This window comes from Indicator indicator, chromosome 30 (genome assembly GCF_027791375.1).
Source record: "Indicator indicator isolate 239-I01 chromosome 30, UM_Iind_1.1, whole genome shotgun sequence".
Lineage (NCBI taxonomy): Eukaryota > Metazoa > Chordata > Aves > Piciformes > Indicatoridae > Indicator > Indicator indicator.
The window spans coordinates 13231612-13353507 of NC_072039.1; the positions used below are offsets into that span (position 1 = coordinate 13231612).

The 121896-nt window shown below is 54.3% G+C and overlaps 2 protein-coding genes across 2 annotated transcripts; both read right to left on the bottom strand.

Annotated features, from left to right (window-relative positions):
• Positions 1 to 24955: 24955 nt before the first annotated feature.
• P2RX1 (purinergic receptor P2X 1) lies at positions 24956 to 41491 on the bottom strand. Its single transcript, XM_054394290.1, has 12 exons — positions 41355 to 41491; positions 36231 to 36378; positions 35283 to 35354; positions 34347 to 34416; positions 32636 to 32732; positions 31871 to 31951; positions 30024 to 30165; positions 28321 to 28451; positions 27603 to 27693; positions 26944 to 27009; positions 25741 to 25833; positions 24956 to 25000 (listed from the first exon to the last, which is right to left on the bottom strand). Exons 1-12 carry the CDS (start codon positions 41489 to 41491, stop codon positions 24956 to 24958), a joined length of 1173 nt encoding a protein of 390 aa, XP_054250265.1.
• Positions 41492 to 54803: 13312 nt separating this feature from the next.
• On the bottom strand, positions 54804 to 112074 carry ATP2A3 (ATPase sarcoplasmic/endoplasmic reticulum Ca2+ transporting 3). Its single transcript, XM_054394505.1, has 21 exons — positions 111957 to 112074; positions 85249 to 85266; positions 84761 to 84843; positions 83706 to 83810; positions 82374 to 82512; positions 76257 to 76337; positions 75596 to 75681; positions 74623 to 75087; positions 70307 to 70395; positions 66963 to 67065; positions 66661 to 66792; positions 64182 to 64307; positions 62937 to 63155; positions 61600 to 61935; positions 61308 to 61528; positions 59617 to 59819; positions 59421 to 59506; positions 58631 to 58764; positions 58134 to 58251; positions 57002 to 57119; positions 54804 to 54848 (listed from the first exon to the last, which is right to left on the bottom strand). The coding sequence occupies exons 1-21, from the start codon at positions 112072 to 112074 to the stop codon at positions 54829 to 54831; spliced, it is 3000 nt and encodes a 999-aa protein (XP_054250480.1). The 3' UTR covers positions 54804 to 54828.
• Between the last annotated feature and the right edge of the window lie 9822 nt (positions 112075 to 121896).

The window sequence follows — 121896 nt, forward strand, 5'->3', positions numbered from 1 at the left end:
ACAACCATAGCACAATGGGGTTGGAAGGGACATCTGGAGATCACCCAGTCCAACCCTCTCCTAGAGCAGGGCACCCACAGCAGCTTGCCCAGGAGCACAATGCCCAGGGGGAATTGGAAGCTCTCCACACAAGGAGACTCCACAACCTCTCTGGACAGCCTGCTCCAGGCCTCCAGCACCCTCACACCAAACAAATTTCTCCTCCTGGTCAGATGGAGCCTCCTGGGTTCAAGTCTGTGCCCACTGCCCCTTGTCCTGTTCCTGGGCACCACTGACAAGAGATTGCCAGCCAAAAAGATGAGACCTAGCCCTCCTCTCTTGTGAATAGTGCTGGAAACAGGGAAACAGGTAGGGGAAAAAAAAAAAAAGGTACTGAATTTGGCTCCACCAACCCCTGGGGAGCAGCTGCCATTCAGTGGCAGTGTCAGCAGAAAGCAAATTGGACTTCCACAGCTTTCCTGCTTGTCTAAGGCACAGCCATGGATGCTCTGCAGAAAGCAGAGCGTGGGAAGAGGGACAAGGGGAAGGAGATCTGCATCTTGGCATGTCAGAGCCTCACTGCTTACACTCACACCAGAATAATTAGAGCTGTGACTGTTAACGAGCTAACAACTTCCCCAGAAACTCTGAACAGGACTGAACAGGACATCACAACATTTCACAGCCTGCCCCGAGTGCAGCCACCAGCTGCAGAAGAACTAAAGCCACCCCAGCGACCAAAAGGCAAAAGGAATCCCACAGGGCTCCTGGCAGAAGGAACTGCAACTGTTTCAGAGGTCCTCGCTTTAAAATAAGGCCTGCCAGGGCAGCAACCCAAGAGAAACAAGTCCTCACCAAACCACACCTTCATCCCCCACGCATGACTCAGCTCTTGTGCTGGGTGCCACCAAGAAATGAAATGCAAGGGTTCACGTTCAGCCAGGTTCACTCCCTGAACCAGCAGGAGTCTGGGCTGAGAAGCTCCCAGCTGCCATAGGACAACCTTCCCTTTCAGCTGCCAGCCTTGGACCCCTGAGAAGCTGAGCTCACAGAAGGTTTGGATATTTCAGGAGAACCTGCCCACTGAGAAGCTGCATCCTCCAATCTTTCAGGAGAACCTCTCTGTGATGGTTTGAAACTGTCTTTTTAATTTTTCCTTGCAAAGTTCAGAACAGAGAAAGTGAAAGAATGTAAATAAGTCACTATTGGGTGTAAGAAAGCAAAATAACGATTGTTCTAAACACTTCCATTGGATAGATAGAGATGTTTAAGAACTATTACCCAAAACAAAGTAGGCATTCGGCACATTCTGCGTTCGGCAGTGGGGGCAGTTGCTGGGCTGTCTGGCTGCTGTTTCTTCTTCTCTTCTGGCTGAAGATAACACACTGACCTTGGCAGCTAAGTTAACAACTTTCTGCTCTAACTAAACTCTGCTTCTCTGTCCAAGGGGGTCTGGGGGGGAAGCTCCTGAGAGAGGGAGGCCCCTTTGGGAGGGTCCCCTTGGGGGGAAGCAAAGGGAGATCGATTGTGCTTTTTCTGTTGATTGTATATATTTATGAATGTTGTGAATTTTGTATATTTGTACATATTCATTGCATTTCATTGTAGATTTTAGACTCTGCTTGTAAATACAGCTTTTCATTTGCTTCCAGACTGGGCTAGCCTGGTTATTGTTGGTGGGGGGGGAATTTCAGCTCACACCGACACACTTTTTATTTTTGGCGCTCCAACTCGGGGCTCGATTGCTTGTGATTTATTTCTGCTCAGATTAGGAAGCAAAATGAAGCTGTTTTGGATTTTGAGTAATTTTATTTCATCTATTATCGGTGTGATTGTTTACAGATGGGCCATTTCTTGCATGATAGACAAGATTGTGAGATATGTGGCATATAAGTCGTTTCTTTGGGTTAAGAACAAGTTACTGAATGTTGGTGAATTCTGTTATGGTCTTATTGGGCTAAGAAGCTATGGTAACTCAACTATGGATCTGCTAGCAGACACATATGAGTTTGTTACTCCTCTTACAACTACAGAGGGTCCTTGGAACCAGTGGTACCCTAGATATCTTGTACTAGCCTTAATCTTAATTTTGTTGCTTCTTGGAATAATCATATGGCTACTGATAGCACTGTATCAAGAAAGACATAAGGCTACTTGCTCTTCCAACTCTGCTGTGAATGTGAAAACCAAGCCAGTAAATTTGGTGGCCACTGTAACCAGAAAGCGTAAAGGAGATGCAGATGCTGCAGGAGATGGTGCAGATGGAGATGAGGGTCCTTCTACTCAGGGTCCCTCTGTTAAGAAAGATCCTTCTGATGAGGAAGAGAGGGTTAGCCTTAAAACTCTGGTAGACCTCTTGAGACCCCACATGGATGATGGAGATGTAGGTCAGGATGTAGACCCTGGTAGATTAGCAACTGCTGGTAGTGCCTCTGAACTCAAAGAAATTCAACGGAGGATTAAAATAGGATTATGGGGACAGCGACCTCAGGATGATGATGATGATGATGATGAGGATGACATACAGTCAGCTAATGCACCCAGACAGGAAATTAGACATGTGAGGAAGGATTACATCAGAGGAGATAATGAGCCAGTCCTGTCTTGGCTAGCCAGGTGTTTTGATATGGGAGCCCCAGCATTGGTGGTAGGCGACAAGTCGGCCTCTCAGTTGGGGATGCTCTCAAAGGATACTGGCATAGACAGGCATCTAGGCAAGTGCATTGGTAAAGTTTCTCTGTGGGCACGCCTCTTACTGGCAGTCTCGCTGCGGTACCCCAGCAGAGATGATTTACCATGGAACCCTAAGCCTTGGACCACAATAGCTGAGGGAATCAAGCGTCTGAGAGAGTTTGCTGTGAGAGAAGTAATGTATGGAGATCATAAGACTCTGAATCCTGATGAAATTCCTGTTGGAACAGGCCTTGCCAAAAAGCTCATTAAGCTTGCTCCTCCTAATTATGCTACTATTCTGGCAAGCAGGATTGTGGCAAGAAATTATGGTGGAGCACCTCCTACTGTTGGCCATTTCACTGACCAAATGAGGCAGTTGGAGGATAGTCTTGCACGTACTTCTTTGGTTTCAGCCATTGAAACTTTGTCTGGAGAAATGAAGAACTGCATGAAAGAGCTGAAGGAGGAACTTAAAACCTCCATATCCAACTTGATGAAGGGGGATGATTCTGATTCCTCTTCCTCCAGATGGATACAAGTTTCAGCTGTTAGGAACAGACGTGCTCCAAGAAGGCCATTCCAGAATAGGTCAAACCAAAACAGACAGCAGAGGCAATCACGTGGCAGTATCTGGATAACTCTGCGTGATCAGTTTGGTGAGAACATGAACAGATGGGATGGTCAACCAACTTCTGATCTTTTCAGGAGGTTACGGGAGCTGCAGAGAGGCAGATCCCGAGGCAGCAATACCAGGAGGGTAGCTGTCGCTTCCTCAGTTTCCCAGAACAACTCTGATAGCTCCAACAGTGATCCTAATTCTGGTGCTGGACGTTGTGCCAGCTGTACATGTGGAGGTAATCCCCACCATTAGGGGTGCCCTGCCTTCCGCCAGGGGGAGGTAAGGGATAATGGAGATAACAGAATCTATTGGGATGTGTACATCCAGTGGCCTGGCACTTCAAAATTTCAGAAGTACAGGGCCTTGGTTGACACAGGAGCTCAGTGCACCATAATACCACCAAATTATCAAGAGGGAGAATCTATAACTATTCAGGGAGTCACTGGTGGATCTCAAGAGTTGTTTAAGATAAATGTTGACATAAGTTTAACTGGGAAGCAGTGGAAGAAACATACTATTGTAACAGGTCCTAATGCACCTTGTATTTTGGGAATTGATTTTCTGAGAGAAGGGCGTTTTAAAGACCCTAAGGGTTACAAATGGGCTTTTGGAATAGCAACTGTAGAAATTGATGGAGGAAAATTGAAGTTGTCCATTAGACCTGAGCTTTCAGATGAATCTGCAGTTGTTGGACAACATGAGATAGAGGATGTAAAGCTGCCGGTTGCTTCTCAAACTGTACATCACAGACAATACAGAACCAACCGTGACTCTTTGGTGCCCATTCAAAACTTGATTCGTCAGTTGGAGAGTCAGAAGGTCATCAGCAAAACTCATTCACCTTTCAACAGTCCACTCTGGCCTGTGCGAAAGCAGAATGGAGAGTGGCATCTGACAGTTGATTTCCGTGCCTTGAATGAAGTAACTCCACCCATGAGTGCAGCTGTACCAGACATGATGGAACTCCAATATGAGCTGGAATCCAAGCAGGCCAAATGGTATGCTACCATAGACATTGCTAATGCTTTCTTCTCTATTCCCATAGCAGAGGAATGCAGGCCTCAGTTTGCTTTCACCTGGAGAGGCATTCAGTACACATTCAATCGTTTGCCCCAGGGGTGGATTCACAGTTCAACCATCTGCCATGCAGTGATCCATGATGCTTTGGAGAAAGGTGGAGCTCCAGAACACATTCAGTTCATCGATGACATCATCGTCTGGGGTGAGACTGCTGAAGAAGTCTTCGAGAAAGGTAATAAAATCCTTGACATTCTCTTGCAAGCTGGTTTGGCTATCAAGCGAGACAAGGTGAAAGGACCTGCCAGAGAAATCCAGTTCCTGGGAGTGCGGTGGCAAGATGGTCGCCGTCACATCCCAATGGATGTGATAAACAGAGTCTCCACCATGGCAAATCCCATCAACAAGAAAGAAACTCTGCGTTTCTTAGGCATAGTGGGATTTTGGAGACTGCACATTCCTGGATACAGTCAGATTGTGAAACCTCTCTATGATGTGACTCGAAAGAGAAACAGTTTCCAATGGGGTCCTGAGCAACAAGCAGCCTTTGACCAGATCAAGCGAGAGGTAGTCCAAGCGATGGGTCTGGGACCTGTCCGAACTGGTCCAGACATTAAGAACATTCTGTACACGGCCGCGAGTGACAATGGTCCAACCTGGTGCTTATGGCAAAGAGCTCCAGGGGAGACACGAGGACGTCCTCTTGGTTTCTGGGGTCGTGGCTACAGAGGCTCAGAGGCAAACTACACTCCAACAGAGAAAGAGATTTTAGCTGCTTATGAAGGAGTGAAAGCTGCTTCTGAAGTGATTGGAACTGAGTCACAACTTCTTCTAGCTCCTAGATTGCCAGTTCTGAATTGGATGTTCAAAGGCAAAGGTTCTTCACCACATCATGCAACAGATGCTACCTGGTCTAAGTGGATGGCTCTGATAACACAGAGAGCTCGAATGGGAAATCTCGAAAGGCCTGGTTTGGTGGAGGTGATCACAAACTGGCCAGAAGGCACAAGCTGTGCTAAACCTCCAGAGGAGAGAGTAGCTCGTGCTGAGGAAGCTCCTCCTTACAGTGATCTGTCTGATGATGAAAAGAGATATGCTTTGTTCACAGACGGTTCCTGTCGTCTTGTTGGGAACAAGCGGAGATGGAAATCTGCAGTGTGGAGCCCAACGCGCAGAGTTGCAGAAGCGAGAGATGGAGAAGGAGAATCCAGTCAATTTGCAGAGGTAAAAGCTGTCCAGCTAGCTCTTAACGTAGCTGAACGTGAGAGATGGCCAAAGCTTTATCTCTACACTGACTCGTGGATGGTAGCCAATGCCTTGTGGGGTTGGCTGAAAGACTGGAAGAAGAATGGCTGGCAGAGGAAAGGAAAGCCAATCTGGGCTGCAGATCTGTGGCAAGACATTGCTGCTCGCATTGAGAGAATCCCAGTGAAAGTGAGACACATCGATGCTCACATTCCTAAGAGCAAAGCTACTGAGGAACAACAACACAACCATCAGGCAGATCTAGCTGCAAGAGTTTCCCAGGTGGACACAAACTCTGATCCTGATCCTGATCTTGACTGGAAACACCGAGGTGAGCTGTTCTTAGCTCGGTGGGCCCATGACTCGTCAGGACATCAAGGCAGAGATGCAACCTACCGATGGGCTCGTGACAGATCCATTGACATTTCCATGGATGCTATCACACAAGTCATCCATGACTGTGACATTTGTGCTGCTATTAAGCAGGCAAAGCGGATCAAGCCCTTGTGGTACGGTGACCGATGGTCCAAGTACAAGTATGGTGAAGCCTGGCAGATTGACTACATCACTCTACCTCGTTCTCCATCTGGTAAGCAGTATGTGCTGACTATGGTAGAGGCAAGCACTGGATGGCTGGAAACTTATCCAGTTCCTCATGCAACTGCACGTAACACCATTCTTGGTCTGGAAAGACAAATCCTGTGGAGACACGGAACTCCAGAGAGGATTGAGTCGGACAACGGAACTCATTTCAAGAACAATCTTGTAAAAAACTGGGCCAAAGAGCACGGCATCGAGTGGATATTCCACATTCCCTACTATGCACCAGCTGCAGGGAAGATCGAACGCTACAACGGTTTGCTGAAAACCACTCTCAAAGCCATGGGGGGTGGATCATTGAAAAACTGGGAGAAACATTTAGCACAAGCAACCTGGTTGGTGAATAGTAGAGGTTCAGTGAATCGAGCTGGACCTGCCCAATCAGATTTGTTACGAAAGGAGGAAGGTGATAGAGTTCCTGTTATCAGAGAAAAGAATCTGTTAGGCAAAACGGTTTGGGTATTTTCTCCTTCAGGAGAGGCCAAACCTGTCCGAGGGGTGGTTTCTGCTGAAGGTCCTGGTCACACCTATTGGGTGATGCAAGAAAATGGTGAAATTCAGTGTATTCCACAAAGAAATCTAACTTTGGCTGAGAGAGGTTAAATTCAGAGTGTTGCGCAGACACAGCATCGCGCCCAAGAGGAGAGTCCATGAGATCTACGGTGCACGAACCCTGAGAGCCCTGAGTCACCTGAGAGTCCCTGTTCCTTCCTTCGCTCCATCTGCGAGGAAACAAGCTGTTTGCTGTTTTTCCTGTGATTTGACTCTTTTGAATCATCTACATCTGAAATAGCCGGAATGGACTATGGTCTTTATTCACCTATTGTTGTAGATATTATTTTGGATTAGATAAATGATAGTAGCAGCCAATGGAATTGTTTAGAAGGGGTGGACTGTGATGGTTTGAAACTGTCTTTTTAATTTTTCCTTGCAAAGTTCAGAACAGAGAAAGTGAAAGAATGTAAATAAGTCACTATTGGGTGTAAGAAAGCAAAATAACGATTGTTCTAAACACTTCCATTGGATAGATAGAAATGTTTAAGAACTATTACCCAAAACAAAGTAGGCATTCGGCACATTCTGCGTTCGGCAGTGGGGGCAGTTGCTGGGCTGTCTGGCTGCTGTTTCTTCTTCTCTTCTGGCTGAAGATAACACACTGACCTTGGCAGCTAAGTTAACAACTTTCTGCTCTAACTAAACTCTGCTTCTCTGTCCAAGGGGGTCTGGGGGGGAAGCTCCTGAGAGAGGGAGGCCCCTTTGGGAGGGTCCCCTTGGGGGGAAGCAAAGGGAGATCGATTGTGCTTTTTCTGTTGATTGTATATATTTATGAATGTTGTGAATTTTGTATATTTGTACATATTCATTGCATTTCATTGTAGATTTTAGACTCTGCTTGTAAATACAGCTTTTCATTTGCTTCCAGACTGGGCTAGCCTGGTTATTGTTGGTGGGGGGGGAATTTCAGCTCACACCGACACACTCTCCATCCAGGGAAGCTCTCCACACAAGGACACTCCACAACCTCTCTGGGCAGCCTGCTCCAGGCCTCCAGCACCCTCACACCAAACAACTTTCTCTTCCTGTTCAGATGGAACCTCCTGGATTCCAGTTTGTGACCACTGCCCCTTGTCCTGTCCTGTACACCACTGAGCAGAGTCTGTCAAAGTGGAAAACCTCCCCATCCAGGGACATCAGCACAGGAAAGCAACAGAAGAACAGTGTCATGGACTTGACACTCAGGACAAGTATTTATGCTTCTTCCTCTATTTCTGTCCATATCACTTATGCCAAAAATGAATCTGAAGGCTGCAATGGAACAGGAAAGTGTTTCTGAAGTCCTCACCCAGGACAGACCAACAAATCCAGGTTGCAAATTCCTGAGCAAGCCAGAACAGCAAGTGGGGCAGTGCCAGCCTGTACCCCATGGCTGGTGATGAAGTAGCCGCACCTACACAGGGTACAGAGGAAACACAGACTGGAAAGAAACACAGTAGCTGGAAACCAGGAAAGGTTGAGTCAGGCTTCCAGATGGAATTTTTTTGACAGTCCTGATGTTTGATTCTAGGAAAAACAAATAAATAGAAAGCTGCAACTTGCTACTTCACAGCAACCTCTGAAGGCAGACACAAGCCTTCCCCAAGAACCCAGAGGAGACCTCCTTGCTTCACCATGACTCTAGTTTCACTCCTTCTCCCCTGTGCCACTGCTTCCCCAGACCAAGGCCAAGGGCCCCATGTGCAGGAAAGGAGCTGTGGGCCTGAGGTCCACCAGACACACAGCTGGAGGACTGCCATCCAGAGCCTGAGCACTGCCACTCCTTGACAGCTCTGCAACAAACCCCAGAGAAAGGTGCAACCTCCTGTTCTGCAGCAGAAGCCCTAACTGAGCATGTGTGGCTGTGATTAGGCACAGCACATGTGGGCAAATACAGCCAGGAAAAATCTCCACTGCTGAAGGGCTGCAGCCCTGCCTCTACACTTACACTTCACACAGCCACCCTCCCACACAGCCAGGCAGGCACTACTGCAGCTTCACCCCACCATTACCTGTCAGATCAGTATCCTTTAGACCTGAGGAGAAGGACTTGGGGGTGCTGGGGGTGCAAAGCTGGACAAGAGCCATCACCAAGTGCTGCCAGCCTAGCCCCAGCCTGTCCCTGGCTGATCCCCATCAGTGTGGGCAGCAGGGGCAGGGAGGGGATTCTGTCCCTCTGCTGTGCTGGGGCAGCTCTGGAGCCCTCAGCACAGCACAGACAGGGACCTGGTGGAGCAGGGCCAGAGGAGGCCACAGCAATGCTGGCAGGGCTGGAAGCCCTCTGCTGGAGCCAGGCTGAGAGAGTTGGGCTTGGGCAGCCTGGAGAGGAGAAGGCTCCAGGGAGATCTTCTGGTGGCCTTTCAGGGCTTCAAGGGGAGATCAGAAAGCTGGGGACAGAGTTTTAATTAGGGCCTGTTGTGGCAGGACAAGGAGGGATGGTTTGAACTCAAAGAAGGAGATTGAGAGTGGAGAAGAGAAATGTTTGATACTGAGGGTGGGGAGAGCCTGGCCCAGGCTGCCCAGAGAGGTGGGAGCTGCCCCATGGCTGGCACCATTGCAGGTCAGGTTGCCTGGGGCTGTGAACAACCTGCTCTGGCTGGGGATGTCCCTGCTGCCTGCAGGGGGTTGGACTGGGTGGCCTTTAAAGCTCCCTTCTCATCCAAATCATTCTATAATTCTATGACTTTAACCCTACTCACCAGTTACCAGGATTTCTTCTTTTTAGAAAATTTCAAACATTTTTCTCCAACCAGGCTATGCTCAGCCCCTGTTAGAATTCAAACAAGGTGTCTGACTACAGAACACAATTTGATATCATTCATTCACATGCTGCTCCCAATGCCTTGATGCTTTATCCTGTCACAAACATCACTGACCTTCAGATGGGGACAGCCTGGGAGAGCTGGGGCTGTTCAGCCTGGAGAAGAAAAGGCTCCAGGGAGATCTTAAAGCAGCCTTCCAGTACCTGAAGGGGGTCCAGGACAGCTGGGGAGGGACTTTTGACAAGGGCTGTGAGTGCCAGGCCAAGGGACAATGGCTTAGAGCTGGGAGAAGGGAGATTGAGACTGGAGATGAGGAAGAAATTTTTGAGAATGAGGGTGGGGAGAGACTGGCACAGGTTGCCCAGAGAGGCTGTGGATGTCAAGGCCAGGCTGGATGAGGCCTTGAGCAACCTGGGCTGGTGGGAAGTGTCCTTGCCCATGGCAGGGGGCTGGAACTGGATGAGCTTTAAGGTCCCTTCCAACCCAAACCCTTCTATGATTCCATGATCCTGTCAGCTGCCACACTGTGCCATGCCAGCAGTTGCCTCTGTACACCTCAGCCATCCCTACCACTCTCAGAGCCAGGTACCCACACTCCTTCAGCCACAGGTTTTCTAATGACTGGCCCCCCTCCCTGCATGCTGGATGCTTGCTTCTCAAGACAAGTGATACCTGTGCCAAAAAATAAAGGAGTGAAGATCAGAGAGAACAAACCATGAAGATAAAGCCCTAGGAGGGTTACTGCACACCCAGCTCTCCCCCCAGTGCCTGCTTCCCTTCCTTTTGAGGCACAAGCCAGTAACAATTTATCTCATTCCAACCTTTGGTCTTGGCTTTTACACTGACAGCTCAGGCTCTGCTTTCATCTAAAGATTAAGAGATAATTTAGGGACACTTCAGAACATGGTCTGGAGGTGTTGGATAGAAGGTTGGACTCAATCATCTTAGAGGTCTTCTCCAGCCCCAGGATTCCATGATTCTAACTTGCCTCTGCACTGGCTCTCAGCAGAGGGACAGGCTCTCATCCTGCTTTCTCCAGCTGCCAAACCTCAGCCGCAGTGGCAAGGCTGAGCAGCAGAAAGCAAACGTCAGAGGCTGTGAAGGAAAAAGTCTCCTCCCATCCTAAGCTACAACTGGGTAAAATCCCACCCAGAAGCTTTGTTTGCCCACACCCCTTCACAGCTCAGTGTCAGCAGAGCTCCAACTCATGGTGCCCAGAACGGGGCTCTGTTGCCGACCTCACACAAAACACTTTCTTCCACCAGTTTATGTTGCCCAACAGCAAGTGCTCAGCACCCACGGAGCCCTGGAGCCAGCAGTGATCTCCCTGAAACAAAAGCAGAGGCTGCCTCCTGCTACAGCCAATGCTGCACAGACCCATCCACACCCACCTGCAGTGCTGGGCAGTAACAGCGATGTTCTCTCCAGGCAGCTTCCCAAGGCACAGTGAAGCACACAAAGGGATTTCAGAGGCTGCCAAACTCTCCCCACAGCCATCCTTACACTGAGCTCCCACCAGCACCCAGCCCTTGCCCTCCACTAGCCTGGCATGCTTTGATACAACAGCTGTATCCTCTCTGCCCCTCAGCCAGGCATCTCCTCTGGAGACCCAAACCACCCTATAAATGCTCCACAACAGCCATCCAGCACCGTCAGTCTTTCCCTGAAGCCTCTTACAGAAGGAGTTTATCTTTCCCCTGTTTCCAGGACCCCAAGGGACTTCACGGGGTCATGACAGCCACATAAAGGCTCTGAGCAGAAGAGCTGGCATACAGCCAGCACTGTTCTCTTCCCCAGTTCAAGGGAAGCCCTCCTAAGGAACTGCAGGGAACAAACATCAGGGAACAAATATGTTCCCATGAAGGGACACTAGACTTGGGCAAGCAGAGCCCTGGCTGAAGCACAGGGGGATGTGCCCAGCATAGTGCCACCTCTTCAAACCCAGCCAAGGTCCACAGCACACCAGCGCTCGTGGTGACCACAGCCTGAGCAGTGCTGCTTCCTCCAGCAGGCACAGCATAGCTGAACTGTCCAGCCAGAGAGCTCCTCTGCTGCAGCCTGAGGACATTCCCACTGCAGCCACCCCACAAGAGCCCAGAAGGGAAGAAAGATTCCACAGTGGCTCCCCAGCCAAAGAAAGCTGGGCCTTGAAAGTCTGATTAGTGTAAGGACAATTAATTATATCAAGCAAAGACATTTAGGGCTTAATGAACACCTTAATTAGGAGGCATAAATGCCCAGCAGCACAGGCTTTGAAAGCATGCCAGAAGTAAAGCATAGACAGCAACAAGGGCACCTTGCTGCTTTCTGGGGCAGTGCTGGAGAGATGAGGTCCTCTTGCAGCTCAGCTCCAGAAGCAGTTGGATGACAGCAGCTCTGCCCACCCTCTCTGGGCCTGGAGCTGTCCTGGGAGCACAAGTACCTAACACATGTCCCACCCCAAGCACGTCCACTCCAACCCACAAGGCATATCCCAATCAGCAAGAATAAACAACTGTAAAGTTCATGAAGGCAAGCTGCATTCACTGGCATGAAGTGGCTTCAGTCTGGAACTACCAGGAACCAGTGGTGCAGCACCTGCAGTGACTTAAAGCCCAGCCTTCATAATGTATCGGGCAATAACATGCCCGAACTCCTCACTGGAATGGTAAGAGGCTGCTGCTTACGCTCCTGGTTGCTAAGATCTGGCCTTCTCCAGGCAAAAGCCAAGGGAGCAAGCTCAGGAAATGCAAAGTATTGCTCTGCCTAGAGATGAGTCCTGCTCACGCCACGCACCCCAGCCCGAGCCACAGGCAGCACAGCAACTGTGCCATGTGCAGGGACATGCTGGAGCATGGCTCCAGCACGCTGCCCTTGGTTTTTCTTGTCAAGCAGCTGAGATAAGGACTCTCCTTTTGCCTTATCCAGTTTCAAAAGCAACGCTTCAAAGCCATCCCATGTCAAACACCAGAACAAACTGAAGCTGCCAGAGATGCCTCACAGGGAAGAAATTAACACCTGATGGGAAGTGGCCTTGTGAGCTTCACTCGGAACCACGGGCTGCTGTAAACAGAAAAGCAACAGTTCCCTATCGAACTACACCTTTGTCCATTAAGCTACACCTACAACAGAAAGGTAACGTTAGCTTCCCCAAAGCAGCGGCAGCGATATCCCTGCAGGATCAGCAATTCTTGCTCACGGCGTGCAGGCCTCGTAGAGCTGCGGCTGACCTTCCCCCAGCGCCAGGGCAAGCACCCAGGGGGACGAAGCCCTCCCACAGCAGCCTGCCTGCAAGGTGCGTGCCGAGACATGGCCATGGCAGGGCAGCTCAGCACAAAGCACTGACCCCTGGGGAAATCCAAGCTGAGGAGCTCAGACTGATCCCCAAGGGCAGCAGGAGGATAAGGAAGCAGGGACAAGCCTGCACGGAGCTCATCACACTTTCTGCCTTCTCCTCTGTCCCTTCTCTTCCCCGAGAAAAGGGTGAGAGATGCCTGGTGTGAAGGATAAACTGCCCAAGACCCGAGTTTTCAGAAGGATTGTTACTTTGGCATTAAAATTTAACTCGCTAAAGCTCGGTAGCAGGGGCTACCCGCCCGTACGGCGCATCCCCAGCCTCGCTGCGACGGCGGCGCTCAGCTCCCGCAGCCCGGGGCGGGGGGGGGCGGGAAGGAAGCAGCTTCCTGAACACAGCAGCCAGGGAGAGCCCACTCGCTCCTGCGGCCACACCTCTCTGACCCCCGGAGCTCGGATCCCACCAGCGTCCTGCCCACCGGTCGCTCCACAGCCGCCGGCAGTAAAGCCGAGTGTGTGTGCCCGCTCCGCGGTACACCTGCCTCAAGCCGGGGAAGAGCGGGCTGCAGACAGGCGACCCGCGGAGCGGGTAGCGCGGCCTAGGCGGCCCCTCGGGCAAGGCGGGCAGGACGCGACCCCGCGGGCAGGACGCGGCCAGGCCCCCGCTGAGGCGACTGCGCGCGCAGGAGCCCCGCGGCTGCGGCAGGCAGCCCGCCTCGGGCGCGCGCCCCGTCGCGGCGCCGCCGCCCCGCGCTCACCTGCTCTCGGCTGCTGTCGGCTGCCCTCGGCACCGCTCGGCTCCAACGTGCCTCTGTTTGCAGCGCCCGGCCAAACTCCCCGGCCCGCACCCTATCAGCGCGCTCCGCCCCCGCGCCGCCGCCGACCCAACGCCCCCCCATTGGCTGGTTGCGGCCGCACCTCCCAGGCCCGCGCGGCGCCCACTGGTCCCTGCCCGGCCCTTGACCGTGAGGGGAGGAGCGACCCTGGCCCGGTGCTGCTTGCGCTGCCCCGGGGTGTGCGGCAGTGGCGGTTTGAGGCGTGAAGAAGAGTGTCCAGCTAGGTGAGGGAGGGTCTCCTTCACCACTACTCTGCCCTAGTCAGACCATAGCTGAAGTGCTGCGTCCAGGTCTGGGCTCCCCAGTTCAAAAGAGACAGAGAAGTGCTGGAGAGAGTCCAGGGGAGGCTGCAAAGCTGCTGAGGGGCCTGGAGCAGCTCTGTGAGGAGCAAAGGCTGAGAGCCCTGGGGCTGAGAGCCTGCAGAAGAGCAGCCCCAGAGGGGAGCTGAGCAATGCTCAGCAAGAGCTAAAGGAGCTGTGGGGGGCAAGAGGCTGGGGCCAGACTCTGCTCAGTGGTGCCCAGGGACAGGCCAAGGGGCAGCAAGGGGCACAAAGTGGAACTCAGGAGGTTGCATGTGAAGAGGAGGAGAAAGTTGTTTGTTGTGAGGGTGCTGGAGGCCTGGAGGCTGCCCAGAGAAGTTGTGGAGTGTCCTTGTGTAGAGAGCTTCCAACCCCCCCCGGGCATTGTGATCCTGGGCAAGCTGCTGTGGGTGCCCTGCTGGAGCAGGGGTTGGACTGGATGATCCCCAGAGATCCCTTCCAACCCCAGCATGCTGGGTTTCTCTGTAACCAGAAGTACACAAAGGCTGGGGGCAGTATCTTGGGTTAAAACATGGGAATTTTTGTCAATATAATCAAGCAAAATGGTGTTGACAGGGCAGGCAGCAGAAGGTCTGCTGGGCCCAGGATGCTGTTCCAGGCAGAGGAATGGGGAGTGAGGGACATGATGTGATACAGGTGGTGGAGGATCCCAGTGGAGGGGGCACAGGCTCAGGTTGATCCTTGGGGCAGGGGTGGTTGGGCTGTCAGTGGTGGTTTTCCCTGAGCTGCAGCATGGTGCCCACGTGTTCCGCAGCACCATGGGGGCACTGGTGTGAGCAGCACCTCCAGAGCAGCTTCTCCAGCTTGCTCGCAATGCATGAGGCCAGTGTCCTCTCATCCAGGCTCCATCTCTAGATTATTGACAGTCAACTGTAGTCATGTGCACAAGGATTTTGTGAAGCCTTACAGCATTGGTGAGAAATGCTGTACATCAACTAATTCCACTGCTGTCAGCCAAGGGATTCCTGCAAGCCAATGCCCTCTGTGTTTCATGACTCGTGTTTTGCCTTTTAGTTTTACCCTGCTCTCTTTTACCTACTTGGCTCAGGGTTGCCCATGCCCCAGTTCCCACTGCAGCCCCACACCAGTGTGTTTGCTGTGGGATTGGTGAGGATGTTGGGTTAGTGACTAGTGAATGCCAGCCAGGCGAGCTGTGACCCCACTTGCTGTCAGGATCCCCACCAGGGGATCTCAGCTGTGGCTGGAGAGCAAGAGTTGGATTAAATCCACATTCCTGACTCACCCCAGTGCTGGCTGCTGCTCCTTCCCGCTGTGACAGCAGGCAGACAGAAATGCTTGTTGCCTACTTCCAGTGGATCTCAAAAAATCCTCTGCTTTGGAAACAAATTAATTCCTTACCACAGTTTTCACGGCACAGAACAACTCAATGTTAATTAAAACCACTTGAGGTTTGCTACCAACTTTGGTTGCCATCCCAAAAGCCTTTGCTTGGGCTGTCACTGTGTATAGAGGAGTATTGAAAGGTAATGAAGGGACACCACTGATGCAAACAGTGAAGCTGTGTTGTGAGCCTTGTGGAGAACCCCAACTCTGTCACTTACTCATTCTGTGGGTACTTCTCTAGAGGCAAACCTTGCTGTGATTCACTGTGTGCAGCCAGTTCTGGTTGCCTGCAGAAATGTGCTTTGTCACCCTGGTTGGTCACAGGCAGCTGAGCAGCGATCTGCAGAGGAACAGGTTTATCCAGAGCTAATGCCTTGTCACTTCCACTTAAAATGTTGGTCCATCCAGACAAACTTCAGTCAAAAATAACCTTCAGCTGAGATGTTTTGACTTGTGCTTGAAACCTTTGAGACCTCATTTGCCTACTGTTAATTATATTGGCTAATGAAGTAATGGATTCAATTACATGACCACAGTGTTCTCTGTCCCCTGATTTTGCAAGGAAGAAAATCTTCCTATGAGCCAGCAATGGTCAATGGCAGCCCAGAAGGCAGCTGAGTGCTGGGCTGCATCCAAAGAAGGGAGAGCAGCAGGACAGAGCAGACCCCACCTGCAGCACTGTGTCCAATTCTGTCGCCACCAGCACAAGAAGGACATGGAACTGATGGAGAAGGTCCAGAGGAGGCCACAGAGATGATCACAGGGCTGGAGAACCTCCTCAATGGGGACAGGTTGGGAGACTTGGGGCTGTTCAGCCTGCAGAAGAGAAGGCTCCGGGGAGACCATAGAGCAGCATTCCAGTACCTGAAGGGGCTCCAGGAGAGCTGGGGAGGGATTTTTTTACAAAGTCTGGGAGTGACAGGATGAGGGACAATGGCTTAGAGCTGGGAGAGGGGAGACTGAGACTTTTGAGAGAGAAGGTGGGGAGAGACTGGAACAGGTTGCCCAGGGAGGCTGTGGCTGCCCCCTCCCTGGAGGTGTTCAAGGCCAGGCTGGATGAGGCCTTGAGCAAGCTGGGCTGGTGGGAGGTGTCCCTGCCCATGGCAGGGGGTTGGAACTGGATGAGCTTTAAGGTCCCTTCCAACCCAAACCATTCTGTGCTTCTGTGGCTCTAAACTTGGCTGTTAATTGTTGCTGTATTCAGTGAAATGGTCCCTGTTAGAAAGCTGGAAGGAATTGTTCTGTCAGCTCTTCCCAGAGAAAATCCAGCTGAGGAGATCCTCCATAAGCAGGAAGCACTGGAGCAGAGAAGAGCTCGTGGAGCTGGTCAACAGTAGTGTGATAAGAAGCAGGGGGCAGAGCCTCCCAGAGTTGAGGGTGACCAGCAAACAGTGTTGTAGTCTTCACTCCTGGCAGTTTGTCATCTCCTTGGATGTGTTTTGTCAATAGTCCTGGCAGTGTTTCCATGATTTCCTGTCTTTAACTGGTATTTGGTCCAGTTTTACACCTCAGGTACACAGTTCCTATCTGCAGCAGCCAGAGCAAAGAAACCAGAACAGAAACAAATGATGCACCCAGGGCCTCTGGTATCTGAAGGACAGCTGGGACAGCATTTCTCCACCAGCAGCTGGAAATACCTTCTCATTTCTCCTTCCATGCAGAAAAATCTTTCTGACAGAAAGCAGACAGCAAGGAAATGCTGGGCTATCATTTCAACACAGGAAAGCTTTCCAGCATCTCGTGTTGCCCAGGTTTTCTGGGACCTCTGCCTTCCAGCCCATTCTGGGTCTCTGCTCAAGGCAGTGAAGCTTCATTTGTCTAAACCCCAGGGCATTTAGGAGCAGGGATTTGGCTGCTCTTTCTCTAGAAGTTCCCTGGTTCCTTTGCTTGTCCAGAGAAGGTCAACAAGGGTCTGGAGAACAGGGCTGGGGAGCAGCAGCTGAGAGAGTGCAGCCTGGAGAAGAGGAGGCTGAGAGGAGACCTCATTGCTCTACAGCTCCCTGAAAGGAGGCTGGAGCCAGGTGGGGGCTGGCCTCTTCTCTCTAGGAACAAGTAGTAGGACAAAAGGAAATGTCCTCAAGCCACACCAGGAGGTTGGACATGAGGAACAATTTCTTCCCTAAAAAACTGTCAAGTCCTGGAATAGGCTGCCCAGGGCAGTGGTGGAGTCCCCATGCCTGGAGGGGTTTCAAAGCCATGGAGATGTGGTGCTGAGGTTTAGTGGTGACTTGGCAGTGTGAAGTGAACAGAGAGATTTGATTATCTCCCTTCAAGGTCTCTTCCAACCAAAGTGATTCTATAACAGGACAGCAGAGAGCCTCATCACCTTGTTTCCTGCTTCCAGAGCTGTTGCCTTCTTCCAGAATCTCTGGATCAATGTTGATGATCACCAATTAGATATCAGCTGAAGATAGGCAACAGCCTGAGCTCCTGGGCTGTCTTTAGCCATGGTGCGCTCTCAGGAAGAGGAAGACATGCCCATGAACAGAAGCAAAGTGTCCTCTCAGCCCTGAGCAGGGAAAGCCCCAACAACCTCCTTCCTGGGTGCTGAGCTTTAAGTGCCCAGGACCCAGGGCTGTGGCTCTGCTGAGGGAGAGGTCAGGGCCCTGTGGCTCCTGGGCACGAGAGGTGCTCTGAGCTCACCACCTGTTTGAGACAAACCACTCACCTGTTTCACAAGGGCTCTCAGGTCCATCACAGGGCCTTCCTCAACCAGGGACAACTTGCCTTCCCTTGAGCAATGAGCCAGACTTCGAGCCTTCTGCTCCTCTTGCTGTGACAACTGCTGAGAAGTCCTTTCAGGGGTTTCAGAAGTCATTTAGATTGATTCATGTTTGGCTCTGATGCCAATGGTTTGGAAATTGCTGAGGATTGTCTCCTAAAGACCTGTCTCCCTCAGCACCAGACAGCTTAAATCATCAGTGAGGCCTGAAGGACAGCTTTAGCAGCAGCATCAGGGGCTGAAACTATCCTCTCTGGTAAAGTCTGTGCACATCTGGCCTGATGAGATAATCTGGTTAGCTAAACTCAGCCTGAAGCTGCTGGTCCTTCCAGAACACAAGCAAAGTCCATTTCCCTTGGCACCAGACACAGCTGAGTGCACTGCAGGGCAGCTTCTTCCCACGAGGCTGCCCAGAGAGGTTATGGAGTCTCCTTCTCTGGAAAGGTTCCAAACCCTCCTGGCCATTGTGATCCTGGGCAGGCTGCTGTGCTCTGATTTAGCAGGGGCCTGGGTGAGCTTCAGAGGTCCCTTCCAGCTTCCCCATGCTAGGATAATGACCAGTGCAAAGACAGTCCCAAGCACCATCTCTGATGTTCTCCTGATAGTTCTAACCTCCTTCCAATAGGACTTTGCTGCCTGTGCTCAGTAACATTTGGGTGTAGCTGGTTGGTAGCTGTTCCCTCTCACATGATGTTTCCTGGGTGCAAGGACAGGGCAGGTGTTTATTTAACCTGTCCCTGAGCTGCAGTCATGAGAGGGAGGCTTCCCAGATCCCTCCACATTTCAAAAGTATGTTTAGATTAAAAAATGAGTTGAAGCCATCATTCCTCTTAAGTACAGCTTGGGCCACATCTCTTTATGGTGCCAGCAAGCTGAGCAGGATCCATGCTTGGTAGTGGTAGGCAGAGCTATGTTAATAGGAATGATCCTGATTCCTCCTGCAGCACAGCCCAGGCGCTGAATGCACTGCTCCTCCTTCAGCATCCATTGGGACCCTTTTGACTTTAAAGTTCTAAAATAAGGCTATAAAGGGATTAGAAAGAACTAAGGGAAGGAGAGGGAGCTTCACCAAAGGATGGGAAAGGATCACAGAATGGTTTGGGTTGGAAAGGATCTTAAAGATCATCTGGTTCCAACCCTGCTGCCATGGCAGGAATGCCTTCCACTCGACCAGGCTGCTCAGCCACAGCCTCCCTGGGCAGCCTCACCCAGTGTCTCCCCACCCTCACTGCCAAGAATTCTTCCTCATCTCCAGTCTCAATCTCCCCTCTCCCAGCTCAAAGCCATTGTCCCTCATCCTGGCACTTCCAGACTTTGTTAAAAATCCCTCCCCAGCTCTCCTGGAGCCCCTTCAGGTACTGGAAGGGTGCTCTACGGTCTCCCTGGAGCCTTCTCTTCTCCAGGCACAAACTTTCTCAGCCTGTCTCCATAGGGGAGGTTCTCCATCCCTCTGATCATCTCTGTGGCCTCCTCTGGACCCTCTCCAGTGGTTCCATGTCCTTGTGATGGGGGCACCAGAGCTGGACACAGCACTCTCAGGAGAACAGAGCAGAGGGGCAGAATCCCCTGCCTGTGCTGCTGCTCTCCCTGCTTTGGGTGCAGCTTAGCAGACAGCTGCCTGCTGGGCTGCCAGGGACCATTGCTAACGCCTGGGGAGACTGTGACCAGCTGACACCCCCAAGGCCTTCTCCAGGCTGCTCACCCAGCCTGGATTTGTGCTTGGGATTGCCCTGACCAAGCTGTAGGACTTTGCACTTGGCCTTGTTGAACTTCATCAGGTGGGGTTGGGCCATCTCTGCAGCCTGTCCAGCTTCCTCTGGATGGCATGGAGCAATGAATTACAAGCTGGCAGTAGTGCAGAGGAGCTGTACCAACCTGGGCAGTGGTGCAGAGGAGCTGTACCAACCTGGGCAGTAGTGCTGAGGAGCTGTACCAACCTGGGCAGTGGTACAGAGGAGCTGTACCAACCTGAGCAGTGGTCAGAGGAGCTGTACCAACCTGGGCAGTGGTCAGAGGAGCTGTACCAACCTGAGCAGTGGTCAGAGGAGCTGTACCAACCTGGGCAGTGGTACAGAGGAGCTGTACCAACCTGAGCAGTGGTCAGAGGAGCTGTACCAACCTGGGCAGTGGTCAGAGGAGCTGTACCAAGGTGTCACTAGAGCACCACTGCAGACTGCACTGCTGATGCCCTGTGCTTGGGTGGCAGAGGGTCCTTTGGCCAGCCAGGTCAGAAGGAATCACTGCCTTTAGAGCTGGAAGGACACAAAAATTCCTGCAAGTCCTTCACTTTGTGGCAGCCAGAGGATTCACCCAGCTGCAGATGTGCTCCACAGCACAGAGGAATCACTGCAGCCAGCCAGCTGCCTTCTTAGAGAAAAATCCAACGATTTGGGGAGTGGACAACTGGGTTAGAAATAAAAGGGAGTCTGCTGTGCCAGAGAGGGAATGAGAGGGCTCCCAGGTAGAGAGATGGCAGAGGGAAGGAGCTGGCTCTTCCTTCAGTGTTACTCATTGTCAGTTTGCATGCTGGGAGTGTCTGGAAGCACTGGGTGCAAACTGAGACCTCCCTGTGCTGGGGAGTGTGCACAGGCAGGATGATGAAGTGTTGCCAGCCTTGCAGAAGCTGGACCAGAGTCCCTCATCCCTGCAGCACCACTTACCAGCAGCACTGCTGCCAAATACATTTCTCTGCAATTGCTCTTCTAGAATATCTGTGCCAAATGATTTCTGAGTACCCTCAGCTGAGGGGTTGGGAAGATACATTTGTACCAGGCCCAGTCTGGTAACCTTCAGAGACAACAAGGACAGGTCAGGGGCAGAATCTGCTCCCTACATCTGCCTCCATGTTCAGAAATTGAACCAAGTCCTGGGCTGCATCAAAAGAAGCACAAAGCAGCACAGCAAGGCAGGGGATTCTGCCTCACTATTCCACTTTTGGGAGACCCCACTTGGAGTACTGTGTTCAGCTTTGCATGCTCAGCACAAGGGTGTGGAGCTGCTGGATTGGGTCCAGAGGAGGCCACAAAGATGATCAGAGGGCTGGAGAACCTCTGCTATGGGGACAGGCTGAGAGACTTGGGTCTGTTCAGCCTGGAGAAGAGAAGGCTCCAGGGGGACCTCAGAGCAGCCTTCCAGGACCTGAAGGGCTCCAGGAGAGCTGGGGAGGGACTTTGGACAAGGGCTGGGAGTGGGACAATGGCTTTGAGCCGGGAGAGGGGAGACTGAGACTGGGAAAAGAAATTGTTGAGAGTGAGGGTGGGGAGAGACTGGAACAGGTTGCCCAGAGAGGTTGTGGATGTCAAGGCCAGGCTGGATGAGGCCTTGAGCAACCTGGGCTGGTGGGAGGTGTCCTTGCCCATGGCAGGGGGTTGGAACTGGATGAGCTTTGTGGTTCCCTTCCTACCCAAACCATTCTGTGAATCTATGGTCTCTGAGCACCAGCTCCAGCCTCTCTGGCAAAAGGAGGGAGCAGAACACTTCCCATGAGCTTTCTCACGCTTTTTATGCCACATAGGGGCTCTGACCCTTGCTCCATTTTCCCTCACACATCTGTACTCTGCATGGCACCCCCATGAAAGCCATGGACCCTGGCTGGGAGCTTAAGCTTCTTTTGTGAAAGAATGGCAGTGTCTCATTCTGCTGCTGCAGAAACAGCTGCTGAATGAAAAGCAGAGCAAAGGATCACCACAACAAAACACCACCAAACCCTAACAAGCAAGGGAGTTACAACAAATCCATGATTTTGACAGCAGTCTTGGGACTTTTGGGGATCCCAGCTCCGAGGTTTTGTGCAGCAGCTCCCAGGGGCTCATTTGCAAACAGCTTATTTTCTAATGTCCTATTCTGCCATCTAATACTTCCTAGAACAGAGCAGGGGCTTTGCATGCCAAGCAGCTTGAAAGCTTAAGCAGGCAGCACCAAGCTCCTACTCCCCCTGCAGCCTTCCCCTGGTTATTTTAAGTTGTGACTGCAGCTTGACCTGCTTTAAGTGGGTGCAAAAGGTTACCTGGGCACTGGGCTTCACCACCTCTAATCTTTGGCAACTGCCTCTCCCAGGCATGGCTGTGTGAAATGGTCTTGCAGTCCCCTCTGCTGGTTGCAGCATGCTGCAGAGCTGCAGTGTTGCACTAGATGATGAGGGCTCGAGGGGGGACACATGCTGCATAGGGAGGCCACCAAGCTTGTGCCCTCAGCTCCTGTAGCAAAGGGACAACCTCCTCCAGACACCAGGGAGCTTTCTCCTACTCTCCTCCATGGACCTTTAATATAAGCACCTGGCACCATTCCTAGGCAGGACAGCAAGTGTATGCCAGGTCCTGTACCTGGGCTAGGACAAGCCCTGGTATCCTTCCAGGCAGAGGATGAAGGGCTGGAGAGCAGCCCTGAGGAGAAGGACTTGGGGGTGCTGGGGGTGCAAAGCTGGACAGGAGCCAGCACCAAGTGCTGCGAGCCCAGCCCCAGCCTGCCCTGGGCTGATCCCCAGCAGTGTGGGCAGCAGGGGCAGGGAGGGGATTCTGCCCCTCTGCTGTGCTCTGCTGAGACCTGCCCTGCAGTGCTGGGGCAGCTCTGGAGCCCTCAGCACAGCACAGACAGGGACCTGGTGGAGCAGGGCCAGAGGAGGCCACAGCAGTGCTGGCAGGGCTGGAAGCCCTCTGCTGGAGCCAGGCTGAGAGAGTTGGGCTTGGGCAGCCTGGAGAAAAGGCTCCAGGGAGACCTTCTGGTGGCCTTTCAGGGCTTCAAGGGGAGATCAGAAAGCTGGAGACAGACTTTGGAGCAGGGCCTGTTGTGACAGGACAAGGGGAGATGGTGGCAGATGTCCATCCCTGGCATCGTTGCAGGTCAGGTTGTTTGGGGCTGTGAGCAACCTGCTCTTGTTGGGGCTGTCCCCACTGAGTGCAGGGGGGTGGACTGGATGAGCTTGAAAGGTCCCTTCCCACCCAAATCATTCTCCATTTCCATGAGAAGGGCTAAAAAAGTTGAGCCAAATGGATAATCTTAAAAGTCACAGATTCACGGAATGGGTTGGGTTGGAAGGGACCTTAAAGCTCATCCAGTTCCAACCCCCTGCCATGGGCAGGGACACCTCCCACCAGCCCAGGTGGCTCAAGGCCTCATCCAGCCTGGCTTTGAACACCTCCAGGGTGGGGTCAGCCACAGCCTCCCTGGGCAACCTGTTCCAGTCTCTCCCCACCCTCACTCTCAACAATTTCTTCCGCATCTCCAGTCTCAATCTCCCCTCTCCCAGCTCAAAGCCATTGTCCCTCATCCTGGCACTCCCAGCCCTTGTCCAAAGTCCCTCTCCAGCTCTCCTGGAGCCCCTTCAGGTACTGGAAGGTTGCTCTGAGGTCTCCCTGGAGCCTTCTTTTCTCAGGCTGAACAGTCCCAGCTCTCCCAGCCTGTCCCCAAAGGGGAGGTTCTCCAGCTCCCCAAAAGCCCCTAAAAATCCTGTGAAAGCTGAGGCATCCTTCTGAGAGCACATCATGGCCCCCCAGGACTGTATGACTTGAGATCTTAGCTGAGCCTGTGACCCAGTGTCCCCTGCAGCTCTTTGTGGCCTGTGCCTTTTTGTCCCATCAAGCCCAGCATGGTGCCCATGCTGCAGGCTCTGGCTCCTGCTCCTCACCACCACCAGCAGCTTCTTCACTGATACTCCTATGACAGCTGGGATCCAGCTTTGATGTCACCAAGGAAAATTTCCTCTGGGAGGTGCAAAATGATGTTCAGAGAGAGAAGCTTTGCAGGAAGCCTGTGCTGCTGTGTCCTGGAGTACTGAACTGGGCAGGGGCTGCCTGCAGTGTCCTGGGGCTTGGGTGTCACTCGTGATGTCCAGCAGCACAGGCAGGGAGGTAAAGCTTGGGTCCTGGGTGCCCACATCTGGTGTGTGAGGCTGTGGCCCAGAGGGTCAGTCCTGACCAGCAAACACTGGCCAGAGAGGACAGCTGGAGGCAGAGCTGGCCCATGGCAGCCGTTCCTGCTGGGCAGCAGCACGCCAGAGCCCTGCGTCTGCCAGCCCACCTGGGGAGGAAGCCCAAGTGACAACCCTGATAAGAAACCCTGCTTGTGGCCAGAGGCCCAGGGGCCCTGCATGGGAAGATAGAGCCCAGTGGAGCCTGCTTTGACCTGCAGCCTGATTTGCAGGAATCCTTTGCATGCACAAACCCCTGGGTGCCAAAAATCCTGCCCTGCAGCCCGGGGCAAGCACAGGCACCGCCAGGGCTGTAGTAAAAAAACTAAAGGTTTATTTTTGTAATAAAATACATCCTTACAAAATAACCATTCCTCCCCTGTTGAGGGACTGGGCATGGCTCTTGCCAGCCCTCCTTCCCTCCTCCTCTCCTCAATTTGGAGCTGTCCAAGGGTGCCTGTGAGGAAGGACAAGCAACAATACCCTCCCCAGGGCCTTCAGGGTGCAGGATGCCCTGGCATGGTCCTAGCACATCAGGCAGGGTGCAGTGGGAGCCCACTGGAAGTACCTGCAAAGGTAGGGCTGTTGGAGGGCCCCCAGGGTGCCTTAGTGGCTCTCTGATGCCAAACATGAGTTTAACCCAGCCACACCACTGTGTCCCACCAGAGGCAGAGCACCCAACCAGATGCAGCCAGGACAGGCTGCAGGGCACCATGATCCCATGAGCTGGACGCTGCTTCTGCTGGCCCTGGGGCTGCATAGGGTGGTGACAGGGAATGCATCCTTGTTTTAGGAGAGGAGGAGAGGAAAGAGGGTGCAGGTTTGTTGGTCAGCATGGATTCTGCAAAGAGAGAGAGGTGCACAGTGATCTCTGCTCTCTTGCCACCACTGCTCCCCTTCAGGTGATGCTGCCATCACAGCTGTGTCATCACAGGCAGCTCCCACACCCAGTGCTGCCCTCTGCCCTTGCCTGCCCCAGCAAATGCTGACCCTGAGTTAAGCTCACAGCTCAGATGTCCTCCATGCATTCCCTGGAGCCCTGCTGCCTTAGGGTAGCCCCCAGCCACCCCAGCCCTCCCTGCTGGCAGCCGTGTGCTGGCAGGGCTGGACAGCCAGCACTCACCTCTCACTGTGTGTTCTCCAGCTCCTTTTCCTTCTTGTGTGACTTGGACTGGGGGTAAAACAGAGACAACAGAGATGATTGTTTTACAGGCCTGTCCCTTTCTAGTGCCAGGGCAAGATGTGGTTGAACAGCAAGTGCTGACCCCCAGTGTGCATGAGTGTTTTCAGAGGCATTTGAGGGGAGCTGGTTTTGTATCCTAGGAAAGGCCATAGAACCTCCCACGATCAGAGAAGGATGGAATGGTTTGAGCTAGAAAGGACCTTAAAGATCATCCAGTTCCAACCCTCCTGTAATGGGCATGGACAGCTCCCACCAGGCCAGATTGCTCTTCCGGCCTGTTCTTAAACACTTCCTGGAATGAGGCATCTGCAACCTCCCTGGGCAACCTGTTCCACTGTCTCTCCACCCTCAGAGTAAGGAGCTTCTTCCTAAATGTGCCCTGCTCTAGTTTCAAACCATTGCCCCTATGGTCATGGAGATGTTCTCAGAGAGCCAAAAATGGGACATTATCCAGTTGGAAATGCCAGGAGATACTGGAGCACCTGGGGACAAAGGGAGGGAATAAAGCCATTAACTGAGTCATGCAGAAGACCTCTGCACTTCTGGAGAGGAGATGACTGGATGCCAGGCTGTGACAGTCCAAGGGCTCCCAGAAGCTCAGGAAGGCACCTGGCTGCTCTCAGTACAAATGTTGTTTGTGTTCCAGCCTTTCATGAGCAATAACTCACCCCCAGCTCCCTACCCAGGCCCCAGCAGCCTCGGAGGGGCAGGGCCTTGCCCCCACTTACAGGCTCCTGTTCCGCGTATTTGAACTTCTTCTGCTTGTAGTAGTCTCTGCCTTGGAGGAAGTGCAGCAGGAGCAGGTCACAGAGGACAGAGGCCTGAAGTCAAAGAACAGTTAGGACTGGAACAGCCTTCACAGCAAACCTGTGTTGTCTATGTTTCCAGTTCCTTCCAGTTTGCCCCCTGAATTACAGAACCCCAGCACAGTGGGGGTTGGAAGGGACCTCTGGAGCTCATCCAGTCCAACCCCCTGCTAGAGCAGGGCACCCACAGCAGCTTGCCCAGGAGCACAAGTGCCAGGGGGAGTTGGAAGCTCTCCAGACAAAGAGCTCTCTTGGCAGCCTGCTCCACTACCCTCAAAGTAAAGATGTTCCTCCTCCTGTTCAGAAGGAACTTCTTGGGTTTCAGTTTGTGCCCCTTGCCCCTTTTCCTATCCCTGGGCAGCACTGAAGAGCCTGTCCCCCCCTCCTGACACCCACCCTTTATTTCTAAGCATTGAGAGGATCCCATATCAGTCTTCTCCTGTCTAGAATAAAAAGCCCCACACCCCTCAGCCTCTCTTCAGGAGAGAGATGTTCTAGATGTCCCCTCAGCATCTTTACAGCCCTTTTCTGTACCCTCTCAAGCAGTTCCCTGTCCCTCTTGAACCAGGGGCCAAGGACTCCAGGTGAGGCCTCACTAGCGTAGAGCAGATGAGGCTCACTTCTGCTTCAGCCCACAGCATGGTGTATTCTGAAGAGTATACAGCCCCCAGATGTCCTTTTAGGACAGAAGAGGAGTGAGCTGGGCTCAGGAATGGGCCACTTCAGCCAACAGACACCAAGGGCTTCCACTCTCAGTGTGTGCAGAGTGAGGCTTTGGCCATGGCAGAGGTTTAATGACCACAACCAAACAGGATGCTGGTTTCCTGCCATGCATGAAGTGCTGCTCATCACCCCAGCCCCTCAGCATCAGCTCTGGCTTGAACTACCATGACAGCAGGTCACCAAAGCCTGCCTTCCCCTCACTTGGCAAGGGCAGCAGCTCCCAGGAGGAATTCCCACCAGCCTGTGGTCAGCAGGAACCTATTTCCCTGAGCTGGGAGGCAGGAGAGAAGCTTCTTTCCCAGTTTAGCTCGTCCCCTGCTGCTCTTCACTGCATCCCCACAGATGGCCCAAGGAGAATAATTTGAGAGTCTCCATATAGAGGCTTGAAATATCTGAACTTACCACTCCAAAAATGCCAATTCCAGAGCCAATTGTGGTCATGGTTGGGATGATGTCAAATTTGCCTGCCTGAATAAAAGCAGAGAAATTAGGTGATATGTGAAAAATCAGCACAGGGCTATGAAAAAACGATGAGAGAGTTGGTGGGGCTCAGCTAAAGAGCCTTGGAGGAACCCAAGCCTCTACCACAGGAGGTAAGAGCTGATACAAACAGAACACCAAGACAGGTTGGGTGTAGGCTGACACAAATTGAAATGATTTTGTTTCCTGTATGCTTAATTAAACCCAAATATGTCTCTCTATGTACATTGACTGTTCCCAGTGGAACCCAAGGAGGAAAGCCACCTCTCCCTGTGGGAAGGAAAACAGAGCAGAAGAATGCAAAGAAATGTTCAGCTTTTGGAAATACCAGCAAAAGTTTTGGCTTTCCATCACTCCCCTCTCAGCCCATCAGGATGCTTCTGGGACAGAACCACTGCAGCTGAGAGATGTGACCTTTAAAGTGAGCTTCCCCTCAGTGCCACCTTCCCAGCACATCCCAAGGGCTGCTGTCAGCAGGTCACCACCCCAGGAAACCTCTCTCACTGAATGTCTTGGCCCCACCAGCCCCGGGTGCTGGCACCTGCCTGAGGACATGGTCCTGGGGTCTGGGCCACCCTTACCTTGCCGTTCACCAGAATGTCAAAGCGGATCCCAAACACCTTGTAGAGAGTCCTCTTTTCCTTGCCTTCTTCCCTGTAGTACTTGGCATATCTGTCCCAGGGCATGGGCAACATTAATGGCCTGCCAGGGGTGTCGACAGCCCCCTGCAACCCAACAACATTAGCACCATGGTGGCATGCAGAGCAGGACAAAGATCTGGGAATGTGCTGTCACAGAGCTGCTCCTGACCTCCTTAGCCCCCCTGAAGGAGCTGGGCTGTTGGCACCCTTCTGTAGCTCAGTTTCCCTGCCTGCAAGCTGGAGCTAAAGCTCCTGCCTGTGGCTGTGGTGACCTGCTGAGCCCAGGTGCCAGCAGACATCAGTGCAGCACTGGTGGCAGCTTCACAGAGAGCAGCACGTGGAGCTCATGCCTGAATGTCACACTGTGGCTGACTGCTTTGAACTGTGGGGACACAGGAGATAATCCCACACCATCCCCAGTCTTTCAAGGCTTCCCAAGAGCTGAGCTGAGCAGGAGATGTACAGGAAAGGCAGAGTGGCAGTTTGGAGGCCAAGGGGTGGGTTAGGACTTTTCTCTGTCACCCTAACAAGAGCACAGGCTGCTAAGGCAGGGAGAGTTTGCAGGACAGTCCCTGATCCTCCACCATTCCTGGAGTGCTGTGGGCTCCTGAAAGCTGTACCCCCTGATTCTGCCTGCAGTGGGGAGGGCTGTGCTCACCTGAAGTTGAAGCCTGGTGAGACGTTGCTGTCATCGTTGTACAGCCCATGGAACCGGTAGAGAGGCTTGCAGTGGCGCACAGGCCAGTCCAGGTCACAGTTCCAGTCTATGGTGATGCCAACCACTCCGCCCTGCAGCCACAGGGCAGGCACAAGGTTGTCCCTTCTGGGACCTGGCCCAGGGGAGTGCTTTCCCTCCTCACACATAGCCTCTGAGGGCTCTCCAGGACGCACAGGGCCAGTCTCAGGCCTCCTGGGCAGCCTCAGTTTGTACCCTACACATCACCCTGTGCAGGGGCTGCTGTCTGTGCCCTACGTGCTGGGTGCACCACTGAATTCATGCCCTCTTGTTCCTGTAAGCACAAACAGTGCTCACTGCAGATCCCTCTTGGTCCTTCTGGGACAGTCTTCCCTTGCCTGATTCTGCCCACCATGCCATCAAACCATTACTGCCACAGGGAAAATCAAAAGCAACTTAACATTTTCATGGAGGAGAGGGAAATGAACCCAGCAAAACCAAAAGAAAACCTCTAAGAGAAGTGGCCACCTGCAAGGGCATGAAGCAGTCCCTCCTGAGCTTGCTCCAGGTCATAGAGTCATCGAATTTTTTTGGTTGGTAGAGACCTTGAAGGTCATCCAGTCCAGCCCTGCCCAGTTTCTCCCACCCTGCCAGCAACTCATTTCTCCTGAGCAACTCTGCTGCAAAGGAAAGCTGAGAGTTGGGATCACAGAATCACAAAATCAATAAGGAGAATCAATAAGGTTGGAAAAGACCTCAGTTTGTTCAGCCTAGAGAAGAGAAGGCTCCAGAAGAGCTTCTGTGGCCTTTCAGTTCTTAAAGGGGATGAGCACAAAACTGGGGACAGAGTTTTTCTCAGGGCCTGTTGTGACAGGACAAAGGGGGATGGTTTGGGCTCAAAGAGGGAGATTGAGAATGGAGAGAAGGAGAAATGTTTGACACTGAGGGTGGGGACAGCCTGGCTTAGGCTGCCCAGAGAGCTGGGAGCTGCCCCATGGCTGGCACCAGTGCAGGTCAGGCTGGGGCTGTGAGCAACCTGCTCTGGTTGGGGATGTCCGTGCTGACTGCAGAAACATAGAATGCTTTGGGTAGGAAGGGACCTTCCAAGCTCCAGTCCAATCCAAAGCAGTCAGCAGGGCCTGTGGTGACAGGATGAGAGGCAATGGTTTGAAATAATAGCAGAGCAGATTTAGATTGGATGTGAGGAACAAGTTCTGCACCAGGAAGGTGGTGGAGCACTGCAACAGATTGCCCAGGGAGGTGGTTGAGGCTCCATCCCTGAAGACTATTCAAGGTCAGGCTGGCAAGACTCTGGGCACCTGATCTAGTGGAGAATGTCACTGCTGACTGCAGGGGCGTTGGACTGGATGAGCTTTGGAGACCCCTTCCAACCCAGACCATTCTGTGAGGCTCTAGTGTTCTGTTCCAGTCTCTCCCCACCCTCACTCTCAAGAATTTCTTCCTCATCTCCAGTCTCAATCTGCCCTCTTCCAGCTCAAAGCCATTGTCCCTCATCTTGTCATTCCCAGCCCTTGTCCAAAGTCCCTCCCCAGCTCTCCTGGAGCCCCTTCAGGTACTGGCAGGCTGCTCTGAGGACTCTCTAGAGGCTTCTCCTCTCCAGGCTGAACAGCCCCAGCTCTCCCAGCCCATCCCCACAGGGAAGATTCTCCAGCCCTCTGAAGTACCTTAACAGCCAGGAAGGTGAAGTTCTGGCCTGACTCCCTGACGATGTAGCCCAGCTCAAACACAGGGCACAGGGCATCAGTGACCCTGTGGTAGGTGCACTTCTTCAGGTACTGCTTGGTGACACTCTCCACCAAGTTGCGCCTGTGAGTAAAAAGAGAGTAGGAAAGAGTCTGAGTACCCCAATAATCTGGGTGGGAAAAGACCTCTGGAGGCCCCTGGTCCAACCAAGCAATTGTTCAAAGTGGGTCATTTGTCAAAGCCCAGAGCTTCCTCTTCCTCATGCTCATCAGACCCCACACATGCAGAGTGGGGTCTTCCCTCCAGCCCTCCCCAGTTTCTCCCACAGTGTCAGCAACTCATTTCTCCAGGGCACCTCTGATGCAAATGAAATGTTTGACACTGAGGGTGGGGAGAGCCTGGCCCAGGCTGCCCAGAGAGGTGAGAGCTGCCCCATGGCTGGCATCATTGCAGGTCAGGTTGTTTGGGGCTGTGAGCAACCTGCTCTGGTTGGGAATGTCCCTGCTGCCTGCAGGGGGGTGGACTGGATGAGCTTGAAAGGTCCCTTCCTACCCAACCCAGTCTGGGATTCTATGAACTTCTTTCCTCTGGAGGAAGTCTCTCTGTTTTTTTCTTTTGTGCAGATCTCCATCTCTGCTTTGGATTTGCTGCTTTGCCTGCTGCCCAAACCCAGCACAAATCTGCTTGTCCACAGCAACCCTCTTCTCATTCCTCAGCTTTGCAAACCCTCCCATGGCCTCCACTATCACTCCCAGCTGCTTCTGGGAACACACCAGCTCGTCCATGGGCTGTGCCAGGCAATACTGTCTGCACCAACAGTTCCATCTGGAACAGCTCCTGGATGCTGCATCCCACAGCTTTTACATTTAGCTGGATTTTGCTGTCTCCTCCAGAGAGGGTGAAAAGGAAAGGTCAACATCTTGTCTTCCACCCGGCTCTGCCCTTTCTCCTAAAAATAGTCTTTCTGTAAAGCCTCCCTGGACCAAATGGTTGTGTAAGACTCATGCCTTGCTCACCCCTGTCCCATCAGTTATGCTCAGCAATTAATTAGTAGCAGTGCTCAAAGGCAGAAAGCTTCCCTATGACCCCAGATGGCTCTGGCTCGGCTCCTCCAGCAGCAACCAGCCCTTTACCTCCCAGGACCTGCTCTCCTTGACTGTGTCCCCTCTCCTTTCTGCTGGTGGGGGCTCTCCTCTTCCAGCCACCTCTTGGGCTGGAGCGTGAGGTCAGCTCAAGGCTTTGCCAAGCATGCTGTCTGCCAGGACATTTAACCTTGGCTGCAGCACAGGGACACCATCAGCTTAGGGAGGAGAATCCACTCTCTTCAGCACAAACAGCTTCTGCTGGTTGTTTCCAACTCAGATACAGAATCACTGCCATCACCAACCCTCTGACATGGGGCCTGCAGCCAGCGGCACCAGTTCCAGTGCTGCCTGGAAGGAACCAACCCTAATAACCCTCTGCAGAGACAAGTGGGGATGTGAAGAGTGACCTCTGCTGGTTCTGGGGCACCAGGCTTGGTCTGACTGCTCACCCACCACTGTCTCATGTAGTATTTGACTGTGGTCTTCAGGGAGGGAAAGGGAGAAGAAAAATGAAGAATCAGAGGAACTATTGCCACAAGCATCACAGCAGGGGGATGCAGGGGACATGAACTCCAGAAGCCTCCTTTCCTGCAGCTGAGGTGGGAGAGATCAGCTAATGCAGGGCTCGGGTCAGCAGAGTAGTCCTGGGCCTGCTGCTGAGGGAAGGCAGCAAGCACCCAGCTACAGCCACGGCTTCCCCTGGGGGAACCAGCCAGAAGCCACCACCCCAAACCTCCCCTCACCTGGACACCTTGAACCTGGGGAAGGTGATGCTGTTCTTGATGAACAAGGTGAACTTCTCTGCTTCTGACAACAAGGCAGGGCTGGAAAACACAAGCGTTGAGATGTGTGCATCACTCAGCTCCATGTGGTGGAGATTATCCAAATCGAGATGTCAGGCCCTAGAAACACTGATCTCATCCCATCCTTTTCTAAGTCAAAGAGCACAACAAAGATCAGAAAAGCCCCAGGGAAGGATGGAAGTGACTGTTAGGGGACAGAGAGGGAGTTAGGTTCTGGGGGTTCAGTGAAGAAACCCCACAAAAGCACAGTGAGGTTGTTGGAAGATTTCTGAAGGACCTGCACACTTCCCATGGCTCCCTGGGGGACCCAAGGATATCCCTGGGCACATCCTGCTCAGAGAGGAAGCAAGGAAGAAAAAGACTTTGCATCTACCCAGAGGTTCTCCAGAGTGGCCTGTGGAGGCTGCAGGTGGAGAACACCTCATGGTCAGAGCACAACTTTACTCTGAAGCCAAGCAGGAGAGACAGGCTTGGTCCATGCACAGAGCACCCAGCAGAGATGCTGGGGTTGAGTTGCCAGCAGGGAGCAAACCACACCAGGAGAAGCACAACCTCCCCCTGAGCAAGCACAGACAGGGTCTGCGTGGAGCCACATAGTTCTGGCACCAATCCACAGGCCCCAGCTTGTTCTACCCTACCCTGACACTGCTGGTGCAGCTGGGATGGGGCTAGAATGGCAAAGGGAGCAGCAACAGCATTGCTTACCTGGGAATGTGGTCATCAACTTCAACAGGGCACCAGCCAAAGATCTCACAGGTCTTCACAGAGCTGTTGAAGTGCACACACTTGCCTGTCATGAGCCCTGTGGGGAAAGGCAGCACATCACATCCCTGGTGTGGTGGGTTGAAAATCCCCCCCAACATAAAATTGCCAGACCAGCTCAGCTGGAAGCAACTGAAGCTGTGTTCACAAGCAAATCTACAACCTAAATGTGAAGTGCAATGAATATGTACAAAATATACAATATTTACACGTTTATAAACAACAAAATAACCCCCCTGGGCAAACCAGGGGCTGCTAATAGCTTCCCCTGCTCCCTTCCCTCCCCCTGTACAAAGGACAAGAGAAAGAGCAGAGAGTGGTTGTTTGTTAATAGCCACAACAAAGCAATGCAGCCAAGGTGAGCAAAGCCAGCAGCACAAGTTAGTATCTGCCAGAGTGAAGGAGTTGAAAAGACAGAAAGTTAGTGTACAACACAAACTCTATGGAAGATACCTGTCCAATGGGATTATTTAGAATTTATCATTATTTGCCTTTTTACAGCCAATGGTAATTTATTTACATTCTACCACTTTCTGATCAAGATCTGTGGAAAATTTTCAAGGTACAGCCAAAAACTACCACACACAGGATACTGGGAAATCCCAGCTTGGCATGGATGGGATCTGCTTCCAGATTCAGCCCTGCCACAGACATCCAAGACACAAAATACTCAAGGCTCTGGTGCCTCTTTATAAAAAGTTTCTCCTCCTCTTCAGATGGAACCTCCTGGGTTCCAGTTTGTGCCCATTGGCCCTTGTCCTGTCCCTGGGCACCACTGACAAGAGTCTGGCTCCAGTCTCTTGCCCTCACAGCTCCTTTAGCTCTTGCTGAGCATTGCTCAGCTCCCCTCTGGGGCTGCTCTTCTGCAGGCTCTCAGCCCCAGGGCTCTCAGCCTTTGCTCCTCACAGAGCTGCTCCAGGCCCCTCAGCAGCTTTGCAGCCTCCCCTGGACTCTCTCCAGCACTTCTCTGTCTCTCCTGAACTGGGGAGCCCAGACCTGGACCCAGTGCTCCAGCTGTGGCCTGGCTAGGGCAAAGCAGAGGGCGAGGAGAACCTCCCTTGCCCTGCTGGCCACACTCTTCTCCATGCATCCCAGGACCCCATTGGCCTTCTTGGCCACCAGGGCACATTGCTGCCTCATGGGGAACTTGTTCTACCCCAGCACTCCCAGCTCCTTCTCCTTGGAGCTGCTTCCCAGCAGGTTCCCCCTCCCCTGTCCTGCTGCAGGAGGTTGTTCCTCCCCAGGGCCAGGACCCTGCACTTGCCCTTGGTGAACTCCATGAGGTTCCCTCTGCCCAACTCTGCAGCCTGTGCAGGTCTGGCTGAATGGCAGCACAGCCTGAGGGCTGTCAGCCTCTGCTCCCAGTGTGGGGCCATCAACTAAAAATAGTTTAATCTTTTGTTGCCAGAGCTTTTAGCAGCTCAGATATCCTTCAGGAGAGACAAGCAGGAGCAGCCCAGCTGGGACCCTCACCCAGCACGTCAGAAGCTTTTCCCAAACGCTGTCAGCTGGTGGTGCAAAGCGGGCCATTGTGCCGGACCCCCAGCCACGCAGCTGCCCCAGAGCAGGCTGTGCCCAGAGCAGGCTGTGCCCAGAGCAGGCTGTGCCCCGCACGTCAGCAGCAGCCTGGCGGAGCGCTGGCGCCGTGCCCTACCTTGTCCCTGGCGGCTGTACCTCCCGCGGCTGCAGTCGCTGTCCTGCGCGCAGGGCCCCGCGTCCGGCAGCTGTGTGAGACAGCAGCGGCCAGCTCAGCATCTCACCCTCTGCCGCCTGCCCCTCTGTCCTTCCTGCCTCCACAAGCAGCGTTTTCCCCGGGGAAAACACCTCTCAGCCGCCAGAGACTCATCCGTTCCCCACTTCCCAGACATGGATATCCAGAAGCAGGGAAAAGGGGGATTTCATTTTTAGACTCCAGGCAGGGGCATCTCATTGAGCTTTGAGTCTGCTCTGCTCCATCACTGAGTCACAGAATGCATTGGGTTGGAAGGGACTCTCAAAGGTCATCTTGTCCAACCCCCTGCAGTCAGCAGGAACACCTCCAACTGGAGCAGGTTGCTCAGGGCTCCATAAAGTTTGACCTTGAACATCTCCAGGGATGGGGCCTCCCTGGGCAGCCTGTTCCAGTGTCTCCCCAGCCTCACTGTGCAGAGCTTCCTCCTGATCTCCAACCTAACTCTGCCCTGCTCCACTTTCAAACCATTGCCTCTTGTCCTATCCCCTTAGCCCCTTCTGAACAGTCCATCTCCAGCCCTCCTGTAGGTCCCCTGCAGATGTTGAAATGCAGCTCTAAGGTGTTCCTGGAGCCTTCTCTTCTGCAGGCTGAACAGCCCCAGCTCTCCCAGTCTGTCAAAGGCTTCAGCAGATGCTGGGCACCTTGCAGCAGAATAAAAACATTCCTGTACCTCTCACAGGTCCTGAACTTGGACAGTCTGGTGCCAGGCTCAGACTTTTACCAAACTCTTGATGTCAGCAGAGTCTGGTGCCAGGCTCAGGCTTTTACCAATCTCTTGATGTCAGCAGAGCCCCTTCCCCAGTGCCACCATCACAACAACCCCAAACTGAGCCCACTGCAGGAAGCCAGCACCTTTACCTCTGGGCAGGTTCCTTGCTTCTGTCCAGGGGTGACAATGAAGTTGGTCATCACCACAAATGAGTTGTCCCCCTGTGGAAACATGGCCAGTTAGCTCACAGCCAGCACAGTGCTCCTGATGGAGCCCCTGCAAGGAGCCTCTCCTGGGGCCAGGGGTAGGGCACACAAACCACCAGGACATGTCCAGGCAGATGGCAACTTTCTCCCTAGCTTTGAGTCCTCCAGTCTCCTCTGCTGCAGCTCAGGAAGCTGGTGGTGGCCCTGGGGAGTGGCAGAGCCACCATCCCAGGGACAGTGGAGGACCCTCCTCGCTGCCTGAGGTGCTTGTCTGGAGGCACTGGAGGAGCCTTGGTCCTTTTGGAGGCAGCCTCAAACATGCTCCATCCACCATGGCAGGTCCCAGGCACCAAATGCTCCCCCGGGGGGAAATGTGGGTAGAGATTTCTGGCAGGAGCAATCTGTCCTCCACCACAGGGACACCATGGGGAGCTCCGTGGAGAGCCTACATGGAGGAACCCCTCTGCAGCCCAGCAGCTGGGAAAAAGCAGCTGCTGGGACAAAAGCAGCCCCTGAAACAGGGCCACAGAGTCATGGAAAACATCCTGTGGGAAGAGCCCTCCAAGCCCAACCTTTGACCCAGCACTGCAGGCTCAGCATCAAAATATGGCCCTAAGCACCAGAGCCACACACTGCTGGAACACCCCCAGGGGTGGTGACTCCAGCACTGCCCTGGGCAGCCTGTTCCAATGTCTGAGAATCCTTCCAGTGCAGAAATATTTCCTGAGATCCATCCTGAGCCTCCCCTGGTGCAGCTTGGAACCATTGCCTCTGCTCCTGTCACTTGCTACCAGGGAGAAGAGGCTGCCCCCTCCTCACTGCAAGCTCCCTTCAGGGAGCTGTAGAGAGCAATGAGGTGTCTCCTCAGGCTCCTCCATCCACGCTCCTCACCTGAGGTGGGAAGACATAGTCCACCACATCCCAGATGTGAGGCCCCACGACGCTCTCATTGGTCAGCGTCAGCCCCTTCAGCTTCACCGAGACGGAGCTGACGATGCTGTCCTGGGACTGGTAGCCCTTCTCGTAGAGGAACACCCACCTGGAAGGGACAGGAGCTGGGCTGAGCACGGCCACCACTGCTCAGCTGCAGCAGCCCCAGTTCCCAGCGCATCGCTGGCGACTGGCACTGCTTTGCCAAGTCTTACCTGGGGGTTATTGGCCAAATTGTCATGGAATCATTTTGGTTGGAAAAGCCCTTTCAGATCATCCAGGCCAACCATTCTCTGACTCTGCTCTGGTGCTAACCGATGGCCCTCAGCACCACATTTCTGCTTCTTCAAAACCCCTCCAGGGATGGGGATCCAACTACCTCCCTGGGCAGCCTGTGCCAGGTTTTGAGAATCCTTTCAGTGAAGAAATTTCTTCTAATGTCCAACCTAAACCTCCCCTGGGGAAACTTGAGGCCATTTACTCTCATTCCATCCCTTGTTCCTTGGGAGAAGAGCCCAACCCCAACCTGGCTCCAACCTCCTCTCAGGTAGCTGCAGAAAGCAATGAGGTCTCTCCTCAGGCTCTTCTTCTCCAGGCTGAACACCCCCAGGTCCCTCAGCTGCTCCTCCCCAGCCCTGTTCTCCAGACCCTTCCCCAGCTTTGTTGCCCTTCTCTAGACCTATTCCAGCTCCTCAATGTCCTTCTTGGGGTGAGGGCCCAAAACTGACCCCAGCACTCAAGGTGTGGCCTCCCCAGTGCTGGGTACAGGGAACAGTCCCTGCCCTGGCTCTGCTGCCCACACCATTGCTGATCCAGGCCAGGCTGCTGCCCAGGGCCAGCATTCCCCTGCAGCAAAGGCAAACACAGAGCCATGCCCTGGGTGCAAGAGGCATCAGGAGCAGTGCTGGGACCTGCTGTGTCTGTGGTGGGGCTGTCCCTGCAGTTCCCAGCCCTCAGGCAGCGCTGGGGGCTGGCTGCTGACACAGCTGAGCTGTGGCATAAACAAGGCTCCGGCGGCTGTGCTGGGGCTGGGGCAGGGCAGGCACAGCCAGGGCCCTGCAGCCTGCGCCACTAAAAAAGGACAGGGCTGGATCCTGGCCCCGCTGCCTGGCACTGTTCCTGCTGGCCTGCACACAGCCTGCTCTGCCCCTGCCATGCACAGCCTCATGGGCACAGGGGACAATGGCAGCCCCAGGAGCTGCCTGCAGAGCTGCCCCACAGGTGCTGGCTCTTATGGGGACCTCCTGGGGATGGTGCCATCAGCATCCCTGAGCTACCTGGGCAGATGGAGCTGGCCCTGCCCATGCCAGGGGTGGAACCAGGTGAGCCTCAAGGTCCCTTCCAACCCAACCCAGGCTGTGATTCTGTGAACAGGGGGTGAGGGGACCTCAGGGTCCACTCTGGTGCTTGGGGATGGGAGAAGAAATTCAGCACTGCTTCCACCTCAGCTGGGAGCTCAGCAAGGCAGAGGCCATACTGGGGTGTGCTGGTCATTCACAGGACTATACTGGGGTGTGCTGGTCACTCACAGGACCGTACTGGGGTGTGCTGGTCACTCACAGGACCATACTGGGGTGTGCTGGTCACTCACAGGACCATACTGGGGTGTGCTGGTCATTCACAGGACCGTACTGGGGTGTGCTGGTCATTCACAGGACCGTACTGGGGTGTGCTGGTCACTCACAGGACCGTACTGGGGTGTGCTGGTCATTCACAGGACCGTACTGGGGTGTGCTGGTCACTCACAGGACCGTACTGGGGTGTGCTGGTCATTCACAGGACCACACTGGGGTGTGCTGGTCACTCACAGGACCACACTGGGGTGTGCTGGTCGCTCACAGGACCACACTGGGGTGTGCTGGTCTCTCACAGGACCACACTGGGGTGTGCTGGTCACTCACAGGACCACACTGGGGTGTGCTGGTCATTCACAGGACCATACTGGGTTGTGCTGGTCTCTCACAGGACCACACTGGGGTGTGCTGGTCATTCACAGGACCACACTGGGGTGTGCTGGTCATTCACAGGACCGTACTGGGGTGTGCTGGTCATTCACAGGACCGTACTGGGGTGTGCTGGTCACTCACAGGACCGTACTGGGGTGTGCTGGTCATTCACAGGACCACACTGGGGTGTGCTGGTCACTCACAGGACCACACTGGGGTGTGCTGGTCGCTCACAGGACCACACTGGGGTGTGCTGGTCTCTCACAGGACCACACTGGGGTGTGCTGGTCACTCACAGGACCACACTGGGGTGTGCTGGTCATTCACAGGACCATACTGGGTTGTGCTGGTCTCTCACAGGACCACACTGGGGTGTGCTGGTCATTCACAGGACCACACTGGGGTGTGCTGGTCACTCACAGGACCACACTGGGGTGTGCTGGTCACTCACAGGACCACACTGGGGTGTGCTGGTCTCTCACAGGACCACACTGGGGTGTGCTGGTCACTCACAGGACCACACTGGGGTGTGCTGGTTTCAGTGGGTACCTTCCCCTATGCTCTCTAGGCTGCAGGCACCTGGCAGCTCTGTGCTGTTCCCCTGAATGTCTCTGCAGCTCAGCCTCTCTCACCTCCTGGCTCCCTGGCAGAGGTGCCATGGGCAGGTGGTGCTGGGCACCCTGTTGTGACAGGTCAGGATGTGGCCCCACGCTGCTGTGGAGCTGTGGTCAGGCCAAGGAGGATTCATTTCCTCAGGGCCTGCCCACGTGTGCCCTGCTGCTACTCCCCATGTGGCAGTCCCCAGGCCCTCTTCCCTTGGCCCCATCCTGGCTCAGCCCAAAGCCTCCTCACACCAGAGGCTTTCAGAAAGCAAAGCCAAAGGTGATGCTGAGCTGACCAAAGCCAAAGGTGGGGTGAGCCTGGCATCACCTGGCCAGCAGTGATGCTCAGCAGAGTGGATGAGCAGAAGGCAGAGCTGCTCCCAGGGGAGCTGCAGAGCTCTCAATGGGGTCAGACCCAGGCCCCTCCTTGGCACTGGGGGCATTGCCACACTGCCTCCAGCACAGCCAGGCAGCAGCAGGCATCCCACACCTGCTGCCAAGGGGGACCAAAGCTGCAGCCACTGAACATCTCAGAGCTGAAAAGAGCTACAGAATCCTTTGGGTTGGAAGAGACCTCTCTGATCGTTGAGTCCAGCCCTGAACCCAGCACTGCCACAGCACCACAGCTCCAAGGCTTTGAAACCTCTTCCAGGGATGGGGACTCCACCACCTCCCTGAGCAGCCTGGCCCAGGGCTGCACAAACCTTCTGGGAAGTAAATTGTTCCTCATTCCAACCTTCATCTCCCTTGGAGCAACTTGAGGCCATTTCCCCTCATCCTGTCACTTATTACTAGGGAGCAGAGCCCAACCCCCACCTGGCTCCAGCCTCCTCTCAGGAGCTGTAGAGAGCAATGAGGTCTCCCTCAGCCTCCTCTTCTCCAGGTTGAACACCCTCAGCTCCCTCAGCTGCTCCTCCCCAGCCCTGTTCTCCAGACCCTTCCCCAGCTCTGTTGCTCTTCTCTGGACACAACTGACAATTGATTACCTCCTTGTCCGGAGAGCTTCCAACCCCGCCCCGTGACCCTGGACAGGCTGCTTGAGGGTGCCCTGCTTGAGCAGGGGGCTGGATGGGATGATCCCCAGAGGTCCCTTCCAGCCATCACTGGGCTCTGGGACAGTGAATCAATAAACAAATCAATAAATCTCTTCCTGCCAGAGCTGCTTTCAGAGTGCAAACCTCCAGCATTGAGGCTCACCCGAGGCAGTGCTGCAGGACAGGGGATGCCTGTGGCTGGTGGAGCTGTGGGCAGCCACACTCCCTGGCAGCCCCTTACTAGTGGAACCCTACCCCAGCAAAGCAGCAGAACCTCAGGAATTACAGCAATTTCATGCTGCTCTCCTCTCTTCTGCCCCTGGCTGTCACCACCAGCTGGTCCCCTCTGCCCCCTCCTGCCTGTCCCTTGTGGCTGGGTTGCTTAAGCCACGTTGCCTCAGGAAGTCCCTGTTCTCTTGTTCCTCATCCACAAACTCGGTTTGCTAGAGTGCTGGGGCTTGATGGCTCTGCCCTTAGAACAGCCAGCACTGCCCCCAGTGACACCAGTCTGCACCAGTGCAAGACCCTTCGCAGTGGAGCATCTTTCAGACCTTGGCTCAGCAACAGCTTGGGATGAGGATTCCTGTTGAGAGCCAAAGCTCTGGTGACCAGGGTGGGAGTGATGTGAGGGTCCCACCATGAGCCCCTGGGAAGCTTTTCCCCTTGTCCAGGGGATCTGTGCTAAAAGCAGGGATGGACACCACTGTTCCCCACAGCTTCTCGCTTGTGCTGAGCCCTCAGAGTTGCTTTGCTCCTGCACCCCAAACCCACACATTGTTTCCAGCTCCTGACGCCCCTTCTCCTGCAAATCTCCTGCCGTGGGGCCCTCTTCAATGGAAGGGGATGGTGTCTCTTGAGGACTGAGCCCACAGCAGCCATGGAGGCTCTGCCATGAAGCATCATCCCACACCAGGGGCTGGGGACCGCAGCAGCCAGGGGCACCCGAGGACAACATCCCCGCATGGCTCGGAGCCTGCCTGCTCTGCTTCTGCCTTTTTTAAGCAGTGGCTGCTGCACCACAGCTACTCCTGGGGCTGCCTCCCACCAGTGAAGCAAACCAGGACTTGGAGCAAGGCTGCAGCCTGGCCCCAGCCGCTGGAAGGCTGGACAGTGAGGATTTATGGCCCTGTCCCCCGGCCACCCGGGGCTCACAAATCACCGCGCTGGCCCCGGCTGACTCCTGGGTAATATAAATGAAAATAAAAATAACAACAGATTCCCAGGCCTGCAACCAGCAGCCCCTGCGGGGCTGGATGTAGATCAGCAGCGAGGAGCAGGGCTGGGCAGGGATGAGCTTCCAGCACACACTCGGCAGCTGCTGGGGAGGATGTGGGGACTGGACGGCTGTCTGGAAGCTGGTATGGGACACTGGGCAGCACAGGAGTGGCCACAGCCAGGGGGTGATGCCATCAGCAGTAACCACCCTGGCTCTGGCTGCGGGGGGCACAGGAGCCTCTGAAGGCAGTGCCAGGCTGTGGGGAGCGTGGGCGCCCGGAGCCTTACCCGATGATGTACGCCAGCACCACGAGCTGGATCAGCCGGAAGGTCAGTCCCACCTTCTTGTTCCTCACCAGCACCATCCTGGGGGTATCATACTCGAAGAGGAAGGAGGACACCTTGTCCATGCACTTCTGCCCCATGGCTGAGCGCAGCCTCCTGCAGCAGGGTGCTCAGCGCCGTGGGTCGTGGCTGCTGCGCTGCAGCAGCTCCTCCGCAAGCAGCAGCAGAAGGGACGAGAGCAGCAAGCCCCACTATGGGCACTGCCACAGCAGGGCTTTGGGGTTTCCTCTTCTGTGCTGGGATGTGGCTTCCTGTTCCTATAAGCTCTGGGCTGGGAGCAGCTGGTGCCCTACATGGTGTGGGGGTGGGACGGGATGCGGGAGGGTGCAGGGCCACCCTGCTGCCCAGCCCACGTGCCACCAGCATGGAGCCACCCACCCACGGGGGATGCACCCACTCTGGGTAGGGACCAGCTCTGGGGATGGAGGGGCTGTGGGCAGGGACCATGAGGCATCAATGCTGGGAATGGAGATAGTGCAGGTCCCAGGAGAGGATTTTAGGGACTGGGGTTGGAGCATCATCTGCCCTGCTCCAGCATCCACCTCAAGCTGTGAGCTTCCTGTTCATGTCCCTAACTCATGTCCTGCTTGGTCCCTCGAGGAAAAGGAGTTGGGAAAGTGGAGAGAGCACAAAAACCCCAGCCCAGCAATTCAGAGCTGACCCACAGGGAAGCCGAGTGCCCAGCTTGGCCTGTCCTGTGGCCAGGCTGCCCAGCTGGGGCTTGGCTGATTCCCAGCACTTCGCTGTGCTGGGCTGGGTGCATTTTGAGGCATTTTCAGCATTTCCAGCATTTCCTGAAAGGCAGGGCCAGGAGGGGGCCAGGAGAGCCTGGATCCCAGCGAGGGATGCTCGGGGGTGGTGAAGGCACCGCTTGGAGTGAATGTCACCCAGAAAGGGGCTGGGTTTGTGGGTGCCAGGCTGAAATCTGGGGCCCTGGGGTTCGTTGGTGGAGAAAGTGCAGGGGCTTGAGCCTCCTAGAGGGATGGATGACCCTGACCCCATGCTAAGCCCACCAGGCAGCCTGGAGGACACAGCCCCACGGGGATGAGCTCTTTGTTGGGAGCGCTGGGGCTGAGGAGGGTTGGCTCTGGGGGAGATAGCCTCGTTTTGCAGGGGGAACACCCTCTGTTACCCACAAAAGCCCAGAGTCTGGCAGCTTCAGCACTCCCCTCAAGGACAGGCTCCATCCCATGTACCCCAGATCACAGCAGGGCTTGGACAAGATGAGCTGTAGGGGGGAGCAGAGGGCCCCTGAAGGCCCTTCCCAACCCGTCACCAGGCTGTGGGTCTATGATCTGCTGGCTGCCCATGGCCACCAAGGCTGGGACAAGGTCCCTCTCTGCTGGGGGGAAATGCTTTTGGAAATATGGAAAAGTTGAACCTGCTGGGATAAATCCTCCCTTTCCAGAACATTTCTTTCACCATCATCACCTCCCACATTCAGCTACCCATCGCCTGGCATCTCCTTGAACTACCCACTCAGTATTTTGCAGACCTGACAACCAGGAATGAGTGGAACCAATGGATTCCCTTTGCTGGGCAAGAGGGAGAGCAGGAGGCAGAGCACCTGAACCTTTTGTCCCAGTCTGTTGGGGACATTTCATGGCAGCTTGGGAGCCAGCATCAGAGGATCCATGTCACAAGGGCTGTGAGTCCACCACACCGCCGCGGCCCTGGGCAGCGTGGGGAGCTGGAGCAAACATGAGCTGCTGATGGCACTCATCTCAGATTGAAGGCTGATAGAGCTATTGAGTGGAGCAGACAAACCTTATAAGCTGAGATATCTGTCAGGAGAGAAGCAAAGAACTTACTGTATGAAACCAGGCCTTTTAGGGAAGGCTGCTCCCCCCTGCCAAGGCCATGGGGATAGTGAAAATAGGACAGCTAAATTTAACAGCAAAATGACTGTGAAAGAGTCACTTCTAACCTCCTCGGGAACTGGGAGTCAATAAAATGGTTAGAGCATGGCTGGGGCTAACATAGTTTCCATGGGCAGATAATTTGCATCTCCCATGCAGCACCTCTTGGAGCCACCTTGCAGTTGGGCAGTGGGGCTGGACCCTGGGGCTGCAGCTGAGGTGGTGCTGGCAGTAGGGAATTCCAGTATGGGAGCACCAGCAGAGCCTGGGGCCTCTCCTGGGCTGCTCTCAGCACCCAGCATGGACATTTTGGCCATGGCCCCCAAAGGTGTGGAGAAAGCCCTGCCTGAAACCCTCTTGGCTCTCCCCTCTCCCATGTCCACATCATTGTGGGATTTGCTGCTCTTCAGATCACTTTAGAGCAAGCAATTTAGCAGCTTGGGGCTGGCATTGCCAATCCACCTGGCCCCACCACAGTGGTGTGGGGAGGTGTGAGTGGTGCCAGCTGTCCTCCTGCCCAGCTGCATCCCCCTCCCCCCCCCCCCCCAGCCCCCTCCCTGGGCAGCTCGTTCCAGTGCCTGATCACCATTGCTGGGAACAGTTTTTTCTGCTGTGGCTCAGGTGCTGGGCTGCTGGGGCAGAGCTTGCCTTCTGCTTGAGCAGAATTGTGGAACCATGGAATTGTCTCTGTTGGAAGAAATCTTTATGATCAAGTCCAACCTTTACCCCAGCACTGCCAGAGCACCACTAAACCATGGCACTCAGCACCGCATCTACATAACCCCTTGAAACCCCTCCAGGGATGGGGACTCCATCACTGCCCTGGGCAGCCTGGGTCATGGCTTGACAACTATTTTGGGGAAGAAATTGTTCCTCATGTCCAACCTGAAGCTCCCCTGGGGGAAACTTGAGGCCATTGTTTTTCCTGTTGCTTGTTCCTTGGGGGAAGAGCCCAACCCCCACCTGGCTCCAGCCTCCTCTCAGGGAGCTGTAGAGAGCAAAGAAGTCTCCCCTCAGACTCCTCTTCTCTAGGCTGAACACCCCCAGCTCCCTCAGCTGCTCCTCCCCAGCCCTGTTCTCCAGACCCTTCCCCAGCTTTATTGCCCTTCTCTGGACCTGCTCAAGCCCCTCAGTGTCCTTCTTGAGGTGAGAGGCTCAAAACTGAACTCAGGATTTGAGCTGTGGCCCTCACCCAGAGAGGGACAGTCCCTGCCCTGCTCCTGCTGCCCACACCATTGCTGATCCAGGCCTGGATGGTTGGTAGCCTATCACAGTCCCTGCTGTGATAATCAATTCATGGCTGCAATGCCTGATGGCAAATCAAAACAAGAAAGGAATTCCTGCTCAGAGCAGTTGTGCAAGGTGCAGCCTGCAGAGATGTCCATGACCTGCTGCAGAGGCTCTGGCACAGCAGCTGCCCTTGGGGTGCTTTTATCTTGGGTCCCTGCACAGACAGAGCCCAGTGCTGGCCATACCCTCACTGTCATTTCCTCCAAGCAACTTTTGCATCTCTCAACTGCTGTCATGCAGAGCAGGAAAGAGGCCCTGGACAGGGCCCCTGTCTGCAGTGACAAAGGGCAAAGTCTGGATGTGCTTTTGGAGGCCCAGCAAGAGCTTGGGTTGGTGCAGCAGGTCCTGGGCACCAAGGAGAAGAGAAGACTGAGAAGAGATCTTAATGCTTGCAACTATCTGAAGGGTGGGGGGCAAGAGGCTGGGGCCAAGCTCTTGTCAGTGGTGCCCAGGGACAGGACAAGGGGCAGTGGGCACAGACTGGAACCCAGGAGGTTCCAGCTGAGCAGGAGAAAGTTGTTTGCTGTGAGGGTGCTGGAGGCCTGGAGCAGGCTGCCCAGAGAGGTTGTGGAGTCTCCTTCCATGGAAACTTCCAAGAGCAGTCTGGACACGTTTGTGTGTGCCCTGCCCTGGGTACCCCTGCTCTGGCAGGGGGTTGGGCTCGATCTCCAGAGGTCCTTTCCAACCATTCTATGATTTAATGGTCCCAAGGCTGGGTTTCCCTGGGCATGAAAGCAGTGATCTGGGCTTGACTCCAGCGAGGAGCATGCAAATATGGGACCAAGAGGGGTGGGAGGAGGACACAGAGGACAAAACCAAACAGTGATGAGGAAAATTGACCCATCTGGCTCCATTGTCCATGGGAGGCAACAGCAATAGCAACAGTTCTGAAGCAGCAACAGAAAGAGTAGCCCTAAAGCCTCTGGGTTCGTGTCTGGGGTTGCCTGGGTCAGTCAGCATTGCCCAGCACCAGACTAGGCCTCATCCAGCATCTCTTCCACCCTAAGGGCTGGTGGTCCACCAAGGGCAGCCCCAGTAGTGGTGTGCAGGCTTAGCACAGGGCTCAGTCCTTGGCTACAAAAGCATGAGACAGTCCCAGCCATGAGACAATCCCAGCCTCTGCTGTGGCTTAACAAGAGCAAGATGCAAACAATGGGACTGTCAAGGGAGACTCCTGGAAATGTGAGTTTGTCCTTGCTCTGAGCTGGGATGTGGACCTGGAGGCTGGAGGACTGCAGGGGCACAAAGGGGGTGGACTGAAAGCCTCTGCACGGGGCCTGAGCCCACCAGCACCCAGGAAAGCAAAGCTGTGGTATCACAAAAGCTCTTGGGTCTTCCCATGCCCTCAAACATTGCTTTTCCAAAAACCTCTCGGGGGAGGAATCAAACTGCTGGATGAGGCTCATTGCACAACTCAGTGTCAGGCTTGGCAGCTGCCAGCACAGAGCTCTGAACTTCAGCTCAAAAATGTGCAGCACGTGGCAGATCTGGGGCTGGGGAGGGAGAACAGCACTGAAGAGATGTGAAAGATGGTGGTGGGTGGGGAAGGAGACCTGTGGTGGCTGAGGCCACCAGAGAAGACCCAGCCGGCTGGTGGCTCTGCTCAGAAACTGTGGCCCCCACGGAGTCCCCTTGTCCCCACCAGCTCACACCCCTCACACTGGCCATAGGAATGGGGAGGGTGATGGAAAAAAAATTGGCTGATGAGAGCAGGCAAGGCCCTCCAAAACAGCATGTTCAGTTTGCTTTCCAATTTTAACTTCTCCCTGACCTCTCTCTGCTGCTTCCCAGCAGGGCTGGCTCTGATCCTTGCCCGCCCCGCACTGCAACACCCTGGCACACACAGATGCTTTTGGTGCTGCTCACCCCCAGCAGTGGCACTGCCATCCTGGTTGCTGTGACAACATCTCCATAGAAATGCCTTGGTCATGGTTTAGGCAGCACCACAACAGGGGTACCCAAGGGTCAGCAGTCCCATGTCCATCGCACCAGCTGGGAACGTGGCATCTACAGCCTGTGGACAGCTGAACGCTTGCCAGGGGGGCAGGGACCCTTAGGGTTGTTTGGGAGCAACAGCTTCCTGCATCCTGCCTCTGCTGTGAGGCCAGGCTGAGAGAGTTGGGCTTGGGCAGCCTGGAGAGGAGGAGGCTCCAGGGAGACCTTCTGGTAGCCTTGCAGTGCTGAAAGGGGAGAGCAGAAAGCTGGGGACAGAGTTTTTCTCAGGTTCTGTTGTGACAGGACAAGGGGGGGATGGTTAGAACTCAAAGAGGAAGATTGAGAGTGAAGAGAAGGAGAAATGTTTGAGGGAGGGGAGAGCCTGGCCCAGGTTGCTCAGAGAAATAGGAGATGTCCCATCCCTGGAACCCTTCCAGGAGCTGTGAGCAACTGCTCTGGTTGGGGATGTCCCTGCTGGCTGCAGAGGTTGGACTGGATGAGCTTTAAAGGTCCCTCCCCACCCAAACCAGGCTGTGACTCTAAGACGTGCACAGTCCCAGTGGTGATGGTCCCCAGTGGCCCAGGGACTGCTGCAGTGTCAGGTAGGGCATTTAGGGACCTTGCTGTCACCACTGTGTGCTCAGTGCTGCAGCCTCAGGAGCTGTTGCAGCACACAGGCCATGGTGCTGGTGACCCCCATGTGCCAACACTGGAGGCCAGGTCTACATTTGGAAAGCAGAGGCCAAGCAAGGACCCTGCCCAAAGATGAGTGCTGGCCTTGGTGCCCCACAGCCCTCTACTGTCAGACAGGTTTTGGGGGGCCCCTGTGCAGCAGTTTTCTCCAGCTCACGCTGTGGGGAAGGGACACATGGAGCCACGTTCCAGCAAAAGCTGACTCATCATGGGCAGCTGTTCCATGGATCCAAATCTGTTTCCAAACACCACCTGCAGCTGCATCAGGATGTTCAGCTCCAAACAGGACCACATGCAAAGCTCCCTGAGATACTGAGATGGGAACACAGCCCCGAGGCCCCGTGCCACCCTCAGAGGAGGTCAAGTGATTTAATTGGGATTTATTTAATCATTGCCTCTTACGGAAATCACTACAGGGCTGAGATTCAGACTGGACATGAGGAAGAAGTTCTTCCCCATGAGAGTGGTGAGAGCCTGGAATGGGTTGTCCAGGGAGGTGGTTGAGGCCCCATCCCTGGAGGTGTTTAAGGCCAGGATGGATGAGGCTCTGGGCAGCCTGAGCTGGTGTGAGGTGTCCCTGCCCATGGCAGGGGGGGTTGGAACTGGTTGATCCTTGTGGTCCCTTCCAACCCTGACTGATTCTATGATTTCTATTTAAGCCTCCTCCCTCAGCTGGGGGAGAGAAAGTGAGGACTCTCCTGGATCCAGTCAAAAATTAGCACTGCTGTTTGGATGCTGCTGTCCTGAGAGCAAATTAGCTGGGACTTGAAATTCCCAACAGTTGGATTGTGCCACTCCTTCCATTTCCCCTTTGCTGTCCCACGCCAGAGACAAACTCAGCTCCATTTCTAGTTTGGCTGCTCTGAAAGCCCACAAGAAATCCTGATCTGGTTGAGCACAGCTCCTTTTAGGGCTGAAGAATGCCTTCAGGCTCTTGGTACAGCTCATGGGCTCCCAACTGTCCCCCAAATCAGCTGGAAACGATGCCAGCAATGGGCACTGGCAGCACAGAAGGCCAATGGCAGCCTAGGCTGCATCCAAAGCAGTGTGGCCAGAGATGGAGAGAGAGGATCCTGCCCCTCTGCTCCTCTACTCCTCTGCTCTGGGGAGACCTCACCTGCAGTGCTGTGTCCAGCTCTGTAGTCCTCAACACAGCAAGGACATAGAGCTGCAGTAGGGGCTCCAGAGGAGGCCACAAAGATGATCAGAGGCTGGAGAACCTCTGCCATGGGGACAGGCTGGGAGAGCTGGGGCAGTTCAGCCTGCAGAAGAGAAGGCTCCAGGAAGAACTCAGAGCAGCCTTCCAGTACCTGAAGGGCTCCAGGAGAGCTGGGGAGGGACTTCTGACAAGGGCTGAGAGTGCCAGGATGAGGGACAATGGCTTTGAGCTGGGAGAGGGGAGATTGAGACTGGAGGTGAAGAACAAATTTTTGAGAGTGAGGGTGGAGAGACACTGGCACAGGTTTCCCAGGGAGGCTGTGGCTGCCTCCTGCCTGGAGGTGTTCAAGGCCAGGCTGGATGAAGCACTGAGAAGCCTGGGCTGGTAGGAGGGGTTGGAACTGGAGGAGCTTTAAGGTCCCTTCCAGCCTAACCCATTCTGTGATAAGAAAAAAAGAATAAACAACCAAAGTCCCCACAGTTATCCAGGAAAATTGCTTTTATTTCTGTACTTTCATAAGTATAAAACAAATCAGCCCAATATTGTGTGACCAGAGTGGATGGGATGGATGTGAGTAGGAGGAGCCTCCCCATGTCCTCATGGCCCACCTGGCTATGTACAGCTGGACAGGGGACATGCTGCAGGAAGCAGTAATTCAGTGAAAAAATATCTCTCAGGTAATAAAATAGGAAACCTCTTTTCTTGCAGTTCTGCCCCTCTGTGACCCCCTCCCACTCCCACAGGCCTGACTTCTCAGTATGAAGCCCAAGCTCCTGCACCTCCAGATTTGGCTCTCCAGGCACCACACAGTAAAGAATCAGCCTGGTCCCAGCATGGACCCACCAAAGGCACCCACTGGCAGCTCTGTGGTCACCTTCTTCATGGTCCCTAGCACCCAGATCAACCCAGCTCAGACACCAGCTGGTGGTCTCCCTGGCTCCAGGCACTCACACATTTAGGTCCATTTAATGCCCACTCATCCCCAAGGCTGAATGGCACCAAGAAGGGAACAGAATCGATCCTCTGTGTTCCCTTCCTCAAACCCTAAGCCAAACTGTGCTATGCAAGCTCTGCACAGGGTGAATTCCTTCTCCTTCATCCCCAAAACTCAGCCCACAGGCTGCCTCTCCTCTGGCTGCCACTGCAGAGTGAGGCAAAAAATCTCAGAAGAGGCTGACCAGGGACACTGAATCTCTAGCATCACTGCTAGAAGGTGAGGGTCATGCCAGGTATGCACCAAAAGTCAGGGTAAGTCCTAGGATCGACTCTAGCACTTCTCCTGGGGACTCCTGTGGGTTTCAGGAGTGGGATGGTGCCAAGGTCCCTGAACCTCAGGAACATCTCCCACCAGCCAGGCCAGCATGAGACAGGCCCCTGCAGAGCAGCTGTTGGCTGACCCAGCACCATCGGCCTGAGCTACCGGGGCCAGAAGTTGCTGCTGAGTTTTCCTGTTGCTCCTCTGGCTCCTTCTGCCCTCCACAGCATGAGCAGAGACTCCTGGATTCGATGTCCTTATGGGAATGATGTCCCCCAGCCCCTCCTACTCCTAACTTCTCCTGCTCCTGCTGGTACCACCTGCCCTTGGCTGAGCAGAGCATCAGAAACATGGCAGAATCCCAGAACCCCAGCATGGTGAGCTGGGAAGGGACCTCTGGAGCTCATTCAGTCCAACCCCTGCTCAAGCAGGGCACCCACAGCAGATTGCCCAGGAGCACAATGCCCAGGGGGGTTTGGAGTATCTTAAGACATTTCCAAGGTGCCAAAGTCTCAAACACACAAAGCCAGAACTTCATCCAGACCCCGAGCTGTATGGTGGCCACCTGACAGAAACAGACCATCAGATGCAGGCTTTCTTTGCTCTGAGAACATCTTTTTCCTCTCCCAATGTGCCACCAGGATCACACACTGCTGGGAGAAGACCTCACCCAGCAACTGGCCACAATTCCAGGACATCCCAAAACAGCACAAAAGGCTTTCCACAGCCGCTGCCCAAAGCTGCCCTCCGGGTGCTTGCTCCAGGGACACAGGAGCCTTGCCCCCAGCCTTGGCACAGTGCCTGGCCCCTGAGAAAGGACATGAAGTGCTCACAGACCAGCTCGGCTGCCACCCCAGCACCTCCTCCACCGTGCCTCTCCTCACTGCTTCCATGCATGCAGAGGGTCTACCACAGCAGCCCAGTGATGCTGAAGGCCTTGTTGGAAAGAGCTGAGTTCCATTTCAAACCTCTGAACACACCAGGCAGCATCACTAACATAAAGCTGGAAAGGAAATAATTCCTCACCTGTGATGTCCAGAACCCAAGGATCTCAGAGGCTTCCCCCTGAGCTGCTTTTTTAAAAAGTTGCTGGGCCAGAACAGCCACACAGTGCCCACCTCCTTTGCACTGCATGGTTGGATGCTCTGTGAGGCACCTGACCCAATCCCAAAGTGATGGTCTTGGTGCTGGGATCTCCAGGCTTGCACCAGGACATGCTCCTGCCTGGAAAGCAGCCAGCCTGCTGCTGGTGGCACATGTGCCATGGATCACTGTGCTGACCCTTCCCCCAGGCATGAGGGGAAAGTAACAACAGCCTGCAGAGGTTTGCCTGCTGCACTGAAATGTTTGAACTGGTCAAATGGTCAGAGTAAGTTTTCTCATGGTATCCACTGAGGTCCTGGATACTCAGGGCATGGTCAGAGTGAACAAACACCTTAGTGTCCTGCAGATGTTGTTCATTGTCCCCCAGGGATCAGTGCTGGGCCCTATCCTGTTCAATATCTTTATTGACGATCCGGATGAGGGGATTGAGTCCATCATCAGTAAGATTGCAGATGACACCAAGCTGGGAGCAGGTGTTGACCTGTTAGAGGGTACAGGGCTCTGCAGAGGGATCTTGCCAGGCTGGACAGATGGGCAGAGTCCATGGGCATGAGATTGAACAAGTCTGAGTGGCAGGTTCTGTGCTTTGGCCACAAAAACCCCAAGCAGAGCTACAGGCTGGGGACAGAGTGGCTGAGAGCAGCCAGGCAGAGAGGGACCTGGGTGTGCTGGTGGACAGCAGCTGAACAGGAGCCAGCAGTGTGCCCAGGTGGCCAGGAGAGCTAATGGCATCCTGGCCTGCATCAGGAACAGTGTGGCCAGCAGGAGCAGGGAAGTCATCCTGCCCTGTGCTCAGCACTGGTCAGGCCACACCTTGAGTGCTGTGTCCAGTTTAAAAAGGACATTGAGATGCAGAGAAGGGCAACAGAGCTGGGGAGGGGTCTGGAGCACAGCCCTGTGAGGAGAGGCTGAGGGAGCTGGGGGTGTTTAGCCTGGAGAAGAGGAGGCTCAGGGCAGACCTCATTGCTGTCTACAACTACCTGAGGGGAGGCTGTAGGCAGGTGGGGTTGGTCTCTTCTCCCAGGCACCCAGCAACAGAAGGAGAGGACACATTCTCAAGCTGTGCCAGGGAAGGTTTGGGCTGGGTGTTAGCAAGAAATTCTTCACAGAAAGCGAGCTTGGCCATGGGATGTGCTGCCCAGGGAGGTGGTGGAGTCACCATCCCTGGAAGTGTTTAAAATAAGACTGGATGAGGAACTTAGTGCCAGGGTTTAGTTGATTAGATGGTGTTGGATGATAGGTTGGACTTGATGACCCTGAAGGTCTCTTCCAGCCTGGGTAATTCTGTGATGCTGTGATTCTCTGTTTAGGTAAAATGAATCTACACCAGATCCTCTGCCCAGGGAAAGCAGTGTGACTGGGGAAGTGCAACATGGAGTGGGTGGGCACACAGGGCCACACAGGCACGATGGACCAAGGCCACCACAGCATCACAGAACAGCTCAGGTTGGCAGGGACCTCAGAGATCATCTACTCCAACCCTCTGCCACGGGCAGGGACATCTCTCAACTACATTTGGCTGCCCAAGGCCTCATCCAGCCTGGCCTTGAACACCTCCAGGGAGAAGACAGCCACAACCTCCCTGGACAACCTATTCCAGAGACTCATCACCCTCCTACTGAAGAACTTCTTCCTCAGCGCCAGTCTAACCCTGCTCTCCCTCAGCTTCAAACCATTCCCCCTTGCCCTGTCTCTAGACACCGTCATGGAAAGTCCCTCTGCAGCTGAAAGCTCTGCTGGAGCCTATGAGCCTGGAGCCTATGGAGCTGGGATGCTCTGATATGGTCCAGCCTCTTCCAAACTGGTTTTCAGCCTCAGGGAAACACAAAAGCAACCTTCCCTGAAGTCACCAGGCTGGTGGTACTGGGTTAAACCCCCACTGGTTCTGACCTCACCAGGCTGGTGGTACTGGGCTAAACACCCACTGGTTCTGACCTCACCAGGCTGGTGGTACTGGGCTAAACACCCACTGGTTCTGACCTCACCAGGCTGGTGGTACTGGGTTAAACCGCCACTGGTTCTGAACTCACCAGGCTGGTGGTACTGGGCTAAACACCCACTGGTTCTGAACTCACCAGGCTGGTGGTACTGGGTTAAACCCCCACTGGTTCTTTCCCTGCTGGAGACGGAGCTGGAGATGCTCTGTATTACAATAAGGTGAAATCCTCCCTTTGGGGGAAGGGCAACTCCCCCATCTACAGCATTAAGTGAAGCCTTTCATTGAAGGCTGAAGCAGTACCTGGGTCATACTCTGGTCCTCTGCACCAGGGTGAGTCTCATCCATGGCAGAAATCTTTAAAGAGGAGCTGTGTGCCCCATGGGATCAATGAAATCCATGAACACCTTTGAAAAATAAAACATCTGCAAGACCAAGGATCCCAATATTAAAAACCCCAAATAAGAATCAGCACAATCTTCTAACCACAGAGTATCTAGAAAGGTCTTTTGGAAAGAGCTCCATATGAAAATTCCTTGAATAATTAGATATTAAATACAGCAACAACATCTCATGCAGGGTTTGTCTGTTACAGGCACATCAGCTCAGTAGTATAACAACTCTGTACACTCCCATTGCTGTGGGGGCTCTGCTCATCTTCAGTGCTGGTGATGGAGAAAAGCAAGGAGGGATGGCATTTGCCACCTCTGGTACACAGGAAGAGCAGCTCTGGCCCAGGAGAAACAAAAGCATTGGAAGCTTCAAAGAGGCAAAGAAGTAGAAGACAACACCCAACAGAAAAGGAGCAAAGTGCTCAACCCCCTGGCTCTAGTGGCTGGAATTTAAGAGAAAGGAAGGACATTGGGGTCTGGCTAAGTCAGTCACCAGGATGGATCACAGGGGAATGTGAGGGAAACAGAAGGGAGGATTTGGAGAGCTGGAGAAGACATCACCTGCTGTCAGCTTCTCAATGGAGAAAGATCAATGAACTGGATCCCAAAATCTAACCCTGATCCACAAACTCACTGCAGCCTGGGGAACCTCTGCTGTGGAAAAATCCCAAGAGATTTGGTGCCATACACAAAGGGAGGCTGTGGCAGACACTGCTGATGGAGAAAACAACCTCTGGTACCAGCATGCATCCATTCCCATCTCAAAGGTGATTCACAAGGATGCCCTGTGCAAGACAGCAGTATCCTCCAAAGCAGAAGACACTAACTCATGGACATGCTCCTAAGGACTTACTTAAGCTCTACCCTTGCTAGTTAAAGATCAGCTGAGGGATGAAAGTGTGACTAGGAGGGAGCAGGAGCCACAAGGAATGGTCACTGCCATGCTCTGCTTTAAACAGTTGCCCCAACAAGGAAGAGGGCTACAGCTTAAATAGTGCAGAAGATCCCAGAAGACAGCAGACAGAGGAGAACAGACAAGACTAAGTCATGCTTTGGTGTTGGAGGAGCCTGAGCAGGTGTGGGGCTTTCTACGACACAGGGACCACAGAGGACAGTATGATAAATAGGGAGAGCTTCACCTTCCACCACACTCACCCAGACCCAACAAACATCTCCGTACTGGCCACACCACCACTGCTCACCCTGGGCAGGTGTCTGCAGCTGCCACAGACACTGTGGCCACCCACGCAGAGTGCAGTAGCCACAGTGATATGCCCAGGGACATCATTGAGGGTCAGCAACCCCAACCCATGGCCCCTTCACCTCCCTCCCCTGCCCTCACCCACCACCAAGCCCTGCCCAGCCCCAGGAGCTCCATCCCACCCTGCCATGGGAGGCAGGCTCCTGCCTGCACTCAGGCTATCACTCAAATCCCAGCTCTTTGCCGGGGTCTCCCAGCAGGACACCTTGCCAGAGCTCACCCAGGCAGGGTGAAAACTGCCCAGAGGGCTGAAATTTGGCAGGAAGAAATGCCCAGGGAACGGCGTGGCCAGGAGCCAGGCGCCCAGAGCTGTGTCCCAGGCCTCTGCCAGCTCTCCAGATTGCACTGCTCATGTACAGGAAGAAGAAAGCTACAAAACAAAACAAGATCAGGGTTGTCCTTGTGGGCGAGGTGCCCATGGCTCTGCTGGTGGGACACATGCATGTCCTGCGCCGCTGCACGGGCAGCATGCAAGGCTCCAGTGCATGTCACCAGGGCGCAGCCTGGCGGCAGCTGCAGCTCCCCAGGGCCCTTCATTTCTTGTCCTCTTCTCCTGAAACACAGGGAAGAAAGAGAAGAAGAACAGTGGTGAGCGGTCAGAAGCAAAGCAGTTCCCTGGGCTTGTTATCAAGAGATCCTGAGTTGATCCTTGAAGGGATCTCATCTGCACAGAGCTGGCCCAGCTGGAGCCACAGCAGCTCAGATGGCATGAGGAAGATGCTGGTCCTTGGGTGAGGAATCACAGAACTATAGAATGGCTCAGGTTGGAAGGGACCTCAGAGATTACCTCCTCCAAACTCCCTGCCATGGGCAGGGACACCTCTCAACTAGCTCAGGTTGCTCAAGGCCTCATCCAACCTGGACTTGAACACCTCCAGGCAGGAGGCATCCACAGCCTCACTGGGCAACCTGTGCCAGAGTCTCACCACCCTTGACCAAAGAACTTCTTTCTCAGCTCCAGTCTAACCCTGCTCTGCCTCAGCTTCAAACCATTCTCCCTGGTCCTGTCTCCAGACACCCTCATGAAAAGCCCCTCCCCAGCCTTCCTGAAGGATCCCCTCAGGTATTTGAAGGATGTAGGGAAAGGGATGAGCTGGAGCCATGCAGGAGGGACCATCAGCAAGGTGAGCAGGCAGGAAGCATAGAATCAGAATCATTTAGGTTGGGAAAGACCTTAAGGTCACCGAGTCCAACCATAATCTAACATCTCCCTGTACACAGCTCTTAAGCACCTCATCTAGCCATGACTCCACCACCTCCTTGGGCAGCCAGTGCCAGTGCCTGATGACCCTTTGGAGATGAAATTTTTCCTAATATCCAACCTAAAGCTCCCCTGGGGAAACTTGAAGCCATTTCTTCTCACCCTACCAGTTGTGCCTTGGGAGAAGACCCCACCTGGCTCCAGCCTCCTCTCAGGGAGCTGTAGAGAGCAATGAAGTCTCCCCTCAGCCTCCTCTTCTCTACACTGAACACCCCCAGCTCCCTCAGCTGCTCCTCCCCAGCCCTGTTCTCCAGACCCTTCCCCAGCTTTGTTGCCCTTCTCTGGACCTGCTCCAGCCCCTCCCTGTCCTTCTTGGTGTGAGGGGCACAAAACTGAACTCAGGATTTGAGCTGTGGCCTCACCAGTACTGAGTACAGAGGGACAATCCCTGCCCTGCTCCTGCTGTCCACACCATTGCTGATCCAGGCCTGGATGCTGGTGGCCTTCTTGTTCACCTAGGCACACCCTGACTCACCTTCAGTTGCTGTTGACCAGCACCCCAGGTTCTTTTCCACCAGGCAGTGTCCAGCCACTCTGCCACAAGCCTGCAGCATTCATGGGGTTGTTGTGACCCAAGTGCAGGACCCACTAGAACCTCATGCTGTTGGCCTTGGCCCATCGATCCCACCCATCCAGGTCCCTCTGCAGAGCCTCCCTACCTTCAACCAGATCATATCTCCCACCCAACTTGTTGCCCTCTGCAAACTTGCTGAGGGTGCCTTGATCCCTTGTCCAGATCATTGATGAAGATGCTAAACAGAACCAGTCCCAGTGCAGAGCCCTGGGGAGCACCACTGGTGCCTGACCACCAGCTGGAGCCAGCTCCATTGCCTCCACTCTTTGAGCTGTGCCATCAGTCAGTATTTAACCCAGCAGAGCATTCACCCACCCAAGCCATGAGTGCCCTCCAGGTTACAAGGTGTTCATGTCTCATCTGCAGCAGACAAAAGATCAGCAGGGATATGGAGGGGCGGAAGAGAGGAGGACTGAGGAGAAAAAAGGAGGCTTAGGGACCAGTGTTTGATTTGTTTTGTTTTGTAAGAGAAGGGATCCAGTTCCCAGAAGTTCAAGAGCAGCTGGAAGAACATGAGGCAGGTTTGTCTACTGCTCCAGTTCCTAAGGGAGAACTTCAAGCAGACCTAAGTACCAACCACTGGAATGCTTTCTGGGGAGGAAGGGATAGGAGAAAAAGTCCCTTTCTCACTGTAAAAGGTGGATGAACACCAAGTAACACTACATGAGAGGAGGAGTTGAGTGAGGTGTCCACGAAGCCACAATGAACCCCAAGCAAAATGCCATGGACAAATGCAACCAAGCATAGAGCAGTCCATGCTCAGGGTGCAGCCCATGCTCAGGGTGCAAACCACGCTCAGGGTGTAGCCCATGCTCAGGGTGCAGCCCATGCTCAGGGTGCAAACCATGCTCAGGGTGCAGCCCATGCTCACCATCCAGATGGTTGCGGGATAGGTACTTGAGTCCTTCATCCAGCAGGATAACAGGCAGGGAGATCTTCATTACAACCACCCACTGTGGCCAGCTCAGAGGTGTGACCTGGAAGATGAGCTGCAGGGTGCAAGGGATTGGACATGTCAGTTAGGAAGCAGACAGGAGGGTTGCTTAAGGGACAAGTTCGTGTGTGGCACAGACTGTGAAAGGGTCACATCCCAGGTACAAGGAGGGAGGATTCAGGTAGCCCAAAGAAGAGGATCTCTTCAAGGTCTTTCATGATCCCAAGGTGGCTCTTGGCCAAGATGAGTGAAAACCAACATCCTTCATCTCTCCTGCAGATGAAGAAAGTGAGAGCTGGGGCTGCATGGGCTCACAGGTGCTTAGCAGGGGACAAGGGACAATGTAACCTCCTGTGCCCCGCTTTATCTTCACCATGCTTAGGCATCAAGCCAGGCAGCATCAGCTTGGACTGTAAAGGGAGGCGATGCCTCCAAAAGGAGCTGAGATATCCATACCCCTTTGTGGTGCCTATAAGCAGAGCTTCTGACTTAAGTAACTCTAAGAACTGCAGAATGGAAGGGATTGGAAAGGACCTCTGGAGACCATCCAATCCAATCCCCCTGCCACACCAGGTGAACCTACAGCAGGTTGCACAGGATGAAGTCCAGGCACGTTTTGAACATCTCCAGAGATTGAGACTCCACCACCTCTCTGGGCAGCCTGCTCCAGGGCTCTACCACCCTTAAAATAAAGAAGTTCTTCCTTGTGTTTAGAAAGAACTTTTGATGTTCGAGTCTGTGACCATCACCTCTTGTTCTGTTGATGGGCACCACTGAAAAACACCTGGTCCCATCCTCCTGACACCCACCCTTGAGGAATTCAGAAGAATGGAGAAGTTCCCCTCTCAGTCTTCTCTCTCTAGGCTAAAAAGCCCCACATCCCTCAGCCTTTCTGGGAAAGGCTACCTCCTGGTCCCCATGGTAGTTCAAGTCACAGGACCTGGTCCTGAGGGCACATACAGGGAACAACCACCCCACATGCTTCCAGACCCAAAGACTGTTCCAGGGATGTCTACACCCACAGGAGGAGGCCCCTGGGCTGTGTGCAGAGGTGGCAGAAGGTACTCACAGGCATGGGCTTGACATAGAGGATGAGGAAGTGCAGAGCCATGGACACAATGATGGCCCCCAGCAGCCAGACGTTGAGCCACGGCGGCATCCGCAGCAGCGACTGGTTCTCCGAGACACTGCGGAAGGGAGGGCACAGCCTGAGCCCCAAAGAGCCTCTCCTCCTCAGGCCTGCCCAAGGTGGGGGTCAGCTCTCCAAGGCTGTACCCCACAGCCCTTCTCTTCCAGACCGTCTGGCTTCAGGCTTGGCCATGACATGGATTTGGACACCCATCTCAACACCAGCCACACGCCAGCCCTTCCTCCACCGCTGCCCACAGCAGCGCCCTGGCTTGCAGGGGTCTCTTCCAAGCAAACCCAGCAGTCCTCTGTGAGGATGCTCCAGATGGTTCTGCTGAGTCAAAGCAAAGCTCTCATCCCACCAAGAGCTGTTCCAAGAGGCCCTGCACAAACTGGGTCCCACAGAAAGGCTCCGGAGCAGCACTGCGGCCGCCTCACCTGTTCAAAGCGTTGCACATCTCGATGGTCACCAGCACAGACAGGGCCATGGTGGTGGGGTACCGCGACTCGAAGATCTGGCAGTCGATCCCTTCAAAGATGGGGTTGTCCTCAGTGCACCTCATGAAGTTCCTCTGTCGGCACAGGAAACCACTGGTAAATGCCCAGCAGAGCAGCAGGGCAGGAGAGAGGAGGAAGAGTTGACTGGGTGGGGGCCACAGAGAGTCACAGAATGGGAGCTTAAAGCTCAGGGCCTTGTCCAGCCTGGCCTTCAATGACCTGGTCTAGTGGAAGGTGCCCACACGGTGGACCTTGATTCTTAGGGGTGCTGTGAAACTCCTCACAGTCAGAGCAGCTGCTGAAACTGTCCAAAGGGACCCAGCTTTGGTGGGGGCTGGGGCTTTGGGGTTGTGGTTCGATGCTGACCTAGAGATTGTCCAGTGCAGACAGGGAGGTGTCTCCATCAAAAATTCACCTTCCACCTGACACTGGAGTGTGATGGCACCTGCCTCCCCACCACCTTGTTCAGATCTACACTGGATCCCTCCCAAGGAAGCTTCAGGCTCAGAAACTACTCTCAGCATCTTTGGATCAAGTTGGTTGGAAACAGGAACCTGAGGGAGAGTGTCATGAGAGACCACCAATTAAGGTCTTCTCCACCAGGAATTTGGGAATGCTCCAATAAGTACAGAAGAGAGGCAGAGGGAAGACCTCAATGCCTGTGTCCATGCCTGAAGCCATGCCCTCAGCCATCTGCTCAACGCACTGGCCCCTTCCCCTCCTGACTCACCAGCTGATGGAAGGAGACCTGTGGTCCCTCGGCGTCATACAAGAACCACCAGGTCGCTGCACCCACTGTGGCCAGGCCCACATACACTGCAGCCAAGAGAGAAACCCTCACCCCCAGCACTCAGCAAGGGCCTTCTCCCCCATGGCACCCCATGCCCACCCTCACGCTGTGCCCCCCCTGTGCCCTGGGGCCTCACCGCCGATGGCCAGGTAGCGGAAGAAGAGCCATCCGCTAATGAGGGGCTCCCGGGGGTTGCGGGGCAGCTTGTCCATGATGTCCAGGTCTGGGGGGTTGAAGCCCAGCGCAGTGGCTGGCAGCCCATCTGTCACCAGGTTCACCCACAGCAGCTGCACGGGGATGAGGGCCTCAGGCAAGCCCAGGATGGCCGTCAGGAAGATGCTGTGGAGAAAGAAACCCGAGATGCTGAAGTCAGATGAGCTCTGAGGTGGCCGAGGAAGTGCCTGTGTCAGGCCAGAGGGGAGCAAGCAGCTGCTCCAGACCACCACACCCAGATGCCCCAAAGTCCTGCAGATGGAATCCCAGCCGGATTCCAGTCAGGCATCCAAAGGCCAGGGCAGAATTCTGTAGCTAAAATTTGTTTCTGTTGCTGTTCAAATTTGTGTGCAGCCAAAACCCAACAGGCTACACAGGTTCCTGTTCCCACCCAAAGACCCCTGCTGAAAGGCAAGGGAAGCCCAAGAGACCAAGGCTGTGGCTGAGGAAGGCACTTGGAGGGATGGGCAGGGACAGGCAGAGCTGGCCAGGAATGGATGCAAAGTGTCAGTGTGAGCTCATGACAACACCCTGAGCACAAACATCTGCACTGCTTGAGATGCTGGCATGGGCTGAAATCTGGGGCCTCATTTCAAGAAGGACATTGAGGGGCAGGAGTGGGTCCAGAGAAGGGCAACAAAGCAGGGAAAGGGTCTGGAGAACAGGGCTGTGGAGGAGCAGCTGAGGGAGCTGGGGGTGTTTACCCTTCAGAAGAGGAGGCTGAGGGAGACCTCATTGCTCTCTACAGCTCCCTGAGAAGAGGCTGAAGCCAGGTGTGGGTTGGGCTCTGCTCCCAAGGAACAAGCAATAGGACAACAGGAAATGGCCTCAACTTGTCCCAGGGGAGGTTCAGGTTGGACAATATCTTAAGCGGGCCTACAAGAAAGCTGGGGAGGGACTTTTGAGGGTGTCGGGTAGGGACAGGACTGGGGGGAATGGAGCAAAACTAGAAGTGGGAAGATTCAGATTGGATGTTAGGAAAAAATTCTTCCCCATGAGGGTGGTGAGAAACTGGCACAGGTTGCCCAGGGAGGTGGTGGCAGCCTCATCCTTGGAGGTTTTTGCAGCCAGGCTGGAGGTGGCTGTGAGCAACCTGCTGTGGTGTGAGGTGTCCCTGCCCATGGCAGGGGGGGTTGGAACTGGATGATCCTTGAGGTCCCTTCCAACTGTAACAATTCCATGATTCTATGATTCCATGACATGAGGAACAATTTCTTCCCCAAAGCATCAGTCAAGGCCTGGCCCAGGCTACCTGGGGCAGTGGTGGAGTCCCCATCCCTGGAGGGGTTTCAAAGCCCTGGAGATGTGGTAGGACATGGTTCGGTGGTGACCTGGCAGCGCCAGGTTGATGGTTGGACTGGATGAGCTTCAAGGTCTCTTCCAACCAGGACGACTCCAGGATTCTAAGCAGACATAGCATTCACCTAACAGCTCCTGGGGGTGGCATCACAACACTCCTGTCCCTGGGGGGTAAGGTGGGGCAGAGCTGCTCGCTTTGTACCTGGGGTGACAGTTTTGGGCATCACACGCTGGCAGGGGACACAAAAAGGACCACGGGTCACCTGCCCCAGGGCTGCATCCCTACAGCATGGTGCCCAGCATGGAGCCACTCACCAAACGACCTCCCCGACGTTGGAGGAGATGAGGTAGCGAATGAACTGCTTCATGTTGTTGTAGATGGCCCTGCCCTCCTCCACAGCCGACACGATGGTGGAGAAGTTGTCATCAGAGAGCACCATCTCAGCGGCAGACTTGGCCACGGCCGTGCCCGACCCCATGGCGATGCCGATCTCGGCCTTCTTCAGGGCCGGGGCATCGTTGACGCCGTCGCCTGTCTGCGGCAGGCTGCGGTTAGCGGGGCCCCGGGGTGGCGGGCCGGGGCCAGGGGGAGGCAGCGGGGACTCACCATGGCGGTGATCTCGTGGAAGGACTGCAGGTACTCGACGATGCGCGACTTGTGCACGGGCTCCACACGGGCGAAGCAGCGGGCACGGCGGCAGGCCTGGCGCTGCACCTCGGGGGGCAGCTCGTCGAACTCCCGGCCCGTGTAGGCCTTGCCCGCCACGTCCTCAGCCTCCGAGAAAATGCCGACGCGGCGGCAGATGGCCACGGCCGTGCCCTTGTTGTCGCCGGTGATCATGATGACGCGGATGCCGGCCTTGCGGCACATGGCCACCGACGAGGCCACCTCCCTGCGTGGGGGGTCCAGCATCCCCACGCAGCCCACGAAGGTCAGGTTGCTCTGGGGAGGGGACGGCCCCAGGCCCACCTTAACTCCTGGGCATGCAGCTGCACCCCTCCCCCTGGGACACCATCCATGGGCAGTGGCACAGGCTGCCCAGGGAGGTGGTGGAGTCCCCATCCCTGGAGGCGTTCAAGAAACCTGTGGCCATGGCACTTGGGGACGTGGTTTAGTGGCCATGGTGGTCTCAGATTGACAGTTAGACTCAATGATCTTTGAGGGCTTTTCCAGCCCAAACAATTCTATGATCCTACGGAGCCCCTCAGAGCAAACCTCCTAGGAGTGTCCTCCCTATGCAATGGCATGCTCCTATCCCCTCCCCTGCTTCCCAAGCCTTTTCACTTCCCTCTGCTCTTCCCCAGCCCTATTGGTGGCCACAGACTCCTCTCAGTAATCAACCCATGTGGATGGATGTCCAGTGGGATCAGGCTGTTGGCAGGTGGTGGAGCTGAGCCGTTGCACTGCCCACAAGAAACCAGAGAAAAATTGCTGCTGGGGCAGCTGAAAGGACATGGGATGGACCAGGGGCTGGAGCACCTCTGCTATGAGGACAGGCTGAGGGAGCTAGGGGTGTTCAGCCTGGGGAAGAGAAGACCCCAGGGGGACCCTAGAGCAGCCTGCCAGTACCTGAAGCTATTCCACAGGAAGGCTGCAGGGGGACTTTTCATCAGGGTGTCTAGAGACAGGACAAGGGGAAATGGTTTGAAGCTGAGGGAGAGCAGGGCTAGACTGGAGCTGAGGAAGAAGTTCTTCAGTATGAGGGTGGTGAGAGTCTGCAATAGGCTGTGGATGCCTCCTCCCTGGGGTTGTTCAAGGCAAGGTTGGATAAGGCTAGTTGAAAAGTGTCCCTGCCCATGGCAGGGGGTTGGAGTAGATGATCTCTGAGGTCCCTTCCAATCTAAACCATTCCGTGATTCTATGGTTGAAAACTTTGGGAATTAGGAAAAAAGCTGCAGGAGAAAGCTGTGGGAAAAGGCTGCTGGCTCAGGCCCCTGTGTTACCTCGTAGTGGATGAAGGCAGCAGAGTCGTGCAGTTGCAGGGTGTCCCTGCGAGCAGGCGAGTCGTGGGTGGCCAGTGCCAGGCAGCGCAGGGTGTCGATGCCCATGCCCCAGTCCCGGATCCTGCCCAGGATCTTCTCCCGCACCGCTGCCGTCAGCGGGATCCTGGCAGTGCCCACGCGGACGTGGGTGCAGCGCTCAATCACGCTCTCTGGGGCACCCTGGGAGGAGAATGGAACAGACCTGGGGGATGAGCACATCTTACCAGCACCCGAGCAGGTGGCAGGAGGGACCGAGGGCACCAAGGTTGGGCAAAGAAGAAAGGAACCTCCCCAGAGCTCCAGCACACAAAGCCCAGCGTCGCAGCATACATAGCACACTAGATGGCAGCCTGGGACCGAGCCTGCGGGGACTGTGCTTGGGAAGGACAAACCCATGTGAGATCCCAGACAGTGGAGGTTCCCTCTGCCTCCTGCCAGCCTACACAGCTGCCTGAGACAATCCCACAGAGCAGATCCCTCCCTCCCAGAGCTGGAGGGGACCCAGGCTGTGAAGCTTTGCTGAGAGCACGTGGGATGCTTGGCAGCTGCTTTGTGACCCAGGCAAACGTCCTTCAGCACCCTGGCATCTCACCCAGCCCTCTGACCTTACAAAGGACCCCTGAGGTTGCTTTTTTAGTATCAAACTTGCAATCCTTCTCCTGCTTCCTCTTAAAACTGCTGCCTGGGACACAGACATGGTGGTGGCTTCAGAGGGTCCTGACCTGACCTGGAGGACAGAGTTCATCCACCCAGAAGATCTCCCAGTGGGAACACCAACATCCAAGCCTTCTCAGAGGCAGCAGGGGGGAATGCCTGCTGCATCTCTCCTCTTGGGAATAAAATGCCCTTTAAACCCCTCTTTATTTCTGGTTACAGCAGGAAGCTGGACATCACCCTTTGGGAATTCCTGGTGTCCAGAAGGTCCAAGCCTTTAACAAAGCCCAGTGCTCAAGTTTTGCACAGGGGCAGCTCTCCTGTGGCCCCAGCACCATACACTCAGCACCTTTTCCTCCTAAATTGTTTGAATCCTGTTTTTTTTTTCTTATCAATACTGCAAAGACCCAGATCCTGCTGCTGGCTCCTGGACCACCTGAGGGAGGAGACACCCTCCAAAGCATCACTCCCATTCCACTAAAGGCCACATCCTGCTGGGCTGAGTAGTGGGGGAGGAGGGTCCCACAGGGTCCCGAGGAGCTTCTGCCCTACCTTGACGAACATCTTGCTGCCGGCGGCACTGTGGCCAGGCCCGGTAGGGGTGCAGTACACAGACATGGACTTGCGGTCGCGGGAGAACTCCAGCGTGCACTCCTTCCTCATCAGCTGCTTGATCACCTGTGGGCACAGCCTGGGGCTCAGCTGGGCACGGCAGGGGCACAGCAGCCAGGGCTCTCTGCCTTGGCTGACAACCTTGCCCAGCTGGTACAACACTGGTGATCACAGGACCATGGAAGTACAGACTGCATCAGCTTGGAAGGGACCTTAAAGAGCATCCAGTTCCAACCCCCTGCAGTCAGCAGGGACTCCTCCAGTCAGAGCAGGTTGCTCAGGTCCCCATCAAGCTTGACCCTGAACACCTCCATGGAAGGGGCAGCCACAACCTCCCTGGGCAACCTGTGCCAGTCTCTCCCCACCCTCACTCTCAACAATTTCTTCCTCATCTCCAGGCTCAATCTCCCCTCTCTCAGCTCAAAGCCATTGTCTCTCATCCTGGCACTCCCAACCCTTGCCAAAAGTCCCTCCCCAGTTCACTTGGAGCCATTTCAGGTACTAGAAGGCTTCCCTGGAGCCTTCTCCTCTCCAGGCTGAACAGCCTGAACTCTCTCAGAGTTCTCCAGCCCTCTGATCATCTTTGTGGCCTCCTCTGGACCAACTTCAGCAGGTTCATGTCTTTATTGTGTTGAGGGCTCCATAGCTGGACATAGTGCTCCAGGTTCTCAGCAGAACAGAGCATAGGGGAAAATCAGCTCTCAGTCTGCTGGTCACATTTCTTTTGATGCAGCCCAGGATGCCATTGACCACCAGCATCCAAGCCTGGATCAGCATTGGTGTGGACAGCAGGAGCAGGGCAGGGACTGTTCCTCTGTACTCAGCACTGGTGAGGCCACAGCTCAAATTCTGAGTTTGGTTATGTTCCCCTCACTCCAAGAAGTACATTGAGAAGCTGGAGCAGGTCCAGAGAAGGGCAACAAAGCTGGGGAAGGGTCTGGAGAACAGGGCTGAGGACGAGCAGATGAGCCACCTGGGGGTGTTTATTTCAGTGGAGCCTGAGGGGAGACGTCATTCCTCTCTACAGCTCCCTGAGAGGAGGCTGGAGCCAGGTGAGGGTTGGTTTCTTCTCCCACAAAACAAGCAATAGGATTAGAGGAAATGGCTTCAAGCTGCACCAGTGGGGGGGGCCTTAGGTTGGACATTAGAATAAACTTCTTCACTGAAAGGGTTCTCAAAGCCTGGCACAGGCTGCCCAGGGAGGTGGTTGAATCCCCAGGGTTGGAGGTGTTTAAAAGCTGCAGAGATGTGGTGCTGAGGGCCATAGTTTAGCATCAGCCTTGGCAGACTTATGTAATGGTTGGACTGGATGATCTTAAAGGTCTTTCCCAATCAAAACTATTCCATGAATCTATGGGAGCCCAAACTCCCACTGAGGGTTTGAAAGTGCTGGGAGCAAAATCAAGCAGCAGTGAAGAAATCCTGTCAGGAAACACCAAGGAAGGGTTTTTTGTCCCACAACAGCAAGGAGAGAAGCTCCAGTGAGCAAACCCAGCGTAGCATCACTGGAGGTCAGTGATGGGCACATGTAAGGAAGCTGCTGCTGGGCTGCTGGACAGCTGGAAAATTCCCTTATCAGAAATCAGTCAGGGGACTTATGGTCTGCTTGGACACAGCTGGGGAAAAGATGCCAGGACAGAGACTCCTTCTGTTGGGCAAGCAAAGACATTGTGAGATCTAACAGCATGATTCCAAAGCTGAGTAGATCCAGACCTGAACTACAGGAAGCCAGGAGTTGGGGGACAGCCATCATGGAATATTTTCCCATCAGAAATAGATGTTTCCACTGAGCCAGCCTCAACCAGGCAGGCACAGCTCTGCAGGACAGGGCCGGGTTCCATGCTATAGAGGACAGCTGCTCCCTGCAAACTGGGCACTTAAAGGTGTGCTGCAGAGCTACAGAACTCCAAAGCTCCTCATCTGCAGCCAGAGCTCTGGTCACCACTGAGAGGTTCTCTTGGCTGAATTTGAGCCCAGCTGTCATTCAGCCTGAAGCTTCATGTAGCCATAGAACCACAGAATGTCTTTGGTTGGAAGAGATCTCCAAGCTCATCCAGTCAAGGTCACCACTGAACCATGTCGCTAAGGACCAGGTCCAAACACTGTTGCACACCCCCAGGGCTGCTGACTCCAGCACTGCCCTGGGCAGACCATTCCAACGTTGGGAACCCTTTCAGTGAAGAAATATTTCCTAACATGCAGACCCAGGTCAGTCCCCGTGGTGCTGGCATCAGCCTGCCAGGGCCACTGCTCAGTCTGCTCCCCAGACAGCCCAGTGCCTTGCAGGCCAGGGGACCGCATCCCTGTGGCAGATGAGTCCCCTAGATCCTGCACGTGGTTACTGCTCCAGTGACAGCTGTGCCACAGCCCTCCTCTTCCTCCTGACCCTGCAGCTGCAACAGGGACCTCCCCCACTCACCGTGTTGCAGGCGTTGGCTCTCTCCACCTTGCTGAGATGGCTGGTGTCGGTGTTGAAGACGTTCATCTTCTCCACCAGGCAGGTCAGGGCTGTCTCTGTGGCTTCTCCCACCTTCTCGTAGACTTTTTTGGACTAGAGAGCAGAACAAAGAGGGAGCTGAAGCTTTACAGCATGTCCTCTACCTGCCACTCTGACTCAGGATGCTGGCACCCACTGCCCCAGCTAAGAGCTCCCCGAGCATCACCCTGGCATGGGCTGAAGCCAGGGACAAACCTCCTCCCCAGCCCTGGTGTCCCACACACCTCGTTGTAGTCCAGGGAGGAGTCGTTGCAGAGGGCGCAGATAGTGGCCAGCTCCACCAGCCCATCGTACTGCCCGCACCGCACCGGCTGCCCGTCCTTCAGGCTGCGGAGACAAACCACACACAGCCTTCAGCCCACCTCCTGCCCACAATAACACTGAGCTACACCTTCCCCTGCCACATTTTCTTATGAGAGGGAGAAAAACCTCAGTCACAGCTCCAGGCCTGGGTCTGTGTTTTGTGCCTTACCAAACAGGACAAATAAAACATCACTGGAGGCAAATAAAACTCTTGGAGTGGTCCAGAATAAAGGGGGCTGCAGAGAAGCTTCAAAGGACCAGAAAGACCTCAAAGGGATGATGATGATGAAGATCATAGAATGGGTTGGGTTGGAAGGGACCTTAAAGCTCATCCAGTTCCAACCCCCTGCCATGGGCAGGGATACCTCCCACCTGCCCAGGTTGCTCAAGGCCTCATCCAGCCTGGCCTTGAACACCTCCAGGCAGGAGGCAGCCACAGCCTCCCTGGGCAACCTGTGCCAGTATCTCTCCACCCTCACTCTCAAGAATTTCTTCTTCATCTCCACTCTCAATCTCCCCTCTCCCAGCTCAAAGCCATTGTCCCTCATCCTGGCACTCCCAGTCCTTGTAAAAAGTTCCTGCCCAGCTCTCCTGGAGCCCCTTCAGGTACTGGAAGGCTGCTCTGAGGTCTCCCTGGAGCCTTCTCTTCTTCAGGCTGAACAGTCCCAGCTCTCCCAGCCTGTCCCCACAGGGGACATTCTCCAGCCCTCTGATCATCTTTGAAGCCTCCTCTGGGCCCTCTCCAACAGTTCCATGTCCTTTTTGTGCTGGGGGCACCAGAACCAGGAGGCAGTGCTGCAGGTGGGGTCTCAGCAGAGCAGAGAGGCAGAATCTCCTCCCTGTGCTGCTGCTCTCCCTGCTCTGGATGCAGCTCAGCACACAGCTGCCTGCTGGACTGCCTGTGACCATTGCTGGCTCCTGGGGAGTTTGAAATTCAAGCAGGGAGTTACTGGAGGTCCAGAGTAGATGTAGGGCCAGCAGCAAATGCCTTCTCCTCCTGTTGATGCTGCTTCATGCTCTGGAGAGCTGAAAGGCACCCAAGGGAGCATTCAAAGCTGCAGACATTTAACTGCATGCCTGTGGCTGTTCTCAAGCAAGCAGCAAGCTGGGGATTTTAATTCCTAAATGGGTTATGGAAATGAGCACAAAGGTGGCTGGGTAGGAGTAGCCCTGAGCACACCAGGGACCTCAGCCCCTGCGTCTCACCCACTGCCAGGGGTGCCCAGGGGGCATGAAGAATTACCCCAGTGCAGGAGAGGAAAGTGCAGGCTGGAGCTGGAGAGACCCAGCTGGTCATCTGCTCACTGGAAAACTAATTTGTCAGGCATTTCATTTATTGGGATCAGATTATTCCAGTGCTGGGTCCCAATGGAAAGAACATTTTGGAGCCCTTGTTGCAGCTCAGGAGCGGAAAACAGGGAGCGGCCAAGAAACTCTGAAAAAATTGTGTGCTGAGGGACACAAAAAAACACACTGGGCTGGGAATGGGCAGAGGAGAGTCACTGCCTCCTGCCCAGGTGTCACCCAGTCATGGGCAGGGGAAGGCAGTGGGAGGAGGGAGCCTGCAGACACTCAGGGATAGGTTTTGATGTTTTGGGAAGGTGGAAGTATCAGGGCTGGCATTTGCCATGAGTATCTCCTGGCTATTGCTGGGAAGAAACAACCAAATGGATGGATGGATGTGGATGCTGACTACCTTGACTTCAGCAAGGCTTTGGACACCTCCCACAGCATCCTCACAGGTGGCTTTGGGAAGTGTGGGTGAGATGAGTGGACAGCAGGGCTGGAAACTGGCTGAAAGATAAAGACATAGCTGAAAGGGTAGTGGTCAGTGGCACAGAGTCTAGTTGGAGGTTCATGACAAGTGGTCTCCCCAGGGGTCACGACAGTGCCCAGTCCTGTTCAACATCTTCATCAATGATCTGGATGAAGGGATGGAGTGGAGCCTCAACCAGTTTGCTGATGGTCCTAAATTGGGAGGCTGACACCTGACACCCCTCAGGCTGTGCTGCCATTCAGCCAGACCTGCACAGGCTGCAGAGCTGGGCAGAGGAAACCTCATGGAGTTCACCAAGGGCAAGTGCAGGGTCCTGGCCCTGGGGAGGAACAACCTCCTGCAGCAGGACAGGGGAGGGGGAACCTGCTGGGAAGCAGCTCCAAGGAGATGTATCTTGGGGTGCTGATAGTTTGTCATGAGCCAACGACATGCCCTTGTGGCCAAGAAGGAAAGGATGTCCTGGGGTGCATTAAAAAGAATGTGGGCAGCAGGTCAAGAGAAGTTCTCCTCCCCCTCTACTCTGCCTAGAGAGGTCTCATCTGCAGTGCTGGGTCCAGGTCTGAACTCCCCAGTTCAGCAGAGACAGAGAACTGCTGGAGAGAGTCCAGGGGAGGCTGCAAAGCTGCTGAGGGGCCTGGAGCAGCTCTGGGAGGAGCAAAGGCTGAGAGCCCTGGGGCTGAGAGCCTGCAGAAGAGCAGCCCCAGAGGGGAGCTGAGCAATGCTCAGCAAGAGCTAAAGGAGCTGTGGGGGGCAAGAGGCTGGGGACAGACTCTGCTCACTGGTGCCCAGGGATAGGACAAGGGGCAGTGGGCACAGACTGGAACCCAGGAAGTTCCATGTGAAGAGGAGGAGAAAGTTGTTTGTTGTGAGGGTGCTTGGAGCCCTGGAGCAGGCTGCCCAGAGAGGTTATGGAGTCTCCTTCTCTGGAGAGCTTCCAAATGCCTCTGACCATTGTGATCTGGGCATCCTACTCTGGGTGACTTTGCTGGAGCAGGGGGGTTGGACTGGATGATCTCGAGAGGTCCCTTCTGACCCTGCTGGGGTTTTTTGAACAGTTGCTGGTCCATACCAAACATGTGCAGGCTTCAGCACTGAAGAGCATGAAGTGCCAGCAGCCTCATCCAGCACTGCTCCCACTCTTGCTGTCCTCTCCTGCTCTAAAGCAGGGTTCTTTATCTGGATTGCTAAGGAAGGGAGAGGCAGGAGCAGGAGCAGGTGCCAAGCCTGTCTGGGACACACTGCCCCACAGCCTGACCTGACACTTGTGAGCCCAGCATGGCCCAAACCCAGCATTGAGCTGGCACCTCCATAGCCAGAGCTCAGGGTGGCTGCCAACTGCCACAGAACCCTCCCCTTCTCCCCAGCTTGAGGAGCAAGCCTGGAGTCCCCCAGACACAGCCACGAGCCAGACCCTCCTGCTTCCCCCAGCCATGCTGCCAGCCAGGCCAGGGCCACCCCAGCCATGCAGCAGAGAGGACCCACACTCACATCTGTCCCTCGGGGGCATAGGTGGAGCCAGTGATGCTGAACTCGTGCAGGCTGCACTGGTCACCCTCCACCTTCTCCATGATGAACATCTGCAAAAGGAAAGATGGAGACAGGGCATTAGGCATCCTGGTACAACCCACATGGCCAGCTTGGACACCCACCAACTGCTACCATCCTGCTGCTGGGCACTGGGCTTGGCTCCCTCCCTGGCTGCCCACCACTTCTGACCATCCCCAGGTCCTTCCAGCTCTCCCCTGCCTTTTTCACCTTCTCACCTCCTCCAGCTCTCATTTCCCACTGCAGAGGAGTGATGCCAAGCCAGTTCTAAGAAGGTGCTTGTGTTTGCCATGGAGCAGGGAAGGAGCCAGGTCTGGGTTTTCTAATCTGGCCCTCAAAAGTCTCCATGAGGCAGGATCTGAGCAGCTGCCCCTGCCACCCTTCACCAACCAGCTCTCAGCCATCAGCTCACCTGGCACATTGCTGGGATCCCAACTCAGCTCTGGGCAGCAGCTCACCTGGCATCAGCTCAGCCTTCCAATGGCACGACAGCTGGGATCCCAGGAACATTCCTGATGCCAGCTCAGCTCTGGGCACCAGCAGTGTGGCAGCTCAATGAGAAAGCCCCACAAAAGTCCACTCTCTATTTTTAATGATTTTTGCCTTCCAAACTCCTTCCACTTTCCCTTTTGCTCCTGCAGTCAGAGAAAAAACCCTCCAAAAACTGAAACCAGAAGAAAGCTCTCCCTCTGCCCAAGCTCTGCAGGCTGATCCCAGCCTTCGGGGCAGGCTCAGCCAGCCCCAGCCCAGACGGCAGTGGGTGAGGCTGGCTTTTGCGTCCTGGTGGCTGCTGAGCTGTGCCGAGGCCAGAGGCAGCGCAGGAGGCTCAGTAACCAACCGGGAGCTGAGCAAGGGCTGCAGTGCCACGGCCGGCAGGGAGTGGCCAAGGGGGATACGGCTGCAGGGGTGACAGCTTCTCCTCAGCTCTAGGACCTGCATGGTGGCTGCAGAAGGTGGGTGCAGAGGTAACTGTCCCCTCCCCACCTTGTCTCAAACTATCCATCCTTCTCCATTCATTTCCCTCTGGAGATTTGGGATGCTCCCCAGGAGACGGGAGCAAAGGTGTTGGAGGCAGGGCTCAGCACCAGGGATGCAGCACCTCTGGGAACCACCGACTTCTGCTTCTGGCAACTAACAGAATCAAACAGTCCCAGCACGGTGGGGTTGGAAGGGACTTCTGGAGCTCCTCCAGTCCAACCCCCTGCTAGAACAGGGCACCTACAGCAGCTTGCCCAGGAGCACAATGGCCAGGGTGGGGGTTGGAAGCTCTCCAGAGAAGGAGATTCCTCAACCTCTCTGGGCAGCCTGTTCCAGGCCTCCAGCACCCTCACACCAAACAACTTTCTCCTTCTGTTCAAGTGGAACCTGCTGGGTTCCAGTCTGTGCCCACTGCCCCTTGTCCTGTCCCTGGGCACCACTCACAAGAGTCTGTCCTCAACACCTTGCCCCCACACAGCTCCTTTAGCTCTTGCTGAGCATTGCTCAGCTCCCCTCTGGGGCTGCTCTTCTGCAGGCTCTCAGCCCCAGGGCTCTCAGCCTTTGCTCCTCACAGAGCTGCTCCAGGCCCCTCAGCATCTGTGACCACCCCTAATCACCCCCCAATCACCAACCACCTCACATTCATGGGTACTTGGGGGGCATGGCCCCTGATGACCACCGTGAGTGTCCTGAACTGGCTCAGCTGGCACCCAGCTGCATGACCCAGGCACTAATTGGTATTCAGAGCTGGTGGTGCAGCCCTTGAAGACCAGCTGAAGGTTGTAAAACACATGTGAAACCTTTCAAGAGTCTCTTCACAGTTCTACAGACCTGCTGCTGGCAGCCAGATGTGAGGGGCATGCATGGCTCAGCACCATGCCCTGTGGCTGAGCAGCTGCTCTCACCCAGTTTGATGTGAGTTAACTGATTCTTCTCAATTAACCTGAGGTGCCTTGGTGGCTTTTTGCCCCGGCACTGAGCTGGATGCTGGGTGCAGGAGCACATCCCGGACACGCCAGGGCCACCCTGAGCAAATATTTACCCCCGGCTGCTGCCTCACACTGCCTGCCTCACCTGGGATCCCTCTCCAGCACACAGCAACTGGCCAAGGCCCTGGCCTGGGGCCAGCCTGGCTTGGAGCCATGAAAGTCAGGATTCAGCCATGGGAATAACATGGGTCCCAGCATTCCAGCATGGTGGGGTTGGAAGAGACCTCTGGAGCTCATCCGGTCCAACCCCCTGCTCATGCAGGGCACCCACAGCAGCTTGCCCAGGAGCACAATGCCCAGGGGGCTTTGGAAGCTCTCCATGCAAGGAGACTCCACAACAGGCAGGGCAGCCTGCTCCAGGGCTTGGCACCCTCACAGGAGGGTGGTGGAGCAGAGCCGTGATGCTGAGTTCCTTCTGCAAATGATGACTGATGCTAGAACCCTGCTGGGTGTCACACTGGCCCTCTCCATCCCCTTCCTTCCCTCTCCCTGTCTCATCATCACCAATCCTGCCTCTTCCAACTACGCCACACTTGGAGATGGTGGCTACTTCAACCCAAGTTCAAGGAGCAGATCATAGAATCATTTTGTTGGGAAAAGACCTTTAAGATCATCAGGTTGCCTTCAGCAACCACAGATAGGAAACAAATGAAGAGAAGCCCCTCAGCAAACCTTGTCTGACAACTCAGAGAGTCACAGAATCATTTGGGTTGGAAGAGACCTTTCAGATCATCAAGTCCAACCCTTAACCCAGCACTGCCAGGGCACCACCAAACCATGGCCCCCAGCACCACATCTCCATGGCTTTGAAACCCTTCCAGGGATGGGGACTCCACCACTGCCTGGGCAGCTGGTAGGAAGGGGTTTGGGGAAGGTATTGTCACTGCTACCTCTCCTTCTGCCATTTGCAGATAGAACCCAAGTCCCAGGGTAACCCTTTGTTTGCTTTCCTGAATCACTGGGTCAGAAGATGTGCTGCTGGGAACCTCCTCCCCATGCAAGATGTGGGCAGCTTGGTCATTGCCTGGCTCGGGCAGTGTCTGCTCTGAAACCCTCTCCAGGGCAGAGCTATCAGACACTTCCAGTCCTCTGAGCACAGCACTGGCCAAAGCCCATGGCCAGGTTCAGCACATTCATGGCTTCCCACCACACTACCCAAGTGTCAGAGAGGAGGGACAGTGGCCAGGTCCGTTTTTCCCCACAGCTACACATTTTCCAAGGTTCTTCTACCAACTGGCTGTGCCAAGGCCATGACAGAAAAGCCTTGCTGAGATGTGAGGACTAGTGGGGAATGGTCCAGGCTCTCCCCACTGGGATGGTCCAGTCTCTCCTCACAAGTCACCTTTCCACACAGCCACACATGGGGCTCTGCTAGACCAGAGCCTTCAGCCTCTCCAGCAAACCGGTCCAGGGCTCCCTTCATCAGAGGAGCTTTGCAGTCTGAGCCCAGCTGCACCCAGCTGCTGGTGGCAGACCTTCTGCCAGGGGAGGACAAGTAATCAAAGTACCTTTCCACCAGGTCATGGGCATCTTAACTCCTGGATTTCAGCATGAGCTTGTCACACACACTGCACTGACCCCCAAGTATCCTAAGCCCACAAGACTCGTCACCTCATGGAGGTACTTCAGTTCCCAGCCAGCTTTGATCCAGAAGGTTTATGATCCAGAAGAGACCTCAGCTCCAGCCACTGCATTTGGTGTCACAGGTCTGAACCTCTGTCACTCCAACACCTGCTGTGCCACTCATAGCTACAATCTTCTAACTCTTCAAGCTGCTCTGACACCATCAGCATCTGCTCAGAGGTCCACAGCCTCTCAGAGATGATGAAAAGTGATGTCTGTGTTCCACTGCCTGGAGGCTGCCAGCAAAACAGGTCCAGACTTCGATGTTTTGCAGGGTCCAGCACCTCTCACCAGTTAAAATCAAGGGAAAAATGGGCAGGAGAGCAGAGGGCCTGGCTGCACTGGCACCTCCAGGACCTCTGTCTCAAAGCCACATCCCTGCAGGAAGAACTACTCTCTGGAGAAGTAGCCCTGAAACTAGCCTGGTGTGCTCATGAATGTGAATTTTAACCAAGCCAAGAGAAGCCATCAACCTCCTCACCCTCAGGCAGGCAGAAACGAGGCTCAGGGCTTCCTACAAACCATCTTCCATGCCCACCTTCAAATCTCTGCTGTGAAACAGGCCTGGTGAGGACAGCAAAGGCTGGTCCCAAGGGTGGGATGGAGTGACGCAGGGTGTTGGGAGCTTACTGAGCAGCCCCCTCCCCCCCAACACAGCCTGGCACTCACCCTGCAGACAGACATCTGGTTGGTGGTGAGGGTGCCAGTCTTGTCAGAGCAGATGACTGAGGTGCAGCCCAGGGTCTCCACGGAGGGCAGGCTGCGGACGATGGCATTCTTCTTGGCCATGCGGCGCGTGCCCAGTGCCAGGCAGGTGGTGATGACGGCCGGCAGCCCCTCAGGGATGGCAGCCACCGCCAGCGCCACTGAAATCTTGAAGTAGTAGATGGCTCCCCGGAACCAGGAGCCGCCGTGCACAGGGTCGCTGAAGTGGCTGATGTTGATGACCCAGACGGCGATGCACACCAGGAAGATGACCTTGGAGAGCTGCTGGCTGAACTCATCCAGCTTCTGCTGCAAGGGAGTCTTCTCGGGCTCCGTCTCCACCATCTGCGTGCGGATCTTGCCAATCTCGGTGTACACCCCTGTGGCAACGACCACCCCCACGGCCCTCCCCGCAGCGATGTTGGTGCCCTGGCAGGGAAGGAAGGGGACGTGTGGCCATGAAACCTCTTGGCCTGAGCAGGGAGATGGGTTGCTTGTTGGGAAGGAGAACAAGAGACCTTGGTTCGGGGGAAATGAGACATCCTGGGTTCTTGTATAAACCTAGGCTACAGCAGGAGACCCTCCTGAGAGGTCTCTCACCCCTTGAGGGCTTCTGCCTCGGAGGGGCATGAGCAAGAGGGAAACCCAAATTTGCAACAGCTCCAGGCCTGTCACAGCCCTTTTCCTCACCCATAACACATGCCCTGTGATGGACAACCCACTGAGATTGCCCAAGGCTGTTCAGGGCACCATGTCCCACAGCCAGGAAACCCAGACGCAGCAGGTCCTGACTGTCCCGGACTTGTGGGCCTTTCCATGGATTCGTGTCCCTGTCAGGCATGCACTCCAGCTCACTGCTCAGGTCTGCCATGCCCATGACTCTTCACTTGGTGGCTCTCTGAAAAGCCACAGGAGAGGGGTGGCCAGGTGGACTTACAGAGAAGAGCATGTTCTTCTTGTCCTGGTTGACAGCCCGGGGGTCAGGGACGGGGTCAGCATGTTTGATCACCGACACAGACTCCCCTGCCGAGACAAGAGGGAGGAGATGCACTGCATGTTTCCTCTCCAGTCTCCATTGCATGCTGTCATGAGCCTGCATCATGGCCCCCATGGCTCCCTAAAGCAGCACTTTGCCACCAAACCACCATGTCTGAGGACATCAGAGCTGAAGCATGCTGAAGATGAAGGCTGCAGAACAAGCTGTGCAGATCACGAGTGGCCATGAGCTCCCACACAGCTCAACCAGATGAGGCCAAATCCCTTCCCCAGGGAGCCATGGGGGCCCCAAGTATTTGTCACCTCTCCCTGAAGTCACAAAGCCTCATGCACCAGTGGTCATCAGGCAATAGCTGCACAGGGGCTAGCATGAGCAGGGCCTGAACAGCCCCTCATGAAACCCCATGTGGTGCACAGCACAGCTGCATGCTTTGCAGAAGGGCTGGCCAAGCACCAGCCATGTCACTGCTTGGACTTTTAGATGATGCTGAGACCTCCCTAAGGCCTAAGCTTCCTTCACCTCCCATTTTCCACCCCAGCCCCACCACTGTCTGGAGGAAAGCTCTGCCTTCAGCAGCCCCCTCCACCCCCGCCCCACACACCGGTGAGGATGGACTGGTCGACTCGCAGCGTGGTGGAGCAGATCTCGATGATCCGGATGTCTGCTGGCACCTTGTCACCAACTGCAAGGAGAGGAGCAGAGCAGCTCCATCAGGTGGGACCAGCTCTCCCCCTCTGGCCCCCACTAGCCCCCACTGGCCCAGGAAAGGCAGGCAGCAAATCTCCTGTCTGAGCCACAAAATGTCTTCATGGAATCCCAGACTGGTTTGGATCAGAAAGGACCTTTCAAGCTCATCCAGTCCAGCCCCCTGCAGTCAGCAGGGACATCCCCAATCAGAGCAGTTTGCTCACAACCTGACCTGCAATGGTGCCAGGGAAGGGGCATCTCCCACCTCCCTGGGCAGCCTTGGAGAACTTGGAGAAAAGGAGGCTGAGGGGAGACCTCATTGCTCTCTACAGCTCCCTGAAAGGAGGTTTGAGACAGGTGGGGTTGGTCTCTTCTGCCTAGTAACAAGTGATCAGACAGGAGGAGATGTCATCAAGTTGTACCACAGGACGTTTAGGCTGGACACGAGGAACAATTTCTTGGCCAAAAGGTTTGTCAAAGCCTGGCCCAGGCTGCTAAGGGCAATGGTGGAGTCCCAATCCCTGGAGGGGTTTCAAAGCCAACAAAATGATTCCATGATTCCTCTGGAACACACTGGCACAGCCCAAGGCCACCAGTTTGTACCTCAGACCTTGTCTCCTCTCATTTTCTATTCCAACTGGCCAGTCTCCAGCGCAGGGGCTGCTGCCCAGGGACACTGCCAGGGTGGGTGACCTGCCCCCCAGCTCTGCCCATCACCTTCCCCAGCTCCCATCCAAGCAAAGCTAATGGTGGTTCAATCCAGGTTTGCAGGAGAAGCAAGAAGCAAAGGTGGGAGCTCTGGGTTAGCAGAGGACCCAGGTGGGCTCCTGCAAGACCCCACATCCCTCCAGCCCTGGCTGCACCTCCACAGTGACAAGAGCTTCTCTGCCAAGGCTGGGACTTCCCTGACCTTCACAGGCAGCCATCACCCACAGAAGGGGCAGGTGGGTTTCCTCTTCTGCTTGAAGTAGAGCTGCCACAGTTACAGAGACAGACACATGGTCCTTGAGGCAGCCTCTGGCCCCCAGCCAAAGCCCAGCATCACCCTGCCTACTGCCCTGCACCACCTGCCCTACCACCACATCTCCATCTCTTCTCTTCCTTGAAAAGCCCCTAAAGCATCCCCATTTTGGAGCAGCTCAAGCATCCCAGCCTCACTCCTAACCCCATTCCATGGCTCCATGGGCCAACTGGAAGGGTGCCCAGTGATAGATACTCCATCCTTGGAACCATTCTAGGTCAGGCTGGATGGGGTTGTGAGCAACCTGCTCTAGCTGCAGATGTCCCTGCTGTCTGCAGGGGGTTAGACCAATGACTTTAAAAGGTCCCTTCCAACCCAAACCAGCCTGTGATTCCATGAAGACTTTCTGTGCCCGAGACAAACAGCCATCCATAGGTCTCCTGGCATGGCAGGGTGGCTATGGCTGAGAGACGCCCCATCAATTGATAGCCATCGAGGTGCTTCCCTAAAAAGTCCCTTCAAAGCTGCTTTTCCCACTGGATTTCTTTCCCCCAATACTTCCCTTATTGGCTGGACACCACCATGCTCCAGTGCTTCGGAAACACTGAGGCAGAGCAAGCCTGGCTGCCAGGGCCTCCCAGCAACTTCCCCAGGCCAGCCTGGCTGGCAAGGGTCCTGCCCCAGCCCAGGCTTTAAGGAGTGCTTCCTCCTGGAGCTCCTAAACCCAAGCCAGTCTGGCCAGGAAGGGTCCTGCCCCAGCCTAGGCTTTGACGAGTGCTGCCTCCCATGGCTGCAAACCCCTGCTGGAGCCCATCCCTGCCTCAGCCATTTATTCCAGGTGCAGAGCTCAGCAGCTGGCATGTGGTGTGCAACAGCTGCTGTCCAGCCAGACCTGCCCCACGCCCCATCACTCCCTATCATTATTGTGGCTGAGTTGGGGGGTGCCAGCCCAATGACTCCCCTCAGATCATAGAAGATCATAGAATAGAATCAAGAAGGCTGGAAGAGACCTCAAAGATCATCGAGTCCAACCTGTCACCCTAAATCTCATGACTATCTAAACCATGGCACCAAGTGCCACGTCCAATCCCCTCTTGAACACCTCCAGGGATGGTGACTCCACCACCTCCCTGGGCAGCCCATTCCAATGGCCAACCACTCTCTCTGTGAAGAACTTTCTCCTCACCTCCAGCCTAAACCTCCCCTGGTGCAGCTTGAGACTGTGTCCTCTTGTTCTGCTGCTGGTTGCCTGGGAGAAGAGACCAAACCCCTCCTGGCTACAACCTCCCTTCAGGTAGTTGTAGAGAGCAATGAGGTCACCCCTGAGCCTCCTCTTCTCCAGGCTAAACAGTCCCAGCTCCCTCAGCCTCTCCTCATAGGGCTTGTGCTCAAGGCCTCTCCCCAGCCTCGTTGCCCTTCTCTGGACATGCTCCAGCAATTCAACATCTTTCCTAAACTGAGGGGCCCAGAACTGGACACAGGACTCAAGGTGTGGCCTAACCAGTGCTGTGTACAGGGGTACAATGACCTCCCTGCTCTTGCTGGCCACACTATGCCTGATGCAGGCCAGGATGCCATTGGCTCTCTTGGCCACCTGGGCACACTGCTGGCTCATGTTCAGGCAGCTGTCAACCAGTACCCCCAGGTCCCTTTCCACCTGGCTGCTCTCCAGCCACTCTGACCCCAGCCTGTAGCTCTGCATGGGGTTGTTGTGGCCAAAGTGCAGCACCTGGCACTTGGATTTGTTGAATGCCATCATGTTGGACTCTGCCCATCTGTCCAGCCTGGCAAGGTCCCTCTTGCAGAGCCCTTCTACCTTCTAACAGATCAACACCTGCTCCCAGCTTGGTGTCATCTGCAAATTTACTGATGATGGACTCAATCCCCTCATCCAGATCATCAATAAATATATTGAACAGGATGGGGCCCAGCACTGATCCCTGGGGGACACCACTAGTGACAGGCTGCCAGCTGGATGTGGCACCATTCACCACCACTCTCTGGGCTCTGCCCTCCAGCCAGTTCCTAACCCAGCGCAGAGTGCTCCTGTCCAAGCCACAGGCTGACAGCTTGGCCAGGAGTTTGCTGTGGGGGACAGTGTCAAAGGCCTTGCTGAAGTCCAGGTAGACTACATCCACAGCCTTTCCTGCGTCCACCAGGCTGGTCACCTGAGCATAGAAGGAGATCAGGTTGGTGAGGCAGGACCTGCCCTTCCTAAATCCATGTTGGCTGGGCCTGATCCCTTGGCCATCCTTCAGGTGCGCAGTGATTGCCCCCAAGACAATCTGCTCCATGATTTTCCCTGGCACTGAGGTCAGGTTGACAGGCCTGTAGTTCCCAGGTTCTTCTGTCCATCCCTTCTTGTGGATGGGTGTCACATTGGCCAGTTTCCAGTCTTCTGGGACCTCTCCAGTGAGCCAGGACTGGTGGAAAATGATGGAGAGAGGCTTGGCCAGCTCATCTGCCAGCTCTTTCAGCACCCTAGGATGAATCTCATCAGGTCCCATGGACTTGTGAATATCCAAGTGACTCAACAAGTCTCGAACTAATTCCACATGGATTTCAGGAGTACAACACTGCTCCTTGACCCCATCAACCAGCTCAGGAGGCCAGTTATCCTGAAGTCCTCCTGCCTTACTGTTGAAAATGGAGGCAAAGAAGGTATTTAGAATCTCAGCCTTCTCCTCATCCTTAGTTACAATGTTACCCTCCACGTCCAATAAAGAATGGAGGCTCCTCTTGCCCCTCTTTTTAGCATTAATATATTTATAAAAATGCTTTTTGTTGTCCTTCACGGAAGCGGCCAGTTTAATTTCTAACTGTGCTTTTGCCTCTCTAATTTTTCTCCTACATGATCTAACAACATCCTTAAACATATCACTAGTTGCCTCCCCCCCTTTCCAAAGGCGATAAACCCTCTTTTTTTCCCTTAAATCCTTCAGGAGCTCCTTGCTCATCCAGGCTGGTCGTCTTCCCCGCCGGCTCGTCTTATGGCATGTGGGAACTGCCAGTTCCTGTGCCTTTAGGAGCTCCTGTTTGAAGTAGGTCCAACCATCCTGGACCCCTTTCTTCTTAAGGACTGTTACCCAGGGAACTTTCTGAATAAGTTGCCTGAACAACCTGAAGTTTGCCCTCTGGAAGTCCAAAGTGAGGGTTCTGTTACTGCTCCTCCCTATCTCCCTGCATATTGAAAACTCCACTATCTCATGGTCACTGCACCCTAGACAGCCTCCGACCATCACATCTCCCACCAGCCCTTCTCTATTTGAGAACAGCAGATCAAGCAGAGCCTTGCCCCTGGTAGGTTCACCTAAGAGCTGCATCAGGAAGCTGTCATCCATGCACTCTAGGAACCTTCTGGACTGTCTCCTCTCTGCTGAATTAAGTTCCCAGCAGATGTCTGGTAGGTTAAAGTCCCCCACAAGGACAAGGTCTGATGATCTTGAGACAGCTTCCAGCTGCTTATAGAATATCTCATCGGCCTCCTCATCCTGGTTGGGTGGTCTATAACAGACTCCAACCAGGATGTCAGTTTTGTGCGGCCTCCCTCTGATTTTAACCCACAAGCATTCAACCCTTTCTTCTGCAACCTCAAGTTCTGAGGCATCAAAGGATTCCCTAATATACAGGGCCACCCCTCCTCCTCTTCTCCCTTGCCTGTCTCTCCTAAAGAGCTTATAACCCCCCAGTGCAGTACTCCAATTGTGAGAATCGTCCCACCATGTTTCTGTGATGGCAACTACATCATAGTCTTCCTGGTGAGCCAAGAGTTCCAGTTCATCTTGTTTGTTGCCCATACTGTGTGCATTGGTGTACATGCACTTCAGCTGGGCTGCTGATTTCACCAGTTTGTGTGGTCCTCCCTCCTCTCCAGGGAGACTGGTTTCCACACCCACCCCCTTCAGACCTAGTTTAAAGCCCTCCCAACGAGTCCTGCCAAGCCCAGTGCCAGAACCCTCTTACCCTTTCTAGATAAATTCAACCCAACTTGGTCCAGCAGGTCGGGTGCAGTAAGAGTTGCCCCGTGATCAAAGAAGCCAAAATTCCGCTGCTGGCACCATCTCCTAAGCCAACTGTTGATGGTGTGGGTTATTCACTTTGGGTACAGACTCACACTTGGCATCTGCTCAAGGGAGCTGCACACCTCCAAGGAACAAAGAGCTCGCCTGGGAAAGGCAAAGAGGGTTCTCAGATGAAGAATCTGTTGCCTGTACCTAAAGCCAGCACAGAGCCCTGGGGGGTAGCTCCTGTTCAAGGGTGGGCAGTGTGGTAGCATCCCAGCAGACTCTCTCAACACATGACAGATGTCCTGCATGAACCTAGGTGCCATGAGCCAGCTATTGAACATGGGCTGATCACTACAGCACTGCAAGCCCCCTTCATGCCAAAAGGCAAGGGAAAGAGAGGAAAACCTGGGAGTGCTGGTGGACAAGTTCCCATGAGCCAGCAACGTGCCCTCTTAGCCAAGAAGGTCAGTGGTCTCCTGGGGGGCATGACACAGAATGCAGCCAGCAGGATGAGGGAGGTTCTCCTCCCCCTCTACTCTGCTGTGCCTCCAAAGGAATCATGGAATTGTTTTGGTTGGCTTTGAAACCCCTCCAGGGATGGGGACTCCACCACTGCCCTGGGCAGCCTAGGCTAGGCCTTGACAAACCTTTTGGCCAAGAAATTGTTCATGTCCAGCCTAAACCTCCCCTGGAGCAACTGGATGACTGGATGACCTCCTGTCCTATCACTTGTTACTAGGCAGAAGAGACCAACCCCCACCTGGCTCCAGCCTCCTCTCAGGGAGCTGTAGAGAGCAATGAGGTCTCCCTCAGCCTCCTCTTCTCCAGGCTGAGCACCCCCAGGTCCCTCAGCTGCTCCTCCTCAGCCCTGTTCTCCAGACCCTTCCCCAGCTTTGTTGCTCTTCTTTGGACCCTCTCCAGCCCCTCAATATCCTTCTTGGAATGAGTGACCCAAAACTGAAGCAGTACTCACGGTGTGGCCTCACCTGTGCCCAATACAGATGTGCCTGGACATTGTGGCACCTCCCCACCCCAGCCCATGCCGGGGGTGGTGGCTCCCTACCTGCCACCTCCACGATGTCTCCGGGGACGATGTCCCTGGCGCGGACGCGCTGCAGGCCACTGCGGTCCCCGCGGATCACTTTGCCCATCTCGGGCTCGTACTCCTTCAGTGCCTCGATGGCGCTCTCTGCGTTCCTCTCCTGCGGGCACAGCAGGGCACAGCTGGCAGTGCTGGGCTTGCTTCTGCTGGCTCCTCTCTACCCTCTCTGAAGGCAGGAACGGCTAAACCCCAGCCCTGGCTTTGGTGCCCATTTGCACCATGGATGGGGCAAGTGCTGCATCATCTTCAGCTGCTCCAAAATCATGGCTCAGGTTGGAAGGGACCTCAGAGATCATCTCCTCCAACCTCCCTGCCATGGGCAGGGACACCTCTCAACTAGCTCAGGTTGCTCAAGGCCTCAGCCAAACTGGTCTTGAACACCTCCAGGGAGGAGGCATCCACAGCCTCCCTGGGCAGCCTATTCCAGAGTCTCACCACCCTTGACCAAAGAACTTCTTCCTCAGCTCCACTCTAACCCTGCTCTCCCTCAGCTTCAAACCATTCCCCCTTGTTCTGTCTCTAGACACCCTCAGGAAAAGTCCCTCAGCAGCCTTCCTCTAGGATCCCTTCAGGTCTTGGAAGGCAGCTCTAAGGTCCTCCTGGAGTCTTCTTTCCTCCAGGCTGAACAGCCCCAGCTCCCTCAGCCTGTCCTCACAGCAGAACTGCTCCAGCCCTTGGATCATCCTTCTTGTCCTTTTCTGGACTCTCTCTTGCCCTTTTAAGCAATGGCTTAAATCACACCAGATCCTGGACACTGCATGGACCTTTTGGCTTGGTTTCCTCATTCTTGCTTTGGGAAGCAGCAGATCCCACCCAGATATGTTTCCTCATCCAGCCACACCACCTCAGATCAAACTGTAGGTAAATAAGCAGCCTTCAAGTGAAGAGACACAAGAAGAGAAGCATTACTGGCTGAGATGTTTGCTCCTCCCCCAGAAAGCTGGGGAGCAGCAGCCACCATGGCTTTCTGGTGGACAAGGCAAAAGGAGGCATCCACAGCCTTCAAGGCCTCAGAAAACCCATTTGGCCATGGCCAGGAGTCAAGCTGCCTTTGCCTGGATGGAAAACAAGTGCAAGGTCCTCAGCTCCAAACTGCAAAAGCTGTCAAAGAAAGCCTGAAGGAATGAGCCAAGAGGCATCTGCACAGGGCTGTGAGTCAGCATAGCCAACATGAGACCTGAACCTTTGAGAAAGGAGTTTTCAACAGCAAGAAGCAACCAGACCTTCAAATGAAGTCTCTCAGCCATGTGGAGCAGAGCCCTGTGGGGCAGGTGGGAAAGGGCAGCACTGTACCTGCCACACGCCCACCACGGCGTTGGCGATGAGGATGAGGATGATGACGATGGGCTCCACGAACGCCGTCATGGTCTCCTCTCCTTCTTCAAACCAGGCCAGGATCTGGCAGGTAAAAGACAAGAACCACAGTGCAGCTGAAAGAACAAGTGCTAACATTTTAAGGAGGATGGAAACAAGAAGCCATCAGGTGGTGTTTGCTGGAGAGAAGACAACCCAGTGGGGCTTTGCCCAGGGCTTGGTTAAAGCCTGGACTTGCCATGCAGTGCCAGTGCTTAACGCAGCTGCCTCCACTCTGCTGGTCACAGAACCATTAAGGTTGGAATAGAACTCTAATATCATCCAGTCCAACCATCAACCCAACACCACCACGCCCACTAAACCATGTCCTGAAGTGCCATGGCCAGTGGGTAGCCTGTTACAATCCCTGACCACTCTTGCAGCAAAGAAATTTTCCCTAATCTCCAACCTAGCCGTCCCCTGGCACAATTCCAGGTCATTTCCTCTTGTCCTGTAGCTTGTTGCTTGGGACAAGAGACCAACCTCCACCTGGTTCAATCTCTCTACAACTCCCTTTCAGGGAGTTCAAGACAGTGAGAAAGTCTCCCTCAGCCTCCTCTTCTCCAGGCTGCACACCCCCAGCTCCCTCAGCTGCTCCTCCCCAGTCCTGTTCTCCAGACCCTTCCCCAGCTTTGTTACCCTTCTCTGGACCTGCCCCAGCCCCTCAACGTCCTTCTTGGAGTGACAGGCCCAAAACTGAACCCAGTACTCAAGGTGTGACCTCCCCAGTGCTGAGTCCAGGGGGACAATCCCTGCCCTGCTCCTGCAGGCCACAGTTGCTGACACCAAGGCTGGATCAGGGCTCCTGACCAACTCCACGCTCTCCTCTTTGAAGCAGACACGATGCTGTTGTCACCGCACCTTACAAAACCACTGCCTGCTGCTACATCTCCTTCATCCATCGTGCACCTTCCTCTGCCTCCTTTGCCATCTGGATGTCACCCAGGTCCATAGGTGCCCCGAAATGTGCCCACCCCCAAGCCAGAGGTACTTACAAAAGACAGAAAAGCTGCTATCAACAAGATGCGGACCAGCAGATCTTCAAACTGCTCCAGCACCAACTCCCAGACGGACTTCCCTGGTGGGAAAAGGTCAAGCACAGTCAGTACTCAAACCACCCCAGAGGACAGGACACCTACACCACTGAGGTCACCAAGACCCTATCCCTGGCTGGCAGCACTGGCCACGGGCACTTGTGAGGACACCCATCCCAGTGGGGGAGTCTTCTCTCTCAAACACCTTTATTTCTGGCTTGGGCCTGGTTTTCTGGGGCTGTTTTTAGGTACAGACACCAAATCCTCTGTCTTTCTGCTCACAGCTGGTAGCTCTGCCATGGCAGGACAGCTGCCAGCCCAGCTCTCTCTGGGATTCAAACACAGACTAAAAGAACCCCAAGACTCCCCCCTCTTCATCCCCAGCACCTGCTGTACAGACTCTGGGCTCGTACCCATCAGGCCCACCCTCCCCCCAGCCCAGGACTCACCTTCTTCTGCAGGGAGCTCTGAGGGTTTCCATCAACAGCCCAGTGAAAATAACCAAAAGAAGATGAATTAGTGATTTGGGCCCAGACTAGCAGTCCCTTCCCTTCTGCCCCAGCAGCCCATCCACCACCCCAAAACACAGCTTCTTCTGCCCACATCCCCACATCAAGACAGCTTGGCCTCAAGGGTCTTGGTCTGACACCAAGCAAGCAGCACTGGTGCTCTCCACACCAGGGAAGCAGCATTTCCCTGCTGGAAGCAGCTCCAGCAGCATTTATTGTGCACTCCGCCTGCTTAATAAACACTCCTCAGGAGCTGCCCTCTCTAAATCCGGGACACTGAAGTCCTGTAAAACATCCTGCCGGGATCCCAGGGTGGACCTGCTGGGGACTGTAACCTGCAGAACATGTTTCCTGTTCATGTGCTGCACTTCACAGTCTCCAGTTCTCTAGAAAAGGTCCAAAGCTGATGCTCAGCAAGTCCAAGATGTCCTTCTGAGTCTGCCTTGGTGGGTGCAGAGCCTCCATCCACACTGCTCCCAGCCAAACCTGTGTCCAGTCACCTGCACAACCTGAGAAAGCCCCATGGGCTCCTGAACCCCAACCAGCTCTCCCACATCGCCATGGGATGACTGTGACCTTGTCCCACCACAAGGGTTTCACAAGCATTGAGTAATGCCCTAACCCAGGCACCCACCAAGGGCATGGCTCCTGCTTCCCTACCTGACCAGGGATGGATCTGCTGGCCCTGCTGTGGGCAAAGTTTGGCCGAAGACAGCAAGGTCCTGCAGCAAGGGAGGACTCAGGATCCCCCTGGTTTTGGCTGCTGATGGGTGCTTGGCTCCCTTCGCATCCCTGCTTCCACAGCTGGGGTGAATTCTTTGGTTGCCCACAGAGCAGCTGGGCCAAAGCCTCAGCCAGGGTGAGGAAATAAGGACGCTGCAGCTTTCCCTGGGGAAAGGAACTCTAGGATTCACTGGGCACAGCAGAGCTTGAAGCCAAAATCATGCATCTACAAACACTCCAGAGGGCTGTGCTGGTGGCTCAAAGGCATGGCACAAGGGACAGCACCAAGCTGACATGGCACCAGGGCAGGCTACCCAAGACCTCCATCCCGTGGTGCTCTGGCCTGAGAAGAGACCAGACAGAGAACCCAACGCCAAACCTGCCACAGGGCAAAACTTCAGGCAGAAACCTCCCAAAGAGCTGTCCCAAAGCCTCTGCAGTCCTTCACCTACTTCTGCACCCCATGGAGTGATGATAAAACAAGATGGTCCTCCACCTCTTTGTGTCTCTGGAAGGGAATAAGGGACTGGCTGAAGTTCAGGAAGAATCACAGAGGAAGGTCAAAAGAAACCACAGAGAACATTCAATAGAGAGGGACACAAAGATGATCAAGGGGCTGGAGAAGCCCTCCTACAAGGGCAGGCTGAGTGAGCTGTGTCTATTCAGTCTGTAGAAGAGAAGGCTCCAGGGAGACTGTAGAGCAGCCTTCCAGTACCTGAAGGGGCTCCAGGAGAGCTGGGCAGGGACTTTTGACAAGGGCTGGGAGTGCCAGGATGAGGGACAATGGCTTTGAGCTGGGAGACGGGAGAGTGAGACTGGAGATGGGGAAGAAATTCTTGACAGTGAGAATGGGGAGACACTGGAACAGGTTGCCCCACCCAGGAAGGCTGTGGATGCCTCCTGCCTGGAGGTGTTCAAGGCCAGGCTGGATGAGGCCCTGAGCAACCTGGGTGGGAGGTGTCCCCGCCCATGGCAGGGGGTTGGAACTGGGTGGTCTTTAAGGTCCCTTCCAACCCAACCCAACCAACCCATTCTATGAATCTATGAGTCATAAAGAATGTTCAAGAGGAATCAGTCCAAAGCAGAGACACTTCAGTGCCCCATGGCTGGACCAAGCGTGGGATTGTCTCTGATCACCCCCAGCACAGAGCCCTGAGTGGCTGCAGGAAGTGAAACCCTCTGAGCTGTTTTCCAGCATCTATTTTCATTCAGAGAAATGAGCAAAACTCAACCCAACCTCCACTGAAGCAGCCCCTGGAAACAAGGAGGTATTTACACTGCAGACTGCTCCAGCTCCTCAGGGCTCACACATAAGTTGGTGCACCCCATGTCCCTCCTAGGTAAGGCCACTCTGATCCCCTGCCATCATGAGGACAGGACCATTACAGAGAGCCTAAAATCATCCTTATAGCAAAAACCAAACCAAACCAAACCAAACCAAACCAACAAACCCCCAATCTTGGAGCAGCTTCAGCATCTCCAATCACTCTGCAGAGCCTGTCAGAAGGAAAGTGGCTCTTCTCCCTTCTGCAGCCTGCAGCCAGCTCCTCTCCACCCCCAGCTTCCTCTCCCTAGCCCAGAGAGCCACCGAAATTAAAACTCAGAGATCTTGCTGCTGCTATTTCCATCCAGGCTCTGTTTTAAGGGTGCAAAGGTGTGAGGTGAGAGGGCTGGGGCAGGTCATGGCCCGACAAGGATGTGGTCTTGACTCTGATGGGTGCCCAGGGATGACCTTCCACTGTGGTCCTCTCAGTGCTTGTCCAAGGTGGAGTTTGCAGAAGGAGCAGCAGTACTGACGTCTACAGAGCACTTTGCAGGAGCTCTTGACTAAAGCATGAAAACCAGGGCTCCATCAGCTCTGGAGGAAATGTGCACAGGGCAGCCAGCCCACTGTGTGCCACTGACAGTGCCACCAAACCTCAAACAGCAGCAACACTGCTTCAGCCACCTCCAAACAATCCCAGATTTCACTCTAGATACAGCCAGGTCTCTCCTCTGCCATCAGGGAGTCCTTCCACCAGTTCAGTGCCATTTGGCACCAAATACCCAGAGGAAAAGGGCAGAAAGTCACAATAAAATCAGGTTTTGGGGGCTGAAACGATCAAACCCCACCAGAAACCAGGAATGTTTGGGGCTGAAGCCTCACTTCCAAAGCCTCACTAGAATTAGGAGGGGATTTTACTCATCAAACCCCAAATTTTACATGAGTCAGCCCCATGGCACCGGGCAGGGCATGTGCTGAGCTGTGGCACTGCCATGTCTCACCCAAACAGGAATCCCACCACAGGCAGGGAAGCAGCAAAATCCCTGATCTGCAGTTCCCATGGGACAGCAGTGAGTGCAGGCAGGATGAAATGGCAGCTCCCCTCTGGCACCTGCACAGCCTCTTGCTTTGCCCTGGTGGCTCTGAGTGCAGCACAGAGATCCTGCTCCATGCCCAAGGTCCCAGTACAGCCAGGAGACAAGTGCAGGAACAGCAGCAAGGGCAGAGAGTGATGCTGGCTCCTCAGAGTGCCCACAAACAGGGTCACCACTCACAGCACAAATGCTCAGCTTCCCAAGCAAGCAGCCCCAGAGGGATCTGAGCAATGCTCAGGAAGAGCGTTGGAAGGCATTGGAAGAGGAAGGTCCCAGACTCTTGTCAGTGGTGCCCAGGGACAGGACAAGGGGCAATGAGCACAAACTGGAACCCAGAAGGTTCCATCTGAAGAGGAGAAACCTGTTTGGTGTGAGGGTGCTAGAGGCCTGGAGCAGGCTGCCCAGAGAGGTTGTGAATTCTTCTTCTTTGGAGAGATTCCAAACCCTCCTGGCCATTCCTGGGCAAGCTGCTGTGGATGCCCTGCTTGAGCAGGGAGGACCCTTCCAACCACACCATGCTGGGATTCTGGGATCTGTAGTTTCTCTGGTCCTGCTCTTCTGCAACACAGCTTTGGAGAGCAGAGCCAAGAAAGAGGAGATACCACAACAGGGCAATGGGTGTCTGGATGTCACAGGACCAGAGCATGGTCCCCTCCAGGATATCAAGTAGAGAGGTACCTGGCAGCCTCAGAGCTCTTGCCTTGCCTTGCCTTGCAGTGGCCCAGACCATAGCCAGTCCCTGGGACTGCTGAGGATTTACAGCTTGCTCTGAGCTCAACACATTAGGATTCCATTTCTTGCTATGCCATCCTGTCACACAGTGACCATGGCATGAGGTGGCCTTCAAGCTCTGACATGAGATGCTCTAAGGGCTTGCAACAAGAGTAGCCACTCTGGCATTAGGCTGTTTCAGCTGCAGGTTAGTCTCCAGCTCCTGCCAGCTCCACATGGGCTGGAAGCCCAGGGGCTGGCACCTGCAGCATGGCAGGGCATGGCCACCAGGTAAATAAACACAGGTGCCACCCACCAGTGAGGCAGCAGGGGTGGGAGCTGCTGCTGCCCCAGGGCTTGGTGACAGCCTCTGTGTCCCTGGGGACACCCCATTCCATGCTCCTTGGGCCAAGGCAAACAAATAACAAGGGGACAGGGTGGCACTGGGGTGGCTGTCAGGAAACACTGGAGTGCAGGATCAAACCCCCTGCAGCAGCACAGCCACACAGCAGCTGGTGCTTGTCCATCGTGCCCCCAGCACTGCATCCCACTCTGTATCAGCGAAGCTGAGGCACAAGGGGACACTGTCTGAGGCCAGCACTTGGCAAAGCAAACCCTGGGGCAAACATCTTGTGGTGAGGGATTGGCACAGGCTGCCCAGGGAGGTGGTGGAGTCCCCATCTCTGGGGACGCTCAAGAAATGTGTGGCACTCTGGGACATGGTGGCTGAAGGCTGGACTGCCTGAGGCCTTTTCCAACTGAAACAATTCTTTGAGTCTGTGATCTCACAGGATGAACACTGAAATATTATTTTCTCCATCATTCCAGGAGCTACCCAAGGACAAAATTCAGATTTCCCTCACACAGGAAAGGTGACAGCACAGTGCCCACTTTGAGCCATATTTCACATACAGATTGCATTGGGTTGGAAGGGACCCTCAAAGCTCATCTTGTCCAACCCTGCTGCAGTCAACAGGGACACCTCCAGCTAGAGCAGGTTGCTCAGGGCCACATCAAGTTTGGCCTTGAATGTCTCCAGGGATGGAGCCTCAACCACCCCTCTGGACAGCCTGTTCCAGTGTCTCCCCAGCCTCTCTGCAGAGCTCCCTCCTGATCTCCAACCTAACTCTGCCCTGCTCCAGTTCCAAACAATTTCCCCTCCTCCCAAGCCCTTGGACACAGCCCCTGCTCAGCCTTCCTCCAGGTGCCCTTCAGATATTGAAACACCACTATAAGGTCTCCCTGGAGCCTTCTCTTCTCCAACACTCTGAACAACCCCAACACTCCCAGCCTGTCCTCACCAGCACAGGTGCTGTAGCCTTTTGATCATCCTCATGGCCTCCTCTGGGCCTGCATTTCTACACTGTAAACTCATTTCATTCTGTTCTTCCTGCCTCTAATTTCTTTTTCCATACACAGGGAAGGGGAAGTGGACAGGCAAAACAAGGAATGCATCTTATTCCTAGACCTGGCCAACAGGCAGGAAAAAGGCCCCAAGAAAGGAGTGCAAAGAGTGAGAAAAACCTAAAATATCCTCAGCTGGTAGAGCAGTCCCCAGCCCGTGACACAGAGCAGGGCTGCTCTGGGATCCTTCCACCGTCCCACAAGACACCAGGCAGGATAAACTGTTATTGTAACTGTCTGCCTTTCCCAGGGCAGGCTGTGCTGCAAGGATCCCATCCCAGAAGGACATCTGCTCTGCCTCACCCCTGGTGACAGCTGGCACCATTGCACAACAGGGAAGGGCTCTGCCAGGCTCTGAACCCAGCCTCAGCACAGCACCTGCCTGCTGTGAACCCACCGGGGGATGGAGGCAAGAGGATCCTTAGCACCTCACGTGAGGAACCTCACATGGCTTTGAGCTACTGAGGATGACAAACCAGCATCTGCAGGCTGATCCCAGGTGCCCAAGTGCCACCAGGGATGACAACAGAACACTTGTTTGGACAACAAGTTCCCCTTGAGCCAGCAATGTACCCTCAGGGTCAGAAAGAACAATTGGGCTCCTGGGGTGCATGAAGAAGACTGTGACCAGCAGGTAGAGAGAGGTTCTCCTCATCTTCTGCTCTGCCCTAGGGAGGCCACAGCTGGAGTCCTAGGTCCAGGTCTGAGCTCCCCAGTTCAGCAGAGACAGAGAAGTGCTGGAGAGAGTGCAGGGGAGGCTTCAAAGCTGCTGAGGGGCCTGGAGCAGCTCTGTGAGGAGCAAAGGCTGAGAGCCCTGGGGCTGAGAGCCTGCAGAAGAGCAGCCCCAGAGGGGAGCTGAGCAATGCTCAGCAAGAGCTAAAGGAGCTGTGGGGGGCAAGAGGCTGGGGCCAGACTCTGCTCAGTGGTGCCCAGGGACAACACAAGGGGCAATGGGCACAGACTGGAACCCAGGAGGCTCCATGTGAAGAGGAGGAGAAAGTTGTTTGGTGTGAGGGTGCTGGAGGCCTGGGCCAGGCTGCCCAGAGAGGTTGTGGAGTGTCCTTGTGTGGAGAGCTTCCAGCCCCCAACCCTGGGCATTGTGCTCCTGGGCAAGCTGCTGTGGGTGCCCTGCTCTAGCAGGAAGTGGGACTGGATGAGCTCCAGAGGTCCCTTCCAATCCCACCTGTGGATTCTGTGAAGACAGAGATCTGGTGGGGTAGGACATGATGATGGTGTGCAGAGATGCTTACAGGGTGCTTGATGGTATCCAGTCCACCCCCCCTGCAGGCAGCAGGGACATCCCCAACCAGAGCAGGTTGCTCACAGCCCCAAACAACCTGACCTGCACTGGTGCCAGCCATGGGGCAGTTCCCATCTCTCTGGGCAGCCTGGGCCAGGCTCTCCCCACCCTCAGTGTCAAACATTTCTCCTTCTCTCCACTCTCAATCTCCCTCTTTGAGTTCAAACCATTCCCCCTTGTCCTGTCCCAACAGGCACTGCTCCAAAGTCTGTCCCCAGCTTTCTTACAGTCCCCATGTGGATGATAAAAATACAACCTGAGGATTATTTTTTAGGATCCCTAGAAACACCTTTAGAATTCAAGCAGGTGTCAGAAGACAAAGAGTCTCTGTCCCCAGCTTTCTGCTCTCTCCTTTCAGCACTGCAAGGCCACCAGAAGGTCCCCCTGGAGCCTTCTCCTCTCCAGGCTGCCCAAGGCCAACTCTCTCAGCCTGGCTCCCAGCAGAGGGCTTCCAGCCCTGCCAGCATTGCTGTGGCCTCCTCTGGCCCTGCTCCACCAGGTCCCTGTCTGTGCTGTGCTGAGGGCTCCAGAGCTGCCCCAGCACTGCAGGGGAGGTCTCAGCAGAGCACAGCAGAGGGGCAGAATCCCCTCCCTGCCCCTGCTCCTGCTGCCCACACTACTGGGGATCAGCCCAGGAAACAAACTGTGTTATGTATAAAGGAAAACCCTCCCATCTCACTGCAAACTTCCCTTCCTTTACTTCTGGAAATGGCTCATCCCCAAGATGTTGGCTAGCATGAGCCTCTGTCTCGTGTGGTGCAGGGGTCCCAGCACAAGGTCATGAATCAGAGGATATTTAAGGGTGGATCATGGCAGTCCAACCATCAACCTAACACCACCATGATCATCAAACCACCTCCCCAAGTGCTACAGCTACATGCTTTTGAACAACTCCAGGGTCACTCCACCACCTCCCTGGGCAGCTGTTCTAAGGGAAACAAATTTTTGCAGCAAACAAAATTTTCCTAATATCCAACATAAACCTCCTCTGGTGAGCTCGAGTTCATTTCCTCATCCTGTCACTTGTTACTTGGGAGAAGAGATCAGCCTCCACTTGGCTCCAACCTCCTTTAAAGGAGTTAAAGTCACAGAATCATTAGGGTCAGAAAAGTCCTCTAGGATCAGGTCCAACCATCAAACCAACACAACCATGACCACGGAATCATGTCCCAAAGTGAGCAAAAAAGTCTCCCCTTAGCCTCCTCTTCTTCAGGCTGAACACTCCCAGATCCCTCAGCTGCTCCTCACAGGACTTCTGCCTTGGGCCCATTTTGCCCCAGGCTGAAGCCCCAGCCCAGGTTTGCAGCCCTGCCGTTCCCGTGGCGTTTGCAAGAAGAAAATCATGGGGCAAATCCGCCAGGAAATGGTGCTGGAAGCGGCGTCCTGACTGTGCCCCCCGCAGCCGCAGCGGGTCCCAGGATGGACTGGGGAGCAGCAGCCGGGGAGGGGCTGTGGGAGCAGCTAACAGCAGTGGTTTGTTCCCTCCTGCTCCAACGGAGTGGAAAGAATTTCTAGCAACGGCTCCCGGCTGGAAAAGCTAAAAATCTGCATTTAAATAGCAACAGTCTGGGGGGGAGGGAATAAATAAAAACATTTAGAAGAGCTGGAATAAAATAAAGCTTCAGCTGGGGAGGGTCTGCTCAGGTCTGGGGTGGTGCTGCTCAGGTCTGGGGAGGGTCTGCTCAGGTCTGGGGAGGGTCTGCTCAGGTCTGGGGTAGTGCTGCTCAGGTCTGGGGTGGTGCTGCTCAGGTCTGGGGTAGTGCTGCTCAGGTCTGGGGTGGTGCTGCTCAGGTCTGGGGTGGTGCTGCTCAGGTCTGGGGTGGTGCTGCTCAGGTCTGGGGTGGTGCTGCTCAGGTCTGGGGTAGTGCTGCTCAGGTCTGGGGTGGTGCTGCTCAGGTCTGGGGTGGTGCTGCTCAGGTCTGGGGTGGTCTGCTCAGGTCTGGGGTAGTGCTGCTCAGGTCTGGGGTGGTCTGCTCAGGTCTGGGAAGTGTCTGCTCAGGTCTGGGGTGGTGCTGCTCAGGTCTGGGGTAGTGCTGCTCAGGTCTGGGGTGGTGCTGCTCAGGTCTGGGGTAGTGCTGCTCAGGTCTGGGGAGGGTCTGCTCAGGTCTGGGGAGGGTCTGCTCAGGTCTGGGGTAGTGCTGCTCAGGTCTGGGGTGGTGCTGCTCAGGTCTGGGGAGGTGCTGCTCAGGTCTGGGGAGGGTCTGCTCAGGTCATTTCACTATATCCTGTTCTTGAACCCTAAAAATATAATTTTATTTCCTCCTTTGTTGCCCTAAAATGACTTTTTTCACCTTATGTGCCCCAGTGGTTAGTGCTAAGTTAAATAAAACAGGGCTTCAGCTGGGAGGGTTGTTGCTTAGGTTTGGGTTGTGTTGGTTTTTTAGCTTCTCCTTAGCTCTGGTTTGGGCAGAACCTGTCAAAGGGGAAGGCAGGGCAGTGACTCTGATCCTCCTGACTAACCTGCTAAAATCCCACTATGTATATTTTATATATATAAAATATATCACCAATTTCTTTTATATATACACATTTTAATTTTTACATTTATATACACACATTTTAATTTTTCTATATATGTTATATGTACATCTTTTATTTTTATATCTTTCTGTATGTTATATTTTTAATATAATTTCTATATATACACATTTCACTGTATCCTCTTCTTGCACCCTAAAAAGTTCATTCTATTCCTTCACTTCCCTAAAACAACTTTTTCCCCCTCATTTCCCATTGGTAACCCAGTGTTTGGTGTTAAGTAAACGGCTGGGGTTTGACCACCAATATTTCTGCTCTGCTGCAGCCTCCTTGCCCTCAGCCACTCACCCCCTGGATGGAATCATAGAAATCACAGAATGGTTTGGGTTGGAAGGGAACTTAGAGCTCATCCAGTTCCACCCACTGCCATGGGCAGGGCCACCTCCCACCAGCCCAGGCTGCTCAAAGACCCCTCCCACTGCAGGAGTGAGATGCCACCTTCAGCCCAAACCCAAGTCTCAGCTCAGTGGCAGAGAAGCAGCAGCCAGGCTAGGGAAAAAAAATGCTCAGGTGGTTTTGTGACCCTTCCAGGAAGGACAGCCCAGAACAGCACACCACACAGCACCACAAGCCAGCCCCTCACAGCACCACAAGCCAACCCCTCACAGCACCAGGCAGCACAAGCCAGCCCCTCACAGCCAGTCCATTGCAAACTGAACAACATTTTCCTCGCAGCTCCAAGGAATGGTTAGGGAAAGCAAGCTGAGAGAACTATGGAGGTGGTGGTGCCAAGAGCCCCTGAAGATGCCCACACTGCTGGTCACAAAACATGCATGTGAACATACACACCCCAAAACTGGTCAGCTGAATTCTGCAAGGCCTGAGGAAGAGCAAGGTGGGATTGTCTTTAGATTCTTTTTCCTAAATAATGGAAATAAATGGATATTGAGGTTGAAAAGGAGATTGGGATGTATTTCCAAAATAGGATGCATTTGCTCCTGGAGGAGAGATGCTGCTCAGTGGGCAGCAAAGGGCTGCTGTGGGGAACAGCATCCCTCAAAACTGTCTTCCTGAGGACCTCCTGAGCGTTCAAACCGAGCTGAGCATTTTTGAAGCAGCTGAAAGCAACCACTGAGGCTCTCTTGCAGAGCATGCAAAATGAAAAATAATAACACAAAAATCAATGAGAAATTATAAAAATAAATGCAACTGAAGTGTGCCAGGAGCCAAGTGCTGTGGAACGTGTGGCTGGCTCCTGGATCACAGAATCCCAGAACCCCAGCATGGTGGGGTTGGAAGGGACCTCTGGAGATCATCCAGTCCAAGCCCCAGGTAGAGCAGGGCACCCACAGCAGCTTGCACAGGAGCACAATGCCCAGGGAGGGTTTGGAAGCTCCCTCAAGGAGACTCCACAACCTCTCTGGGCAGCCTGCTCCAGGCTTCCAGCACCCTCACACCAAACAACTGTCTCCTTCTGCTCAGATGGAACCTCCTGGCTTCCACTTTCTGCCCCTTGTGCTGTCCCTGGGCATCACTGATAAGAGTCTGGCCCCAGCCTCTTGCCCCCCACAGCTCCTTTAGCTCTTGCTGAGCATTGCTCAAATGCCCTCTGGGGCTGCTCTTCTGCAGGCTCTCAGCCCCAGGGCTCTCAGCCTTTGCTCCTCACAGAGCTGCTCCAGGCCCCTCAGCACCTAGCTGCAGCTGAGCAGCTCAGGTGCATCCCACTGGCCCCATGGCTGCTCAGAGGGTATTGCTCCACTGCCCTGTGGGGTCAGGGGCCACCAGGGCCAGGTGCTCTCGGCAGTGGCACACCTGGTACCCACTGCCCAGCAGAAGACAGGCAGGGCAGAAGCTTCCTTAAGGCCCAGTACTGTCACACCAGAATTTCCCCACTGGACAGTGCTCATGTCAGTGTTCAACACCAACCCCTCATAGCCCTAACCTGCCTTTGGTGGGAGGGGAAGCACTTTGCCATGCCACCCAAACACCCCAGCCAGCACAAAACTGCACCACACACCCTCCCTTTCCCCCACTCCAGGGCACCCTCTGCAATACTCACAGAATCAGAGAATCTTTTTTGGTTAGAAAAGCCCTTTCAAGATCCTCAAAGCCAACCATCATTAACTCTGCCAAACCTGCTCATGGCACAGCTCAGCAAACCATTTCCTTTGCTGCTTGTTTTACTTAGCATCTTGCACATGGGTAGGTTTTGGATTGAATTGCAACTGGTGTGGACTCCTGAGATGTCCAAGAGCCCACTCACAGAGGCAAGAAGAAACCCCTCCAAGGCAAGCCCTAAACCAGCAACATAATTAAAAAAGAACAAAAAAGTAAATAAAGTGACAGGATCTTTAAATCCAAACAGCAATACAAAGCCTGTGGCAGCTTTCCAGTGCTTAAAGGGGATGAGCAGAAAGCTGGAGACAGACTTTGGAGCAGGGCCTGTTTTGACAGGACAAGGGGGAATTGTTTGAACTCAAAGACAGAGATCCAGACTGGAGAGAAGGGAGAAATGTTTGACACTGAGGGTGGGGAGAGCCTGGCCCAGGCTGCCCAGAGAGGTGGGAGCTGCCCCATGGCTGGCACCAGTGCAGGTCAGGTTGTCTGGGGCTGTGAGCAACCTGCTCTGGTTGGGGATGTCCCTGCTGGGTGCAGAGGGGAAGGACTGGATGAGCTTGAAAGGTCCCTTCCCACCCAACCCAGTCTGGGATTCTATGACTTTCTGCCCTTCCCCACCAAGGTGAGGACCCTGCTCATTGCCACCCATCCAGAAGCAGAAGTTTTAACAGATGTTTGAACTGATCCTGGTGCCACCTGTAGCCAAGCCCTAGCCTATGAGTTATGGATCAGGAAAACCTGAAATTTGCAGGCTGGGAGGAGACCCTGCCCCAAGCTGAGGGCTGAAGGCAGCCAGCTCTCTACTAGTAGTACAGACAACTGGAGGGAGTGGGGGGTTTTGACCCCTTTCTTTGGAGGAAATGCTTCCGCCCCAGCAAGCCTTTGTGAAATGTAGAAGTCTGAACATGGCATCTCAACTCATCTCCCATCTGCAGGCTGATGAAACCAGGATGGCAACAGGGTGATGCATCCTCCAACCCCAACCCACACAGACACTCACAAGCTGCTCTTCAATTAACCCAAACTGAGATGATGATGATGATGATGATAAATTAACTCCTTGTCCCAGCTGACCTGGCTCCCCTCACTCCCCCCCAGCACTTGCTTTTTCTGCTCTTTTCTCAGAGTATGGTTTATTTTCAGCAGTGCTCTTGGATGGGTTTTCATGGAAAATGAGGTCTGAGCTTGCCTGTCTGATTATATCAGAAGAAAAAAATTCTGGTAGGATAGAAAAGATCTGTTCTTTTGGATGGGACAAAAAGGGGGCGAGATGGACAATTAATACCCTTCACAGATGAACTCTCTGGGGATCACACATCACTGTATAGCTGAAGCAGTTCCCATCCTGGAGTGAGATACTTGGAGATCCCTGGAAACATAAGTCCCATCTCGGCTTTCTCCATAATCTCCTTCCAACTATGCAGAATATCTGTGTGGATCTCTGTAAGGGGGAATGGTGATATAAAGAATCCCAGAATCATAGAATTGTTTGGGTTGGGAAAGCCCTCTGAGATCATCCAGACCAATCCCCAACCCAACCCCACCACAGCCATCAAACCATGTCCCAAGTGCCATGGCCACCCATGGCCACACAGTTCTTGAACACCTCCAGGGATGGGGACTCCAACACCTCCCTGGGCAGCCTGTTCCCATCCCTGACCACTCTTGTAGCAAAGAAATTGTTCCAAATGTCCAACCTAAACCTTCCCTGGTGCAACTGGAGACCTACATACATTTGTGTATGAGGATAAAATATTTTCTCTATGTATACACAGAGATGACTACACCTCTGTGTCAAAAAGGGGAATCATGATAACAATAATTTAAAAAATAAATAAAATAATAATAATATAACAAGTATTAGTATTATTTAGATCCCAGGTCCTATGAGGAGCAGCTGAGGGACCTGGGGTTGCTCAGCCTAGAGAAGAGGAGGCTGAGGGGAGACCTCATTGCTCTCTACAGTTCCCTGAGAGCAGGCTGGAGCCAGGTTGGGCTTTTCTCTCAAGGAACAAGTGACAGGATGAGAGAGAACAGCCTCAGAGGTTTAGGTTGGACATGAGGAACAATGTCTTCCCCAAAAGGGTTGTCAAGGCCTGGCCCAGGCTGCCCAGGGCAGTGGTGGAGTCCCTATCCCTGGAGGGGGTTTCAAAGCTGTGGAGATGTGGTACTGAGGGCTGTGGTTTGGTGTTGACCTGGCAGTGTTGGTTTAAGGGTTGTATTTGATCTTAAAGATCTCTTCCAACCAAAATGATTTTATGATTCTATGAATTAGGCTTGTATAGATCAAAGAGGAGCCCCATATTAGGAGCATCTCCATCTATTCCTGGGTCATCATAGGACGCTCCTCAGAGAGGAGCAGATCAGAACATTACTGCTTCTCTGACAAGGCTTCCATTTACCTGCCAGCAACAGACAGTCTGTGACCTCCACAGCCTGCAAGAGCCCAGGAAACCTACACAGTGCCAAGGGATGTGGTGCCCTGAGTGGAACCCTCTGTGATGGCCAGAGGCACAGCTCCATCACCTCCCCTCTCCCTTCCCACACTGCTGAGCTGGCTACTTTGGGGTTTGTTTTTCCACTCACTCCCCACATTTTTCTTATTTTAGACCTTGTGTTGACTTGGAGGCTGCAACATGGAAAGAGTGCAGAGAGGCAGGTGAAGGGAGGGTTACCCCGACCTTGGCTGCCCGTCAGCGGGGGCTGAGCGCTGCCGGCTCGGCAAATTCCAGCTGGGCTGATGTTTTACTGGGCAAATCCCTGGGGATTCAGCCATCTTTGCTGAGTTCCTCCTCCTCCAGGATCCCTGTGCTTGTGCTCACCACGGTGAAGGAAGCAGAAAAGAGAATCGAGAATCTCCCCCACCTACGCACCCCTCCCAAAACCATCTGATTGTTATCAGCAACAAACAGCAGAAAAACTGTTTCAGGCCAGAAGAGCCAAAACCAGCCCCCCCCCCCCCGCCCCCCCCCCCCCCCCCCCCCCCCCCCAAAAACAAAGCAAATGCATAACAACACACAGCCCTGGCTTCTCCTCAGAGTGAGGCTCTGCAAGGAATTTCTCCAGTAAAATGAGGAGGAAAAAAAGCATTTTGATCATCCATCCCCATGAGAAGACACAGACAGACCACAGGGACTGATCCCAGCACATGAAAGAGCTTTCCCACCTGGCTTACAGTCACAGAACGGAAGGGACTTCTGGAGACTGAGTCCAACCCCTCTGCTAAAACAGGGTCACCTGGAGAAGGTCACACTGGAACACATCCAGGTGGGTTTTGATTGTCTCCAGAGATGGAGATGCCACCACCTCTCTGGGCAGCCTGCTCCAGGGCTCCAACACCCTTAAAGCACACAGAATCACACAGAATCACCCAGGTTGGAAAAGGCCTCCAAGATCACCAAGTCCAACCGATCACCTAACCCTAACTAATCAACCAGACCATGGCACTAAGTGCCTCATCCAGGCTTTTCTTAAACACCTCCAGGGACATCGACCCCACCTGGGCAGCCCATTCCAAAGGGCAGTCTCTCTCTCTGTGAAGAACTTCTTTCTAAGATCAAGCCTAAACTTCCCCTTGCACAGCTTGAGACTGTGTCCTCTCGTTCTGTCACTGGTTGCCTAGGAGAAGAGACCAACCCCCACCTGGCTACAGCCTCCCTTCAGGTAGTGAAGTTACAGAAGGTAGCGAAATTACAGAAGCTCCTCCTCATGTTTAGCTGGAACTTCTCATGCTCAGGTTTGTGCCCATTGCCCCTTGTCTTGTCCCTGGGCACCACTGAACAAAGCCTGGCCCCATCCTCCTGGCACCCACCCTAGAAGTACTGATCAGCATTGATGAGATGCCCCTCAGGCTGCTCTTTTCCAGACTAAAAGCCTCAACTCTCTCAGTCTCTCCCCATCAGAGCTGTCCAGCCCCCTCAGCATCTCTGTAGCCCTTTGCTGGACCCTCTCCAGCAAGTCCTTCTTGAACTGGGGAGCCGAGAACTGGACTCAGTGTTCCAGATGTGGCCTCACCAGAGCAGGCCAGAGAGGAGGAGAAGAACCTCTCTGGACCTGCTGGCCACACTCTTCTTCATGCACCCCAGAAGGCCATCAGCCTTCTGAAAGTGCAGAAAACCTGAGTCATCTTTCCTTGACCTGAGAAAGGCTTTGAATGCTCCATGAAGTGCATCCTTACACCTCCCCCCAGCTCCACAGGTGGCTTTCAGCCCACAGCACCCAAAAATAAATACTAATACAAGAGCAAAACATCTGCAGCTCTTGTTTGATGCTAGGCTGAACAGGGAGAGACACGGCTGCAAACGTCTTTCTCCATACATTTCAAACCAGGGCTACAACTCACCCTGAAAAGACTTAGGTCTGCTGAGGAATGAGATGGCAGCAGGAGCTGCCCTCTGACAGCCCAGGGATTTTCTACTTTAAATCTCGCTGTGATTTCTCTCTTCTGGGTGGATTTCCACGTGCAGGTGAGCAGGATATTGCTGCTGGTAATGCATAGGCATCATTTACTTTGCTTCATCTATAGCAAAAGCCATCAGCGCTGTGGCTGCCCCCGGCGCCATGTCCCCCGCAGCTGCCGGCGCAGCCCTGCCCTTGGGTCCCATTCGCTCACATCCCTTCCCCGCCTCCTCCCGCCCCAGGGTTTAAAATACACCCAGTGGCTAAATAGCAGGAAACACCCGAAGCAAAAATACCACGGACAGGAACCCAGGGGCACAGGGGACACGCAGAAGCAAGGAACGGATTTCCTCCCCAAACATCGTACCTCCGACGGTGAGCCGGCTGGGCAGGGCCACCCGCGCCACGGGCACCGGAGCCTTCGCCCGGCACGGGGGACCGGCCAGCTCTTGACAGAAAAAAGGAAAAGCTTTCTATTGTCTGGGCTTTGTTTCTCCTCCAGAAAAGGGTCTTTTATTCAAAGGTCGCTGACACGGACATTAATCAGACCATCTCCTTCCTTCATCACCTTTGCAAATAGTAGTGTTTGTGGGGGGGAAATTATATATATATATATATACATCTGAAATGGGAGACATACCATACACACAACCTCAAATGGGACAGGTGCAGGGACACTGTCCCAGGGTACCCAAACAGGTGGCAGATGTCCATCCCTGACACCATTGCAGGTCAGGTTGCTTGGGGCTGTGAGCAACCTGCTCTGGTTGGGGATGTCCCTCCTGAGTGCAGGGGGTTGGGCTGGATGGCCTTGAAAGGTCCCTTCCCACCTAAACCAGTCTGGGATTCTATGACTCTGTGACCACCCTCCTGTGCCCTTCCCACAGTGTCTGCTCCACCCAGGCACCTGGCTGCAAACCAGGCTGTCCCCAGCCCCTCTCCACCACACTCATTTTAAGGGTAAAAGCCAGAAAACAAAGCTGTGCTGGGGGGTTCTGGCTGGGCAGGCTGGTTTGAAGCTGTTGCCTGCAGAAAACCAATCCTGGAGGAGTGAGGAGTTTGCTGAGCTGGGAAGGGTGAGGAGGCCACAGGAGCAGGGCAGGTCTTTTATAATATATCATCAGGTTGGTGTGGGAGCACAGGTGACAGAGCCAGGCCCTGTGTGCAGCACATTCAGCAGGTTGCTGAACATTGACATTTTAGGAGGATTTTGATGATCAGGACGGAGACGTCTACTGTTGAGGGTACTATAGAGCTGGACTTCAAACAGAGGTCTAACATTGCAGATTTTAGGCACCATGGGTCACAAAGAAATGCCAGCACATAACCTGCAGAAGCCTGATTGTGTGACGGATTGTGCAGTTTAGGGACATGGACTCCATGCTGGGAGGCAAACAGAATTGCTACCAAACCACAGCCCAACCCTGGACTTAGCACCTCTGCCTGTGAGGAAGAGAAAAGGCTTTTACAGAGTGGTAACGAGCAGCGAAACCTTGGAAACTGGGAGGTTCCCATAGAAAAACTCAGCAAATCCTGGTTACAGACAGAAGGTTCACTGCTAGCAAGGATTAACCTGACCTGCCTGGAGAAGCAAAGGACTCCTCATCCCTAGAAGTTTTCAAGGCCAAGCTGGATGAGGCCTCGATCAGCCTAGGCTGGTAGGAGCTATCCCGGCGTGTGGCGGGGGTTGGAGCTGGATGAGCTTTCAGGTCCCTTCCAACTCAAACCATTCTCCGATTCTCTTCAAAAGAGCAGCACTTTGGCCCCAAATTCAACCCACCTCCCAGGAGGGGAATGGCACAACTCTGGCAAAACACCCACCTCGCTAACGGCCCATTAGCATTAATTACATGAATCCTGGCAGGAACAGCGAGCCTCCTGCCCCCAGCATCACTCATCTTTGGGTCTCTGCTGGGTGGCTGCCTGCAGCCCTGCCTGCGAGGGGTTAACCGCCCCCGGAGCTGCCTCGGGTGCAGGCTCACGTCATGGAAACACTCAAGTAACCACAATTTGCTCTATTGCTTTTTGGCTCTGCTGCTTCAACATTTCTCTACCTCCCAGCCCAGATCTCTGCTACCTGTTTTCCAGCAAGGTAGCTGGAACCAAGCAGCTGGAGCTAGCAGTCAGGGAATTCTGTTTTAAGCCAGTTACTGTTGTTACACTCTCTAACATTCCTAACGCTGAGGTATAATAAACATCCTGAGCCACAACCCCAGCAAGAAACATCATATGGGATTCAGAAAATAAATGGGGTGGGATGAGGGCTTGGTGCTTTCTGGGTTTTGATATTGCACCAGGCTGGAATGAGCCCCAGCAGCCCTGTCCTGCTGCTGCTTGCCCACCTAGATCTCTCCTCCATCCCTCCCAGCTTTCCCAGCTCTCCCAGTACCCCTGCATCAGCACCCTACCCAAGGTGCACTGACTGACCAGAAGCTGCCTTCATAGTCTTCACAGAATCCCAGCATGGTGGAGGTTGCAAGGGAGCTCTGGAGATCATCCAGTCCAACCCCTGCTTAAGCAGAGCACCCACAGCAGCTTGTCCAGGAGCACAATGCCCAGGGAGGGTTGGAAGCTCTCCACACAAGGACACTCCACAACCTCTCTCTCTGGGCAGCCTGCTCCAGGCCTCCAGCACCCTCACACCAAACAACTTTCTCCTCCTGCTCAGATGGAACCTCCTGGCTTCCACTTTCTGCCCCTTGGTGCCTCTTGTGCTGTTGCTGGGCACCACTGAGCAGAGTCTGGCCCCAGCCTCTTGCCCCCCACAGCTCCTTTAGCTCTTGCTGAGCATTGCTCAGCTCCCCTCTGGGGCTGCTCTTCTGCAGGCTCTCAGCCCCAGGGCTCTCAGCCTTTGCTCCTCACAGAGCTGCTCCAGGCCCCTCAGCACCCAGCAGCAGCTGAGCAGCTCAGGCGCATCCCACTGGCACCATGGCTGCTCAAAGGGCATTGCTCCCACTGCCCTTTGGGGTCAGGGACTCTCAGCAGTAACACACCTGGTACCCACTGCCCAGCGGAAGACAGAGCTTCCCAAGCATCCTGATGGCCTTTTTCCAGAGGAAACAAACAAACAAAAAAACACTAAGTAGGAATTTTAGAGCATCCTGTGCAATGGCAGCACCCAGATGTCCAGACTTACCTGCTAGAATAGTTTCTCCATTCTAATTTACTGCCCTAATTCCCCAGTTGGCACAGCTTAGGTGTTGCCCATAATTCCCTTACACTCCCTTCAACAACCCTGAAAACATTCCTGAGGCTGGGGCATCCCCTGACTCACCAGACCATAGAATTATCATTTTGGTTGGCAAAAACCTTTAGGGAAGGTCAGGGCTTTGTGGCTGGTCTGGACACAGCACAGGGAGAAGCCCCTTCCCCAGGAGTGGAACTGGGCTGGCTGGGTGAGCAGCACAGGGTGCAAACACTCCACATCTGGCTTGTAGCTCATCAAGAATCACCCTAAAACAAAACCCCAAAGCATTTTGGAGGGGATCAGCATCCCACCAGACTCTGCTGTGTGTGGGAGACAACTGAAAGCTGGTTCCTCCAGAGGTCTGACCAGAGCAAAAGCATTAAACAACCTCAGTTTTCAGGATCAGGAAAAGCATCTCAGGGTTACCTGCAGTTGCACCAGCCCCACAAGTTTTCAGATGCCTTTTGACAACCAGCTCAGATCCTCACTGTTGGTGGCAGGAGGGTGGTGGGAATGCTGCTTTTGGGGGAGGTTTTGTGCACCAGGGAGGGCTTGGGTCACCCCAACTCTCAAGTACTACACAGGGCACCACCACCAACCACCATCTGCTTGAAGTTGCCTGAAGTTGTGTGTGCTCAGCCCTGCTTCAGGTCAGATTTTGCAAATGTGGACATCCATCAAGGGCATCCCATGAGGGTCCGCACCAGAAGCATTAGCTGGACTGTGGATGTGCCAGGAAAAACTCAGCTCCCAGGATCAGGGAGGGTCTCACAGCAGCCAGGAGCCTCCTATGTTCACACCAGCTCCTTTTGCAGCAGATCAAATGTGGAGGCTTCTCAAATATTAAAATTCTCCTTGGTAGGAAGAGTACAAAAATCAACACCCAGTGTGGGGTGATGCTTTTCACTCCAGGAAAATGGGTTCCAGGGAAGTTTTAGCAAGAAAACAACAACAAAACAAACCCAAGCCTACTAACATCTTTGCAACAAAAAATTACCAATAGGATTTTTCAGCTATTTAGCTTTGAGGGACATGGCCACAGAAATGTGACTCAATAGCTGAAAATTTGATCTGGTGATTGGAGGTGGCTTAAAACACACAGAAAGACCCAAACTGCTAAAAAGGCAATGAGTGAGTAGCTGTGGAGCTGGTAGGGACAACATCAGTGGGGTCAAACTTAGCTCCAGGAGGAAGGTCAAAAAAGGCACATGGAATACTCGGGGAAAGGAGGTACTTTGCTACTAACAACTGTTTGGAAGCTTCTTTCTGAAGGCTCTGGGGCCCCAACACAAGAGAGCCATGGACCTGATGGAGCAGGTCCAGAGGAGGCCACAAAGATGATCAGAGGGCTGAAGAACCTCCCCTATGAAGACAGACTGAGAGAGCTGGGGCTCTTCAGTCTGGAGAAGAGAAGGCTCCAGGGAGACCTTAGAGCTGCATTTCAGTATCTGAAGTGGACCTACAGGAAGGCTGGGGAGGGACTGTTCAGAAGGGTCTGTGGGGATAGGACGAGAGGCAATGGTTTGAAACTGGAGCAGGGCAGAGTTAGGCTGGAGATCAGGAGGAAGCTCTGCACAGTGAGGCTGGGGAGACACTGGAACAGGCTGCCCAGAGATGTGGCTGAGGCTCCATCCCAGCAGACATTCAAGATCAGACTGGATGTGGCCCTGAGTGACCTGTTCTACCTGGAGGTGTCCCTGCTGCCTGCAGGAGGGTGGACAAGATGACCTTTAAGGGTCCCTTCCAGCCCAGTGCAATCTGTGAAGCCGAGCATCCCAAGTCAGCATCCAAGCATCTATGAGGAAATGGCCTCAAGTTGCACCAGGGAGGTATAGGTTGGAGATTAGGAAAAATGTCTTTGCTGCAAGAGTGGTCAGGGATTGGAACAGGCTGCCCAAGGAGGTGGTGGAGCTCCCATCCCTGGAGGTGTTCAAAACCCATGCGACCATGGCACTTCAGGACATGGTTTAATGGCCACGGTGGTGTTGGGTTGATGATTAGACTTAGAGGTCTTTTTCAAGCTCAGTGGTTCTGTGATGCATTCAGCTCCTCCTAACTTGGCCTCTCCTAGCACTGGTTTACCACCCCCTTTAGAACCAGCTATGAGATACAGATATTAATGAAAGAACACTTAAGCCACGGGGGAGGCCAACCCCAGGGGCACACCACACAAAATCCCTTCCCCACCCTCACAGCTCCTGCCTCCTTTCCTGCTGGGAACGTTGCCTGCCTGCTTCCTGCAGCACTTTAAGAGCAGATCTCAGGTTTTCTGCACATTGCTCTTCACTGACTTTTTTTTTTTTTTAATAAGGTCTAAAGGTCCCGAGAGGGCAGCACAGGGGTGAAAATCCCAACTTCCCTCTTGACAGTCACAGAAATGGTGACTCTGAAAGCACTCCCAAGGTGTCAGTGCCTCAGCACTTCTCCTAAGGGAAGGATTTGGGAAGAGGAGGGGAGGAGCAGGCAAGCTGAGCCCGTAGCAGGTTTGTGAATCAGTGCTGAGAGCGCCTCGGGGGGAGGGGTGGGTGGGCGAAGCGCCGGGGAACAGCGCGGAGCCAGATGAGTCAGAGAACGCCGCTCTCCCCTCTCCTTCCAGCACCTCGGATCCTTCAGCACGACAGGGAAATTCTGTTCCTCTTTTATTATCGTCAGGAGAGAGCTGGAAAGGAGCCTTGGCTGGTTAGCAACCACCAGCAGCTGATCTGAGCACGATTATCACAATGGACCCTGCACAGGGCATGGGCAGGCACACACCTGTGGCCATGCACACCTCCAGCATCGGGGTGGGAATAAATAATGCATCACTGAGGTTTGCTGCTGCTCCTGGCAAAGCAAGGGCTGGGCTGTCTGCTCATGCTGGAGAGCAGAAAGCTCCTTGTGAGGGGAGACCTTCTCACTCTCTACAACCCCCTGTGAAAGGAACTTGGAGCCAGGTGGGGGTTGGTCTCTTCTGCCAAGGAACAAGAGACAGGACAAGAGGAAAAGGACTCAAGTCGCACCAGGGAAGGTTTAGGTTCGGTATTAGAAGAAACTGAAAGGGCTCTCAAACACTGGAACAGGCTGCCCAGGGAGGTGGTGGAGTCACCATCCCTGGAGGTATTCAACCATGTAGACACAGCACTTGGAAACATGGTAAAGTGGGCACGGCGGCGTTGGGTTGACAGTTGGACTTAATGATCTTAGAGGTTCTCTCCAACCTTAATGATTATAGGCTGGATTTGGGCTTGGGGACATCTCCTCTCACCAAGGTAAGCTCAGATACACACATAGAAAAATACACACGAGGGCTCTGAGATCACAAGAGCCCAGAATGGTGGGGGTTGGAATCTCTCCAGAGGAGACTCCACAACCTCTCTGGGCAAACTGCTCCAGGCCTCCAGCACCCTCACACCAAACAACTTTCTCCTCCTCTTCATATGGAACCTCCTGGGTCCAGTTTGTGCTCGTTGTCCTGTCCCTGGCCACCACTGAGCAGAGTCTGGCCCCAGCCTCTTGCCTCCCTCCCAGGGCCTTTAGCTCTTGCTCCCAGGCTGCTCTTCTCCTGGCTTAATAGCCCCAGGGCCCTCAGACTGCCCAGGGCGAGGAACCTGCACTTGCCCTTGGTGAACCATGAGGGTCTCTCTGCCCTGCTCTGCAGCCTGTGCAGGTCTGGCTGAATGGCAGCACAGCCTGAGGGGTGTCAGCCACTGCTCCAGGTTTGGACCATCAGCAAACTAGCTGAGGAACCTTATGCCCAGGTGACTGATGAAGATGTTGAACAAGATTGGCCACAGCATCGACCTCTGCAGAGCTGAGATGCTGAAGTCAAGCTGATGGCACTGTGAAGAGGTGCATCACGTAAGAGCAGCCAAGGCTTGGAGCTCACCCAGTGCACCCACTTCAGCTGGGCTGAAGAACACAGCAACCATCCTGTGAATACTACCAGCATTGCACCCTGCAGCAATCTGCGGGAGGTGCTGCAGAATATCAGGTCCCACACTGGGGTCAGCACTAGGAGCAGCAAGTGGAAAGAAGAGGATGGACGAGCTCCATAGGAGGGCTGATGGGCAGGGTCTTATCCTGCTTGGTGCTGTTTCCTGCTACAGACAGCAGGAAGGCTTCAGCCAGAAGAGATGAAACTCTAGATTAAGGCCCCAGTGCTGCCAGCAGCCCAGCACTTGACTCTGCTGACATTCACAGTCCATTTAGGTTGCCAATGAAGCAAAGAAAATGATGCCTATGCATTACCAGCAGCAATATCCTGCTCACCTGCACGTGGAAATCCACCCAGAAGAGAGAAATCACAGCGAGATTTAAAGTAGAAAATCCCTGGGCTGTCAGAGGGCAGCTCCTGCTGCCATCTCATTCCTCAGCAGACCTAAGTCTTTTCAGGGTGAGTTGTAGCCCTGGTTTGAAATGTATGGAGAAAGACGTTTGCAGCCGTGTCTCTCCCTGTTCAGCCTAGCATCAAACAAGAGCTGCAGATGTTTTGCTCTTGTATTAGTATTTATTTTTGGGTGCTGTGGGCTGAAAGCCACCTGTGGAGCTGGGGGGAGGTGTAAGGATGCACTTCATGGAGCATTCAAAGCCTTTCTCAGGTCAAGGAAAGATGACTCAGGTTTTCTGCACTTTCAGAAGGCTGATGGCCTTCTGGGGTGCATGAAGAAGAGTGTGGCCAGCAGGTCCAGAGAGGTTCTTCTCCTCCTCTCTGGCCTGCTCTGGTGAGGCCACATCTGGAACACTGAGTCCAGTTCTCGGCTCCCCAGTTCAAGAAGGACTTGCTGGAGAGGGTCCAGCAAAGGGCTACAGAGATGCTGAGGGGGCTGGACAGCTCTGATGGGGAGAGACTGAGAGAGTTGAGGCTTTTAGTCTGGAAAAGAGCAGCCTGAGGGGCATCTCATCAATGCTGATCAGTACTTCTAGGGTGGGTGCCAGGAGGATGGGGCCAGGCTTTGTTCAGTGGTGCCCAGGGACAAGACAAGGGGCAATGGGCACAAACCTGAGCATGAGAAGTTCCAGCTAAACATGAGGAGGAGCTTCTGTAATTTCGCTACCTTCTGTAACTTCACTACCTGAAGGGAGGCTGTAGCCAGGTGGGGGTTGGTCTCTTCTCCTAGGCAACCAGCAACAGAACAAGAGGACACAGTCTCAAGCTGTGCAAGGGGAAGTTTAGGCTTGATCTTAGAAAGAAGTTCTTCACAGAGAGAGAGACTGCCCTTTGGAATGGGCTGCCCAGGTGGGGTCGATGTCCCTGGAGGTGTTTAAGAAAAGCCTGGATGAGGCACTTAGTGCCATGGTCTGGTTGATTAGTTAGGGTTAGGTGATCGGTTGGACTTGGTGATCTTGGAGGCCTTTTCCAACCTGGGTGATTCTGTGTGATTCTGTGTGCTTTAAGGGTGTTGGAGCCCTGGAGCAGGCTGCCCAGAGAGGTGGTGGCATCTCCATCTCTGGAGACAATCAAAACCCACCTGGATGTGTTCCAGTGTGACCTTCTCCAGGTGACCCTGTTTTAGCAGAGGGGTTGGACTCAATTTCCAGAGGACCCTTCCAAGCCATACCATTCTGTGACTGTGTAAATCTGACTTTGGACATGCAGGAGCCTTGTAAGAATCGCCACAGTGAGACCCAAATGTTCCACAGCTTCTCCAGTTTCCTTGGCGAATGAAGTGGCCATGCTGTCAGCACCAGTGATGGATCTGAAACTGGAACAAGAGCTCTTCCTAAAGGAGAAATGTCTTCTCCCAGCCCACCAATCTATATCTCACTGCTTGGCTGCCAAGCCACAAACTGGAGATATGAAATAATCAGTATTGCTCCCCATTTCCTCTTGCAAATGCAAGCACTGTAACTGAAAATGTAATTTTAGGATCAAAAAAAATATATTTTTTTTAATATTAAACAGGCTGATGGCCACCACTTGTCACTGAACATCAGAACTTGCTGCAGCTTGGATTTTCTTGAATGCATCATCCCAGTGAGAAGGCAGCAGCACGCAGCTCACTGGAGGGTGTTGGGAGGCAGCTCCTCAGACAGATGATGTCTTTTTGGTGGTGATTCACAACCACACCAGCAGTTTGATTTTGGATTGAGAAGGAAATGAATGAATATGAGACAGGAGGGTGAGAAAATGAAACTCACTGAAGGTCTGCTCTGCACTTTGAGCCACACAAGATTTGAATCTTCATCTCTGAGCTCCAGCAAATCACCCAAGTGCCCTCCACTTCTGCTGCTGGAGTTTAACTTAAGCCTGAACTAAACCAGAGTTTAATACAGCCTGTCTTTAAGATGTGACCCCAGCTCACCCTCCCACACTGCTCCCCATTCCAATCTGGGCACCCAAGGGTACCCCAGCAGTGACGAGGAGGTTGGTTCCTGCTGCACAACACAACCTGCAAGTTCCCACCATGCTGGAAGGAAGAGGCTCTTTGCTTAACCTCGAGGTTTGCAACCAAAGGAACCACACACGGGTCCATTCGCCCTCATTTTAAGCTGTGCAAGCCTGTCCATATCTCATCCACACCACGAGGAAAACATCAATGCTGCACAAAACCTGCAAAAATTCAGAATTCTTTAAACTTTGACCATGTTTTCACTGATGGTTGCACTGCCCACGGTACTGCTCCCAACCTCTCTGCACATCACTGTGAGCTGCACCATGCAGGAGGTGCAGACCTCTGCTTTGAAGGCCACAGGACACCCCAAACTCAGAAGCTCTTGCAAATCAACAACCTGCAAGAAGCCCAGCACAGGGCTACATGAGAAGCAAAGCTGTAGAGAAGCGAGCACAGAGCAGCACACAGGGCTGCTGCTCATAGGGCTGTCTGGAGGACTCATGGCCCTCTGATCCCACCCAGCACTGCCTTCCCAGTGAGCAGAGATGCAGACAGCAGTCCACCAGCATCTGCTGGGGCTTTCCTTAGCCTCACCCATGAGGATCAAGAAAGAAAGCAGATGTAGCCAGCTCCAAAGTAGGAGTTTATTCACTTATCTTCTTGCACAACTTCAAGGAAGGACTCACTGCTCCAAAACCCTGGAGCAAACGCACCCTACAACCCTCCTGTTTCCTTACGGAGAGTTAACGACCAGCATCCAGCTGCAGCCTGACCAAGCACAGCCCCCATTTCCCCGGGGGTGTTCAGACACCCCAGAGTCCCTCTGGTGCACACCGAGTGCCTCGAAAACACAAATATAGAAATCCCCCTTATCACAGCCCAGAAGGTGGCCAGCTGCTGGCACAAGGAGATGGCCAGAGGGTTCCTCGGGCCAGGACAGCAAAGCCAGGACATGTACCATCAGCCTATCTCCTCCCAGCACCCCTTCCTCTTCCGCAGCAGCACCCACGGCCCAGCCATGGCTGCCGGGAGCTGGCAGCGGGGTCCCCCCTCATCACTACACCTCGATTTTGGGGCTTCCCCCTGTCACCCACAGGCAATGGGGGAACTTCCCCCTTCCTCTTTCCTGCCAACATATCCGTGTCCCTCCGGCTTTCCACCGCTCTGCCAGAGGGATTCATACCCAGCTAAATGCCAGTGCTGCCCGGCCACCAGTACCCCGGTAATTAGCCCTTAATGGCAATCAGCAGACAGTCCCCTCATCAACAGGTGTCCCCCACGGCTCCTGTGGGAAGGTGCTCCGGAGGCGGAGGGGGAAGACCCACGGCAGCACCCCGAACCTTCCCGGTCGGGAGAATCCCAATGCAGAGGGTCTCCTGATGGGAGCGGCCTGATCCCATTCCCAGGCTTGGGAGGGAAGATCCGACTCCCCGTCTCAGTCATGGTGGGGAGGGTCCCAGCAAGGAGAATGCCGCTCCCGGTCAGTATCCCGCTCCCGGTCCGCGTCCCGCTCCCGACGGGACGGTATTCCTGTCCCAACTCCCAGCAGGGAGACCCCGACGAAGGCTCCCAGCCGCCCCCGTCGGGATGCCGGTATCCCGTTAGAGCTGCCCCAGCCGGTCAGCGGTAGCACACCGCGTTCCCGTCCCGCCTCACTCACCATTGGGACCGTACTTCTCCCGGTTCCGCCGGACCTGCTCCGGGCTGAGCCCACAGCTCTCGCTCACACCGAACCGGCGGAGGACTTCGAGCACCGGGAGACTGTGGGCTGTCTCCATGCCCCGCTGCCTGCCCGGCTCGGCGCAGCTCGGGGGGATGCTCGGCGGGGGGCACACGGGGCGCCGCTCGCCCACTGCTGCGTCGCCACCTCTCCGCCCGCCGCCGGTTCCACCTCCTCCCGCCGGTCCCGCCCCCCCTTCCCGGGGGCCGCCACCGCCACCGCCCCCGCCCAGCGCCGCCCCCCTCGGGGCAGCCCCGGGGATTGCAACGGGGATCCCCAGCTCCCCGGGCTGCGGCCCCTCCGCAGCCCCTCCGAAATTGCCGCTGTGTGTCCGTGTCCCACTCTCCTCTTCGTCAGTTTTATTAATTATCTCCAAACTTCTCGGAAGTGATGCTGGGCACCGGGGAATCCTCCCGGGAACGGGAAACACCCCCCAGGGGTGCTGCCGGGAGATACGGGAAGGGGCTTCTACAGCTGCTGCCCCGTCAAGGTGTCCCCTTCAGCACCTCTTTTCCGGCTGGAAGCTGGGCATGTCCCAGAGCTCACCCTCCCACCTCAGTGCAAGCTGATCAGCTCACAAAGTCACACAGATCCCCAGCATGGTGGGGTTGGAAGGGACCTCTGGAGATCAGGGCACCCACAGCAGCTTGCCCAGGAGCACAATGCCCAGGGAGGGTTGGAAGCTCTCCACACAAGGAGGTCCACAACCTCTCTGGGCAGCCTGGCCCAGGCCTCCAGCACCATCACACCAAACAACTTTCTCCTCCTCTTCACATGGATCCTCCTGGGTTCCAGTCTGTGCCCATTGCCCCTTGTCCTGTCCCTGGGCACCACTGAGCAGAGTCTGGCCCCAGCCTCTTGCCCCCCACAGCTCCTTTAACTCTTGCTGAGCATTGCTCAGATGCCCTCTGGGGCTGCTCTTCTGCAGGCTCTCAGCCCCAGGGCTCTCAGCCTTTGCTCCTCACAGAGCTGCTCCAGGCCCCTCAGCAGCTTTGCAGCCTCCCCTGGACTCTCTCCAGCACTTCTCTGTCTCTGCTGAACTGGGGAGCCCAGACCTGGACCCAGTGCTCCAGCTGTGGCCCCCCTAGGGCAGAGTAGAGGGGGAGGAGAACCTCCCTCATCCTGCTGGACACTCTTCATCGTGCACCCCAGAACCATGTTGACCTTCTTGGCCACGAGTACACATTGATGGCTCATGAGGAACCTGTTATCCAACAGCACTCCCAGGTGCTTCTCTGTGGAGCTGCTTTGCAGCAGGTCCCCCCTCACCCGTACTGGTGCATGTACCCACGGCCATGTCGCCCTGTGGGATCAGAGGCAGTATCTGATGGCAGCAGGAGGCATTGCAGTCATTGCCTGGCACTTGTCAACCCCAGCACTGGTGCTGTCCCCATCAACACCGCACCCGGAGAGCAGCAGCTGTGCCGCGTTGTCGTTATCTGCTGAAGCATGAAATGTAAAATGTCACCACAGGGAGAGGCAGGAAGGAACCAAGACACCTCACACATGGTCAAACCTGAGCAGCACTCTCTGGGTGTGTGTCCTGCACGTCCCATCACTCTTCACACTGCTCCATGCTCCTCATCCCCACAGCACAAGGCAGAGCAGCCATAGCTGAGTGAATAGGCTCATTCTGGAGCTGGCCTCAGCCCCTCTCACCACCCTGTTGAACCAGTTCCATGTCCCCTTCCTGCTTAGCTCAGGAGGGGCCAGCACCCCAGTTGCACAACACAAGGGCTTTACATCACCTTCTGCAACTCTTGCTCACAACAGGCTACAAAAACACCTGTTTCGAGCAGCAAAGTGACCAGGGTTAGGACCAAACCCACTGTTTCTTGACACCACACACAGCAGAGAGCACAGCAGCAACGTGAGTTGCCCTGAATTGGAAAAGCAGAGTTGCCCCCCAAAACCCATGGTACCCCCCACCCATCTGCAGGACCTTTCCAAGGACACCCAGCCAGGCTCTGTGCTCCAGCAGGGTTTGTGTGACCCGGCTCAAACCCGCTCCCTGCGTGAACACCAACTGCTGACTTTTCAGGTACTTCCAGTTCTCCCACTATACCCAGCGCTGGAAGAAGCTGTTAACTGGTGGCACTCTGCAGCTATGAGGAGCAGGAAGGGGCCAAGAGGTGAGATAGCTGGGGGGGACAAACCCAGCTTCTGCAGGAACGCACCCAAAGCAGAGCCACGGTGGCGAGCGTGAGGAAGTGGCAGGGGAGGAGCTCAACCTGGTTTCTCTCTGTGTGGATTCATCTCTAGGAAATACTTTGCAGCTCCCACTAGAGCAGAGGTCCTGAAGGAAATATAGATTCATCTTTAGAGTTCTTTAAGATTTTTTTTTTTTTTGGTTGCCAGCAGCCAACAGCATGGGAGGTGGACTCTTGCTGAGCTGCAGCCCAAGGGACACCCCCAAGCAGTGTCACAGGCCCTGCAGCAGGAAGCACAGCCCCCATCCCTGTGGTTTGGCCCTGCTTCAAGCTCTGTTACTGTATTCATCTGCCTCTCATGGCTGTTTTGGGGTGAAAAGTGGCGTTTCTTCTGCTGAGCCTCTGCGTAATACTGCTGCCCTCAAGCAGGATCTGCTCCAGGGCTCTATGGCTCACAGGGCTGAGAGGTTCCACCAGGTGCCTGGGGAGATCTGATGGAATCGCAGATCATAGAATGGTTTGGGTAGGAAGGGACCTTAAAGGTCATCTAGTTTCAGCCCCCTGCTATAGGCATGACACATCCCACCAGCCCAGGTTGCTCAAGGTCTCATCCAACCTGGCTTTGAACAGTGACGGGCTTGGAGCCTCCACAGCTTCTCTGGGCAACCTGTTCCAATGTCTCACCACCCTCATGGAGAAGAATTTCTTCCTAACGTCTCATTCCAATCTCTTATTCCAGTCTGAAGCCATCACCCCTAGTCCTGTCACTCCCTCTCCAGTTCTTCTGTAGCCCCTTTCAAGTGCCTGAAGGCTGCTCTAAGGTCCACATTAGCTGGGGGTCAGACCTGACCCTCTGGGTTCCTGGGTGAGAACCCTCTAACAGTCAGCTACCCAATTCTTGTTACCCTGCTCCAGGGACACCCCTAGAGCAAGAGGGTTTTTTGTGTCCTCCTGGGTGTGATTTAGGGGAGCCTTCACCTGCACATAAGAAGCACAAGACACTAACAAGCTGCGTGACTGTGTTTGTACAACTAGGAGACTATTCTTTCTTTTCCCAACACCTTCTGACCCCTTTATCATATTCTACAACTGCAGCAGTTCAGATCAGAGGTCCCTCCAGCCCAGCAGTGACTCCTCAGCAGTGGCCTACCCTAACAATGAGCCTCTACCATTGGGCAAGGTGTGGGCAGGCACCTACCAGCACCCTCCCTGCACTGAGCATTTCACTCCAGTGATCTGTCCTCCAAACCCTCCTCTCAGCCACACTCAGGGGCATAGCACCTCCTGCCCAGACTGTGCCCTCAAGCAGGGCATCCCACAGGTTTTCTCAGTACTACGTGAAGATCCACTCCTGTTCTTCCTGCTCCTCCCAATTTCATCAGGTGATGCCAGTCCTCGTACTGGAAGAGAGCTCCAAGATGACGTTCCAGCTCCAAAGGTTAAAGTTTGACAAAGCTGGGAGTGACTGAGGAGAGAGTTATAAAGGCAACATCTGGCAGCCCTAGTGACAAACAGCACCATCCACCCTGCCTCTAATTAAGCTATCCCTGAAAAGTATTAGTGACTTGGAGCCATAAATTCCTTATTCCCAACAAGGAAGAGTGAGGGAAAATAGTCTGGAGTGGAAACACCTTCAATAATGACAGCAGCTCTGTGGAAAAGGTCTTGGGGGTGCTGGTGGATGAGAAGCAGGACTGGCAGCCCAGAAGGCCAATTGCAGCCTGGCCAATGGCCACTGCACCTAAAGCAGTGTGGCCAGAGATGGAGAGAGGGGATCCTACCCCTTTGCTATGCTTTGGGGAGACCTCACCTGCAGTACTGTGTCCAGATATGGAACTCTCAGCACAAGAAGGATGTAGAGCTGCTGGAGAGGGCCCACAGGAGGCCACAAAGATGATCAGAGGACTGGAGAACCTCCCCTATGGGAATAGGTTGAGAGAGTTGGGGCTGTTCAGTCTGGAGAAGAGAAGGCTCCAAGGAGACCTTAGAGCAGCCTCCCAGTACCTGAAGGGGCTTCAGGAAGGCTGGGCAGGGACTGTTCCCAAGAGCTTGTGGGGAGAGGGCAAGGGGCAATGGTTTGAAACTGGAGCAGGGCAGAATTAGTTTGGACATAAGGAAGAAGTTCTGCACAATGAAAGTGGTGGAACACTGGGACAGGCTGCCCAGAGAGGAGGTTGTTGCCCTATCCCTGGAGACATTCAAGGTTAAACTTGATGGGGTCCTGAGCATCCGGATCTAGTGGAAGGTGTCCCTGCTGACTGCAGGGGAATTGGACAAGGTGATGACTTTGGAGGGTCCCTTCTAACCTGATGCATTCTGTGATTCCAGGATTCTATTGCAAGTGAAAAGCCTGTAGCCACAAGAGTGAGCTGGGCTGGGGGGGAGCAGGGCACTGTCCCTGGCAGCCCCCTTGGTCTGGGGGAATCCCTTCTGCAGCACCTCAGCCCTGGAACGAAAGGCAAACCTTGTTTATCTTGGCTGCCCTTGCAGTAATAATTTTTGGAGGCAGACAAGCTTAAGAGGGCCATAAAAAGAAGCAAGGAGTGGGTTTAACACCTCCCCAGCTTCTGAGAAGGCTTTCTAGCTGTGGCTGCATTGCTGGGCGAGCACCCTACGAACCATGGATGTCGACAGCTGGCTATGATTTTGATCTTGTTTCTACCAAAGGAAAGTGGGAATAATCCTTCTGAGAGCTGTGAATTTGCAGTGCTGTGCTCCCAGGCCAGGGGTGAGGCGAGCAGGACGCCCGGAGTCGCTCCCAGAGCCCTCGGAGCCAGCAGGGAGGCTGCCAGCAGCCTCAGCCGACGCCACACTGCTGGCCCCAAGGGTTTTACAACCCGTAGAAGATTAATCTTTTGTCTCCACGTTGTTCCTCAGATATGAGGAAAAAATTATGTTTGCTGGAAAGGCTGAGAGAGCAGCGGGTGTGCTGGTAACCAGCCCCGAGGCTGCAGCTCCAGCTCCAGTGTGAAACAGCGATGGATAATCCAGGCTACCCCAGCCTGAGCACAGGCTGGCTGCGGGCTGGGGACTGTCAGCAGCAATTTTAGCACCAGACTTGGTAGAATTAGATAATAGTTGGATTCAATAATTTTAAAGGTCTTTTCCAACCCAAACAATTCTATGGTTCCACGAGTCTGTGAATTATGGCCTGAAGGATGGGAGAAAATGGACAGGGCTTTTGATTCCTTGTTTCTGCAGCAGCATGGTCTAGGGTCCACATTTACACTTCTTAGGTCAAGGTCATCTTAATTCAGAAGGGGGTTAAGAGTGGGTGGTTGATCACAGAACCATAGAATGCTTTGGGCTGGAAGGGACCTTTAAAGGCCACCTAGTCCAACCTCCCTGCAGTCAGCAGAGACACTGAGCAGGTCACTCAGAGCCCCAGTCAACCTGACTTTGAATGCTTCCAAGGATGAAGCATCTCCCACCTCCCTGGGCAACCTGTTCCAGTGTTCCAGCACTCTCATTGTGAAAAGCTGATTTCCTGTATCTAGTCTAAGTCTCCCTCTTTTAGTTTAAATCATCACCCCTTGTCCTATCCCTACAGGGCCCATTAGAAAGACTGCCCTCATCTCCATGCCAGAGCCAGCTCTTGGCACTGCATTTCACACCACACTGGGACACTCATTTAACCCCACTGCACATACCTGTAGCTACAAGCTCATATCCCCCCTTGCTCTCCATGCATTGCTCCCAGAAGAGGAGCTTGAACCTAAAAGAAGACCAAATTCAGGCTTAACCACCCCAAACAGAGAGGTTAATGCCACACAAGAAGGTGCAAATCTCTTCTGTCCACAGCTCTCACCTTCAAGAAGCAGCCCAGGGTTATGTGCATATGCCCCAAGTGCTGCTGCAGCACTTTCCCCAGGCTCTGGGGCCATCACATTCAGTGGCATTAATTAACTCAAAGGGACAGTGTCACTGCTGTTTGCCATCCGACTCCAAGGCTTTCTCCCTGTGCTTCTTCTGCAGCATCTCTCCATCCCTAGGAGAGCACCAGGAGCAGCTTTTTTTTTTTTTCCACATCAGCTTAGATATTTGCTTTTCCTACAGAGAAAAAAAAAGAATACTCCTTGCAATAACAGTCTGAGGCCCTTCTAAATGTTACACATCCAGTGACCTTTCAGAGCCAGCCTTAGGGCTTTATTTTTAATCCCCCAACCAGGATGCCCAGCAGCTTTGGGCCAGTCCTGCTCCCTGAGGGCTGGCTCCAAAGAGTACTGGAACATCAGCACTCAACACCATGCCTGGGGCTGAAGATCCAGAACTTAGCGATAGTGTGGCCAGCAGGACCAGGGAAGGGATTGTGCCCCTGGACACCTTGCATCCTGGGTTTGGGTTTGAGTCTCTCACTCCAAGAAGGACACTGAGGGCTGGAGCAGGTCCAGAGAAGGGCAGCGAAGCTGGGGATGGGTCTGGAGAACAGGGCTGGGGAGGAGCAGCTGAGGGAGTTGGGAGTGTTCAGCCTGGAGAAGAGGAGGCTGAGGGAGACCTCATTGCTCTCTACAGCTCCTGAGAGGAGGCTGGAGCCAGGTGGGGGTTCGTATCTAGTCCCTAGTTTCAGGTGATGGAAGGAGAGGAAATGGCCTGGAATTGTGCCAGGGGAGGGTTAGGTTGGAAATTTCTTTGCTGCAAGAGGGATTGGAACAGGCTGCCCAGGGAGGTGGTGGAGTCCCCATCCCTGAAGGTGTTCCAGAAATGTGCAGCCATGGCAGTTTGGGCTGATGGTTCAGTGCCCATGGTGGTGTTTGGTTTATGGTTGGATTGGATGACCTTAGAGGCCTCTCTTTCCACCCTGGCTGGAAATACGTGCCTTGCCTTCTGTGTCCTCTGCCACCCTATGTACCTTTAAGGTGAGCTTACCTTTGGTATTTGATTTTTGGAGCGTAAGCACAGCAAGGACGTGCCAGACCTGCCACTGGGATGCAAGGGATGATGCAGCTTTGCATCATGGGGCTGCAACTGTCCAGGCCCCACTTGGGGCCATGGAAGATGCTGGAAACACGTAGCCAGTACGGGATTTCAAGGCAGGCAGGGGTTAAGTCTATGGAAAATGAGGAGGAATGGTCTATATAGACAAGGCTTTTCTGTTGGGAGGCAGTGGGCACAGACTGGAAGCCAGGAGGATCCACCTGAAGAGGAGGAGAAAATTCTTTGGTGTGAGGGTGCTGGAGGCCTGGAGCAGGCTGCCCAGAGAAGTTGTGGAGTCTCCCTGTGTGGAGGGATTACAGCCCCCCCTGGGCATTGTGCTCCTGGGCAAGCTGCTGTGGGTGCCCTGCTTGAGCAGGGGGTTGGGCTGGATGATCCCCAGAGGTCCTTTCCAATCCTCCCCATGCTGGGATTCTGGGATGTACAGGGCAGTCACCCTATTTCCCAGCTCTGCTCCCACTGGAATGCTTACAAGGAGCAGAACTCCTGGTGTTGGGCAGCTTGAAGAGTGGCAGCATGGAGGCTGCCTTTCCTCACGGCTCAGCCGATGCCCAAGCTGCAGCTGTGCGACTGCCCCGGCACTGACAGCTGACAGTGAGATTTGAGCAAGGATCCCACGGTGTTCCCAGCTCCCTGGCATCTTCCCCACAGCCAGCAGCAGCACTCTCAGAGTTTCTGCTGATGAATCCAGACCTAGACCAAGATTTTTTCTTTTTTTTTTAATTTGAAACTGAATCCCAATCCCTTCTCAAGGTAGGAAAATCCATTAATACCCCCTGAAGAGGCAACACTGGGACACTCACTCTGACACTCTGATGGCTTTTTCCCTGATGCAAAATACCTCCTGGAAAAAGCCTGCCTTTGGGATGTGTCATTCCTGGGCTGTTTTGGGTTTGTGGGTGTTTTTTTTTTTTTTTTTTTTTTTTTTTTTTGTTTTTTTTTTTTTTGCTTGAGTTCAGGCAAGAGCAGAAGCAAATCATGCAGCAAAGGAGCCCTGCACATCCCTGGGGCTGGGCTGGTGTGTGAGGTGCTTAGCCCTGGCCACAGGCACAATTTCACTCCAGGTTTCCCTCCAGCACCAGCTAGGAAGGGAAAACCATCTGTTTGTCAGCAGGCAGCACAAAAGGTCCCAGCTCTCCATGGAGATGGAGGGTAGGGGCTGGCACGCTGGGAGCTGAACCAGCATCCACGGCGTTTGCTGCTCCCTGCTGTGTGTCTGCAGTGCCCTTTCTCTCTTCCAACAAGCAAGCTCTGCACACTGTCACAGCACCAAACCCCAGCCTCCTCCTCACATGGGTCTCCCTAGAGAGCAAGCAAACACATCATGGGGGTCTCAAAGACAAATGTGCCCACAGGAGGAGGTGCCTCCAGCCAGAGGGCTGCTAACAGTGCTGCACACAGGGATGCCCCTGACCCTCCCAGCACCATAGAGGGGTGGGTGCCAAGGGGGCCAGGGCCCATCCCTGCATCAAGCAGCCTTCTCAGAAGCAAAGGGACCATCAGCACCCAACTTCCTCTGTCAGATGCTTTGCTGGAGCTGTTTTCTTCCCAGAATCACAGAACTCATTGGGTTGAAAGGGACCCTTGAAGGTCAGCTTGTCCAAACTCCCTGCAGTCAGCAGGGACATCTCCAACTAGATCAGGCTGCTCAGGGCTCTGTCAAGTCTAACTTTGAATGTCTCAGAGAAGGGGTCTCAACCACCTCTCTGGGCAACCTGTCCCAGTGTTCCACCATCCTCATTGTGAAGAACTTCTTCCTAATGTCCAACCCAAACCTCCCCTCTCCCAGCTCAAAGCCATTGTCCCTCATCCTGTCACTTCAAGCTCTTGTCAAAAGTCCCTCCCCACCTCTCCTGGAGCCCCTTCAGGTACTGGGAGGCTGCTCTAAGGATTCCCTGGAGTCTTCTGTTCACCAGGCTGAAGAGCCCCAACTCTCCCAGCCTGTCCTTTTAGGAGAGATGCTCCAGCCTCTGATCATCTTTTTTTCATTGAGCAGTTTATTTTTTAAGGCTGATTCCCATGTCTGGAGGGTGGGAAATGGGGAGATTGAGGGGTTTGTGACTGCACTGAGCCCTTTACACAGTTTCCTAGGAGACTGGAAATGGGCTGAGCCATGCTGGAGGCAGGACTGGAGCTGCCTCCTACCCTGCACCATCTCTCCCTGCATGCTGACCCCCCTGCAAACTGCCAAGGCCACACTGCAGAACTGTGGGACAGCTCTGGTCTACAGATGGCAGGAGGCATCCATGGCCTCCCTGGGCAACCTGTTCCAGTCTCTCCCTACCCTCACTGCAAAGAATTTCTTCCTTATCTCCAGTCTCCCAGCTCAAAGCCATTGTCCCTCATCCTGGCACTCCCAGCCCTTGTCAAAAGTCCCTCCCCAGCTCTCCTGGAGCTCCTTCAGGTACTGGGAGGCTGCTCCAAGGTCTCCCTGCAGCCTTCTCTTCTGCAGGCTGAAATTCTCTCTCTCATTATGTCCCCACAGTAGAGATTCTCCAGCCCCTTGAGTATCTCTGTGGCGTCCTCTGGACCTGCTCCAAGAGTCCTTCTTGTCCATGTTCCATATCCATGCTCATCCTGGAGCTGAGCAATGAGCATCCATCCTTCCTCTAGGCTCTTCCCTGCCTCCCATCCACAAGTGTGCCAAAATGGGAGACTAGGTGGCATATTTTCAGAGGCAAGGTTTGGGGAAGTGACCTTCACAAGGCTGGGAGCCCCAGCCCCAGCTCTGCTCTCTGTGTGGTGCAGCAGGGTGGCTGAGGGATGTCTCCTTCCTCCTTCACTTTCCTGAGTGCTGG

Bases quoted from the DNA above. Each gene is read 5' to 3' on its own strand.
- P2RX1 (XM_054394290.1), bottom strand. From the start codon at position 41,491: ATGGGGCAGAAGTGCATGGACAAGGTGTCCTCCTTCCTCTTCGAGTAT. The intron at 30,166-31,870 runs GTGAGGGGAGGT...TTTTACTCACAG, and splicing joins CCCAGGTTCAAGGTGTCCAG to GCGCAACTTGGTGGAGAGTG. The intron at 27,010-27,602 runs GTAAGGGTGGCC...GCTTTTATTCAG, and splicing joins ACATTCTGGTGAACGGCAAG to GCAGGCAAATTTGACATCAT.
- ATP2A3 (XM_054394505.1), bottom strand. From the start codon at position 112,074: ATGGAGACAGCCCACAGTCTCCCGGTGCTCGAAGTCCTCCGCCGGTTC. The intron at 75,088-75,595 runs GTAAGTCCACCT...CTTCCCTGCCAG, and splicing joins AGAAGAACATGCTCTTCTCT to GGCACCAACATCGCTGCGGG. The intron at 67,066-70,306 runs GTGAGTGTGGGT...TTGTCTCCGCAG, and splicing joins TATGCCCCCGAGGGACAGAT to CCTGAAGGACGGGCAGCCGG.